This window comes from Schistocerca gregaria, chromosome 5 (genome assembly GCF_023897955.1).
Source record: "Schistocerca gregaria isolate iqSchGreg1 chromosome 5, iqSchGreg1.2, whole genome shotgun sequence".
Taxonomy (NCBI): Eukaryota; Metazoa; Arthropoda; class Insecta; order Orthoptera; family Acrididae; genus Schistocerca; species Schistocerca gregaria.
Window position 1 is genome coordinate 355,250,822 of NC_064924.1, and position 144,179 is coordinate 355,395,000.

Here is a 144,179-nt window from a genome sequence, read left to right on the forward strand (position 1 = left end):
GCAGACCAGCACAAAAGCAGATTCGCCACTAAGACGAGTCTACTGCCACCAAACTAAGGCCTTAATAAGAAATTTCTGGGAATGTACGTATGAAGCAAAGCATTGTGTGAAAGTGGATCATGTACATTGGGAAAAAGGGGAACGGAGAAAACAGAAGATCTTCAGATGTGGTGTTGTACATGAATGCTGAAAATTAAGTGAACTGATAAAATAAGAAATATGGAAGTTTTCCGCAGGACATACGACGAAAGGAATGTATCGAGAGCACTAACTACAAGAAGTAACAACATTATATTGCTTAATATCATAACATGTGCCCTAACTTCCATGGTAACAGTAGCAAAAGCCGCAGAGGGCAAAAATTACAGGGTAAGACAAAGACCGGAATATATACAACAAGTAACTGAGGACGTCAAGTGTAAGTGCCACTTACTAAGTGGTACTCTGAAATGAAGGCGTAAAAGTCGTGGAGAACCGCATCAAATCGTCACGAAGACTGATGACCACACTGAAAGAAAGAATACTACTATTCCGTGATTGAGATACAGATAGGTCGGTAAATGTATCTGTAGTTAACTGTAACTGATTTATAGGAAGTAAAGTTATTAAAATATAAAGCATACCACGTGCGTGAAAGGAGAGGATAAAAGGAAACTTGGGAGGAAGTGACAGTTTCTACAATTTATAATCTTAGATATTGGAAAAACTGTGAGAAAGATGTAATAAACAAATCACCGTCCTGTATACAGTGAATATGAATGGCACTTGTGGTAACAGTACAGTTGTATTGTGGCGCCTGTGCATATTTAATTGAGAAAGGCCCGCATTTCTGACACACCTTGCCGCCGGTGCAGCATCGCGCTGCATTGCCAACGCGCTAGTAACTGCCGCAGCTGCCGCCAGGTAGCAGCGCCTCTCACAGCGCGCCTGGTGTGAGGCAGTAGGGCTGTTCTTCGAAAACATTAGGTTTTTTCATGTCTGCGGCAGTACTTGTGATGTAGCTCGTAAATCGTTGACCTGCATGTACAAGAGTATTTCTGCTCTGTGTGCGTTACTCACGGATACAATTAGTCTGAAACTGCAGCATGTAAATACAAATGCATGGAAAATTTACCAATGTTTAAGCGTTACGGTCACGAATAATATCATTACCAGTCTTAAATTCGGTACAGCTTAAAATCAGGGTGCAAATTGCTCAAGGAACTGCAACCCATTTTCATTTCTTGTCAGTGTAAGTCTTAAACTTCCAGGAAGTTTAATACAATTCACAATCCGCTGCAAATTGAAAGATTGATTTAGCGAAAAATAAGAAGTGTTCAAATAGCTCTGAGCACTGTGGGACTTAAAATCTGAGGTCATCAGTAGCCTAGAACTACTTAAAACTAACTAACCTGAGGACATCACACACATTCATGCCCGAGGCAGGATTCGAACCTGCGACCGTAGCGGTCACGCGGTTCCAGAGTGAAGCGCCAGAACACCTCGGCCACCAGCGGCCGGCAATGTGTTCGAATGGTAAATAAAAGCTACCATTTCCGTTGTCAGTTCTGAACACACACAGAGACGGAAAACAGTCTAGAATTACTGTAGTGAATGTGCAGTTATCACTGGAAAAGTTTTCTGTTCAATAACTAAGTCATTTGCGATAGCAAAATTCATGATCTCGATGAGAGAATGTGATACCCTATTATTGTTTTCATAGCTCCACTTCTGAATAAAAACTGAGAAATGTAACGGTGGAAATATCGGGCGGTGTCAGTGTGAACATAAAAGTATGTGATAGTACTCTACAGATCCAACGGAGGAGATACGCTGTGAATTCGGGTGTAAGGGCTTCTTCAGTTTTGTGTCCACAATAAAACGTGCTGACACTGCGTAAAACAAAATCAAAATGCTATGAGGCACGTAAATTATAACATTTATAAACACGAATATCAGCAGTCGTCATTGTGAAACGTGTCACAGAACATGGGTAAAGTTACTTTCATGCTGTTAGTATTTTCAACTGAATCTCTAACCCGAACCGGGCGAAATCCATACGGAATCAGAACCGTAATAGAGGACTGTTCACTTCTGTATTACCGAACCTGAACGTAGTCACAGATGCGTAGGAGATAAAAGAGTGTTCCTAGTTTGTAAGTTAACGTTTTCCTGAAGCAAAACACCTATCAAAAACCAATCGAATGAGTGAGTACAGCATTTCCTATTCGAAGAAGTGGAATGAAGATTGCGTGTTATCTCGATGAACTAATCTTTTAGTTTCAGCCGAGAACGGATGGGAAGCAATGCTAACACAGTTCCAACACGTTTAGTTTTACATTTTTGAGCAGATACGTGATCAGAGAAGAGACCATTAGAATCAGCCATTACGTTCCAGAGTACACACAACAATGAATACATGACAATCGACGGAGAATACGAGAAAAAACGGGTCACTGTAGACAAAAGGCACGAAATTAGGAGAATTCGTCACAGCGGCAGGGAAATATCCACGGCGCAAATTCAGAGCCTGCAAGATATCTGGCACTTATTCTGTAATCGTCTATGCTCTTTGAGCTACAGATTTCTTACTTGACTGACTGAAGATGGGACTCCAGACTTCTGGTGGCTACGAGACAGATTATGGACTTGACTGAATGATCAAAAATGTGCAAATGTGTGTGAAATCTTATGGAATCTAACTGATAAGGTCAGCAGTTCCTAAGCTGACACACCAATTTACCTATATTATCCTAAGGAATATCACACAACAGTGCCCGAGGGAGGACTCGAACCTCCGCCGGGACCAGCCCCATAGTCCATGACTGCAGCGCCTTAGACTGAATGTTCGAAACACTGTAGCAGCTACTGGGCAAAGACACATATGAGGCACGGATGCTACAGTGGTGTCCAAGACTTAAAGACGAAAGTAAATTTCGCATCATATGTCATTGCCTAATAAGATAGCTTGATGAAACTAGGGCCATACACAGAAACAACTGCACGGTATAGTGCAGAAGGTAACAGAAGAAAGTGCACAATAAGACGAACGGAAATTCTTATTCAAGCACAGTACTTAAGCTAAAATCTTCACGATTTATGATGGTCCCCTGGAGAAAGGAGGGACGTGGTTCATAATATGTGTGATCGCCACGGACTGCAATGCATACTTTGCAACGTGCTCCCATGCTGGGCACGAGATTAGTAAGGCGTTCGTGTGATAAGGCGTTTCATTCGTCCACTGGCACGTTGAAAAGGGCTTGATGGTCGTTGGTGCATCTGGATGTGCTGCAATATGCCTCCCGAACGCAACCCACATATGCTCGATGGTACTTAAATAGTAGGCACATGCAGGCCAGTACATTCGCCGATTTTTGCTGTAGTTCGAAAAGCTGCTCCACCTGCGCTGTTTGATGCGGTAGCCAATTGTCATCCTTAGGAAATCATTACACAACGAGACCCCGAAATGACGAACGTTGACGGGTGAGTATCGTGTCCAAGGGAAAAAAATGGAAATTTGAGGTAAGTTCCTATGGGAACGAACTGCTGAGGTCATTGGTCCCTAGGCTTATGCACTACTTCATCCAACTTAAACTAATTTACGCTATGGACAACACACACGCCCATGACCGAGGGAGGACTCGAACTCCGACGTGGTCAGCGACGCGAACCATGGCAAGCGGGTGGCGTGAGCAAAGGATCTGGATGTCAATACGCCCACGAAATCTCATACTTACCCACACAATAACACCTGGACTACTGAAACTCTCATGTTCGATAATGTTCCTGGGTGCATTACGTGGTCCTACCTCTCGCCATATTATGCTACGTTCAGAATCACCACTTTCCCCCTAATGTGCTCTCATCCGCGAAGAGAACGGGATTCCACTTCTCGGTGGTGCAGTTCCTAAGCTCTTAGCACCATTACAAACTGTGTTGCCGATATCTGGATGTCAGGGGAACACAACTTACTGGTCTTCGGGCAAAGACACCACCCCCACGCAGTGGCCGCCTCACTGTGGTGATTATGGTAGCGTGTCTTGTAGTTCCGTAAAATGTAGTTGTAATTGCACCCGCTATTTGCCTGAGTCGTCCTTGCCTGTTGCACAAGGGAGCAATTATCTGCTGTTGCAGTTGACCGTGGTCGATCACCACCTCTCCTTCGGGCAGCAATGCCTGTGGTAAAGAACGCTCCCCCATGCATGTGAAACAATTCTGTGAGGGATACCAAACTCGCGGGCAACACTCGTCACATTCTTCCTCCATCCAGTTTCCTGTGTGAAGTCCCTTGTGACGCTTGCTTGTATAAAGTCATCCAGATATGGTTTTCGGGCCATGTTGTAGTGAAGAATACCACCACAGTGTGCCGTAACTTTTCGTGATCGACGCACAGTGTCTTTTCCCGGTCTTTCAAGTCCGTTATAGTCACGCTGACCTCACGTCATGTTCGTCCAGCTTTCTGTGGATGACAAGGAGACCTCCAGAAAAACTATCCCGCACTTTTACTGATGTGCACCGAATAGTTAATATCTTATATTACTTTGTCTAGCCTGTCCTTAAGTTTAGCAGAGCAATGTATAAAGCATTTCAGAGTGGGTTTAAAAGGGCTCACTATTTACCACTCAGGATTAACTGTGTAAATGGAGTTGACTAAGAATAAAGGACACATTATAACCAATGGTTCTTTCCTTCTATAACTTCTCATCTTAGTCTTTTGGAAACTGACATTTTACGTGGACTTGCTAAAACAAATGCCTCCGAATTTTTAATGTGAAAACTCTTAATGATTTTTTAAACAAAAAAATATCTATTAACATTCTACATCTTTCTTCTTCATGTCAATTAACTTATTTCTCAATGCAGTTACCCTGGCAACGAATATATTTCTCTCATCGAAAGATCAGTTTGTTGATACCGTCACTGTTGGATGATTGACACTGTTTATGGAGCCACTACACTACCTCTGTCTGCACCGCTTCATCAATATCAAAGTGAAGTCCTCGAAGACGTCCTTTAAGTTTTCGAAACACTCCCTGAGGCTAGCATAACCATTTCCTTCATTACGAGGACGAACAACCGAACGTCGCACATAGCTGATGTCGATTCAGTCATCACCGCACAGAGCTTTCTTTCTTCTGTGCACAACAAATGGAGGCATGTTTTCTGCAGTTAGAAATTCGATTATAGGAACCTGTTTCCCACGCCCTGATGTAGTTACTGTAGACACCGCCAAGTTACACGTTACGATTTAGAGCCCTCTACGGGCAGAGGGTTGTAGCTTGCGTCAAGGAATCGTGAAAGTCGACCGAGTAATATGCACGACATGTAACACTTCAACTGATATTGAGACTAGAATAGAAAATTCAGCACGCCCTCGTAATTTTGTATTTATTGGAGTGAAGATTAGTATCATAAAATCACCTTTCACGGTAGTGTAGATTTTGTTTTCAAGGAAATGACTTACGTGTCTGTTTCTCGTGGGGTACTGGTTTGGAGTGAGGAGTGATAATATGAAAGCAAAGTGATCATATTCTCATGCCTTCATTTATGTTATCTTTTTAGGAAACGAATTCATAAGAAAGGTAATAACAATGAAATTTCAGATGATGCTCAAACAGTTTACGGGAATAGAAACGGGTGACGTCATCGACAACAGCCGATGTTTCGACAGGTGTGCACCTCGTCATTTCAAGATACGAGTGTAATTAGAGAACCCTGAGCAAGGAACTTCACAACCTCGGTATGAGGGCGTATGCAAAAAGTCAACAAGACTTGCTTTAAACAACATGCGCCATAAAACAAGCAAAGATTATTGACCTTTGAAATTATTGATAGTGAATATTGATAACCGACAGATCAGCCAGCAGCATTAACTCTGTTCCTCTGTTGTCCGACCAACGAGACAGTAGGACTGCAAGCAGAAAGTAAGCAAAAACCTCCGTCTCTATTCACAAAGCCACTTGTAATTTAACCTCAGCTGCTTCCTTAATAATACCATCCCAGCAGCAGGAAGTGCAGGCCTCAAAATCCGTGTTGGATGACAGATGCAGAGGAAATGTTCTGGATTAGCGCATCTGCTCAATACTCCGGTCTTCCATGGTCCTGATCGTTTGACTAATGTATGTCGTGGCACTACTGGAAGGGGTATAGCAGTACCCGCCTTATGCGAATTAGTATCATCCTTTACAAACCCTAAAAGGGCTCTAATCTTAGATGGTGATAGAAAAACATATCTCAGATCGTTTCCGTAGTAAATAGCCAACCATCGTGAAAATGCTACCTGCTTAAGACAAGAACGCTGTAGACATTTAGTGCTGCCTCGATATTATCATCACTCACACGGTTCACGGTCGGTCGATAGTGCAACTCGCGTCCGATCTGACTCATAGTTATAACCATTGTGACGAAAGGTGACTTCGAGGTGAGCTAACTCAGATGACAAACTTACAGGGTCTGAGATGACTTGGGCCCTATGAACGAATGCACGAAATACCCCCTCACGTTGGGCGGACGGTGACAACCATCAGCCATAAAATACAAATCAGTGGGGGCTGGATTCCAGTAAACGTTATGTCACAATGTTCCATGACCAACAAATCAAGGAATGACGGCAGCAACCTTTTTCCGCTTCCATCGTGAAGTGAATATCTAGGTGAACTGAATTCAGATGTTCCAAAAAGCTGTTTAAGTTCTCACTTACGTGAGGTCAAACAACAAAAGAAACAACAACGTATCTGAAAAAACACGTAGGCTACAATACCTTTTTGTAATTTTTACCTTCACAGCATATACATTAAGGAGCCCTGTGCAGTGCTTCTTATATGTGAACGATTCTGCAGTTTTCTGTTCCTTCTCGAACACTGCAACAGCAACTTGTCACTTATAACGAACAGTGACGGAGGGGTGCGTTTTATATTTTGTAGGATTGAGTATATGTGTGTTAATTTTAATCGTTCTCGTCGTATTTGTCTGACTTGTATATGGCAGACGCTGTTTTACATTTCAGAGACTTGGTGTTGTTCCTTTTTTGATTCCGAACTGCCGTAGCTACTAGACCTAAAGGGCCTAAAGGAAAGACCCCAAAAAACACTGAATATCATTGAGTGCCTTAGCCATAGGTTTTGGAGAGTTGATAGAGCGCGTCTGCTCCAGTATTTCAGGGCCTCCCTGCAACGTCGGTTATATTATGGGTGCACAGTGTACAGACCATCGAGTTCTCATCTGAAGATTATTGACGCCATCCATCGTGAGCGGATCAGGCTGATCACGGGTGCTTACATAACCAGCAGCCTACCCAGGATCTGAGCTGAGGCTGGGGAAACCCCACTCACTATCTGGCGGAAATATTCCATGGTGCTTAAAGCGTGTAAGATTCTTACTGCTCCTAGTTCAACTTTTTCTCGTCCTGCTACGGAAAACCTTTTCTCCAGTCGCCCATGAGCAACAAGACCGTTTGGGACCTGCATTGCTGGAGTGACTTGGTGTACGACAAGTGTACACCTAAAATACGGGTTTTAACCGTCTGCCATCCCGTTTACTGCAGAGGCCTAGAATAACTTCAGATTAAGTTTTTAATATCAAAATATACGACATTTCAAATGAGCACAACAACAATATAGCCGTAGCCACAGTTGAGCCTAAACTGGGAGACTTCTTTGATTGCTCTGTTGTTTTCACTGATCGTGTACTCAAGATCAGATTGCCTCAAAAATTCGCAGCGTCTGATGCAGGATTGTACGTGACCTGGAGGACACTGAAGCAGATGAGATTTATTGTGCCTGTTATGACATTCCACCTCTGTTTTGGCTACATGAGTAACCCTTACTTCTCTACATCACTTGTACCCAGCAGATGAAGTAGTCGAAAATATACACGACGCTCTTTCCAGCCCAATTACGTTGGGGGAAAAGTGTCTTTCTGCTAGGTACTACAGCACATGCGTATTAAGGGAAACTAAATGGCAGGTGTAGCAGCGAAGAAGACGTGTAGCGATAATTCCCCTACATACTGTATCCTAACTGTTGTGGTGCAAAATCGAGCGTAGATGGCAGGAAGAGTGGCTGGAAGGAACAGACAATAAGCTACGACTCGCCAACAACTTGGTCATAGCGTACCTCCTTCCAGCCACACTGATGTTCTTCTCTCGCATCTTCGCATAGAACACAATCCTAAGACAGACAGCTTCTTTCTCTGGCGAGAAAACCCACCAACAGGTGTGCCAATTTTTTTTATTGTTTACCCACTTTAATAATATTTCTTCTTACTAATTTTCGTAAGGGCGCTGATACCATCGCCGCTGAGCATCCATAAACAGCAAGCACACATGGTTAATACTTGGTTGTTATAATTGAAGTGCACCTATCCAGAGGTCAAGTACCGGCTGTATTTGTCGTATGGCTGCGAAACTTCGTACATATTGTAACTGATTTACGCTGGAGAAACTAGTTTCACTTTTAGCCACCAGGTGCAAATTTGGCACTGTGAATGCAAGAAGTATAGAAATGTTTCTGTATGTAATGGGTTATGAACAATACGTTAGCATCAAAGGTCAAACAAGTGTGAAAGGCGTACTGTTTATGTTTTTATTAGCCACAGCTTACACAATTTGTTGAATATCATCACCAGAGACGTCGACAAAACGTATATTGGACCAGATTTGCGCCTGATGGCCATAATTAGAAAAAAAAAAATGGCTCTGAGCACTATGGGACATAACATCTATGGTCATTAGTACCCTAGAACTTAGAAGTACTTAAACCTAAAAAACATAAGGACAGCACACAACACCCAATCATCACGAGGCAGAGAAAATCCCTGACCCCGCCGGGAATCGAACCCATGAACCCGGGCGCGGGAAGCGAGAACGCTACCGCAAGACCACGAGCTGCGGATCCGTAATTTGAACTCATTTTTTCCACCGTAAGGTCCCCCATTAACTCGTTAGAGTATCTACCACGTTTCGTTGCCATACGATAATTACAGCACACACGCGACCTCTGTGAGTAGGTGCAGTTTAATTATAACCACCCGGTGTAGATTCTGGCAGTTGTACGTGCTATACCTCAACCCATAACGAGAGTTTTGTGCTGAATACGAATTTTGTTATTAAATGTGAAGTAGTTTTTGTTTAGTGCTAGTTCAAACAGGTCCTTGAATTCAACAACTGAAAACAATGATACCTTTTTATTTTTTATGAGATCGGACTTGATGATTTTGAGTGATTCTAGGACGGGTACGTTTGTGATATTAACTGGCCTGTTTGGGGAAAAATGATGTTACGTTCTCTTGTATGAGCTGCTAATTCAACCTGATAACATGGATAAATTTAGGCGTGCCATACCAAGTGAGGCATGGAGACGAATGTATAGTTCAAGCATATGAAAATGAACTGAAGGTACCCTACAAATGAAACACCCCTAAATACATCAAAATCAGAATCATCATCTCCACATCAGACCATATAATTAAAAAGAAAGCCTAGAAGTATCAGTTGGAGTCTGAAATCCAAAATCTTCACAAAAGGAAAGCCTTGATTAACTGGAAACCTATGAAAATATTCTTAGAATGAATTCATTACTTTAACATCTACATTTTTCTGGTAATTTGAAATTAACTAATTATAGCTGTAGTTAATGTATTAATACGCAAATCACTCATAATTACTGTCATAAAATAAAAGATAAATAAACTGCTCTGCAGCCAGAAGTATCTAATAATACCATACATAGGCACAAATTTTACATCAGAATTTTCACTCAGACTGACATCATATTCACAGACAGCGGAAAAACTGCCAATGAAGGGGCTGAATACAATGTGCCGACTGAGCTGCCTCAAATTGTGCATAAAATAGTATGTTGCAATCAAGTTATGTGACAATGGCAAAGTTCACCAGTAACAAAAAAATGTTACAGATAAGAAGTCTGTGAAAGCAATCACCACAGAATGAAGCAAACAAGTAGATTGTAATTCCCACCTAGATGACAGAAAACCACTGAGAGGAATGAACAAATAGATAAGTGGCAATGAAGCCATAATTAACAGGGTATGCAAAAAGGATTTTTTTTAATCCTCTGCCTCCTGACTGGGTTGATGCGGCCCGGCATAAATTTCTACCATGTGCCAATCCCTTCATCTCAGAGTAGCACTTGCAACCTACGTCATCGATTATTTGCTGGATATATTCCAGTATCTGTTTTCCTCTACAGTTTTTATACTCTACAGCCCCTCTAGCACCATGGGAGTTATTTTGTGACGTCTTAGTAGATGTCCTACCATCCAGTCCCTTTTTCTTGTCAATGTGTCATATAATCTTTTCCTCATCGATTCTTCGAAGAATCTCCTCATTTCTTACGTTATCAGACCACCAAATTTTTAGCATTCTGCTATTGCACCGATTCACAAACGCTTCGATTCTCTTCCGTTCCGGTTTTGTCACAGTCCTTGTTCCACAACCATGCAATGCTGTGCTCCAAACGTACAATCTCAGACATTTCTTCCTCAAATTAAGAGCCATGTTTGATACTAGTGGACGTCTCTTATTGTCACTCCGTTCGTCATGGGCTATTTTTTCTGCCGAGATAGCAGAATCCCTGAATGTCATTTACTTCGTGATCACCATTCCTGATGTTACGTTTCTCTTTGCTCTCATTTCTGATGCTTCTCATTATTTTCGTTTTCCTTCGATTTACTCTCAATCCACGTTCTGTACTCATTAGACTGCTCCTTCCATTCAATAAAGCCCCTAATTCTGCTTCACTTTCAGTGAGGATAGCAATGTTATCTGCGAATCTTATCGTTGATATTATTTCACCTGGAATTTTAATCCCACTCTTGACCCTTTCTTTTATTTCCGTATAGACTGAACAGCAGGGGTGAAAGGCTACATACTGTACCTGTCTTACATCTTTTCAATCAGTACACTTCGCTCTTTGACTTCCAACCTTATTGTTCCCTCATGGTCCTTTTACGTACCGTATATTACTCGTCTTTCCCTATGGCTGGCCCCTATTTTTCTCAGACTATCGAGTATCTTGCATCATTTGGCACTGTCTAACGCTTTTTCCAGGTCAACAAATCCTGCCTCCCAGATGCCTTTTCCTTTCGTAAAGCCAAACTAATCGTCGTCTAATATCCTCATACCTCATTACCATTCTTGTGATATTACCCTTCTTAACTACTTGGATGCACGAGCCGTTAAGTAGATCATGCGATAATTCTCGCACTGTCAAGTTTTATTATCTTCGGAATTGTGTGGATGATGTTTTACCCGAAGTTTGGTGGTACGTCGCCAGATCATATGCACTATGTGTTCAAAAGTATTCTTACACCCCCAAAAACTGACGTTTTTCATATTAGGTGCTTTGTGCTACCATCTACTGCTAGGTACTCCATATCAGCGACTTCAGTATTCATTAGGCATCGTGAGAAAGCAGAATGGGACACCCTGCCGTATTTACGGACTTCGAACGTGGTCAGGAGATTGGGTGTCACTTGTGTCATACGTCTGTACGCGAGATTTTCTCGCTCGTAAATATCCCTAGGTCCACTGTTTCCGATGTGGTAGTGAAGTGGAAACTGAAGGGACACGCACAACACAAAAGACTGCGGGCCGACCTCGTCTGTTACTGACAGCTACCGCCGACAGCTGAAGACGGTTGCAATGTGTAATAGGCAGACATATATTCAGACCATCACAGAGGAATTCCAAACTTCATCAGGACTCACTGTAAGTACTATGACGGTTAGGCGGGAGGTGAGAAAACTGGAATTTCCTGGCCGAGCGGCTGCGCTTAAGCCACACATAACGCCGGTAAATGCCAAACGACGCCTCGTTTGGTGTAAGGAGCGTAAACATTGGATGATTGAACAGCGGAAAAATGTTGTGTGGAGTGACAAATCACAGTACACGATGTGGTGATCCGACGGCAGGTTGTGGGTATGGCGAATGTCCGGTGCACATCATCTGCCTGCTTGTGTAGTGCCAACAGTAAAATTCGGAGGCGGTGGTGTTATGGCGGGGTCGTGTTTTTCATGGAGGAGATTGCACCCCCTTGTTGTTTTGCGTGGCACTATCACAGCACAGGCCTACATTAATGTTTTAAATACCTTCTTGCTTCCCACTGTTGAAGAGCAATTCGGGGAGGACGATGGCGTCTTTCAACACGATCGAGCACCTGCTCATAATGCACGGCCTGTGGCGGAGTGGTTACACGGAAGCAACATCCGTGTAACGGACTGGCCCGCACAAAGTCCTGACCTGAATTTTACCGAACATCTTTGGCATGTTTTGGAACGCCGAGTTGGTGCCACGCCTCACCGACCGACATCGATAACTCTCCTCAGCGCAGCACTCCGTGAAGAATGGATTGCGATTCCCCACGAAACCTTCCAGCACCTGATTCACCGCACACCTGCGGGAGTGGTAGATGTCATCAAGGCTGAGTGTGGGCCAACACCGCATCGAATTCCAGTATTACCGATGGAGGGCGCCACCAACTTGTAAGTTCAGCTAGGTGACCGAACACTTTTGATCACATAGTGGATTCTACACTTGCCGTTTTGTTGCCGCCAGCATCAATCATTTCAGAACTTCTCATGAAATGATATCTGGCCCTACTACTTTATTCGATCTTTTGCCTTCCAAAGGACTTCTACATTCTGATTATATCACTGGATTCCCTTACTCTTCTATATTGACTCACATTTCTTCTTCTATCACGACATTAGACAAGTCTTCACCCTCATAGAGGCCTTCAATGTACTCTTTCCACCTATCCGCTCTCTCCTCTGCATTTAACAGTGGGATTTTCATACTCTTAATGTTATCCCCCTTTCCTTTGATTTCACCGAAGTTGCTTTGATTTTTCTATGTACTGAGACAGTCCTTCCAACAAACTTATGTCTTTCGACTTCTTCATATTTTTTACGCTGCCATTTCGCCTTAGCTTCTCTGCACTTCCTATTTATTTCATATGTAAGTGACTTGTATTTCTGCATTCCTGAATTTCCCTCAACAATTTTGTACCTTCTTCTTTCTCTAACAACTGCAGTATTTCTTCTGTTATCCGTGGTTTCTTCCCAGTTACCTTCTTTGTAGTTAGGTTTTTCTTTACAAATGTAATTGCCCTTTTTAAGGACGTCTATTTCTTTTCAGTCGTACTCCTACTCAGCTGTTTCTTACCGCAAAATCTATAACCACAGAGAACTTCAAACGTATTTCTTCATGACTTATTACTGTAGTATAAAGTGATCTGAGTTTATATCTGTTCCAGGACACGCCGTATAACACAGTATCTGGTTTGGGACTCTCTGCCTGACCATGATGTAATGTAACTGAAATATTCTCGTATCTTCCGGCCTTTTCCAAGTACACCTCCTCCTTTTGTGACTCTAGAACAGAGTATTCGCTATTACTACCTGAAATTTATTACAGAACTCAGGCCGACCGCGGTGGTCTAGCGGTTCAGGCGCTCAGTCCGGACCCGCGCGACTGCTACGGTCGCAGGTTCGAATCCTGCCTCGGGCATGGATGTGTGTGATGTCCTTAGGTTAGTTAGGTTTAAAGAGTTCTAAGTTCTAGGGGATTGAGGACGACAGATGTTAAGTCCCATAGTGCTCAGAGCCATTTGAACCATTTTTGAACAGAACTCAGTCTTTCTCCTCTCTCATTCCTAGTGCCAAGCCCACATTCTCCCGTAACTCTATCTGCTACTTCTTCGCTTACAGCCGCATTCCAATCCGCCAAGACTATTAGATTTTCATCTCCTTTTGTGTAATGAATTGCCCGTAAAATCTCCTCATATTCTTTCTCAATCTCTTCATCTTCCGCTTACGACGTCGGCACGTGTATCTGCACTATCGTTGTCGGTGTTGGTTTGCGGTCGATTCTGACGAGAACAACCATGTCACGGAACTGTTCACAATAACTCACTCTCTGCCCGACGTTCCTACTCGCGTTATATCATTTTCTGCTGTTGTTGATATTATCCTAAATTCATCTGACCAGAAACCCTTGTCTTCCTTCCATTTCACTTCACTGACCCCACTATATCTAAACTGAGCCTTAGTATTTTCTAGTTTCCCTACCATGTTCAAACCGCTGATATTCCACAATCCTACTCATTGAATGTTATCCTTTCAGTTGTTATTCAATTTTTTTCTCATGGTCGCCTCCCCTTTAGCAGTCCCGTCCCAGAGAGCGGAATGGGGGTCTATACCGGAATCTTTTCTCATAGGAGAAATCATCATGACACTTTTGAATTACAGGCCACATGTCTTGTGGATACACGTTATGTACCTGCAATTCAATGGTCTCTATTTCCTTTTGCATCCTCATGCCGTTGACCATTGCTGATTCTTCCGCATTTAGGGACAGTTCCCCAAACCAAAAATAAGAGTGCCTCCGTCCTCTGACAAGACTGCTCGCAGAATGAGGGTGGTTTCTGATTCCAGAGGTGTTCAGCCACCATTGATGAATTTTTAATTTAAAATTTAAGCGTTGCCAGGCTTACAACCTGGGACTAAACACGTTTTGATCACTAATGAAAGGCGCTACCCCTAGACCATGGGAACTACTTGTGTATACTGAAAAATATGGAGTACAGAAGAAAAATATAATACTTTCTCACTGAAAATTACATTACTGAAATATGAAAAGACCCCACAAAACCATTTAAACAGAGCTCAAATCACTGATAAGTACAATAAATTTCGTGTTAACTGACTGTAAATAGGAATATACCACCATCGTTAAGCCTCAGGCTGCAAAGTTAAGATACCTGTCAAGCATACACAAAGCAGACTGCCCTGTTAGAGCCACTGCCAGTTCAAGAATAAACAAGTTACAGTCTTACAAGTATACTTCACCAGGTACAAGCCAAGGCATACGTACACACTGAAAAATTCTCGTAAGGAACAGTCAGCAGATGACAGAAAAAACTGAAAACATCAGCATCCCCTATTCTGCATATTTAGTATCATCAGAACATTCCAAACCTGTATACAAACATACCAATTGAAGAATCCATCAGACATTAGGTCAAACCGCATTCAAAATAATCTGCTATACTTACTTGAAACCGTTCGATTCATGGACCTATATTCAAGCAACACAGAGGTCTCACAATGGTTAAAGTATAGCAGGTAAAATTGATTATATGTAACAACCATCTGAACCAAAAACACTTGCATTAAAATCATCCTACGTGGATAAAATTATTTATTATAGATATTATATTCATGATAAAATGCTTTTGGTAGGTATTGACTCAAATGATATTAGCGACATGCTCCATACATTCCATAACTGGGACAAAAATATAAAATTTAATGTTGAGAATGAAAACATGGTAGCAACAACTACCAGGATCTGAGCGTCAGTAAAGAAAACAATGGTCACATTTTTAAAGTCCACAGGAAAAAACAACAGACACCAACATACTGGGTTCATCATGCAGTCCTAAAAACATGCTGCATAAAAGGTATTAGATTACGGAAGTAATAAGTAATTACCGATGGATAATTATGCAAAGTATGATGAACTTAACACTATCAAATAAACAGCTGCACAAAACGTCTATGATGACACAGTTATTGAAAACGTCGTTTAGAAAAGTAAAATCAGTTATGAAACCACTGCTACACAGAAATTAAAAAAGAAACCCACTGTATGCAGACTAATGATAATTAAAGTCTCTTACAGAAGAGTGAATATTTTCATTCTGCAGAACTTTAACATCACTTTCACAACACGTAACAAACTGCAACTCATAGTGAAACAACATACAGACACAGGCAGGTAAACGTACACAGACATATATTTACGTAGTAGTGTGTAGTACAGAATATCTTTCCATGTGGGCCAAAGTGGGAGACTGTTCCTAAAACGAAACAGTGAACTTGTAAATGCCTACCACACAAACAACTGTTCTAGATCACCACAGCCAGTCATAAAATGATTCAAATGGTTCTGAGCACTATGCGACTTAACTTCTGAGGTCATCAGTGACCTAGAACTTAGAACTAATTAAACCTAACTAACATTAGGACATCACACACATCCATGCCCGAGGCAGAATTCGAATCTGCGAGCATAGCGGTCCCTCGGTTCCAGACTATAGCGCCTAGAACCGCTCGGCCACCAGGGCCGGCTAGCCAGTCATCCCAAGACATCACAAATTATCTTGATATATTACATAAACTGGACAACAGATACCAAACGGCCTTCTATTTTCTTTCATGGCCCAACCCCTGGTAACAGACTGCTACATGATATGCTAGAAAGTAACGATATAATTTTTGTAATAAAATTTCTGCTGTGTGTAATCATTGTTTTGTTAGTATAAAGAGTTAACTGAAAAAAAAAATACACTACTGGTCATTAAAATTGCTACACCAAGAAGAAATGCAGATGATAAACGGGTATTAATTGAACAAATATACTAGAACTGACGAAACAGTGAACTTGTAAATGCCTACCACACAAACAACTGTTCTAGATCACCACAGCCAGTCATCAAATGATTCAAATGGTTCTGAGCACTATGCGACTTAACTTCTGAGGTCATCAGTGACCTAGAACTTAGAACTAATTAAACCTAACTAACATTAGGACATCACACACATCCATGCCCGAGGCAGAATTCGAATCTGCGAGCATAGCGGTCCCTCGGTTCCAGACTATAGCGCCTAGAACCGCTCGGCCACCAGGGCCGGCTAGCCAGTCATCCCAAGACATCACAAATTATCTTGATATATTACATAAACTGGACAACAGATACCAAACGGCCTTCTATTTTCTTTCATGGCCCAACCCCTGGTAACAGACTGCTACATGATATGCTAGAAAGTAACGATATAATTTTTGTAATAAAATTTCTGCTGTGTGTAATCATTGTTTTGTTAGTATAAAGAGTTAACTGAAAAAAAAAATACACTACTGGTCATTAAAATTGCTACACCAAGAAGAAATGCAGATGATAAACGGGTATTAATTGAACAAATATACTAGAACTGACGAAACAGTGAACTTGTAAATGCCTACCACACAAACAACTGTTCTAGATCACCACAGCCAGTCATCAAATGATTCAAATGGTTCTGAGCACTATGCGACTTAACTTCTGAGGTCATCAGTGACCTAGAACTTAGAACTAATTAAACCTAACTAACATTAGGACATCACACACATCCATGCCCGAGGCAGAATTCGAATCTGCGAGCATAGCGGTCCCTCGGTTCCAGACTATAGCGCCTAGAACCGCTCGGCCACCAGGGCCGGCTAGCCAGTCATCCCAAGACATCACAAATTATCTTGATATATTACATAAACTGGACAACAGATACCAAACGGCCTTCTATTTTCTTTCATGGCCCAACCCCTGGTAACAGACTGCTACATGATATGCTAGAAAGTAACGATATAATTTTTGTAATAAAATTTCTGCTGTGTGTAATCATTGTTTTGTTAGTATAAAGAGTTAACTGAAAAAAAATACACTACTGGTCATTAAAATTGCTACACCAAGAAGAAATGCAGATGATAAACGGGTATTAATTGAACAAATATACTAGAACTGACATGTGATTACATTTTCATGCAATTTGGGTACATAGATCCTGAGAAATCAGTACCCAGAACAACCACCGCTGGCCGTAATAACAGCCTTGATGGGCCTGGTCATTGAGTCAAACAGAGCTCGAGTGGCGTGTACGGGTACAGCTGCCCATGCAGCTTCAACACGATACCACAGTTCATCAAGAGTAGTGACTGGCGTATTGTGACGAGCCAGTTGCTCGGCCACCATTGACCAGACCTTTTCAATCAGTGAGAGATCTAGAGAATGTGCTGGCCATGCAGCAGTCGAACATTTTCTCTATCCAGAAAGGCCCGCACAGGACTTGCAACATGCGGTCGTGCATTATCCTGTAGGGTTTCGCAGGGATCGTATGAATGGTAGAGCCACGGGTCGTAACACATCTGAAATGTAACGTTGACTGTTCAAAGTGCCGTCAGTGCGAACAAGGGGTGACCGAGACGTGTAGCCAATGGTACCCCATACTATCACGCTGGGTGATACGCCAGTATGGCGGTGACGAATACAAGCTTCCAATGTGCGTTCACCGCGATGTCGCCAAACACGGATGAGACCATCATGATGCTGTAAACAGAGCCAGACGTTCTGGCATTCGTGCATTCAGGTTCGTCGTTGAGTAAACCATCGTTGGCGTTCCTGCCTGTGATGCAGCGTCAAGGGTAACCGCAGCCATGGTCTCCCAGCTGATAGCCCATGCTGCTGCAAACGTCGTCGAACTGTTCGTGCAAATGGTTGTCTTGCAAACGTCCCCATCTGTTGATTCAGGGATCGAGACGTGGCTGCACGATCCGTTACAGCCATTCGGATAAGATGACTGTCATCCCGACTGCTAGTGATAAGAGGCCGTTGGGATCCAGCACGGCGTTCCGTATTACCCTACTGAACCCACAGATTCCATATTCTGCTGACAGTCATTGGATCTCGCCCAACGCGAGCAGCAATGTTGCGATACGATAAGCTGCAATAGCGATAGGCTACAATCCGACCTTTATGAAAGTCGGAAACGTGATGGTACGCATTTTCCTCCTTACACGAGGCATCACAACAACATTTCACCAGGCAACGCCAGTCAACCGCTGTTTGTGTATGAGAAATCGGTTGGAAACTTTCCTCATGTCAGTACGTTGTAGGCCACCGGCAACCGGCGCCACCCTTGTGTGAATGCTCTGAAAAGCTAATCATTTGCATATCACAGCATCTTCTTCCTGTCGGTTAAATTTCACGTCTGTAGCACGTCATCTTCGTGGTGTAGCAACTTTAATGGCCAGTAGTGTAATTTCTTAACATTACTAAATAATCAAGCAATACGAAGTAATTACACTTTTAATTTGCTCCAAGACATAAATATGCTTACATAAAAAGATTTTATTTTCATTTTGTGTACTATCTTAGCAGCTGAAATCAGCAGTTAATAATCGTTGGAATTCTAACATATGAATGTGAAAGTCATATATGATGATTATGATGCGTTTATTCCTGTGCTCTGATTGACTGAAAAACTTCCAGCAAATATGTAAGGAAAAAAATTAATGAAATGGTTTAAACATAACGCTCACATGTAAATGGAAGACTTTCTGCAAAGATTAACTTTTGGTACATAAGCACTCAGGCACACCCAACAATCAGTCCTCATCCACTTTTCGTTAATGTAAGTGTAACTGTAATGCACCTGGTGATGGCAACACGCTCCTGAAACGTGTCGGGCTAATAATTATCAGCAAAAAGTGACTGAAGTAGTAAAATCTATTTGACACATTTGACATAGTCACTGACCTCAACCAGTTGTATATAACATGGTTAAGTTTAAAAGAATCCAGAACCTTTTATGTACGATGCGGACATGCAGGCCTTTAGCGCAACCTGTCTTTTGCAGAGCTTTTCTACGTTGAAGTACATTATTTGTCACTTCGGTGCATTCTATGGTTCTAATGAAACAGACGAACCATCTCCACCTCTTCACAAAACTAGCTTCGACATAATTTAAGTATCCGATTGCAACACCAATATTAAGAATATTGTCAAGAGTTGCCCAAAAATTAGGTATATTTTATGGACAGTGATCTTATAAAGAGTTTTGAATAAGACTACGAAAAAACAGTTTTTAACAATTCCAATGTGAATCCCTATAAACTATCACAGCTACTTCATCTATATCTAGATACGTATTCTGCAAGCCACTTTATGGTGTAATGCAATGTGGAGGGTACCATGTACTACTGCTCGTTATTTTCTTTCCTATTCCATTCGCAAATCGACCTAGAGAAAAACGGCTGCCTATATGCCACCGTGCGAGTCCTAATTTCTCTTCTTTTATCTTCGCGGCTTAAAGGCGAAATGTACGTTGACGTCAGTATGTACAATCAACTGCTGTCAGTTCCAAATGCCTACTGTTTCTGAAACATGGGGCTTAGGGAGGGCAGGAAAAAGTGTGGACGGGGCCTAATCAGTTACCATTTGTTGCACAGTAAACACGTACATTTCATTTAGGGCAATAATTTTTTAAAAACAATCATTTTTAAAAAATTGACTAACACAAGCTACCCTGATGACTGAAGGCCATATTACAAAAGAATTCAAAATTATTTGTGGCTACAAAGAATACTCAAGAAAATTAGTGGCAGGAGGCCTGAATTACAAGTGAGGATGACAACTATACGTTGAAAATACCAAAACAATTTTTAAAACAATCATTAAAAATTTGACTGTAACACATGTTACACTGATAACTGAAGGCCTTATTAAGAAATAATCCAAATTATTGGTCGGCTGTAGGCCACAAGTAATAGTTATAATTTAAACAACATATTATTTTTAAACAATTGGCACAACCAGAACAAATAAAAAGAAGAAAAGAGATCCACAGACAGTGCTTCAAGGATCGACCTGAGAAAAGTCCCTACAGCTGCGTAAGCGGTGAGACAGACAGCCAAGAGCTATGCTCACCTAATAGGATGGCAACTCAAACTAGCGACAATTTAAACACCGATGAATCCTCTTATCAAATCCACCTAACGTGTGATAACTAGTACAACGATGGAATAATTAAAGCGAGGGCGAAGTGACAGGCAGCACTGCGTCTTCAGAATCTGGTGTTTAAAACATCGAAATACAGAAGGAACCACTACAACTAACGTAGACAAAAGAATCCACAACCCACACCGCAATGAAGAGGCTGTCGGACTACATGTCATGCCGGACAGCATAGGCAAGACGAGTAAAAGTACACTGTCGCAAAAGATACGCTAACCTCCAGGGCAGGAAACTGGGGCGTTAGCGGCAACTATGCAGTAAAATACCGCTGGTTGCACTTCACCAAACAATAACACTAAATCCAAAAACTAATAACAGGCATTAAAAGACGACCAATAGACTCAACTCGTTCCACTTGCTCCTGTTCGTCTCACGGCGACCCTCGACAGCAATGCACGAACAAATGGCGTGATTACAAAATAGTGGAGGTTTCACTACTGGATTAATGTTCACTCTACTCAACGTGCTGGGTCTGGTGGACAATGAGGCTGTGGCCCTCGCAACTACAGCCCCTGAATCCGGCAATGGCTGCGTGCCGCCAGCAGTCCAGGCGTGTCCTCGCTCCGCCGGACCCATCCGAACTACCGACACACTCCAGCTGGAAACCACTTCACGCCCTTCCAAAGGTAGTACGAGTACTAGATATAGAGAAACGCTGTTGCTGCCCCTCACGGACAGACAACGCTAGCAAACGTAGTGGCACCAGTAAATAGAAAAAGAAAACGAGACACCACTATCCCTATTACAGAATGCCAACCTACCGACGGTACCAACGCGAGCCGCGTACGGCTCAGTTTCAATTTCGTCAGTAGTGTTCCAAAGAAAGAAAGTCGTCTTCCCACCAGGAATTTCCATCCGAGTTCGGAAAGCTTCTCTGTAACACTCACATGATCGAATATACCGATGAGCAGCACACAATGAATCACCGGGCGAGACGGCGTATGGTTAGTGATTGAAACCGCGTCCGGCCATGCTGATTTAAATTTCACGTTATTTCCCTACACCGTTTCAGGAAAATGACGGGATGGTTGCTTGAAAGGGCACGGATGACTTCCTTCCCTAATCCGATGGGACCAATGACCTCGCTGTTTGCTCCTCTCCCTTAGATCAACCAATACTTTCAATTGCCTCGACATCTTCCTTTAATCCAACCTGGTGAAGCTCCCAAACACTGGACCACTTCAAGAATGGACTGAGTTAATGTACCAAAAGCGGTCCTCTCTGTAGATAAGCTACACCTTCCTAAAACTCACCGAATAAAACGAAGTCGACCATAGGCCTTTCCAGCTACTGCACAAACCAGCTCTTTCTTTTCATATCGCTTTGCAACATTAGTTAGATATATTCAATCGACGTGACTTTGTCAATCAGCACATCAATAATACTGAATTTGAACATTACAGGATTGGTTTTCCTCCTCATCCACATTAACTCAACATTTTTATGTTTTTACAGCCAGCTGTCAATAGTCACTCGAAAACGATACTTGTCTGTGTCGCCAGCAAACAGCCTTGGACTGCTGCGCAGCCTGTCTACCAGATCAAGTTATGTGTATAGGAAAGAAAAGCTTGTTTCTGCATCTGACATTCGGGTTACAACATTAACTGTAATTAAATTACCTGGGCATAGATTATGGTTCTAATGCTTCTGAGCACAATGGGACTTAACTTCTGAGGTCATCAGTCCCCTAGAACTTAGAACTACTTAAAGCTAACTAACTTAAGGAAATCACACCCATCCATGCACGAGGCAGGACTGGGCTTAGATAAGTACAGCTTTAGATTCTACAAAAAGACGCAAGTGTTTTCGTTTAAGAGAGAAAAGGTTTCCCGATTTGAAAATCCGAAAACTATTCATGAAATGTTGAATACAGACTGTTGTTCAGAAATGTGCGGAATAACTTCCATAAAATTTTTAATAAATTTCGAAAAGATAACCACTATTAATTCAAAGGCCGGAGGGCTCGTAAACGTTGTGCGATGTATTTCATCGTCCACAAGTTTCTTCACTCATCTGACTTGTGTTCAGAAAGCAATTTCGAGTAAGCACTAAGGTTGAATTTGGGGAGAGGGGAACAGAAGTACAAGAGCGTACTGAAAAGTAGTGCTTTAGATTTTTACGAGTAAACTCTTAAGGTTTATTAAAGAAATCAAAAGTCATTAACATTCTACATATTTACGCTTCATGTCTACTTGCAGGCCTCTGCCGCTAGAGCACTCAGGATTGTAGCGTGTAACATGACGGTGTGTAATATAATTACGGCGGTGCTTTAGAAGCAGCATGGTGTTATTGAGTTTCGAATTCAAAGAGTTCTTCGGCAGACCACACACGGCCGCTGCGATATCTGCAGCACTCCGACTGTCATCGATAATCCTCCCCATTTGGCCCTATCCGATTTTAATCTGTTTCCAACCACCACTTACCAGCCAGCACGATTGACGGCCTCTAGAAGAGAGTTGAAGTAGTACACAATAATAACTGTACTTGTTATCCATCTCAGATACTCTGTGATCAATCGGATTAGAACCATTGTTGCAACCACAGGTGGCTGTGTGTACTAAATTCCGTATCTTGTATACCTCCAAATCAACCCACAGCTATAGGCGTCAGCTATGGTGGGGTGACGTCAGTGATTTCCGGGGGGGCGGGGGTAGCGGGTGAGCCGCGGGGGGGGGGGGGGGGGGGGGGCGGGAGGGACGGTTGCAAGCTGTAGATGTGTGCATCTCTAATTAATCTTGGGAGCTACGTACATCAGTCGAGAAAATGTACTATTGTTTTCAACGATAGAAGAGAGCAAAAAATTGTCTGAAATTTCGAGGTCGAAAATATGTCCTTTTCAGGAATTGAGAGAGAAAAGGACAAATTTTCGACCTCGGAATTCCAGACATTTTTCCTTTCCAGGAATTGAGAGTCCGCAGCTCGTGGTCTTGCGGTTGCGTTCTCGCTTCCCGCCAACGGGGTGCTGGTTTCGATTCCCGGCGGGTCAGGGATTTTCCCTACCTCGAGATGACTGGATGTTGTTGTGTTGTCTTCATCATTCATCCCCATTACCGTCGAAGGAAGACAATGGCAAACCAATTCCACTACGACTTTGCCTAGTCGGTGGTGCTGGTCTCCCGCATCGTTCCATACGCTCCACGAAGTAAAGGACCTCAACATCAGGAACTGAGATACTCTCAAACTCAATGGGTTCCCAGAATGAGATTTTCACTCTGCAGCGGAGTGTGCGCTGATATGAAACTTCCTGGCAGATTAAAACTGTGTGCCCGACCGAGACTCGAACTCGGGACCTTTGCCTTTCGCGGGCAAGTGCTCTACCAACTGAGCTACCGAAGCACGACTCACGTCCGGTACTCACAGCTTTACTTCTGCCAGTATCAGTCTCCTACCTTCCAAACTTTACAGAAGCTCTTCTGCGAAACTTGCAGAACTAGCACTCCTGAAAGAAAGGATACTGCGGAGACATGGCTTAGCCACAGCCTGGGGGATGTTTCCAGAATGAGATTTTCACTCTGCAGCGGAGTGTGCGCTGATATGAAACTTCCTGGCAGATTAAAACTGTGTGCCCGACCGCTGATATGAAACTTCCTGGCAGATTAAAACTGTGTGCCCGACCGAGACTCGAACTCGGGACCTTTGCCTTTCGCGGGCTAGTGCTCTACCAACTGAGCTACCGAAGCACGACCCATGTCCGGTACTCACAGCTTTACTTCTGCCAGTATCCGTCTCCTACCTTCCAAACTTTACAGAAGCTCTTCTGCGAAACTTGCAGAACTAGCACTCCTGAAAGAAAGGATACTGCGGAGACATGGCTTAGCCACAGCCGGGGGGATGTTTCCAGAATGAGATATCAGCGCACACTCCGCTGCAGAGTGAAAATCTCATTCTGGAAACATCCCCCAGGCTGTGGCTAAGCCATGTCTCCGCAGTATCCTTTCTTTCAGGAGTGCTAGTTCTGCAAGTTTCGCAGAAGAGCTTCTGTAAAGTTTGGAAGGTAGGAGACGGATACTGGCAGAAGTAAAGCTGTGAGTACCGGACGTGAGTCGTGCTTCGGTAGCTCAGTTGGTAGAGCACTTGCCCGCGAAAGGCAAAGGTCCCGAGTTCGAGTCTCAGTCGGGCACACAGTTTTAATCTGCCAGGAAGTTTCATATCAGCGCACACTCCGCTGCAGAGTGAAAATCTCATTCTGGAAACATCCCCCAGGCTGTGGCTAAGCCATGTCTCCGCAGTATCCTTTCTTTCAGGAGTGCTAGTTCTGCAAGTTTCGCAGAAGAGCTTCTGTAAAGTTTGGAAGGTAGGAGACGGATACTGGCAGAAGTAAAGCTGTGAGTACCGGACGTGAGTCGTGCTTCGGTAGCTCAGTTGGTAGAGCACTTGCCCGTGAAAGGCAAAGGTCCCGAGTTCGAGTCTCAGTCGGGCACACAGTTTTAATCTGCCAGGAAGTTTCATATCAGCGCACACTCCGCTGCAGAGTGAAAATCTCATTCTGGAAACATCCCCCAGGCTGTGGCTAAGCCATGTCTCCGCAGTATCCTTTCTTTCAGGAGTGCTAGTTCTGCAAGTTTCGCAGAAGAGCTTCTGTAAAGTTTGGAAGGTAGGAGACGGATACTGGCAGAAGTAAAGCTGTGAGTACCGGACGTGAGTCGTGCTTCGGTAGCTCAGTTGGTAGAGCACTTGCCCGCGAAAGGCAAAGGTCCCGAGTTCGAGTCTCGGTCGGGCACACAGTTTTAATCTGCCAGGAAGTTTCATATCAGCGCACACTCCGCTGCAGAGTGAAAATCTCATTCTGGAAACATCCCCCAGGCTGTGGCTAAGCCATGTCTCCGCAGTATCCTTTCTTTCAGGAGTGCTAGTTCTGCAAGTTTCGCAGAAGAGCTTCTGTAAAGTTTGGAAGGTAGGAGACGGATACTGGCAGAAGTAAAGCTGTGAGTACCGGACGTGAGTCGTGCTTCGGTAGCTCAGTTGGTAGAGCACTTGCCCGCGAAAGGCAAAGGTCCCGAGTTCGAGTCTCGGTCGGGCACACACTTTTAATCTGCCAGGAAGTTTCGTATCAGCGCACACTCCGCTGCAGAGTGAAAATCTCATTCTGGAAACATCCCCCAGGCTGTGGCTAAGCCATGTCTCCGCAGTATCCTTTCTTTCAGGAGTGCTAGTTCTGCAAGTTTCGCAGAAGAGCTTCTGTAAAGTTTGGAAGGTAGGAGACGGATACTGGCAGAAGTAAAGCTGTGAGTACCGGACGTGAGTCGTGCTTCGGTAGCTCAGTTGGTAGAGCACTTGCCCGCGAAAGGCAAAGGTCCCGAGTTCGAGTCTCGGTCGGGCACACAGTTTTAATCTGCCAGGAAGTTTCATATCAGCGCACACTCCGCTGCAGAGTGAAAATCTCATTCTGGAAACATCCCCCAGGCTGTGGCTAAGCCATGTCTCCGCAGTATCCTTTCTTTCAGGAGTGCTAGTTCTGCAAGTTTTGCAGAAGAGCTTCTGTAAAGTTTGGAAGGTAGGAGACGGATACTGGCAGAAGTAAAGCTGTGAGTACCGGACGTGAGTCGTGCTTCGGTAGCTCAGTTGGTAGAGCACTTGCCCGCGAAAGGCAAAGGTCCCGAGTTCGAGTCTCGGTCGGGCACACAGTTTTAATCTGCCAGGAAGTTTCATATCAGCGCACACTCCGCTGCAGAGTGAAAATCTCATTCTGGAAACATCCCCCAGGCTGTGGCTAAGCCATGTCTCCGCAGTATCCTTTCTTTCAGGAGTGCTAGTTCTGCAAGTTTCGCAGAAGAGCTTCTGTAAAGTTTGGAAGGTAGGTGTCGGATACTGGCAGAAGTAAAGCTGTGAGTACCGGACGTGAGTCGTGCTTCGGTAGCTCAGATGGTAGAGCACTTGCCCGCGAAAGGCAAAGGTCCCGAGTTCGAGTCTCGGTCGGGCACACAGTTTTAATCTGCCAGGAAGTTTCATATCAGCGCACACTCCGCTGCAGAGTGAAAATCTCATTCTGGAAACATCCCCCAGGCTGTGGCTAAGCCATGTCTCCGCAGTATCCTTTCTTTCAGGAGTGCTAGTTCTGCAAGTTTCGCAGAAGAGCTTCTGTAAAGTTTGGAAGGTAGGAGACGGATACTGGCAGTAGTAAAGCTGTGAGTACCGGACATGAGTCGTGCTTCGGTAGCTCTGTTGGTAGAGCACTTGCCCGCGAAAGGCAAAGGTCCCGAGTTCGAGTCTCGGTCGGGCACACAGTTTTAATCTGCCAGGAAGTTTCATATCAGCGCACACTCCGCTGCAGAGTGAAAATCTCATTCTGGAAACATCCCCCAGGCTGTGGCTAAGCCATGTCTCCGCAGTATCCTTTCTTTCAGGAGTGCTAGTTCTGCAAGTTTCGCAGAAGAGCTTCTGTAAAGTTTGGAAGGTAGGAGACGGATACTGGCAGAAGTAAAGCTGTGAGTACCGGACGTGAGTCGTGCTTCGGTAGCTCAGTTGGTAGAGCACTTGCCCGCGAAAGGCAAAGGTCCCGAGTTCGAGTCTCGGTCGGGCACACAGTTTTAATCTGCCAGGAAGTTTCATATCAGCGCACACTCCGCTGCAGAGTGAAAATCTCATTCTGGAAACATCCCCCAGGCTGTGGCTAAGCCATGTCTCCGCAGTATCCTTTCTTTCAGGAGTGCTAGTTCTGCAAGTTTCGCAGAAGAGCTTCTGTAAAGTTTGGAAGGTAGGAGACGGATACTGGCAGAAGTAAAGCTGTGAGTACCGGACGTGAGTCGTGCTTCGGTAGCTCAGTTGGTAGAGCACTTGCCCGCGAAAGGCAAAGGTCCCGAGTTCGAGTCTCGGTCGGGCACACAGTTTTAATCTGCCAGGAAGTTTCATATCAGCGCACACTCCGCTGCAGAGTGAAAATCTCATTCTGGAAACATCCCCCAGGCTGTGGCTAAGCCATGTCTCCGCAGTATCCTTTCTTTCAGGAGTGCTAGTTCTGCAAGTTTCGCAGAAGAGCTTCTGTAAAGTTTGGAAGGTAGGAGACGGATACTGGCAGAAGTAAAGCTGTGAGTACCGGACGTGAGTCGTGCTTCGGTAGCTCAGTTGGTAGAGCACTTGCCCGCGAAAGGCAAAGGTCCCGAGTTCGAGTCTCGGTCGGGCACACAGTTTTAATCTGCCAGGAAGTTTCATATCAGCGCACACTCCGCTGCAGAGTGAAAATCTCATTCTGGAAACATCCCCCAGGCTGTGGCTAAGCCATGTCTCCGCAGTATCCTTTCTTTCAGGAGTGCTAGTTCTGCAAGTTTTGCAGAAGAGCTTCTGTAAAGTTTGGAAGGTAGGAGACGGATACTGGCACAAGTAAAGCTGTGAGTACCGGACGTGAGTCGTGCTTCGGTAGCTCAGTTGGTAGAGCACTTGCCCGCGAAAGGCAAAGGTCCCGAGTTCGAGTCTCGGTCGGGCACACAGTTTTAATCTGCCAGGAAGTTTCATATCAGCGCACACTCCGCTGCAGAGTGAAAATCTCATTCTGGAAACATCCCCCAGGCTGTGGCTAAGCCATGTCTCCGCAGTATCCTTTCTTTCAGGAGTGCTAGTTCTGCAAGTTTCGCAGAAGAGCTTCTGTAAAGTTTGGAAGGTAGGAGACGGATACTGGCAGAAGTAAAGCTGTGAGTACCGGACGTGAGTCGTGCTTCGGTAGCTCAGTTGGTAGAGCACTTGCCCGCGAAAGGCAAAGGTCCCGAGTTCGAGTCTCGGTCGGGCAACAGTTTTAATCTGCCAGGAAGTTTCATATCAGCGCACACTCCGCTGCAGAGTGAAAATCTCATTCTGGAAACATCCCCCAGGCTGTGGCTAAGCCATGTCTCCGCAGTATCCTTTCTTTCAGGAGTGCTAGTTCTGCAAGTTTCGCAGAAGAGCTTCTGTAAAGTTTGGAAGGTAGGAGACGGATACTGGCAGAAGTAAAGCTGTGAGTACCGGACGTGAGTCGTGCTTCGGTAGCTCAGTTGGTAGAGCACTTGCCCGCGAATGGCAAAGGTCCCGAGTTCGAGTCTCGGTCGGGCACACAGTTTTAATCTGCCAGGAAGTTTCATATCAGCGCACACTCCGCTGCAGAGTGAAAATCTCATTCTGGAAACATCCCCCAGGCTGTGGCTAAGCCATGTCTCCGCGGTATCCTTTCTTTCAGGAGTGCTAGTTCTGCAAGTTTCGCAGAAGAGCTTCTGTAAAGTTTGGAAGGTAGGAGACGGATACTGGCAGAAGTAAAGCTGTGAGTACCAGACGTGAGTCGTGCTTCGGTAGCTCAGTTGGTAGAGCACTTGCCCGCGAAAGGCAAAGGTCCCGAGTTCGAGGTTCGGTCGGACACACAGTTTTAATCTGCCAGGAAGTTTCATATCAGCGCACACTCCGCTGCAGAGTGAAAATCTCATTCTGGAAACATCCCCCAGGCTGTGGCTAAGCCATGTCTCCGCAGTATCCTTTCTTTCAGGAGTGCTAGTTCTGCAAGTTTCGCAGAAGAGCTTCTGTAAAGTTTGGAAGGTAGGAGACGGATACTGGCAGAAGTAAAGCTGTGAGTACCGGACGTGAGTCGTGCTTCGGTAGCTCAGTTGGTAGAGCACTTGCCCGCGAAAGGCAAAGGTCCCAAGTTCGAGTCTCGGTCGGGCACACAGTTTTAATCTGCCAGGAAGTTTCATATCAGCGCACACTCCGCTGCAGAGTGAAAATCTCATTCTGGAAACATCCCCCAGGCTGTGGCTAAGCCATGTCTCCGCAGTATCCTTTCTTTCAGGAGTGCTAGTTCTGCAAGTTTCGCAGAAGAGCTTCTGTAAAGTTTGGAAGGTAGGAGACGGATACTGGCAGAAGTAAAGCTGTGAGTACCGGAGATGAGTCGTGCTTCGGTAGCTCTGTTGGTAGAGCACTTGCCCGCGAAAGGCAAAGGTCCCGAGTTCGAGTCTCGGTCGGGCACACAGTTTTAATCTGCCAGGAAGTTTCATATCAGCGCACACTCCGCTGCAGAGTGAAAATCTCATTCTGGAAACATCCCCCAGGCTGTGGCTAAGCCATGTCTCCGCAGTATCCTTTCTTTCAGGAGTGCTAGTTCTGCAAGTTTCGCAGAAGAGCTTCTGTAAAGTTTGGAAGGTAGGAGACGGATACTGGCAGAAGTAAAGCTGTGAGTACCGGACGTGAGTCGTGCTTCGGTAGCTCAGTTGGTAGAGCACTTGCCCGCGAAAGGCAAAGGTCCCGAGTTCGAGTCTCGGTCGGGCACACAGTTTTAATCTGCCAGGAAGTTTCATATCAGCGCACACTCCGCTGCAGAGTGAAAATCTCATTCTGGAAACATCCCCCAGGCTGTGGCTAAGCCATGTCTCCGCAGTATCCTTTCTTTCAGGAGTGCTAGTTCTGCAAGTTTCGCAGAAGAGCTTCTGTAAAGTTTGGAAGGTAGGAGACGGATACTGGCAGAAGTAAAGCTGTGAGTACCGGACGTGAGTCGTGCTTCGGTAGCTCAGTTGGTAGAGCACTTGCCCGCGAAAGGCAAAGGTCCCGAGTTCGAGTCTCGGTCGGGCACACAGTTTTAATCTGCCAGGAAGTTTCATATCAGCGCACACTCCGCTGCAGAGTGAAAATCTCATTCTGGAAACATCCCCCAGGCTGTGGCTAAGCCATGTCTCCGCAGTATCCTTTCTTTCAGGAGTGCTAGTTCTGCAAGTTTCGCAGAAGAGCTTCTGTAAAGTTTGGAAGGTAGGAGACGGATACTGGCAGAAGTAAAGCTGTGAGTACCGGACGTGAGTCGTGCTTCGGTAGCTCAGTTGGTAGAGCACTTGCCCGCGAAAGGCAAAGGTCCCGAGTTCGAGTCTCGGTCGGGCACACAGTTTTAATCTGCCAGGAAGTTTCATATCAGCGCACACTCCGCTGCAGAGTGAAAATCTCATTCTGGAAACATCCCCCAGGCTGTGGCTAAGCCATGTCTCCGCAGTATCCTTTCTTTCAGGAGTGCTAGTTCTGCAAGTTTCGCAGAAGAGCTTCTGTAAAGTTTGGAAGGTAGGAGACGGATACTGGCAGAAGTAAAGCTGTGAGTACCGGACGTGAGTCGTGCTTCGGTAGCTCAGTTGGTAGAGCACTTGCCCGCGAAAGGCAAAGGTCCCGAGTTCGAGTCTCGGTCGGGCAACAGTTTTAATCTGCCAGGAAGTTTCATATCAGCGCACACTCCGCTGCAGAGTGAAAATCTCATTCTGGAAACATCCCCCAGGCTGTGGCTAAGCCATGTCTCCGCAGTATCCTTTCTTTCAGGAGTGCTAGTTCTGCAAGCTTCGCAGAAGAGCTTCTGTAAAGTTTGGAAGGTAGGAGACGGATACTGGCAGAAGTAAAGCTGTGAGTACCGTTCGTGAGGCGTGCTTTGGTAGCTCAGTTGGTAGAGCACTTGCCCGCGAATGGCAAAGGTCCCGAGTTCGAGTCTCGGTCGGGCACACAGTTTTAATCTGCCAGGAAGTTTCATATCAGCGCACACTCCGCTGCAGAGTGAAAATCTCATTCTGGAAACATCCCCCAGGCTGTGGCTAAGCCATGTCTCCGCAGTATCCTTTCTTTCAGGAGTGCTAGTTCTGCAAGTTTCGCAGAAGAGCTTCTGTAAAGTTTGGAAGGTAGGAGACGGATACTGGCAGAAGTAAAGCTGTGAGTACCGGACATGAGTCGTGCTTCGGTAGCTCTGTTGGTAGAGCACTTGCCCGCGAAAGGCAAACGTCCCGAGTTCGAGTCTCGGTCGGGCACACAGTTTTAATCTGTCAGGAAGTTTCATATCAGCGCACACTCCGCTGCAGAGTGAAAATCTCATTCTGGAAACATCCCCCAGGCTGTGGCTAAGCCATGTCTCCGCAGTATCCTTTCTTTCAGGAGTGCTAGTTCTGCAAGTTTCGCAGAAGAGCTTCTGTAAAGTTTGGAAGGTAGGAGACGGATACTGGCAGAAGTAAAGCTGTGAGTACCGGACGTGAGTCGTGCTTCGGTAGCTCAGTTGGTAGAGCACTTGCCCGCGAAAGGCAAAGGTCCCGAGTTCGAGTCTCGGTCGGGCACACAGTTTTAATCTGCCAGGAAGTTTCATATCAGCGCACACTCCGCTGCAGAGTGAAAATCTCATTCTGGAAACATCCCCCAGGCTGTGGCTAAGCCATGTCTCCGCAGTATCCTTTCTTTCAGGAGTGCTAGTTCTGCAAGTTTCGCAGAAGAGCTTCTGTAAAGTTTGGAAGGTAGGAGACGGATACTGGCAGAAGTAAAGCTGTGAGTACCGGACGTGAGTCGTGCTTCGGTAGCTCAGTTGGTAGAGCACTTGCCCGCGAAAGGCAAAGGTCCCGAGTTCGAGTCTCGGTCGGGCAACAGTTTTAATCTGCCAGGAAGTTTCATATCAGCGCACACTCCGCTGCAGAGTGAAAATCTCATTCTGGAAACATCCCCCAGGCTGTGGCTAAGCCATGTCTCCGCAGTATCCTTTCTTTCAGGAGTGCTAGTTCTGCAAGTTTCGCAGAAGAGCTTCTGTAAAGTTTGGAAGGTAGGAGACGGATACTGGCAGAAGTAAAGCTGTGAGTACCGGACGTGAGTCGTGCTTCGGTAGCTCAGTTGGTAGAGCACTTGCCCGCGAAAGGCAAAGGTCCCGAGTTCGAGTCTCGGTCGGGCACACAGTTTTAATCTGCCAGGAAGTTTCATATCAGCGCACACTCCGCTGCAGAGTGAAAATCTCATTCTGGAAACATCCCCCAGGCTGTGGCTAAGCCATGTCTCCGCAGTATCCTTTCTTTCAGGAGTGCTAGTTCTGCAAGTTTCGCAGAAGAGCTTCTGTAAAGTTTGGAAGGTAGGAGACGGATACTGGCACAAGTAAAGCTGTGAGTACCGGACGTGAGTCGTGCTTCGGTAGCTCAGTTGGTAGAGCACTTGCCCGCGAAAGGCAAAGGTCCCGAGTTCGAGTCTCGGTCGGGCACACAGTTTTAATCTGCCAGGAAGTTTCATATCAGCGCACACTCCGCTGCAGAGTGAAAATCTCATTCTGGAAACATCCCCCAGGCTGTGGCTAAGCCATGTCTCCGCAGTATCCTTTCTTTCAGGAGTGCTAGTTCTGCAAGTTTCGCAGAAGAGCTTCTGTAAAGTTTGGAAGGTAGGAGACGGATACTGGCAGAAGTAAAGCTGTGAGTACCGGACGTGAGTCGTGCTTCGGTAGCTCAGTTGGTAGAGCACTTGCCCGCGAAAGGCAAAGGTCCCGAGTTCGAGTCTCGGTCGGGCAACAGTTTTAATCTGCCAGGAAGTTTCATATCAGCGCACACTCCGCTGCAGAGTGAAAATCTCATTCTGGAAACATCCCCCAGGCTGTGGCTAAGCCATGTCTCCGCAGTATCCTTTCTTTCAGGAGTGCTAGTTCTGCAAGTTTCGCAGAAGAGCTTCTGTAAAGTTTGGAAGGTAGGAGACGGATACTGGCAGAAGTAAAGCTGTGAGTACCGGACATGAGTCGTGCTTCGGTAGCTCTGTTGGTAGAGCACTTGCCCGCGAAAGGCAAAGGTCCCGAGTTCGAGTCTCGGTCGGGCACACAGTTTTAATCTGCCAGGAAGTTTCATATCAGCGCACACTCCGCTGCAGAGTGAAAATCTCATTCTGGAAACATCCCCCAGGCTGTGGCTAAGCCATGTCTCCGCAGTATCCTTTCTTTCAGGAGTGCTAGTTCTGCAAGTTTCGCAGAAAAGCTTCTGTAAAGTTTGGAAGGTAGGAGACGGATACTGGCAGAAGTAAAGCTGTGAGTACCGGACGTGAGTCGTGCTTCGGTAGCTCAGTTGGTAGAGCACTTGCCCGCGAAAGGCAAAGGTCCCGAGTTCGAGTCTCGGTCGGGCACACAGTTTTAATCTGCCAGGAAGTTTCATATCAGCGCACACTCCGCTGCAGAGTGAAAATCTCATTCTGGAAACATCCCCCAGGCTGTGGCTAAGCCATGTCTCCGCAGTATCCTTTCTTTCAGGAGTGCTAGTTCTGCAAGTTTCGCAGAAGAGCTTCTGTAAAGTTTGGAAGGTAGGAGACGGATACTGGCAGAAGTAAAGCTGTGAGTACCGGACGTGAGTCGTGCTTCGGTAGCTCAGTTGGTAGAGCACTTGCCCGCGAAAGGCAAAGGTCCCGAGTTCGAGTCTCGGTCGGGCAACAGTTTTAATCTGCCAGGAAGTTTCATATCAGCGCACACTCCGCTGCAGAGTGAAAATCTCATTCTGGAAACATCCCCCAGGCTGTGGCTAAGCCATGTCTCCGCAGTATCCTTTCTTTCAGGAGTGCTAGTTCTGCAAGTTTCGCAGAAGAGCTTCTGTAAAGTTTGGAAGGTAGGAGACGGATACTGGCACAAGTAAAGCTGTGAGTACCGGACGTGAGTCGTGCTTCGGTAGCTCTGTTGGTAGAGCACTTGCCCGCGAAAGGCAAAGGTCCCGAGTTCGAGTCTCGGTCGGGCACACAGTTTTAATCTGCCAGGAAGTTTCATATCAGCGCACACTCCGCTGCAGAGTGAAAATCTCATTCTGGAAACATCCCCCAGGCTGTGGCTAAGCCATGTCTCCGCAGTATCCTTTCTTTCAGGAGTGCTAGTTCTGCAAGTTTCGCAGAAGAGCTTCTGTAAAGTTTGGAAGGTAGGAGACGGATACTGGCAGAAGTAAAGCTGTGAGTACCGGACATGAGTCGTGCTTCGGTAGCTCTGTTGGTAGAGCACTTGCCCGCGAAAGGCAAAGGTCCCGAGTTCGAGTCTCGGTCGGGCACACAGTTTTAATCTGCCAGGAAGTTTCATATCAGCGCACACTCCGCTGCAGAGTGAAAATCTCATTCTGGAAACATCCCCCAGGCTGTGGCTAAGCCATGTCTCCGCAGTATCCTTTCTTTCAGGAGTGCTAGTTCTGCAAGTTTCGCAGAAGAGCTTCTGTAAAGTTTGGAAGGTAGGAGACGGATACTGGCAGAAGTAAAGCTGTGAGTACCGGACGTGAGTCGTGCTTCGGTAGCTCAGTTGGTAGAGCACTTGCCTGCGAAAGGCAAAGGTCCCGAGTTCGAGTCTCGGTCGGGCACACAGTTTTAATCTGCCAGGAAGTTTCATATCAGCGCACACTCCGCTGCAGAGTGAAAATCTCATTCTGGAAACATCCCCCAGGCTGTGGCTAAGCCATGTCTCCGCAGTATCCTTTCTTTCAGGAGTGCTAGTTCTGCAAGTTTCGCAGAAGAGCTTCTGTAAAGTTTGGAAGGTAGGAGACGGATACTGGCAGAAGTAAAGCTGTGAGTACCGGACATGAGTCGTGCTTCGGTAGCTCTGTTGGTAGAGCACTTGCCCGCGAAAGGCAAACGTCCCGAGTTCGAGTCTCGGTCGGGCACACAGTTTTAATCTGTCAGGAAGTTTCATATCAGCGCACACTCCGCTGCAGAGTGAAAATCTCATTCTGGAAACATCCCCCAGGCTGTGGCTAAGCCATGTCTCCGCAGTATCCTTTCTTTCAGGAGTGCTAGTTCTGCAAGTTTCGCAGAAGAGCTTCTGTAAAGTTTGGAAGGTAGGAGACGGATACTGGCAGAAGTAAAGCTGTGAGTACCGGACGTGAGTCGTGCTTCGGTAGCTCAGTTGGTAGAGCACTTGCCCGCGAAAGGCAAAGGTCCCGAGTTCGAGTCTCGGTCGGGCACACAGTTTTAATCTGCCAGGAAGTTTCATATCAGCGCACACTCCGCTGCAGAGTGAAAATCTCATTCTGGAAACATCCCCCAGGCTGTGGCTAAGCCATGTCTCCGCAGTATCCTTTCTTTCAGGAGTGCTAGTTCTGCAAGTTTCGCAGAAGAGCTTCTGTAAAGTTTGGAAGGTAGGAGACGGATACTGGCAGAAGTAAAGCTGTGAGTACCGGACGTGAGTCGTGCTTCGGTAGCTCAGTTGGTAGAGCACTTGCCCGCGAAAGGCAAAGGTCCCGAGTTCGAGTCTCGAACGGGCAACAGTTTTAATCTGCCAGGAAGTTTCATATCAGCGCACACTCCGCTGCAGAGTGAAAATCTCATTCTGGAAACATCCCCCAGGCTGTGGCTAAGCCATGTCTCCGCAGTATCCTTTCTTTCAGGAGTGCTAGTTCTGCAAGTTTCGCAGAAGAGCTTCTGTAAAGTTTGGAAGGTAGGAGACGGATACTGGCAGAAGTAAAGCTGTGAGTACCGGACGTGAGTCGTGCTTCGGTAGCTCAGTTGGTAGAGCACTTGCCCGCGAAAGGCAAAGGTCCCGAGTTCGAGTCTCGGTCGGGCACACAGTTTTAATCTGCCAGGAAGTTTCATATCAGCGCACACTCCGCTGCAGAGTGAAAATCTCATTCTGGAAACATCCCCCAGGCTGTGGCTAAGCCATGTCTCCGCAGTATCCTTTCTTTCAGGAGTGCTAGTTCTGCAAGTTTCGCAGAAGAGCTTCTGTAAAGTTTGGAAGGTAGGAGACGGATACTGGCACAAGTAAAGCTGTGAGTACCGGACGTGAGTCGTGCTTCGGTAGCTCAGTTGGTAGAGCACTTGCCCGCGAAAGGCAAAGGTCCCGAGTTCGAGTCTCGGTCGGGCACACAGTTTTAATCTGCCAGGAAGTTTCATATCAGCGCACACTCCGCTGCAGAGTGAAAATCTCATTCTGGAAACATCCCCCAGGCTGTGGCTAAGCCATGTCTCCGCAGTATCCTTTCTTTCAGGAGTGCTAGTTCTGCAAGTTTCGCAGAAGAGCTTCTGTAAAGTTTGGAAGGTAGGAGACGGATACTGGCAGAAGTAAAGCTGTGAGTACCGGACGTGAGTCGTGCTTCGGTAGCTCAGTTGGTAGAGCACTTGCCCGCGAAAGGCAAAGGTCCCGAGTTCGAGTCTCGGTCGGGCAACAGTTTTAATCTGCCAGGAAGTTTCATATCAGCGCACACTCCGCTGCAGAGTGAAAATCTCATTCTGGAAACATCCCCCAGGCTGTGGCTAAGCCATGTCTCCGCAGTATCCTTTCTTTCAGGAGTGCTAGTTCTGCAAGTTTCGCAGAAGAGCTTCTGTAAAGTTTGGAAGGTAGGAGACGGATACTGGCAGAAGTAAAGCTGTGAGTACCGGACATGAGTCGTGCTTCGGTAGCTCTGTTGGTAGAGCACTTGCCCGCGAAAGGCAAAGGTCCCGAGTTCGAGTCTCGGTCGGGCACACAGTTTTAATCTGCCAGGAAGTTTCATATCAGCGCACACTCCGCTGCAGAGTGAAAATCTCATTCTGGAAACATCCCCCAGGCTGTGGCTAAGCCATGTCTCCGCAGTATCCTTTCTTTCAGGAGTGCTAGTTCTGCAAGTTTCGCAGAAAAGCTTCTGTAAAGTTTGGAAGGTAGGAGACGGATACTGGCAGAAGTAAAGCTGTGAGTACCGGACGTGAGTCGTGCTTCGGTAGCTCAGTTGGTAGAGCACTTGCCCGCGAAAGGCAAAGGTCCCGAGTTCGAGTCTCGGTCGGGCACACAGTTTTAATCTGCCAGGAAGTTTCATATCAGCGCACACTCCGCTGCAGAGTGAAAATCTCATTCTGGAAACATCCCCCAGGCTGTGGCTAAGCCATGTCTCCGCAGTATCCTTTCTTTCAGGAGTGCTAGTTCTGCAAGTTTCGCAGAAGAGCTTCTGTAAAGTTTGGAAGGTAGGAGACGGATACTGGCAGAAGTAAAGCTGTGAGTACCGGACGTGAGTCGTGCTTCGGTAGCTCAGTTGGTAGAGCACTTGCCCGCGAAAGGCAAAGGTCCCGAGTTCGAGTCTCGGTCGGGCAACAGTTTTAATCTGCCAGGAAGTTTCATATCAGCGCACACTCCGCTGCAGAGTGAAAATCTCATTCTGGAAACATCCCCCAGGCTGTGGCTAAGCCATGTCTCCGCAGTATCCTTTCTTTCAGGAGTGCTAGTTCTGCAAGTTTCGCAGAAGAGCTTCTGTAAAGTTTGGAAGGTAGGAGACGGATACTGGCACAAGTAAAGCTGTGAGTACCGGACGTGAGTCGTGCTTCGGTAGCTCTGTTGGTAGAGCACTTGCCCGCGAAAGGCAAAGGTCCCGAGTTCGAGTCTCGGTCGGGCACACAGTTTTAATCTGCCAGGAAGTTTCATATCAGCGCACACTCCGCTGCAGAGTGAAAATCTCATTCTGGAAACATCCCCCAGGCTGTGGCTAAGCCATGTCTCCGCAGTATCCTTTCTTTCAGGAGTGCTAGTTCTGCAAGTTTCGCAGAAGAGCTTCTGTAAAGTTTGGAAGGTAGGAGACGGATACTGGCAGAAGTAAAGCTGTGAGTACCGGACATGAGTCGTGCTTCGGTAGCTCTGTTGGTAGAGCACTTGCCCGCGAAAGGCAAAGGTCCCGAGTTCGAGTCTCGGTCGGGCACACAGTTTTAATCTGCCAGGAAGTTTCATATCAGCGCACACTCCGCTGCAGAGTGAAAATCTCATTCTGGAAACATCCCCCAGGCTGTGGCTAAGCCATGTCTCCGCAGTATCCTTTCTTTCAGGAGTGCTAGTTCTGCAAGTTTCGCAGAAGAGCTTCTGTAAAGTTTGGAAGGTAGGAGACGGATACTGGCAGAAGTAAAGCTGTGAGTACCGGACGTGAGTCGTGCTTCGGTAGCTCAGTTGGTAGAGCACTTGCCTGCGAAAGGCAAAGGTCCCGAGTTCGAGTCTCGGTCGGGCACACAGTTTTAATCTGCCAGTAAGTTTCATATCAGCGCACACTCCGCTGCAGAGTGAAAATCTCATTCTGGAAACATCCCCCAGGCTGTGGCTAAGCCATGTCTCCGCAGTATCCTTTCTTTCAGGAGTGCTAGTTCTGCAAGTTTCGCAGAAGAGCTTCTGTAAAGTTTGGAAGGTAGGAGACGGATACTGGCAGAAGTAAAGCTGTGAGTACCGGACGTGAGTCGTGCTTCGGTAGCTCAGTTGGTAGAGCACTTGCCCGCGAAAGGCAAAGGTCCCGAGTTGGAGTCTCGGTCGGGCAACAGTTTTAATCTGCCAGGAAGTTTCATATCAGCGCACACTCCGCTGCAGAGTGAAAATCTCATTCTGGAAACATCCCCCAGGCTGTGGCTAAGCCATGTCTCCGCAGTATCCTTTCTTTCAGGAGTGCTAGTTCTGCAAGTTTCGCAGAAGAGCTTCTGTAAAGTTTGAAAGGTAGGAGACGGATACTGGCAGAAGTAAAGCTGTGAGTACCGGACGTGAGTCGTGCTTCGGTAGCTCTGTTGGTAGAGCACTTGCCCGCGAATGGCAAAGGTCCCGAGTTCGAGTCTCGGTCGGGCACACAGTTTTAATCTGCCAGGAAGTTTCATATCAGCGCACACTCCGCTGCAGAGTGAAAATCTCATTCTGGAAACATCCCCCAGGCTGTGGCTAAGCCATGTCTCCGCGGTATCCTTTCTTTCAGGAGTGCTAGTTCTGCAAGTTTCGCAGAAGAGCTTCTGTAAAGTTTGGAAGGTAGGAGACGGATACTGGCAGAAGTAAAGCTGTGAGTACCAGACGTGAGTCGTGCTTCGGTAGCTCAGTTGGTAGAGCACTTGCCCGCGAAAGGCAAAGGTCCCGAGTTCGAGTCTCGGTCGGACACACAGTTTTAATCTGCCAGGAAGTTTCATATCAGCGCACACTCCGCTGCAGAGTGAAAATCTCATTCTGGAAACATCCCCCAGGCTGTGGCTAAGCCATGTCTCCGCAGTATCCTTTCTTTCAGGAGTGCTAGTTCTGCAAGTTTCGCAGAAGAGCTTCTGTAAAGTTTGGAAGGTAGGAGACGGATACTGGCAGAAGTAAAGCTGTGAGTACCGGACGTGAGTCGTGCTTCGGTAGCTCAGTTGGTAGAGCACTTGCCCGCGAAAGGCAAAGGTCCCAAGTTCGAGTCTCGGTCGGGCACACAGTTTTAATCTGCCAGGAAGTTTCATATCAGCGCACACTCCGCTGCAGAGTGAAAATCTCATTCTGGAAACATCCCCCAGGCTGTGGCTAAGCCATGTCTCCGCAGTATCCTTTCTTTCAGGAGTGCTAGTTCTGCAAGTTTCGCAGAAGAGCTTCTGTAAAGTTTGGAAGGTAGGAGACGGATACTGGCAGAAGTAAAGCTGTGAGTACCGGACGTGAGTCGTGCTTCGGTAGCTCAGTTGGTAGAGCACTTGCCCGCGAAAGGCAAAGGTCCCGAGTTGGAGTCTCGGTCGGGCAACAGTTTTAATCTGCCAGGAAGTTTCATATCAGCGCACACTCCGCTGCAGAGTGAAAATCTCATTCTGGAAACATCCCCCAGGCTGTGGCTAAGCCATGTCTCCGCAGTATCCTTTCTTTCAGGAGTGCTAGTTCTGCAAGTTTCGCAGAAGAGCTTCTGTAAAGTTTGAAAGGTAGGAGACGGATACTGGCAGAAGTAAAGCTGTGAGTACCGGACGTGAGTCGTGCTTCGGTAGCTCAGTTGGTAGAGCACTTGCCCGCGAAAGGCAAAGGTCCCGAGTTGGAGTCTCGGTCGGGCAACAGTTTTAATCTGCCAGGAAGTTTCATATCAGCGCACACTCCGCTGCAGAGTGAAAATCTCATTCTGGAAACATCCCCCAGGCTGTGGCTAAGCCATGTCTCCGCAGTATCCTTTCTTTCAGGAGTGCTAGTTCTGCAAGTTTCGCAGAAGAGCTTCTGTAAAGTTTGAAAGGTAGGAGACGGATACTGGCAGAAGTAAAGCTGTGAGTACCGGACGTGAGTCGTGCTTCGGTAGCTCAGTTGGTAGAGCACTTGCCCGCGAATGGCAAAGGTCCCGAGTTCGAGTCTCGGTCGGGCACACAGTTTTAATCTGCCAGGAAGTTTCATATCAGCGCACACTCCGCTGCAGAGTGAAAATCTCATTCTGGAAACATCCCCCAGGCTGTGGCTAAGCCATGTCTCCGCGGTATCCTTTCTTTCAGGAGTGCTAGTTCTGCAAGTTTCGCAGAAGAGCTTCTGTAAAGTTTGGAAGGTAGGAGACGGATACTGGCAGAAGTAAAGCTGTGAGTACCAGACGTGAGTCGTGCTTCGGTAGCTCAGTTGGTAGAGCACTTGCCCGCGAAAGGCAAAGGTCCCGAGTTCGAGTCTCGGTCGGACACACAGTTTTAATCTGCCAGGAAGTTTCATATCAGCGCACACTCCGCTGCAGAGTGAAAATCTCATTCTGGAAACATCCCCCAGGCTGTGGCTAAGCCATGTCTCCGCAGTATCCTTTCTTTCAGGAGTGCTAGTTCTGCAAGTTTCGCAGAAGAGCTTCTGTAAAGTTTGGAAGGTAGGAGACGGATACTGGCAGAAGTAAAGCTGTGAGTACCGGACGTGAGTCGTGCTTCGGTAGCTCAGTTGGTAGAGCACTTGCCCGCGAAAGGCAAAGGTCCCAAGTTCGAGTCTCGGTCGGGCACACAGTTTTAATCTGCCAGGAAGTTTCATATCAGCGCACACTCCGCTGCAGAGTGAAAATCTCATTCTGGAAACATCCCCCAGGCTGTGGCTAAGCCATGTCTCCGCAGTATCCTTTCTTTCAGGAGTGCTAGTTCTGCAAGTTTCGCAGAAGAGCTTCTGTAAAGTTTGGAAGGTAGGAGACGGATACTGGCAGAAGTAAAGCTGTGAGTACCGGACGTGAGTCGTGCTTCGGTAGCTCAGTTGGTAGAGCACTTGCCCGCGAAAGGCAAAGGTCCCAAGTTCGAGTCTCGGTCGGGCACACAGTTTTAATCTGCCAGGAAGTTTCATATCAGCGCACACTCCGCTGCAGAGTGAAAATCTCATTCTGGAAACATCCCCCAGGCTGTGGCTAAGCCATGTCTCCGCAGTATCCTTTCTTTCAGGAGTGCTAGTTCTGCAAGTTTCGCAGAAGAGCTTCTGTAAAGTTTGGAAGGTAGGAGACGGATACTGGCAGAAGTAAAGCTGTGAGTACCGGGCGTGAGTCGTGCTTCGGTAGCTCAGTTGGTAGAGCACTTGCCCGCGAAAGGCAAAGGTCCCGAGTTCGAGTCTCGGTCGGGCACACAGTTTTAATCTGCCAGGAAGTTTCATATCAGCGCACACTCCGCTGCAGAGTGAAAATCTCATTCTGGAAACATCCCCCAGGCTGTGGCTAAGCCATGTCTCCGCAGTATCCTTTCTTTCAGGAGTGCTAGTTCTGCAAGTTTCGCAGAAGAGCTTCTGTAAAGTTTGGAACGTAGGTGTCGGATACTGGCAGAAGTAAAGCTGTGAGTACCGGACGTGAGTCGTGCTTCGGTAGCTCAGTTGGTAGAGCACTTGCCCGCGAAAGGCAAAGGTCTCGAGTTTCGAGTCTCGGTCAGGCACACAGTTTTAATCTGCCAGGAAGTTTCATATCAGCGCACACTCCGCTGCAGAGTGAAAATCTCATTCTGGAAACATCCCCCAGGCTGTGGCTAAGCCATGTCTCCGCAGTATCCTTTCTTTCAGGAGTGCTAGTTCTGCAAGTTTCGCAGAAGAGCTTCTGTAAAGTTTGGAAGGTAGGAGACGGATACTGGCAGAAGTAAAGCTGTGAGTACCGGACGTGAGTCGTGCTTCGGTAGCTCTGTTGGTAGAGCACTTGCCCGCGAAAGGCAAAGGTCCCGAGTTCGAGTCTCGGTCGGGCACACAGTTTTAATCTGCCAGGAAGTTTCATATCAGCGCACACTCCGCTGCAGAGTGAAAATCTCATTCTGGAAACATCCCCCAGGCTGTGGCTAAGCCATGTCTCCGCAGTATCCTTTCTTTCAGGAGTGCTAGTTCTGCAAGTTTCGCAGAAGAGCTTCTGTAAAGTTTGGAAGGTAGGAGACGGATACTGGCAGAAGTAAAGCTGTGAGTACCGGACGTGAGTCGTGCTTCGGTAGCTCAGTTGGTAGAGCACTTGCCCGCGAAAGGCAAAGGTCCCGAGTTCGAGTCTCGGTCGGGCACACAGTTTTAATCTGCCAGGAAGTTTCATATCAGCGCACACTCCGCTGCAGAGTGAAAATCTCATTCTGGAAACATCCCCCAGGCTGTGGCTAAGCCATGTCTCCGCAGTATCCTTTCTTTCAGGAGTGCTAGTTCTGCAAGTTTCGCAGAAGAGCTTCTGTAAAGTTTGGAAGGTAGGAGACGGATACTGGCAGAAGTAAAGCTGTGAGTACCGGACGTGAGTCGTGCTTCGGTAGCTCAGTTGGTAGAGCACTTGCCCGCGAAAGGCAAAGGTCCCGAGTTCGAGTCTCGGTCGGGCACACAGTTTTAATCTGCCAGGAAGTTTCATATCAGCGCACACTCCGCTGCAGAGTGAAAATCTCATTCTGGAAACATCCCCCAGGCTGTGGCTAAGCCATGTCTCCGCAGTATCCTTTCTTTCAGGAGTGCTAGTTCTGCAAGTTTCGCAGAAGAGCTTCTGTAAAGTTTGGAAGGTAGGAGACGGATACTGGCAGAAGTAAAGCTGTGAGTACCGGACGTGAGTCGTGCTTCGGTAGCTCAGTTGGTAGAGCACTTGCCCGCGAAAGGCAAAGGTCCCGAGTTCGAGTCTCGGTCGGGCAACAGTTTTAATCTGCCAGGAAGTTTCATATCAGCGCACACTCCGCTGCAGAGTGAAAATCTCATTCTGGAAACATCCCCCAGGCTGTGGCTAAGCCACGTCTCCGCAGTATCCTTTCTTTCAGGAGTGCTAGTTCTGCAAGTTTCGCAGAAGAGCTTCTGTAAAGTTTGGAAGGTAGGAGACGGATACTGGCAGAAGTAAAGCTGTGAGTACCGGACGTGAGTCGTGCTTCGGTAGCTCAGTTTGCCGGCCGCGGTGGTCTCGCGGTTCTAGGAGCGCAGTCCGGAACCGCGTGACTGCTACGGTCGCAGGTTCGAATCCCGCCTCGGGCATGGATGTGTGTGATGTCCTTAGGTTAGTTAGGTTTAAGTAGTTCTGAGTTCTAGGGGACTGATGACCACAGCTGCTAAGTCTCATAGTGCTCAGAACCATTTGAACGATTTTTTTATGGGACGTTATAGCCATTGCAGATGCGTGTAAGATACGGTGTGCGCTAGTTTCCCTTGACTTTTCAAAGGCATTCGACAGAGTAAACCATCAGTTTCTCATCCGGACGATGCATGCCATGGGATTTCCACTACGTTTTATCAATCTTATACATGAGCTCCTTCGTAAAGGAGTAACTCGACTCATGGTGAATGGCCAGCTGAGCGCATCAATTAATATTACTAATTCAGTGCGACAGGGATGCCCTATGTCGATGGCCTTGTTTGCCATTGCCATTGAGCCTTTGCTTGTCACCTTGACACAGCGTCTACAAGGATTAACCATCCACGGCATTAAGATTGTTTGTACTGCATATGCGGATGACGTCGGATTTTTGGTCATGGACGAAGGTGAAGTCGAGGAAGCCCTTCAGATCGTCAAAAACTACGAACTTGTTGCGGGTGCGAAGTTGAATGCCAGGAAATCTGGCATTATGAACATAGGACGCGGCATCTCGCTGCACCATCACGGTCAGTTGCAACTAATTTCTAAAATGAAATGCCTTGGTATTGAGTACAGGAGCAACATACAGCACACAATTGCGGTGAACTATAGGAATCTCCTGGCAAGTATGCGTGCTTGCATGCAGACCCACTACCTAAGAAGCCTTGATGAACCGCAGAAAGTCACCTTCGCTAATGTCTACCTCACCTCAAAGATTAACTACGTTGCACAAGTACTGCCCATGCCACAGGAGACAGCGAAGCGTATGATGTCCGCTCTAGGACATTTTGTCACACGTGGACACATTTTTAAAGTCAAGTACGATACGCTCACTCTCTCCACGACCGATGGAGGCTTAAATTTAACAGATGTTCGTTCCAAGTCACGAGCTTTGTACGTATGCACCACCTACAAACGGTGGAGGTCGTTACCGAACAGTCTAACGGCTCACTTGTTAACCGAAATAGCGCCGGCCTGCCTGCAGCCTCCTGTCTCTGTTCAACATATTCCGCCTGCGCTGACTCACTTTAAGAGCTTTTTCATTGAGTTCAGTTACGTACGGTCAACTCTCCCAGAAAATGAGCTTTCCGTGGTGAAGTTAGTTTATAATAAACTACTGGCAACCAAGAACAGGAACAACATCGAACACAAATACCCCAATCATCGCTGGCCAGTGATATGGAAAAACATACATAGCCGTGATTTACCAACGTCAGTGAAAGCCTCTTGGTACAGGGTCGTGAACCGTAAAATAAGTACCAATTCACGACTTCATGCTCTACATTTGGCTAACTCACCTTTGTGCCTAACGTGCAACTTGCCTGATACTGATGAACATCGTTTTCTGTGCACCACTGTCCAAGCAGTTTGGCCATGCATTCGCCGAAAACTGGCTACGATTATGAGGACTTCCCAGCATTGTATTAAACCTGAAGATTTCCTGTATCCGGATTCAGTGCCGTACCCGAACACCAAACGGAACTCTGTCAATTGGTTGAAGGGTCATTATGTTCATTATTTACAGACGCAAGAACCCAAGAGTGAGGCGGCGTTCTGTCTTTACCTGGCATTACAGTTTCACATACTTTCACAGACGAGACATTACAGGAAACGATATGCGAATTTTTTAGAAGTCGTTCTTCGATGAAAGAAGTATTTTTTTCTTTCCTTCATTCTACATTGCTTTGTTTTTTCTCTTTTCTTCTTCAAATGTCACAGTGACGTATACTGAACAGTGTTACGACAAGGACTATTTTATTTTCTTCTGTTTTTCTAGCGGACCAGAGTTCCTTTTTCATTTTCTATTAAAAAAAAAAAATATTCTACTTTGTCACCATTGCGGGACTATGCAATAGGTTTAGAAGTATCTTTGGTTTGGAAATCGGAATAGTTCAGAAGAATAAGTAATTCAGAAATCATGGCAGATGAAGCCGACGCCGACGAAGGCGATTTATGGCGAGCGCAAGGCGGGGCTGAAGGGGAGGAAGGAGGCCCTACAAAAAAAAAAAAAAAAAAAAAAAAGTTGGTAGAGCACTTGCCCGCGAATGGCAAAGGTCCCGAGTTCGAGTCTCGGTCGGGCACACAGTTTTAATCTGCCAGGAAGTTTCATATCAGCGCACACTCCGCTGCAGAGTGAAAATCTCATTCTGGAAACATCCCCCAGGCTGTGGCTAAGCCATGTCTCCGCAGTATCCTTTCTTTCAGGAGTGCTAGTTCTGCAAGTTTCGCAGAAGAGCTTCTGTAAAGTTTGGAAGGTAGGAGACGGATACTGGCAGAAGTAAAGCTGTGAGTACCGGACGTGAGTCGTGCTTCGGTAGCTCAGTTGGTAGAGCACTTGCCCGCGAAAGGCAAAGGTCCCGAGTTCGAGTCTCGGTCGGGCAACAGTTTTAATCTGCCAGGAAGTTTCATATCAGCGCACACTCCGCTGCAGAGTGAAAATCTCATTCTGGAAACATCCCCCAGGCTGTGGCTAAGCCATGTCTCCGCAGTATCCTTTCTTTCAGGAGTGCTAGTTCTGCAAGTTTCGCAGAAGAGCTTCTGTAAAGTTTGGAAGGTAGGAGACGGATACTGGCAGAAGTAAAGCTGTGAGTACCGGACGTGAGTCGTGCTTCGGTAGCTCAGTTGGTAGAGCACTTGCCCGCGAATGGCAAAGGTCCCGAGTTCGAGTCTCGGTCGGGCACACAGTTTTAATCTGCCAGGAAGTTTCATATCAGCGCACACTCCGCTGCAGAGTGAAAATCTCATTCTGGAAACATCCCCCAGGCTGTGGCTAAGCCATGTCTCCGCGGTATCCTTTCTTTCAGGAGTGCTAGTTCTGCAAGTTTCGCAGAAGAGCTTCTGTAAAGTTTGGAAGGTAGGAGACGGATACTGGCAGAAGTAAAGCTGTGAGTACCGGACGTGAGTCGTGCTTCGGTAGCTCAGTTGGTAGAGCACTTGCCCGCGAAAGGCAAAGGTCCCGAGTTCGAGTCTCGGTCGGGCACACAGTTTTAATCTGCCAGGAAGTTTCATATCAGCGCACACTCCGCTGCAGAGTGAAAATCTCATTCTGGAAACATCCCCCAGGCTGTGGCTAAGCCATGTCTCCGCAGTATCCTTTCTTTCAGGAGTGCTAGTTCTGCAAGTTTCGCAGAAGAGCTTCTGTAAAGTTTGGAAGGTAGGAGACGGATACTGGCAGAAGTAAAGCTGTGAGTACCGGACGTGAGTCGTGCTTCGGTAGCTCAGTTGGTAGAGCACTTGCCCGCGAAAGGCAAAGGTCCCGAGTTCGAGTCTCGGTCGGGCAACAGTTTTAATCTGCCAGGAAGTTTCATATCAGCGCACACTCCGCTGCAGAGTGAAAATCTCATTCTGGAAACATCCCCCAGGCTGTGGCTAAGCCATGTCTCCGCAGTATCCTTTCTTTCAGGAGTGCTAGTTCTGCAAGTTTCGCAGAAGAGCTTCTGTAAAGTTTGGAAGGTAGGAGACGGATACTGGCAGAAGTAAAGCTGTGAGTACCGGACGTGAGTCGTGCTTCGGTAGCTCAGTTGGTAGAGCACTTGCCCGCGAATGGCAAAGGTCCCGAGTTCGAGTCTCGGTCGGGCACACAGTTTTAATCTGCCAGGAAGTTTCATATCAGCGCACACTCCGCTGCAGAGTGAAAATCTCATTCTGGAAACATCTCCCAGGCTGTGGCTAAGCCATGTCTACGCGGTATCCTTTCTTTCAGGAGTGCTAGTTCTGCAAGTTTCGCAGAAGAGCTTCTGTAAAGTTTGGAAGGTAGGAGACGGATACTGGCAGAAGTAAAGCTGTGAGTACCAGACGTGAGTCGTGCTTCGGTAGCTCAGTTGGTAGAGCACTTGCCCGCGAAAGGCAAAGGTCCCGAGTTCGAGTCTCGGTCGGGCACACACTTTTAATCTGCCAGGAAGTTTCATATCAGCGCACACTCCGCTGCAGAGTGAAAATCTCATTCTGGAAACATCCCCCAGGCTGTGGCTAAGCCATGTCTCCGCAGTATCCTTTCTTTCAGGAGTGCTAGTTCTGCAAGTTTCGCAGAAGAGCTTCTGTAAAGTTTGGAAGGTAGGAGACGGATACTGGCACAAGTAAAGCTGTGAGTACCGGACGTGAGTCGTGCTTCGGTAGCTCAGTTGGTAGAGCACTTGCCCGCGAAAGGCAAAGGTCCCAAGTTCGAGTCTCGGTCGGGCACACAGTTTTAATCTGCCAGGAAGTTTCATATCAGCGCACACTCCGCTGCAGAGTGAAAATCTCATTTTGGAAACATCCCCCAGGCTGTGGCTAAGCCATGTCTCCGCAGTATCCTTTCTTTCAGGAGTGCTAGTTCTGCAAGTTTCGCAGAAGAGCTTCTGTAAAGTTTGGAAGGTAGGAGACGGATACTGGCAGAAGTAAAGCTGTGAGTACCGGACGTGAGTCGTGCTTCGGTAGCTCAGTTGGTAGAGCACTTGCCCGCGAAAGGCAAAGGTCCCGAGTTCGAGTCTCGGTCGGGCACACAGTTTTAATCTGCCAGGAAGTTTCATATCAGCGCACACTCCGCTGCAGAGTGAAAATCTCATTCTGGAAACATCCCCCAGGCTGTGGCTAAGCCATGTCTCCGCAGTATCCTTTCTTTCAGGAGTGCTAGTTCTGCAAGTTTCGCAGAAGAGCTTCTGTAAAGTTTGGAAGGTAGGAGACGGATACTGGCAGAAGTAAAGCTGTGAGTACCGGACGTGAGTCGTGCTTCGGTAGCTCAGTTGGTAGAGCACTTGCCCGCGAAAGGCAAAGGTCCCGAGTTCGAGTCTCGGTCGGGCAACAGTTTTAATCTGCCAGGAAGTTTCATATCAGCGCACACTCCGCTGCAGAGTGAAAATCTCATTCTGGAAACATCCCCCAGGCTGTGGCTAAGCCATGTCTCCGCAGTATCCTTTCTTTCAGGAGTGCTAGTTCTGCAAGTTTCGCAGAAGAGCTTCTGTAAAGTTTGGAAGGTAGGAGACGGATACTGGCAGAAGTAAAGCTGTGAGTACCGGACGTGAGTCGTGCTTCGGTAGCTCAGTTGGTAGAGCACTTGCCCGCGAATGGCAAAGGTCCCGAGTTCGAGTCTCGGTCGGGCACACAGTTTTAATCTGCCAGGAAGTTTCATATCAGCGCACACTCCGCTGCAGAGTGAAAATCTCATTCTGGAAACATCCCCCAGGCTGTGGCTAAGCCATGTCTCCGCGGTATCCTTTCTTTCAGGAGTGCTAGTTCTGCAAGTTTCGCAGAAGAGCTTCTGTAAAGTTTGGAAGGTAGGAGACGGATACTGGCAGAAGTAAAGCTGTGAGTACCAGACGTGAGTCGTGCTTCGGTAGCTCAGTTGGTAGAGCACTTGCCCGCGAAAGGCAAAGGTCCCGAGTTCGAGTCTCGGTCGGGCACACAGTTTTAATCTGCCAGGAAGTTTCATATCAGCGCACACTCCGCTGCAGAGTGAAAATCTCATTCTGGAAACATCCCCCAGGCTGTGGCTAAGCCATGTCTCCGCAGTATCCTTTCTTTCAGGAGTGCTAGTTCTGCAAGTTTCGCAGAAGAGCTTCTGTAAAGTTTGGAAGGTAGGAGACGGATACTGGCAGAAGTAAAGCTGTGAGTACCGGACGTGAGTCGTGCTTCGGTAGCTCAGTTGGTAGAGCACTTGCCCGCGAAAGGCAAAGGTCCCGAGTTCGAGTCTCGGTCGGGCAACAGTTTTAATCTGCCAGGAAGTTTCATATCAGCGCACACTCCGCTGCAGAGTGAAAATCTCATTCTGGAAACATCCCCCAGGCTGTGGCTAAGCCATGTCTCCGCAGTATCCTTTCTTTTAGGAGTGCTAGTTCTGCAAGTTTCGCAGAAGAGCTTCTGTAAAGTTTGGAAGGTAGGAGACGGGTACTGGCAGAAGTAAAGCTGTGAGTACCGGACGTGAGTCGTGCTTCGGTAGCTCAGTTGGTAGAGCACTTGCCCGCGAAAGGCAAAGGTCCCGAGTTCGAGTCTCGGTCGGGCACACAGTTTTAATCTGCCAGGAAGTTTCATATCAGCGCACACTCCGCTGCAGAGTGAAAATCTCATTCTGGAAACATCCCCCAGGCTGTGGCTAAGCCATGTCTCCGCGGTATCCTTTCTTTCAGGAGTGCAAGTTCTGCAAGTTTCGCAGAAGAGCTTCTGTAAAGTTTGGAAGGTAGGAGACGGATACTGGCAGAAGTAAAGCTGTGAGTACCAGACGTGAGTCGTGCTTCGGTAGCTCAGTTGGTAGAGCACTTGCCCGCGAAAGGCAAAGGTCCCGAGTTCGAGTCTCGGTCGGGCACACACTTTTAATCTGCCAGGAAGTTTCATATCAGCGCACACTCCGCTGCAGAGTGAAAATCTCATTCTGGAAACATCCCCCAGGCTGTGGCTAAGCCATGTCTCCGCAGTATCCTTTCTTTCAGGAGTGCTAGTTCTGCAAGTTTCGCAGAAGAGCTTCTGTAAAGTTTGGAAGGTAGGAGACGGATACTGGCAGAAGTAAAGCTGTGAGTACCGGACGTGAGTCGTGCTTCGGTAGCTCAGTTGGTAGAGCACTTGCCCGCGAAAGGCAAAGGTCCCAAGTTCGAGTCTCGGTCGGGCACACAGTTTTAATCTGCCAGGAAGTTTCATATCAGCGCACACTCCGCTGCAGAGTGAAAATCTCATTTTGGAAACATCCCCCAGGCTGTGGCTAAGCCATGTCTCCGCAGTATCCTTTCTTTCAGGAGTGCTAGTTCTGCAAGTTTCGCAGAAGAGCTTCTGTAAAGTTTGGAAGGTAGGAGACGGATACTGGCAGAAGTAAAGCTGTGAGTACCGGACGTGAGTCGTGCTTCGGTAGCTCAGTTGGTAGAGCACTTGCCCGCGAAAGGCAAAGGTCCCGAGTTCGAGTCTCGGTCGGGCACACAGTTTTAATCTGCCAGGAAGTTTCATATCAGCGCACACTCCGCTGCAGAGTGAAAATCTCATTCTGGAAACATCCCCCAGGCTGTGGCTAAGCCATGTCTCCGCAGTATCCTTTCTTTCAGGAGTGCTAGTTCTGCAAGTTTCGCAGAAGAGCTTCTGTAAAGTTTGGAAGGTAGGAGACGGATACTGGCAGAAGTAAAGCTGTGAGTACCGGACATGAGTCGTGCTTCGGTAGCTCTGTTGGTAGAGCACTTGCCCGCGAAAGGCAAAGGTCCCGAGTTCGAGTCTCGGTCGGGCACACAGTTTTAATCTGCCAGGAAGTTTCATATCAGCGCACACTCCGCTGCAGAGTGAAAATCTCATTCTGGAAACATCCCCCAGGCTGTGGCTAAGCCATGTCTCCGCAGTATCCTTTCTTTCAGGAGTGCTAGTTCTGCAAGTTTCGCAGAAGAGCTTCTGTAAAGTTTGGAAGGTAGGAGACGGATACTGGCAGAAGTAAAGCTGTGAGTACCGGACGTGAGTCGTGCTTCGGTAGCTCAGTTGGTAGAGCACTTGCCCGCGAAAGGCAAAGGTCCCGAGTTCGAGTCTCGGTCGGGCACACAGTTTTAATCTGCCAGGAAGTTTCATATCAGCGCACACTCCGCTGCAGAGTGAAAATCTCATTCTGGAAACATCCCCCAGGCTGTGGCTAAGCCATGTCTCCGCAGTATCCTTTCTTTCAGGAGTGCTAGTTCTGCAAGTTTCGCAGAAGAGCTTCTGTAAAGTTTGGAAGGTAGGAGACGGATACTGGCAGAAGTAAAGCTGTGAGTACCGGACGTGAGTCGTGCTTCGGTAGCTCTGTTGGTAGAGCACTTGCCCGCGAAAGGCAAAGGTCCCGAGTTCGAGTCTCGGTCGGGCACACAGTTTTAATCTGCCAGGAAGTTTCATATCAGCGCACACTCCGCTGCAGAGTGAAAATCTCATTCTGGAAACATCCCCCCGGCTGTGGCTAAGCCATGTCTCCGCAGTATCCTTTCTTTCAGGAGTGCTAGTTCTGCAAGTTTCGCAGAAGAGCTTCTGTAAAGTTTGGAAGGTAGGAGACGGATACTGGCAGAAGTAAAGCTGTGAGTACCGGACGTGAGTCGTGCTTCGGTAGCTCAGTTGGTAGAGCACTTGCCCGCGAAAGGCAAAGGTCCCGAGTTCGAGTCTCGGTCGGGCAACAGTTTTAATCTGCCAGGAAGTTTCATATCAGCGCACACTCCGCTGCAGAGTGAAAATCTCATTCTGGAAACATCCCCCAGGCTGTGGCTAAGCCATGTCTCCGCAGTATCCTTTCTTTCAGGAGTGCTAGTTCTGCAAGTTTCGCAGAAGAGCTTCTGTAAAGTTTGGAAGGTAGGAGACGGATACTGGCAGAAGTAAAGCTGTGAGTACCGGACGTGAGTCGTGCTTCGGTAGCTCAGTTGGTAGAGCACTTGCCCGCGAATGGCAAAGGTCCCGAGTTCGAGTCTCGGTCGGGCACACAGTTTTAATCTGCCAGGAAGTTTCATATCAGCGCACACTCCGCTGCAGAGTGAAAATCTCATTCTGGAAACATCCCCCAGGCTGTGGCTAAGCCATGTCTCCGCAGTATCCTTTCTTTCAGGAGTGCTAGTTCTGCAAGTTTCGCAGAAGAGCTTCTGTAAAGTTTGGAAGGTAGGAGACGGATACTGGCAGAAGTAAAGCTGTGAGTACCGGACGTGAGTCGTGCTTCGGTAGCTCAGTTGGTAGAGCACTTGCCCGCGAAAGGCAAAGGTCCCGAGTTCGAGTCTCGGTCGGGCAACAGTTTTAATCTGCCAGGAAGTTTCATATCAGCGCACACTCCGCTGCAGAGTGAAAATCTCATTCTGGAAACATCCCCCAGGCTGTGGCTAAGCCATGTCTCCGCAGTATCCTTTCTTTCAGGAGTGCTAGTTCTGCAAGTTTCGCAGAAGAGCTTCTGTAAAGTTTGGAAGGTAGGAGACGGATACTGGCAGAAGTAAAGCTGTGAGTACCGGACGTGAGTCGTGCTTCGGTAGCTCAGTTGGTAGAGCACTTGCCCGCGAATGGCAAAGGTCCCGAGTTCGAGTCTCGGTCGGGCACACAGTTTTAATCTGCCAGGAAGTTTCATATCAGCGCACACTCCGCTGCAGAGTGAAAATCTCATTCTGGAAACATCCCCCAGGCTGTGGCTAAGCCATGTCTCCGCGGTATCCTTTCTTTCAGGAGTGCTAGTTCTGCAAGTTTCGCAGAAGAGCTTCTGTAAAGTTTGGAAGGTAGGAGACGGATACTGGCAGAAGTAAAGCTGTGAGTACCAGACGTGAGTCGTGCTTCAGTAGCTCAGTTGGTAGAGCACTTGCCCGCGAAAGGCAAAGGTCCCGAGTTCGAGTCTCGGTCGGGCACACAGTTTTAATCTGCCAGGAAGTTTCATATCAGCGCACACTCCGCTGCAGAGTGAAAATCTCATTCTGGAAACATCCCCCAGGCTGTGGCTAAGCCATGTCTCCGCAGTATCCTTTCTTTCAGGAGTGCTAGTTCTGCAAGTTTCGCAGAAGAGCTTCTGTAAAGTTTGGAAGGTAGGAGACGGATACTGGCAGAAGTAAAGCTGTGAGTACCGGACGTGAGTCGTGCTTCGGTAGCTCAGTTGGTAGAGCACTTGCCCGCGAAAGGCAAAGGTCCCAAGTTCGAGTCTCGGTCGGGCACACAGTTTTAATCTGCCAGGAAGTTTCATATCAGCGCACACTCCGCTGCAGAGTGAAAATCTCATTCTGGAAACATCCCCCAGGCTGTGGCTAAGCCATGTCTCCGCAGTATCCTTTCTTTCAGGAGTGCTAGTTCTGCAAGTTTCGCAGAAGAGCTTCTGTAAAGTTTGGAAGGTAGGAGACGGATACTGGCAGAAGTAAAGCTGTGAGTACCGGACGTGAGTCGTGCTTCGGTAGCTCAGTTGGTAGAGCACTTGCCCGCGAAAGGCAAAGGTCCCGAGTTCGAGTCTCGGTCGGGCACACAGTTTTAATCTGCCAGGAAGTTTCATATCAGCGCACACTCCGCTGCAGAGTGAAAATCTCATTCTGGAAACATCCCCCAGGCTGTGGCTAAGCCATGTCTCCGCAGTATCCTTTCTTTCAGGAGTGCTAGTTCTGCAAGTTTCGCAGAAGAGCTTCTGTAAAGTTTGGAACGTAGGTGTCGGATACTGGCAGAAGTAAAGCTGTGAGTACCGGACGTGAGTCGTGCTTCGGTAGCTCAGTTGGTAGAGCACTTGCCCGCGAAAGGCAAAGGTCCCGAGTTCGAGTCTCGGTCGGGCACACAGTTTTAATCTGCCAGGAAGTTTCATATCAGCGCACACTCCGCTGCAGAGTGAAAATCTCATTCTGGAAACATCCCCCAGGCTGTGGCTAAGCCATGTCTCCGCAGTATCCTTTCTTTCAGGAGTGCTAGTTCTGCAAGTTTCGCAGAAGAGCTTCTGTAAAGTTTCGAAGGTAGGAGACGGATACTGGCAGAAGTAAAGCTGTGAGTACCGGACGTGAGTCGTGCTTCGGTAGCTCTGTTGGTAGAGCACTTGCCCGCGAAAGGCAAAGGTCCCGAGTTCGAGTCTCGGTCGGGCACACAGTTTTAATCTGCCAGGATGTTTCATATCAGCGCACACTCCGCTGCAGAGTGAAAATCTCATTCTGGAAACATCCCCCAGGCTGTGGCTAAGCCATGTCTCCGCAGTATCCTTTCTTTCAGGAGTGCTAGTTCTGCAAGTTTCGCAGAAGAGCTTCTGTAAAGTTTGGAAGGTAGGAGACGGATACTGGCAGAAGTAAAGCTGTGAGTACCGGACGTGAGTCGTGCTTCGGTAGCTCAGTTGGTAGAGCACTTGCCCGCGAAAGGCAAAGGTCCCGAGTTCGAGTCTCGGTCGGGCACACAGTTTTAATCTGCCAGGAAGTTTCATATCAGCGCACACTCCGCTGCAGAGTGAAAATCTCATTCTGGAAACATCCCCCAGGCTGTGGCTAAGCCATGTCTCCGCAGTATCCTTTCTTTCAGGAGTGCTAGTTCTGCAAGTTTCGCAGAAGAGCTTCTGTAAAGTTTGGAAGGTAGGAGACGGATACTGGCAGAAGTAAAGCTGTGAGTACCGGACGTGAGTCGTGCTTCGGTAGCTCAGTTGGTAGAGCACTTGCCCGCGAAAGGCAAATGTCCCGAGTTCGAGTCTCGGTCGGGCACACAGTTTTAATCTGCCAGGAAGTTTCATATCAGCGCACACTCCGCTGCAGAGTGAAAATCTCATTCTGGAAACATCCCCCAGGCTGTGGCTAAGCCATGTCTCCGCAGTATCCTTTCTTTCAGGAGTGCTAGTTCTGCAAGTTTCGCAGAAGAGCTTCTGTAAAGTTTGGAAGGTAGGAGACGGATACTGGCAGAAGTAAAGCTGTGAGTACCGGACGTGAGTCGTGCTTCGGTAGCTCAGTTGGTAGAGCACTTGCCCGCGAAAGGCAAAGGTCCCGAGTTCGAGTCTCGGTCGGGCACACAGTTTTAATCTGCCAGGAAGTTTCATATCAGCGCACACTCCGCTGCAGAGTGAAAATCTCATTCTGGAAACATCCCCCAGGCTGTGGCTAAGCCATGTCTCCGCAGTATCCTTTCTTTCAGGAGTGCTAGTTCTGCAAGTTTCGCAGAAGAGCTTCTGTAAAGTTTGGAAGGTAGGAGACGGATACTGGCACAAGTAAAGCTGTGAGTACCGGACGTGAGTCGTGCTTCGGTAGCTCAGTTGGTAGAGCACTTGCCCGCGAAAGGCAAAGGTCCCGAGTTCGAGTCTCGGTCGGGCACACAGTTTTAATCTGCCAGGAAGTTTCATATCAGCGCACACTCCGCTGCAGAGTGAAAATCTCATTCTGGAAACATCCCCCAGGCTGTGGCTAAGCCATGTCTCCGCAGTATCCTTTCTTTCAGGAGTGCTAGTTCTGCAAGTTTCGCAGAAGAGCTTCTGTAAAGTTTGGAAGGTAGGAGACGGATACTGGCAGAAGTAAAGCTGTGAGTACCGGACGTGAGTCGTGCTTCGGTAGCTCAGTTGGTAGAGCACTTGCCCGCGAAAGGCAAAGGTCCCGAGTTCGAGTCTCGGTCGGGCACACAGTTTTAATCTGCCAGGAAGTTTCATATCAGCGCACACTCCGCTGCAGAGTGAAAATCTCATTCTGGAAACATCCCCCAGGCTGTGGCTAAGCCATGTCTCCGCAGTATCCTTTCTTTCAGGAGTGCTAGTTCTGCAAGTTTCGCAGAAGAGCTTCTGTAAAGTTTGGAAGGTAGGAGACGGATACTGGCAGAAGTAAAGCTGTGAGTACCGGACGTGAGTCGTGCTTCGGTAGCTCAGTTGGTAGAGCACTTGCCCGCGAAAGGCAAAGGTCCCGAGTTCGAGTCTCGGTCGGGCACACAGTTTTAATCTGCCAGGAAGTTTCATATCAGCGCACACTCCGCTGCAGAGTGAAAATCTCATTCTGGAAACATCCTCCAGGCTGTGGCTAAGCCATGTCTCCGCAGTATCCTTTCTTTCAGGAGTGCTAGTTCTGCAAGTTTCGCAGAAGAGCTTCTGTAAAGTTTGGAAGGTAGGAGACGGATACTGGCAGAAGTAAAGCTGTGAGTACCGGACGTGAGTCGTGCTTCGGTAGCTCAGTTGGTAGAGCACTTGCCCGCGAAAGGCAAAGGTCCCGAGTTCGAGTCTCGGTCGGGCACACAGTTTTAATCTGCCAGGAAGTTTCATATCAGCGCACACTCCGCTGCAGAGTGAAAATCTCATTCTGGAAACATCCCCCAGGCTGTGGCTAAGCCATGTCTCCGCAGTATCCTTTCTTTCAGGAGTGCTAGTTCTGCAAGTTTCGCAGAAGAGCTTCTGTAAAGTTTGGAAGGTAGGAGACGGATACTGGCAGAAGTAAAGCTGTGAGTACCGGACGTGAGTCGTGCTTCGGTAGCTCAGTTGGTAGAGCACTTGCCCGCGAAAGGCAAAGGTCCCGAGTTCGAGTCTCGGTCGGGCACACAGTTTTAATCTGCCAGGAAGTTTCATATCAGCGCACACTCCGCTGCAGAGTGAAAATCTCATTCTGGAAACATCCCCCAGGCTGTGGCTAAGCCATGTCTCCGCAGTATCCTTTCTTTCAGGAGTGCTAGTTCTGCAAGTTTCGCAGAAGAGCTTCTGTAAAGTTTGGAAGGTAGGAGTCGGATACTGGCAGAAGTAAAGCTGTGAGTACCGGACGTGAGTCGTGCTTCGGTAGCTCAGTTGGTAGAGCACTTGCCCGCGAATGGCAAAGGTCCCGAGTTCGAGTCTCGGTCCGGCACACAGTTTTAATCTGCCAGGAAGTTTCAAATCAGCGCACACTCCGCTGCAGAGTGAAAATCTCATTCTGGAAACATCCCCCAGGCTGTGGCTAAGCCATGTCTCCGCAGTATCCTTTCTTTCAGGAGTGCTAGTTCTGCAAGTTTCGCAGAAGAGCTTCTGTAAAGTTTGGAAGGTAGGAGATGGATACTGGCAGAAGTAAAGCTGTGAGTACCGGACGTGAGTCGTGCTTCGGTAGCTCAGTTGGTAGAGCACTTGCCCGCGAAAGGCAAAGGTCCCGAGTTCGAGTCTCGGTCGGGCACACAGTTTTAATCTGCCAGGAAGTTTCATATCAGCGCACACTCCGCTGCAGAGTGAAAATCTCATTCTGGAAACATCCCCCAGGCTGTGGCTAAGCCATGTCTCCGCAGTATCCTTTCTTTCAGGAGTGCTAGTTCTGCAAGTTTCGCAGAAGAGCTTCTGTAAAGTTTCGAAGGTAGGAGACGGATACTGGCAGAAGTAAAGCTGTGAGTACCGGACGTGAGTCGTGCTTCGGTAGCTCAGTTGGTAGAGCACTTGCCCGCGAAAGGCAAAGGTCCCGAGTTCGAGTCTCGGTCGGGCACACAGTTTTAATCTGCCAGGATGTTTCATATCAGCGCACACTCCGCTGCAGAGTGAAAATCTCATTCTGGAAACATCCCCCAGGCTGTGGCTAAGCCATGTCTCCGCAGTATCCTTTCTTTCAGGAGTGCTAGTTCTGCAAGTTTCGCAGAAGAGCTTCTGTAAAGTTTGGAAGGTAGGAGACGGATACTGGCAGAAGTAAAGCTGTGAGTACCGGACGTGAGTCGTGCTTCGGTAGCTCAGTTGGTAGAGCACTTGCCCGCGAAAGGCAAAGGTCCCGAGTTCGAGTCTCGGTCGGGCACACAGTTTTAATCTGCCAGGAAGTTTCATATCAGCGCACACTCCGCTGCAGAGTGAAAATCTCATTCTGGAAACATCCCCCAGGCTGTGGCTAAGCCATGTCTCCGCAGTATCCTTTCTTTCAGGAGTGCTAGTTCTGCAAGTTTCGCAGAAGAGCTTCTGTAAAGTTTGGAAGGTAGGAGTCGGATACTGGCAGAAGTAAAGCTGTGAGTACCGGACGTGAGTCGTGCTTCGGTAGCTCAGTTGGTAGAGCACTTGCCCGCGAAAGGCAAAGGTCCCGAGTTCGAGTCTCGGTCAGGCACACAGTTTTAATCTGCCAGGAAGTTTCATATCAGCGCACACTCCGCTGCAGAGTGAAAATCTCATTCTGGAAACATCCCCCAGGCTGTGGCTAAGCCATGTCTCCGCAGTATCCTTTCTTTCAGGAGTGCTAGTTCTGCAAGTTTCGCAGAAGAGCTTCTGTAAAGTTTGGAAGGTAGGAGACGGATACTGGCAGAAGTAAAGCTGTGAGTACCGGACGTGAGTCGTGCTTCGGTAGCTCAGTTGGTAGAGCACTTGCCCGCGAAAGGCAAAGGTCCCGAGTTCGAGTCTCGGTCGGGCACACAGTTTTAATCTGCCAGGAAGTTTCATATCAGCGCACACTCCGCTGCAGAGTGAAAATCTCATTCTGGAAACATCCCCCAGGCTGTGGCTAAGCCATGTCTCCGCAGTATCCTTTCTTTCAGGAGTGCTAGTTCTGCAAGTTTCGCAGAAGAGCTTCTGTAAAGTTTGGAAGGTAGGAGACGGATACTGGCAGAAGTAAAGCTGTGAGTACCGGACGTGAGTCGTGCTTCGGTAGCTCAGTTGGTAGAGCACTTGCCCGCGAAAGGCAAAGGTCCCGAGTTCGAGTCTCGGTCGGGCACACAGTTTTAATCTGCGAGGAAGTTTCATATCAGCGCACACTCCGCTGCAGAGTGAAAATCTCATTCTGGAAACATCCCCCAGGCTGTGGCTAAGCCATGTCTCCGCAGTATCCTTTCTTTCAGGAGTGCTAGTTCTGCAAGTTTCGCAGAAGAGCTTCTGTAAAGTTTCGAAGGTAGGAGACGGATACTGGCAGAAGTAAAGCTGTGAGTACCGGACGTGAGTCGTGCTTCGGTAGCTCAGTTGGTAGAGCACTTGCCCGCGAAAGGCAAAGGTCCCGAGTTCGAGTCTCGGTCGGGCACACATTTTTAATCTGCCAGGAAGTTTCATATCAGCGCACACTCCGCTGCAGAGTGAAAATCTCATTCTGGAAACATCCCCCAGGCTGTGGCTAAGCCATGTCTCCGCAGTATCCTTTCTTTCAGGAGTGCTAGTTCTGCAAGTTTCGCAGAAGAGCTTCTGTAAAGTTTGGAAGGTAGGAGACGGATACTGGCAGAAGTAAAGCTGTGAGTACCGGACGTGAGTCGTGCTTCGGTAGCTCAGTTGGTAGAGCACTTGCCCGCGAAAGGCAAAGGTCCCGAGTTCGAGTCTCGGTCGGGCACACAGTTTTAATCTGCCAGGAAGTTTCATATCAGCGCACACTCCGCTGCAGAGTGAAAATCTCATTCTGGAAACATCCCCCAGGCTGTGGCTAAGCCATGTCTCCGCAGTATCCTTTCTTTCAGGAGTGCTAGTTCTGCAAGTTTCGCAGAAGAGCTTCTGTAAAGTTTGGAAGGTAGGAGACGGATACTGGCAGAAGTAAAGCTGTGAGTACCGGACGTGAGTCGTGCTTCGGTAGCTCAGTTGGTAGAGCACTTGCCCGCGAAAGGCAAAGGTCCCAAGTTCGAGTCTCGGTCGGGCACACAGTTTTAATCTGCCAGGAAGTTTCATATCAGCGCACACTCCGCTGCAGAGTGAAAATCTCATTCTGGAAACATCCCCCAGGCTGTGGCTAAGCCATGTCTCCGCAGTATCCTTTCTTTCAGGAGTGCTAGTTCTGCAAGTTTCGCAGAAGAGCTTCTGTAAAGTTTGGAAGGTAGGAGACGGATACTGGCAGAAGTAAAGCTGTGAGTACCGGACGTGAGTCGTGCTTCGGTAGCTCAGTTGGTAGAGCACTTGCCCGCGAAAGGCAAAGGTCCCGAGTTCGAGTCTCGGTCGGGCACACAGTTTTAATCTGCCAGGAAGTTTCAATGGGTTCCAACACAGCCCCGAATACAGTCATAGAGCTACGAAATGTGGAGCCTAGTTGGCGTGACTGCTCAAAAATGTGGCAAACTCAAGAGACGAGAACCACCTTGTTTCAGTCCTAGGCTTTTAAAACTCTGCTCAAACGGCCGATTAGAGGGTTGTTTTGGAAGATTTTCCACATTCGTCCAGTCGATTCTGGCCCTAAGTATTTCCGAACAACCCAAAACCTTTCCACTTTCAAAATATGTTTTTACATGAAATGTTTTCGATTGCGAATATGAACAACCATCAGAATGACGACAGTTAAAACGTGTGCAAGACCGGGACTCCATTCCGGATTCTCCGCTTTCCGCAAGAGGTGGCCTTAACCGCTTTGGCTACCCGTGCACAACTGACAGTCAGATCCAAACTTCCACATGTCATCGTTCCTGCGTTACAGCTTGTCTACACACATTTTGTAATTCCCTTACGGAGGAAGACATTTCAATTGAATGTCACTACGTGATATCGGCGGAATGCATGAATTGCGTTTTTCTTCAGACACAGCACTGCGCAGGCTTCGCAATATCCAAAACACATCTTATTCAGCTTTATTTATGTCAGCCCACGTTAAAAATGAAAATGATGGAAGTAATGTTGTACATTCATTAATGCGGTTAGATGTGCCGTTTCGTAACCAAAATAATGTGATATAATGCCACCAAAGTTGAATAAAAGGTTCGCTACTTCGTGGAACATTGAAGTGGCATTAATTTTTAGTTCATCGCAGTATTACTGGAATATAAAGTCATTGAAAATATTATCATGTATTAAATTATATAACTCGTTACTTATGCTGATCATTTACACTCTTGGATAAAATTGGTAGCTCCATTTTCATATTAATAATATCAAAAGATTTATATTGAAATATTTGTGTCGTTTAGTTACCAGATTAATCTATCTGAAATGTACTAAGTGGATAATTAGAAGTCACACGAGATAAAATTAGCTTCGCTTACTTCCTATTAAAACTACTATTTGGGGTACGATGCGTTCTCAGTCTCACTGAATTAGCTGTATCGAAAACGGCAGTACTAGAATTTTGCATCTTCTTGGAGAAAATGTCTACTGACACACGTGCCTGCAACCATGACCATACATTCTTTCTACTATACTATGGTAGCACAGTAAGTTAAATTCCATTATTTGATACCGTTCTTGCTATTGTTGTGTTAATAGTAAGCCATGTTTGATTATTGGTGTGTTAGCGAAGAAAGACTTCACAGTAATGAGCTCTGAGAGCTGTCAAAATTAAGCACGTTGCCCCTCGCATTCGCATTCTGAATGGGAGAGGTAACGGCTCACTGGCGAAGCACGCGGCTAAAAGCAGGGGAGTGAATTGGCCGTGTGGGCCTCTGTTTGGATAGCGGTAATGCCTTCATTGTGTAGCGGTCGTAATGGCGGCTTACGCATTTAGTAAACATTCCGCACCCGCACACAGAATAGCCGTACATGCGAGCTGCGAAACAGAATAGGAGAAGTAAAAAGAGAGCCGAACGGACTGCTGAGTTGCACGTGGACGGTCAGTTGTGTTACTGGGATGAATCGGCGCTGCTGATTGTACTGTCAACACAATGCCAACCACTCAGTTGGCGACGACAGCTTCAGTCATCACAAACAGCTATTCGGACGCTTTTTTTTTTTGGGGGGGGGGGGGAGGGATTGGGAGCATTGCCCCGGTGTCCCTTCTCACTTTTCTGTACTCTCGAGCAGAGAACTCTTGGTTCATTTACCGACGCTCCACAGTATCATCGATACCCTCATGGTTTATACGGGAAAGGTACGACCCATACTTATAATACAGCGTAATATTTCAGGATCCATCCACAAAAGAAACTTTTTTTTTGTACTAGCACTTCTCATCAAACATCACTGAGCATTTTTGCGCACAGATTAATGTGATTGTTTAAGTTACCTAAGCATGGTTTATATTTGATCTCCTCCGGAAGTTTCTCTCGGGATAATGCTGCACATACAACACACACAAACAGTATTCAAGAAAATTTAATATAATTGTACTTAAAATTGGTTACTTCGGAGGTCCTTTCAGAGTTCTTATGTAGGCACACTGTTAATATGTCATACACACAATTCCGAAGACTGTAAGACCTGACAAGAGCGAGAATTATCTAACAATCAGTTTAACAGCTTACGCATTCAAGTTTCTGACAAGAACAATAACAGAAAAAATGGGAAAGAAAATTGAAGATGTGCTAGATGACGATCAGTTTGCTTTAGAACAGTTTACTGCACCACAGAGGCAATACTGAGCATGCGGTTGTAATGGAAGCAAGACACGTTTATAGGACTGGTCGACCTGGAAGAAGCGTTCGACAATGTAAAATCGTGCAAGATGTTCGAAATTCAGAGAGAAATAGAAATAAGCTATAGGGATAGACGGGTAATATACGAGCCAAGAGGGAATAATAAGAGTTCCTGACCAAGAATGAAATGCTCGGATTGAAAATGGTGTAAGACAGGGACGTAGTCTTTCATGCCTACTGTTCAATCTTTAGTCCGAAGAAGCAACAATGGTAATAAACGAACGCTTCAGGAGTGGAATCAAAGTTCAAGGTGAAAGGATATTAATGATACGATTCGCTGACGACATTGCTATACTGAGTGAAAGTGAAGAAGAATTACATGATGTGCTGAATGGAGTGAACAGTCTAATGAGCATAGAATATGGATTGCGAGTAAATTAAATGGTTCAAATGGCTCTGAGCACTATGGGACTTAACGTCTGAGGTCATCAGTCCCCTAGAACTTAGAACTACTTAAACCTAACTAACCTAAGGACATCACACACATCCATGCCCGAGGCAGGATTCGAACCTGCGACCGTAGCGGTCGCGCAGTTCCAGACTGTAGCGCCTAGAACCGCTCGGCCACTGCGAGTAAATCGAAGAAAGATGAGAGTAATGAGAAGTATCAGTAATGAGAACATCGAGAAATTTGACATCAGGATTGATGATCACGAAGGAAATGAAGTTAAGTAATTGTGCAACTTAGGCAGCAAAATAACTAACGACGGGCGGAGCATGGACATCAAAAGCAGACAAACACTGGCAAAAAGTGCATTCCAGGTCCAGAGGAGTCTACTAGTATCAAACATAAGCCTTAATTTGAGGAAGAAATTTTTGAGAATGTATTTGGTTTATAGCATTTTATGGTGGTGAAACATGGACTGTGAGACAACGGAGAAAGAAGAGAATCGCCTTCGAGATGTTGTACCACAGGTGAATGTTGAAAAATATCTGGGCTGGTGAGGTAAGGAACGAGGAGGTTCTGCGCAGATAGGAGAGGAAAGCGATATGGGGAAAACGCTGAAAAGGAGGAGGGACAGGATGATAGGGCATCTGTTAAGACATCAGGAATTATTTCCAGATGGACCTGTAAAGGGCAAAAACTGTAGAGGAAGACAGAGGTTGGAAAACATATAGCAAATAACTGAGGACGTAGGTTGCAAGTGCAACTCTGGGATGACGAGGTTGGTACAGGAGAGGAACTTGTTGCGGGCCACATCAAACCAGTCGAGAGGCTGATGACCCCCCCCCCCCCCATCCAAAACAGAAAATCGAACCTACCAGAATGAGACGAGTGGTTGAGCGTTTTATGTACGAAAAAAATCAAAGTTATAGCTATTGGAACCTTACTTTCAACACTTCAAACATACTGTGATTCTCAGCATTTTCAGCGTTCGTTTCATGCTTCTAAACTGGATAAAGACAGATACAGATACAATTATAGGTGAAACCCTACTGCTAAACCACTTACAGTGATCCAATAGGTCTCATCTTGTTGCTACTGTATCATAAGGTACTTTCTTTGTTTTTAGAAATTATCGAATCTTTAACGCTTCAGTGGCCACCTTCCAGTTTAGGTATTAGTTGTCTGCGGGGGGAACCACAACTGTGATTGTGGATGACTACGGGGCGACATTTTAAGAGGAAAGAGGGAGTGGTTCCCTACTTCCACTTAAATGTCACTCTGTACTCATCTTAAGGTCACAATCTCGCCTTGAAACATAATTCTAGAGACCTTATCGCTTCATCTGCTCATCCTAAAAGGAACTAATCTTGGCCAGTTAGATTAAGACCAAATCCCTCCAACTTCCAAGAGTTGTTCAGCATTCGGAATTTCCGCATGAAACTTGTGATTTGAGTTTTCTTGGTCCGACCTGTTGAACCACAGGGTCAGTCGAATACTTAGATTTATGCATGCCGATGTAATACTGTTTAAACGAGGGGGACACTGAAAATTTGGAGAAATCAAACACGGATTAGTTTTTTTAAAAATTGAATTTTTTTACTGCGCTAAAAATGTTCGAATTTGATATTGAGAGCCAACCACTGAGGCCGAGCGGTTCTAGGTGCTTCAGTCTAGAACCGCGAGACCGCTACCGTCGCAGGTTCGAATCCTGCCTCGGGCATGGACGTGTGTGATGTCCTTAGGTTAGTTAGGTATAAGCAGTTCTAAGTTCTAGGGGGCTGATGACCTCAGAAGTTAGGTCCCATAGTGCTCGAAGCTATTTGAACCATTTTTTTAAATATTGAGAAAACAGATTTGTAATAAGTTCCACTTATTCCTCATATTCTTGGAAATGAAATAAAATCACCAGGCGCCAGGTCATGACCGTATGGCGGAGGGCGCACGATGCTGACACTTAGGGTATACAGACACATAGTTGTTGGTTTTGCTGTAGGCGATGATGCGTCGTCGTGATGGAAAATTTTTTCTTCACTAATTTTGTAAAAAATTAGCGGTAAACAGGGACTTTGTAACCAATCGTCAGTTACGGGTTCTCTATCTTCTTATTCTAGAATAAACAATATGGCTCGTTTTAGAAAAATAAACTATCAGCTCTTTTACCAGCACTGCAAATTCATAGGACTTTTGTAGATTTAGTTTATGTTAGAAAGACCCATTGAATTGGTTGACTGTTCCTTTCAGGCTCACTGCAATGAACCCAAGATTCACCGCCGGTAATTATATTCCAAATCAAATTTGACGTGCCACTTAGCATTTTTCCAGAATTTCCTGCACCAGACAATGCGTTCTCAGGTAATAGATACGCAAATTGTTAATATGATATTATATCGACTGTGTAGTGTATTGTAGACAGATGAAAATTGAATATGATATTATATGGTCTGTGTGGTTTACTATAGACAGATGAAAATTTGTGGCAGACCGGGAATCGAACAATGACTTTCCACTTAATGCGATCGTCGCCTAAACCACTTCGGCTGTCAGTGCAAGCCTCCCAAATACACTCCTGGAAATGGAAAAAAGAACACATTGACACCGGTGTGTCAGACCCACCATACTTGCTCCGGACATTGCGAGAGGGCTGTACAAGCAGTGATCACACGCACGGCACAGCGGACACACTAGGAACCGCGGTGTTGGCCGTCGAATGGCGCTAGCTGCGCAGCATTTGTGCACCGCCGCCGTCAGTGTCAGCCAGATTGCCGTGGCATACGGAGCTCCATCGCAGTCTTTAACACTGGTAGCATGCCGCGACAGCGTGGACGTGAACCGTATGTGCAGTTGACGGACTTTGAGCGAGGGCGTATAGTGGGCATGCGGGAGGCCGGGTGGACGTACCGCCGAATTGCTCAACACGTGGGGCGTGAGGTCTCCACAGTACATCGATGTTGTCGCCAGTGGTCGGCGGAAGGTGCACGTGCCCGTCGACCTGGGACCGGACCGCAGCGACGCACGGATGCACGCCAAGACCGTAGGATCCTACGCAGTGCTGTAGGGGACCGCACCGCCACTTCCCAGCAAACTAGGGACACTGTTGCTCCTGGGGTATCGGCGAGGTCCATCCGCAACCGTCTCCATGAAGCTGGGCTACGGTCCCGCACACCGTTAGGCCGTCTTCCGCTCATGCCCCAACATCGTGCAGCCCGCCTCCAGTTGTGTCGCGACAGGCGTGAATGGAGGGACGAATGGAGACGTGTCGTCTTCAGCGATGAGAGTCGCTTCTGCCTAGGTGCCAATGATGGTCGTATGCCGTGCAGGTGAGCGCCACAATTAGGACTGCATACGACCGAGGCACACAGGGCCAACACCCGGCATCATGGTGTGGGGAGCGATCTCCTACACTGGCCGTACACCTCTGGTGATCGTCGAGGGGACACTGAATAGTGCACGGTACATCCAAACCGTCATCGAACCCATCGTTCTACCATTCCTAGACCGGCAAGGGAACTTGCTGTTCCAACAGGACAATGCACATTCGCATGTATCCCGTGCCACCCAACGTGCTCTAGAAGGTGTAAGTCAACTACCCTGGCCAGCAAGATCTCCGGATCTGTCCCCCATTGAGCATGTTTGGGACTGGATGAAGCGTCGTCTCACGCGGTCTGCACATCCAGCACGAACGCTGGTCCAACTGAGGCGCCAGGTGGAAATGGCATGGCAAGCCGTTCCACAGGACTACATCCAGCATCTCTACGATCGTCTCCATGGGAGAATAGCAGCCTGCATTGCTGCGAAAGGTGGATATACTCTGTAGTAGTGCCGACATTGTGCATGCTCTGTTGCCTGTGTCTATGTGCCTGTGGTTCTGTCAGTGTGATCATGTGATGTATCTGACCCCAGGAATGTGTCAATAAAGTTTCCGCTTCGTGGGACAATGAATTCACGGTGTTCTTATTTCAGTTTCCAGGAGTGTAGATCCAAACTTGCATATTACATCATATGTCTAAATCCCATAATGCTCGTACACCGTTCGTGTTCTCCTCAGTTTTCCTCGCTTCTGCATATATAAAGTTAGTGCAGTGCCTCTAATTCAAATTTGCATCCAACTATACATATACTGCACTAACTGTACCCAGCTCGTTGTTGTTTTTGATCTGTAGTTAGTTTATGTGAAATCTATAAACTACAATGTTTTTTCATGTCTATCTGTAAATGTAAAATTTTCAATATTTACTCATACCAATGCCTAATCCCTCCCGAATGAAATCGTAAGATGTCCGTAGATTTTCTTCAAGCACTGCTCGAAAAGCGGCCATACTTTTGTCAGTAACAGCAGTTCTTGAGGGTTCTTCAAGAAATTTTGACTGAAAAAATAAACCATCAGTTCTGAATTCCTTGTGCCAATGATAAATTGTTACTTTATCTGGGACTTCTTCACCAAATGCACTTCTAATGCGATCTTCACATTGTTGAGGAATTAATGACACCTTAATATCGAAAGGCATCATAGTATGGAAACGTTTTCCGGTCAAATTCAGTGTTTATATAATGAAACTTAACAAACGATTATAGCAAATCAAACAAACTACATGGTAATCAACGTGGAAAACATTAGAAAATAGGCGTCAAATATAAAGAAAATATTTTTAGAGCCATGGAATTGTAAAATTTGCACAGTTCCTCTCGTAAGTTTTGATACCAAGATTAGAAAACCAAGTGAATTCAGGCAGTAGTTAATGTTTTGAACTCTTGGTTTTGGGAGGGACGCGTTTCAAGTCCGAGACCACCCTTCTACTTTTAAGTTTTTCTGAATCAATAAGGAAGAATCCCGGAAGTTTCCTTCTAGTTGAGAGTGGTCGGTTTTTCTCCACTTTGTTGCCCAATCCGAGAATGTGTTCCATTTCTAAGAGTGTCGTCATCGATAGTGTGTCACATCTATTTACTTCCCTCTCTTCGCCCCCCCCCCCTCAGTTCTAAAATTGTTAATGATATATACAGTGACTCGATTGATGATGTGCGTAACTGTTTACATACCAAGACTTCTGTAACAGACCTGAAGCCATCCTCGCTCGTTCCAAGAGTTAGAAACAACGACAGCGCCGTCTTCATTGCCTCTGTGACCACGTGAACACCACACAGCCATCGGTGATTAAGTAGGACCGTCTTTTGGTTGTTACTATAGGAGCAGTTCACCTAGTTTATGAAACACAAGACTGAGGGGTAGGGTTATGAAATGGTGGTATGTTCTGTACGACTAGTAAGATACTTGACACTTTCACAAGCGTATTAAGAATAGGTTTCATATAGAATCTTTATACTAGCGGTTAAAACCAATGAGCAAAAGTTTCATTTCTGGAACCTCCGAATTTCCAGGTAGACGGCGAGTTTTAACACCTTGTTTTTTTCCGCCAATCAGTCTCTGTTTTGTAATTATTATTTCTTAATTACGGTTGTGACAGCTGTAAGTTAGTTTATGCAGTGTTGACCCTTGACACTTTCACAAGCGTATTAAGAATAGGTTTCATATAGAATCTTTATACTAGCGGTTAAAACCAATGAGCAAAAGTTTCATTTCTGGAACCTCCGAATTTCCAGGTAGACGGCGAGTTTTAACACCTTGTATTTTTCCTCCAATCAGTCTCTGTTTTGTAATTATTATTTCTTAATTATGGCTGTGACAGCTGTAAGTTAGTTTATGCAGTCTTATAGTGTTCGCTGTTTTCGTACATTGGGAACTTTGTTGATGTGTAACTTTAGGACCGAGTGCCCTTCCTTCCGCTGGTTATCCCAGGTGAGGAATGTAGTGTCACCATATCTCATATCGCGCCAGTAATGTGCAATGATTGGAACAGAAAGGTCATAGTGGAGGAAGGTAGTATCAGGAGTTCCTCAAGGATCAGTATTGAGCCCACTGCTATTCTCATTATGTGTTAATGGTAACTGTTCTCCCACATATGTATCACATATACACTGATAATCTCCAGTTATATCTAAGTGCAAAGCCAACTAATTTGTGCACAGCCATCCAGCATGTAAATGCTGATTTACATGCCTTGCCAGACTGGGGGCAGAAATTATGTTTGAAACATAATACATCTAAAATACAAGCAGCCTTAGTCACTCATAAAAGACTCATTACCCCTCAATACACAGAAGTTCTTCCACCATTAATCCTAAACGGCACTGAAATTACATTTTCTTCTTTGATCACTTGCCCATGCATACAATATGCCTTACAGACAACGAAGTAAAATTTAAAAACAAGAGAAAAAGTTTTTACTTGACAACTCCTTCTATTCCGTACAAGAATTTCTGTTATTTCAGTGTGTAAAAGGTGGAGGGTGGGAGTAACTAGCTCACATCGGTATATATTTATTTTTAAGCTTATGAATGTTCAGCATGTGGTCATACTAAAAATTAATTTACGATGAAAATGTCAGATGATTCGTTACACACCATTACGAATTATCATGGACAATGAGCTATAGGACATGAAATTAACCAACCAGCTGAACGAAACACATAAACCAGCAGCTTTTATACTTTGTTATTGATCCCAAACCGCGTAACAGACTTTTCCATTTTCAAATGGCTTAATGTATATTTAAATCTTCATTAGCACATTATTAACACATTTTCATCAATGCTCTACAAACCAATGTCAATTACGTGGGATAGTTAATTTCTCATTTTACCAGTTACCTTGTTAATCCCATTTGGCGTAAATTCTGCACGCTTCAATCCCCTATGGAGTGCGGGAAGAATGACTATTTAAATGTCCTTGTGCGTTCTTTAATTATTCTAATTTTGTGCCCACGTTCTGCACGGAACGATACGTAGCGTATATTTCACGTCCTTTTTAATTATATGTCAGCCAGTTTCTGCAGAAATCCCTGTGCCTCCCTCCCACGGCCATAAAAAAAAAACAACCTTTGATGATCCTTGCTTCCCTTCTCTCTATACGTTCGGTATCCTTGTTAATCCCATTTGGCATAAATTCTGCACGCTTCCGTGGTATTCGTGTTTCCCGAGTACTCAACCAATAAACAGAAAGGCTGAGCCTATGTGATCAGTCCATTTCATATCCCTAAAAAATGTTACATGCAGCTGTTGTATGAGTTGACAGATTCTAAGACTCGTTGATACCGTAGTCATAGGATACTATACCCTTTCGCGTTTATCGGCGCACAGTTTGACATTTTTGAACATCTATAGCAAGTTCTTAATATCTGCGCCACTGAAATTTCTTCAATATCTGACTGAATATTTCTGCCTCTTATTTTCAGACATTTCTTCATTATAAATAACTGAATCATCTGCAAAAAGTCTGAGACTACTATCAATATTGTCGGGATCGTCGTTAATAGAAAATACGAACAGCAGAAGTCCCTGCACACTTCCTTGGAGTAGTCCTGAGATTTCTTCTACTTTTGTCGATGACACTCCATGCCAGAAAACGTTCTGCGTCCTCCCTACAAACAGTCTTGAACGACTGCAATTTATTTAGCTCCTGTTCTTTGCTCCATATATATTTACGATTTACTAATCTTTGTATGCTCTTACTTTCTATTCTGCTTGGTGTCAGTCCTATTATTCACATTTAAAAGCATGGTACAAACACTTTACTCTTTCTTTCATAATGAAAAAAAAGGAGCGCTGATTTCTTCAAGTTTCCGACTAAATATGTTTGCTTAGATCGGAAATGAAGTATAAAGTCAAAGCTCTTGAATGTACGCTTGAGGTGAGTTAGGTGTATACAATAATTATTGTAATCTTTGAATTTTAATTTAAGCTTCTGGATGACTAAAACTTTTAATTTTCTTAGCCTGTAGCATATCGAGCCAGTGTAGGTTTTCTTTTCGTCCTGCTTTAAATGTATCTAGCAAGTTACACGCGTGGTTATATACCAATTTTAGTTAATTAAACTATATTGAATGTTACAGTTGTAATAAGGCATGTTACATAGAAAAGAAGTACCAGTACTTCTTTCACGGACAGTTAATAAATGCAGATATTACCCTGACATAGTGCCTCGCAGTAGCTGAAGCGAGAGTTCAAGTGACATACAAAAGCACACAATCTACAAATACTTCATCTCCTCAATGAAAGCGAAAGGCTGAATGCACTCCATAAAACCGCAGTTAGTTCTCAGAAATGTTCACCCTCAAGTGAAATTTTAAATCACGAACTAGAGACACTCAGCAAAATATTTTCAAGTAGCTTTCATAATTTAGTTATACAACCCACACACCAAGAACAGTTTTGAAAAAGAAACCTAATACCAATAATGAATAAATGGCCATACATTCAGTTAACCACTCATTAGTGCACTTGCTAAAAAATTTTGTTAACTGCTAAAGTCATTTTTAAAAATATCTGCAAAATACTGTAGGCTGGTGGGATGTAATTTACAACGTAAGCAAACTTGTTACCGTGCAACATGGTGAATACTGGGCTGCTCTACATTAAACAAAGTTAATCTGTCTGTCTCATGCTTTAAAATTTTTTAATGTGGGAAACAGTACCTTCAACAAGCAGCATTCAAAATACAGGATATGCATTAATAAGATGTAATGAAGATTTAAATATATTTTAACCCATTTTAGGGGCGAAAGCCAAAAACGTATACTGGGATAGGAAAGTACACAAAAGCTGTGATATTTGGATGTTTGAACGAGACTGACATTTGACAGCATTGAGGATCATATGTTTACACGTCTTTCTTGGCTCTTAATTGATATTTGATAATCTAATTCCTTGTTGCACTAGATTAACCCTGAATTGCAAAGGGTCATTGCTACAGGAAGTCTGACAGTGTATTCACATTATTAAATAAACCCGATGATTGCAGGGAGCTTGTTCTCGTCGTGGTTCAAGAAAGAACAGTGTCTTCATTCATATTCACAGATAATCTTTGATAAACAACGACATCAGATTGATAACAAACGTTAGGTTTCCTAGAATTTAATTATTACAGAACAACTACCGTGAAACTTACGCATTTTAAGCTAAGTATGAGAAGCTAAAAAGTGAAGACGAAATTTGATTTAGTCTCTTGGCAGTATCATTTCCACCTGTTTACAAATTTGTTTGAGGGTATTATGCAGAAATTATACATTACGTGGACGTATGCTTACAGGTACAGCAGTATTACAAGAACGTTCTTAGTTCATTGCTAGCAAGAGAACTGTATTAATTTCGTGGGGGATGATCCACAGCCTTCAGTTAATAAAGATCTCAGTTACAGCTGCCAAATATAATCTTTTTATTGACTGAAAAACTGCAGTTTTCAGTCATGATTATCCGCAGCCATAAGTCTCAAACAAAAGTATTTGTTGGGCATTTTCTAAGTCACAAGTGAATAATCACCAAATCCGACAAAAACCATTTCATTAACAGGGGAATTATATTTTTTACGTTATTATTGTCCCTCTTGACAGTCGCGTGGCTAATGTGACCTGTCCAGCTTGACAATTAGATAAAAATTGTCATATTCGAAATCGCAGTCGCTAAAAATAACTGTTTTAATATTTGACATTTTTAATTGGAATAATACTGTTAATGACTAGTATTATTAGATATCTCTGTAAAAACGTAGCACTAACATAAAGACTAACAGAGAGTTGCGAAAGTAATCATATTCGCAGAATTAATATGTTTGCTCCACTTTGTGCCAGAGCACATCTCGTAGTCTCCATGAGAAGAAGAAGAAGAAGGAAGAAAGGGAGAAAGCTTAGGGTTCAACGTTCCAGCGACATTCAGGTCGTTAGAGAAGGGGCATGTGGTAGGACTGTTGTAGGGATGGGGAAGGAAATCTTGCGTACCCTGTCAAAGAAATCAGCCCAATATTTTCCTGCAGCGATTTATAGAAACCACGCGGATCTGAATCATCGTCCTCCTGAATGCGAGTCCATTGTGCTAACCACTGCAACACCTCGCTTTGTCTCTCTCTGTGACTCCCCCCAACTTAAGCAAGTATTGTAGCATTTATACCTTCCCTGCTGCTTTTTATTCGATCAAACAACGTAAGCTCCAGAAAATAGACTTTGAGGATTTCCGAGTATCTTCAATTCCTTAAAGTTAGTATGTTAGTATATGTTCTGGGTCACCTGCTACGTGGGTGGTTCAGGTTCGATATTCGACTGTTGCATATTTTTGAACAGAAGTGGATTTTCTATCACCATTTTCATGAGGCGTAAAATGCAAATATGAAAGAAAAATTAATTTTTAATGTTATTTTAGTCAAACCATATTCATTAACATTTTTTATGAAAGACTGATAATTAATATCTTACATCCACACAAACAAAAATCAGTTGCCGCATGTATGAAAAACGGCTCAACCGATTTGATTGATTTTTTTCTTTGTTGGTTTCGTTACTGTCACTGAAAGGTTTATATGAAAGAAGACTTTTTGAAAAAAATGGCTCTGAGCACTATGGGACTTAACATCTGAGGTCATCAGTCCCCTAGAGCTTGCAACTACTGAAACCTAACTATCCTAAGGACATCACACACGTCCATGGCCGAGGCAGGATTCGAACCTGCGACCGCAGCAGTCGCGTATTTCCGGACTGAAGCTCCTAGAACCGCTCTGCCACCGCACAGGCTTTTGGAAAATCCAACTGAATATTTGGAAATTAACATGAACTGCTTCATGTATGAAATATCAACAATAACGAACGATTCGTGAGATTTAGTTTATATTTGTCTATGTTTTATTGTTAATTGTTAAGAAAAGGTCTGTATGAAGGAAAATGTTTGGAAAATTCACAAAAATAGTCAGAAGTTAAAATCATATGTGAAAAGATTACCACTTGACAACGGCTCAATCGTTTTGGTTGATTTTTATAAATTGTTTTCATAACTGTGGACGGTAATGGTCTTATTGGTACGGAAAAGAATATATATATATATATATATATATATATATATATATATATATATATATATAGGGTGGTCATAAAATGTCTGAAACGCTTGTCGTGATGTTGTAGGGCGCCGTTTCGGAGATATTTAGCATTGAGGTTAGCCAATAAGGTCGTTGCGCTCGCGAATTCAAGTTTCTGCTAACCAAACAAAGCACCCGTTGGGTAACACCGCCCTTGACAGGCCAATTGAATGTGAGCGCGCTACGCCCCGATTGGTCAACTTCAATGGTAAATAACCCGGAGACGGCGCAACGTATCGCATTTTTTCCTTAACATTTATGTCTCCGTACAATCTGCCCTACAACATCACGACAAGCGTTTCAGACATTTTATGACCACGTATATATATATAGGGTGGTCCATTGAGGGTGACTGTGCCAAATATCTCACGAAATGAGCGTCAAACGAAAAAACTACAAAGAACGAAACTTGTCTAGCTTGAAGGGGGAAACCAGATGACGCTATGGTTGGTCCGCTAGATGGCGCTGCCATAGGTGAAACGGTTATCAACTGCGTTTTATTTTAAATAGGAAACCCCATTTTTATTACATATTCGTGTAGTACGTAAAGAAATAGCAATGTTTTAGTTGAACCACTTTCTTTGCTTTGTGACAGATGGCGCTGTAATAGTCACAAACATATGGCTCACAATATTAGACGAACAGTTGGTAAAAGGTAAGTTTTTTAAATTAAAATACAGAACATAGGTACGTTTGAAAATTTTATTTCGGTTGTCCCAATGTGATACATGTACGTTTCTGAACTTATCATTTCTGAGAACGCATGCTGTTACAGCGTGATTACCTGTAAACACCACATTAATGCAATAAATGCTCAAAATGATGTCCGTCTACCTCAATGCATTTGGAAATACATGTATCGACATTCCTCTCAACAGCGAGTAGTTCGCCTTCCCTAATGTTCGCAAATGCATTGACATTGCGCTGACGCATGTTGGATCACGATAGTTAATATCTTTTAACTTTCCCCACAGAAAGAAATTCGGGGACGTTAGATCCGGTGAACGTGCGGGCCATGGTGCTTCGATGACCAATCCACCTGTCATTAAATATGGTATTCAATAGCGTTTCAACCGCACGCGACCTATGTGCCCGACATCCATCACGTTGGAAATACATCGCCATTCTTTCGTGCAGTGAAACATCTTTTAGTAACAACGGTGGAACATTACGTAGGAAATCAGCATACATTGCACCTTTTAGACTGCTATCGATAAACTAGGGGCCAATTATCATTCCTCCCATAATGCCGTACCATACATTAACCCGCCAAGGTCACTGATGTTCCACTTGCCGCAGACATCGTGGATTTTCCGCTGCCCAATGGTGCATATTATGCCCGTTTACGTTACCGCTGTTGGTGAATGACGCCTCGTCGCTAAATAGAACGCTTGCAAAAAAAAATCTGTCATCGTCCCGTAATTTCTCTTGTGCTCAGTGTCAGAATTGCACACGACGTTCAAAGTCGTCGTCACGCAAATCCTGGTGCATAGAAATATGGTACTGGTGCAATCGGCATTGATGTAGAGTTCTCAACACCGACGTTTTTGGGATTCCCGATTCTCGCGCAGTTTGTCTGCTATCGATGTGCGGATTAGCCTCAACAGCAGCTAAAACACCTACTTGGGCATGTGGCTGAACACTTCCTGTTTCCTTAAATAACGTAACTATCCGGTGAACGGTCAGGACACTTGGATAATGTCGTTCAGGATACCGAGCAGCATACATAGCACACCCCCGTTGGACATTTTGATCACAATAGCCACACATCAACACGATATCGACCTTTTCCGCAATTGGTACATGGTCCATTTTAACAAGGGTCATGTATCACGAAGCAAATCCCGTTCGCACTGGCGGAATGTTACGTGATACCACGTACTTATACGTTTGTGACTATTAGAGCGCCATCTATCACAAAGCGAAAAGAGTGGTCCATCTAAAACATTCATATTTCCTTACATACTACACGAATATGTAATAAAAATGGCAGTTCCTATTTAAAAAAACTCAGTTGATATTCGTTTGACCTATGGCAGCGCCATCTAGCGGTTTCCCCCATCAAGCTAGACAAGTTTCGTTCTTTGTAGTCTTTTTCGTTTGATGCTTATTTCGTGAGATATTTGGCCCAGTCACTATCAATAGACCACCCTGTATATATATTCAAAATTATATATATTCTAAATTGTAGCTGAATACAAAGTAGAAAACAAAACACAGACTATCATTGAGCAAAACGTGACCAACACGATCTCCAAGGTAAAGTTCTGTGGGAAACTATCAGAGCGCTTGGAAGTTCGCACAGGTGTCAGACAAGGCGATAGCCTTTCACCTCTCCTTTTCAATCTAGTATTAGCTAAAGTAATAAAAGAATGGGAATATCACAACAGGTGCAACCTTAGGAATCCTACAGATTAAATGATTGGTTTTTGCAGACGATTTGGCGATTGTCACGAAAGGTATAATCGAAACAAAAAAAGCTATTGAAATACTACACGAAATCGCTTCCAAAACTGGACTACACATCTCTTACGAAAACAGACTGTTTATGAGCACAAAGAAACTCTCATCTGTGAACACGAAGTACCGCACGATTTACAAAACGGCAAACTTCAGATACCTCGGTGGAACACTAGAAATGAGCGGACATAAGAGAGACTCGTACGAAGAAAGAAAACTAAACTGGACAGTGCATACAAAGTAGTATGGATTCATTACAACAAGAAGCCTGTCTCACAAAAAGCCAAACTACGCCACTACGACATGTTGGTGCTCCCAGAAGCACTGTATGAAGCAGAGACCACACTACTCCTAGGGCATACACGTATCAGACTACTAGAAAAAGTAGAACGGAAAATACTTAGGAAAATATTTGGCACAACTAACAACAATAGAATATGGATCACGAAACCTACAGAGGAACTATACAAACATACGAAGACAATCACAGAAAAGATTAGAAAACGAAGACTACAATTTTATGGACACCTATGCAGAATGCCATCACACAGACTGACCAAACAGATCTTTGACTGCGTAACCACAAGAAACAACAAATAAGTGGCAGAGGTAAGAAACAACCTGAACCAACTGAACATCACATCCGACACAATAAATGACAAAACAAAATTCAGAAACATTATTAAGAAAAGTAAACTACATGAGATACACTGTGACAAACGAACAGGCGTAAAATGGACCGAAGAACGCAAACAAGATCACAGCCGGAAGATGAAAGAAATGTGGGTAGCCAAAAAGGCAACCAAGATGAAGCCGAAGACATGAAGCCAACAAGAAGCATGGATAGAGGACTGGAAACAGAAACACAGCAAGCGAATGAGGGAAGTTTGGGCAGCAAGGAAGGCATCAAAAGAAATTGGCCATGTAGTTTAGTCTAACTGCGTTCTTTCAAGGCAAAACACCAATAATAATAATATTGTTATATATGTACTAATGTAACATATAATGCGGAAATGTAAACGAAAATCGCGAAATTTTCTTTCTTTGATTTAGTTCAAATGCACAATGCTGAAAATAAAATTTTTGATCATTTACCCAGGAATACAGAATGTCTGGCAGACAACCAGATTCAGACATATGACAATCCCCAGGTTCCTACACTCAGCAAAAAATGTTTTGAAACATCCCCGTTCCCAGAACTCCTGAAGACAGACGTTGACTGTTCAGAGATGTCACTAAACCCGCCCAAAGATGCAAACAAATATGCATGAGCAGCACCTATTAGACAGATGGGGTCCGACAGCCGATTAGTTTCAGTCACTGCACCAGGAAGGAGGTACACGGCTCGTGTTGTCTCTAGTTCAACCATGCCTAGACGCCAATACTTCCGGTTCGATCATGTCCGCATTGTTACTTTGTGCCAGGAAAGGATCTTAACAAGGAAAGTGTCCAAGCGTCTCGGAGTGAACCAAAACGATGTTGTTCAGGCATGGAGAAGATACAGAGGAACTGTCGATGGCATACCTCGATCAGGCCGCCCAAGGGCTACTACAGCAGTGGATAACCACTAGCTACGGATTATGGCTCGGAGGAACCCTGGGGTAACGCCACCGTCATGAATAATGCTTTTCGTGCAGCCACAGGACGTCGTGTTACGACTCAAACTGTGCGCAACAGGCTACATGATGCGCAACTTCACTCCCGACGTTCATTGCGAGGACATCCTTGCAACCACGACAATATGCAGCGCGGTACAGATAGGCCCAACAACATCCGAATGGACAGCTCAGAATTGGCATCACTTCTCTTAACCGATGAGTGTTGCATATGCCTTCAACCAGACAATCGTCGGAGACGTGTTTGGAGGCAACCCGGTCAGGCTGAATGCCTTGGACACACTATCCAGTAACTGTAGCAAGGTGCAGGGTCCCTGATGTTTTGGGGTGGCATTATGTGGGACGACGTACCCCGCTGGTGGCCATGGAAGACGCCGTAATGATTGTACGATACGTGATTGCCTTCCTCCGACCGATAGTGCAATCATATCGGCAGGGCATTCGACTTCACGGCCCCATCGTGCACATCTTGTGAATGGCTTCCTTCAGGATAACGACATCGCTCGAGTAAAGTGGCCAGCATGTTCTCAAAAGATGAACGCTTTAGGACGTGCCTGGGATAGATTGAAAAGTCTGTTTATGGACGACGTGACCCACCAAGCACTCTGAGGCATCTACGTCGAATCGCCATTGAGGAGTGGAACAATCAGGACCAACAGTGCCTTGATGAACTTGTGGATAGTATGCCACGGCGATTACATCATCAATGCAAGAGGATGTGCTACTGGGTATTAGATGCACCGGTGTGTACAGCAATCTGGACCACCACCTCTGAAGTTCTCGCGGTATGGTTGGTATAACATGCAATGATCAATAAAAGGAGAGAAAATGATGTTTATGTTGATCTCTGTTCCAATTTTCTGTACAGGTTCCGGAATTGTTGCAACCGAGGTGATGCAAAAGTTTTTTTTGACGTGTTTATATGCCAAACAAAATGATACGTAAGTAACAATACAGGCTTAAACTGTCACGACTCTCTTAACAGATGCAAATGTTAACAACAACGTAACGAAATGAAATGATAGTATGGCATTGTTGGCTGGGAGGCCTCATTCGGGGGAGCTCGGCTGCCGTATTGTCAGTCCTTTTTAGGTGACGTCACATCGGCGACTTGCGAGTGAACGATGATGAAAACGATGATGAAGGACACATGAGACTCAGTCCCCTGCCGGGAATCGAACCCGGGCCCCCTGCGAGATAAAGCTGCCACTATGCTGCGGAGGCGGACAACGTAATAAAATCATCCCATGTAGGCTTTCACGGCCGGCGTCTTCATCAGTAAACACTTCCGGGCTAAATTGCCGTGGTCGATCTGTAGAACTTCTTCTCCCTGACGTTTTGTTCTCAACTACGGAGAACATCTTCCGAGGTGAGTGGACGAAACGTCATGGAGAAGAAGTTCTACAGATCGACCACGGCAATTTAGCCCGGAAGTGTTTACTGATAAACGTAATAAAAGTCACGTACTCACATTAAATCATTTACAGCATCATGTTATGTGAAATATGAAATCAATATCGTCAGGTGACAAGACTATGAATTATACCTGAAAATAAAAGTATAACATAGCTTAGTTATGTGACACATTACTTAAACCACATATGATACAAAACGTAAATCGTTCACATTTGTACAGAGTTACCTGCTTTCATATCGCAACATAAATTACATCGTCAAGCAACACTGAAGCTCCAAAGAAATTGGTATAGGCATGCGTGCTCAAATACAGAGATATGTAAACAGGCAGAATACGATGCGGCAGTAAGAACCGCTTACTTAAGACAACAAACGTCTGGCGCAATTGTTAGATCAGTTACTGCTGCTACAATAGAACCTTATCAAGATTTATGTGAGTTTAAACGTGGTGTCGGCGCAAGAGCGATGGGACTAAGTATCTCCAAGGTAGCGATGAAGTGAGAATTTTCCCATACGACCATTTCACGAGTGTACCGTGAATATCAGGAATCTGGTAATACATCAAATCTCCGATATAGCTGCGCCCGGAAACGGATAATGCAAGAATGGGACCAACGGTGACTGAAGAGAGTGATTTAGCGTGACAGAAGTGCCACCTTCCGCAAACTGCTGCAGATCTCAATTCTGGGCCATCAACGAGTGTCAGCTTGCGAACCATTCAACAAACATAATCAATATGGCCTTTCGGAGCCGAAGGCCCACTCGTATCCGCTTGATGATCGCATAACACAAAGCTTTACGCTTCGCCTGGACCTGTCAACATTGATACTGGAATGTTGATGACTGGAAACATGTTGTCTATTATGACGAATATCGTTTCAAATAGTATCGAGCGGATGAACGTCTACGGATATGGAGACAACCTCATGAATCCGTGTCAGCAGGAGACTGTTCAGGCTGGTGGACGCTCTGTAACGGTGTGGGGCGTGTGATGTTGGAGTGATATGGAGACACCTGGAGTGTAGTTGGAGTGATATGGGACCCCTGATACATCGAGATACGACTCTGACAGGTAACACGTACGTAAGCATCCTGTCTTATCACCTGCATCCATTCATGCCCATTGTGCATTCCGACGGACTTGGGCAATTCCTGTAGGATAATGCGACACGCCACACGCCCAGAATTGCTACAGAGTGGCTCCAAAAATGGTTCAAATGGCTCTGAGCACTATGGGACTTAACTTCTAAGGTCATCAGTCCCCTAGAACTTAGAACTACGTACACCTAACTAACCTAAGGACATCACACGTATCCATGCCGGAGGCAGGATTCGAACCTGCGACCGTAGCGGCCGCGCGGGTCCAGACTGTAGTGCCTAGAACCGCTCGGCCACCCCTGCCGGCGGAATGGCTCCAGGAACACACTTCCGAGTTTAAGCACTTCCGCTCGCCACTGAACTCCCCAGACACGAACATTAGTATATCTGGGATGCCTTGCAACGTGCTGTTCAGAAGAGATCTCCACTGACTTTTACTCTCAGATTTATGGACAGCCTTGCAGGATTCATGGTGTCAGTTCCCTCCAGCACTTCTTCAGATATTAGTCGCGTCCGTGCCACGTCGTGTTTTGGCACTTCTGCATGTTGCGGGGGCTCCACAATGTGTTAGGCTGGTGTACCAGTTTCTTTGGCTCTTTAGTGTATATAAACACTTCTAGGTAATGTACACTTCGATATTGTAACCGTAATAGGCGTTCACACCGTGAACAGATTGGTACCACATAGAACCGGCTTCACTGCTGATCACTGTCTACTGGTACAGCCAGTGATTGTCTTATGGGTCTACACATACCGATAGTGGCTAGTATCTTACAATCACTAAGTCGTACATCGCCTATTATGATAAATGCACGTGACAATCATAACGATTGTTCTGTATGTTGCATATAACAGCAACTTACACGTGTTAGAATCACACTTGAGGTGAAAGAAAAGAAAATGCGTGGAAATAACGTCTGACATGTACTCATAGCCACTAGCGTGAAACGATTTTAAGTCACATTCATATGTACACTGTTTCCGTTTTACCTTTATAAGACAGTTCTCATAGATAAAAAAATAAAATCTTTGCCTTGACGAAATCTCTATACGCACACCATCCAGACACATTTATCTGACCGCCTGTCAAAAGACTGAATGACAACCGTTTGGAGCGCATATTGCAGCGAAATTTGAAGGTAGCGACAGCGAGGTGAAGCCATGCCGACTCGTTTGCCGTGTCTAGCTGCGCTAGGTTTCTCGGCTGATGATCGGTGTTACGAACAGCCCGATCGTGCTAGGCTCGCAATTTATCGATTGGCTTTAAGACTGGTGGTTGCCTGCCATGAGAGTCCGGTAGACTCATCCTGGTGCTCTTCAAGCCAACCACATACACTGCGAGCTGTATGACACGTTGCACTGCTCCTCTGGTAGATGCCGTCGTCCCAGGAAAAAACACACTGCACGTACGGGTGGACATGTCCCCCAAGGATGGATGTATACTGGTGCTGGTCCATTGTGCCTTCCAGGATGACGAGATCAGAGAAAGCCCTCCGGCCTGAACCCTTCCGACAATTGTTGCAGGGAGTCTGCTTTCAGACGTTTCACGCCTTATAGCCAACAGTCATCTGTCCGATGGAGTATAAAACGCGATTCATCTGAAGAGGCTACCTGTCGTTATACAATGGACTTCCAGTGGTGGTATTAGCGTGAAATTTCAGTCTTAGTCGCCGATGAACTGCAGTCAGCATCGGTGCATAAACCAGGGGCCTGGTGCGGAGGCCCATAAAGTTCGCTGAACGATCACTGAGAAGGTACTCTGTGTGGGCAGTTGCTCGACAATCGCATGTCTATTCGCCCGTTCACTACTCCGCACATGTCGTTCACCCCTGTCATCTATGGCCCGTGTTGCGTCTCAGTTGGCTTGGCGCCGGTTTTGGATAGCACCATTTTGCCTCCAGGGTATACTCTGATCACGTCATCACGCGAAGAGTCAATAAACGTAGCAGTTTAGGATACGCTTCCATCTCTAGTCGGAAAACCAATGGTCATACCCATTTAAAAAAAAAACTGGCTCTGACCACTATGTGACTTTACATCGATGGTCACCAGTCCCCTAGAACTACTTGAACCTAACTAACCTAATGACATCACACAACACCCAGTCATCACGAGGCAGAGAAAATCCCTGACCGCGCCGGGAATCGAACCCGGGAACCCAGGCGCGGGAAGCGAGAACGCTACCGCACGACCACGAGCTGCGGACATCTGTGTAACAGATGTAAAACACTGAGTTCAATAGACGGATGGTTGTTTTAACATTTTACATGACATACTAACGCTTCAGTTACGTGTAATGCGTGACTAGTTTAGGATTTTTCACAGATACAGAAGTTGTAGGTTTACTATTCGTTCGTGTTTTGAGCTACAAGAGCTTAACGTAGACGGACTTGTGTACAAAACGACCATGTTAACAGAAGACACAAGCATCAATTTGTTTCCTTATGAATTTATTTATGTTAAAATTTGAATAACTAGGAAATCTGCATTAGTTGAACGCTTCGTACAACATGATTTTAAGCGAACATACATCTTTGTGGCTCCGAAAATTCCTTAATTTTCCATGCATTACACTCAATTGCTGCTTTGGTGTGCTACGTGAAATGTTAATGTAACTATTTGTCTATGAAACTGAGCGTATCACATCTATTCTACTGTTATGTGTTCAGAAACACGCCTGGGCATGTATTTTACGTATCTGTCTGGCTTTCCTTATGGAAGTTACTGTACCCAGGAAGCAGTGCACATGTGAATGTGACTTAAACTCATTTCACACTACTACATGTATGACGATGATGTTCGGTTAGTGGTCCTCTCAGCGACGCAATTATCAGGGCCCGTGTACATTCCCAATCTTTTCACTGTCCAGTCTCGCCATTTTTCGGTATGATCATGAAATGATGAGGACAACATAAACATCCAGTCCCCTGTCGGAGAAGATTACCGATCCACCCGGAAATCAAATACGGGACATCGTGGTGAAGAGGAAGCAACGCTAACCACGAACAGCAGACCTAGTACGTGTAAGCCATTACTTCTATGACTTTAGTTTCCTGTCTCCGCAACTGTGATTGTAACACGTGTAGGTTGGTACTGTATTCAAAATATAGAACATCTGTTATTACTGACGAATGTACTTGTCATAGCAGGCGTAGCACAGCTTAGTGACCATTAGTTGCTAGTCGCTAGAATAAATTACTTTTATTTCCGTCAGTGATCACAAAACGTTTGGTCATTAAACCTTCGGTCACGAATGACCATCTTCAGACTGTTTTTTTTGTCACATGTTCTAATATATTGAGGCCAAACTGTCTTTATTATATTACGAAATGTTATAAAACAGATTTGAAGATGCTAATGACTGGACATAACCAGTGGTGTAAGGGCCAAATGTTTGGTGATAATTGACAGAAATAAAATAAATGTTTTCTACACGTCGAAGTTTGTGGAATTTGTCACCATCGATGTTTGTAGACCCCTAAGACAATCTTTGGCTCTACCAGTAGACAGTGATCAGCTGAGCAGTCGGCTCTATGTCGTGTGAATCTGTTCACAGTGTCAACGCCAGTTATGGTTACAATATGGAAGTCTACATTGCCTAAAACAGTTTATGTAGCTTGACGACGTAATTTATATTACGGTATGATAGCAGGTAACTCTGTACAACAGTGAACCATTTACGTTTCTATCATACGTGGTTATCGTACTGTGTCAGATCACTATGTTATGGTATACTTTTATTTTCAGCATATAAATCATGGTTTTATCACCTCACGATCAAGATTTTACATTTTGCCTAACATGATACTATAAACACTTTCATGTAAGTTCATGACATTTTTTAAGTGTGTTCACATTTACATTATTTGACAGACTCGTAACAGTTTATTCCTGTAATATTATTTATGTATTACTTCACTTGGTACATAGGAACTTGATGATGGTCAGACGTCTGAAACTCGTTGTGTAAATAAAGAATGTCACCAACGTTAATATGACGTTTTTCAAGCACATAAAAGCTACTGAACACTACCTCCAGAAAATATATTACCAAATATGGTTTCGTGAGAACTGCATCGTCTTCCAAGAAATTCGTTAAAACTTCTTGAACAATTAGAATAGGACCTTCTGCAGTCTTGTATGCTATTTGTTTTACAGATCTATTGCATTTTCCGTGGCTAATTCTCGCATTTGCTTCCCTACCAAGCGGTGTGGCGCAGTGGTTGGCAAAGTGGACTAGGATTCGAAGAGTAACGATTCATACCAGCGTCCTGAAATCCTGATTTAAGTTTTCCGTGAATTCCCTAAATCGCTTCCAGCACCCAAATCAGATAACCAACCATCCGTTTCCCTTTCTAACGATTTTGCGTGATCGTTTCTTTTCATATCGTTCTTTAGTGTTACCCTGAATGCTTATACGATTTAACGGACTGAAGATGTTTACCATTAATCCGTTAGGCAGATAAAGTCGGATTCTTTCTCTTTTTCACGGACTTTATCTTACAATTATCATCATTAAAAAAGAGCAGTAATTGATTACACTAAAATGAAACTACTCAATACAATCCCTTTACGACCGCCAAACGTCGATAATTTCCTCCTCACGAGAAAGTCATTAGCTAACAGGCCTATAGTATTACTGATCCAATCTGATAAATCCTTTATGTGTATTGACGAAATGAGGTCGGACTACGCTTTCCTGGAGCGTACCTTTGTTACTCTCTTAGTAACATTTGTCGTCCAGTATAGCGTACTGTGTTCTATTAATAAAATATTCCTCGAGTCAGTCAAATAAATGCGAGGATACTCGGTTTTATCATACCTTGGTAAATAGTCCACGATGGGGTTCATAACTGAGCCCCTTTCAGACATTTGGGAATAGAGAACCTGCATGTTCATCCGCTTTTATTATATGCAAGATATCGTGTATCAACACACCGAGTAGTGTTTCACACTTGAATTCGTGTTAAATGTCTGAGAGAAGCTTGTTTTCCTAAAAGATTATCACGGTATCTGAGCATAGAGTATACATTAAGATCCTGTAACAGACGGGTGTCAGCGGTATTTGTCGGTAATCACGTAATTTGTCCCGGCCATCATAGTCAACCTCGCAATGTTACGTAGAGTAGTTGCTTTCAGAATCAATTTAAAAAAAAAGAAAAATAAAAGAAACGAAGTAGGTATGACAGACTTACGTGTCTGTTTGGATTGTAATTTGTTGAAAAGTGCAGTGAAAGTGTATGTGTGGTAGAATACTGATTTAATGTTCCTGTCTTTTGTATGTCATGAAAACGTTTTCATCTGTTGCCAAGTGTTTTTCTTCGCATCCTCTGGTTGTGTACTTTTCTCGTTCGCTGTTTATGCAGAATCCCCTTTTCCCTGCAATAGGAAACAGCGGGTTCGGCTTCCAGCACCTGCGCCTGTTTACGGCGGAACTGCTCGGTGATTGAGACATGTTTACAGTAGACGTTTAAAGCTGCTTTCAAACATTCCGGGAGTTAGACAAACACCGCCTTACGCACCTTGTCTGAACGCAAACATGTTTTAGGTGCCAGGCTGCTATACTTAGACACAGAGCCTTCCTGTTTCCCCTGCACTTGAACCTTACGGCAACGAATTACGACAAGCAATAGCTACGATGGCTGAGGTCTTCAGTCCCTGCTGGTTAACGGGGTGATATCTGTGGGTGTTCAGATAAGCTATTCATGTCTCCTCTTCTAAAACGGTAAGAATGAAAGATAGAGGTAATAAGAGTAAACTAGTAATAAATCACATAAGAATCTCGTGCTAACCAGGATATTAAGGAACACTTCCATGAAATCATAAAACAAAGCCAGATAATTTGACTACGATATAATACTGCCTGTGTGTCGAGAAGTACTATGCAATGTTCCTTCTACTTCTCAACAACACAGGCACTGTTATGTCGATGTCAAATTGTCTAGCTTTATTTCATGGTTACTTGGGAGAGTTTCTTAATAATCTGTTAAACGAATATATCCAATCTTAACTTAACACACACACCTAAAGCTCTTGTGCAGTAAGAATTAGAGGTTTACAGTATGTACTAATGTGTTAGTAAATCAAATCATAGACTAAAAAGATAATATCCATGTTTGAAGTAATTGTGTTGGTGCGACTACGATTGATAAAGGAGCGGGATATCAGGCAGGAATTCGATTATTTTAGCCTCAGGTTTGTAGAAGTGTTGGCTGGAGGCGGATGGCCAACAATCGAACGCCACGAGACAACTTCTAAGAGGAAAAAAAAGTTCTTAAGTGGTTGTCCGAGAGCATGGATCTACACGAATGTCTATCTCCCGAAGAACTTTACAGGCAACAATATTTTTAAATCATTTATATGGCCGTCCAATGGCCAAGGTATCGAATACTTGACAAGCCTAGCGTGAAGAAACAGATTTCAGATCTGCAATTTCGGTTACAAGTTGCTGAGTGGGGACGGGTTACTCCTGTAACCGAAATTGCAGATCTGAAGATTGTTCTAGTAGAACCGAAACCAGTCATGTGAAAAAACATTTTGCAATCAAGACGGATTATACATAACATTGCATATATAGTGATTGCGGTATCCCCGCTGACATTGTCTGTTTTCGCAAAAGAAACAGATTTACTTGGAGAAAAATACCCACCTGGAAATTGAAATAAGAACACCGTGAATTCATTGTCCCAGGAAGGGGAAACTTTATTGACACATTCCTGGGGTCAGATACATCACATGATCACACAGACAGAACCACAGGCACATAGACACAGGCAACAGAGCATGCACAATGTCGGCACTAGTACAGTGTATATCCACCTTTCGCAGCAATGCAGGCTGCTATTCTCCCATGGAGACGATAGTAGAGATGATGGATGTAGTCCTGTGGAACGGCTTGCCATGCCATTTCCACCTGGCGCCTCAGTTGGACCAGCGTTCATGCTGGACGTGCAGACCGCGTGATACGACGCTTCATCCAGTCCCAAACATGATCAATGGGGGACAGATCTGGAGATCTTGCTGGACAGGGTAGTTGACTTACACCTTCTAGAGCACGTTGGGTGGCACGGGATACATGCGGACGTGCATTGTCCTGTTGGAACAGCAAGTTCCCTTGCCAGTCTAGGAATGGTAGAACGATGGGTTCGATGACGGTTTGGATGTACCGTGCACTATTCAGTGTCCCCTCGACGATCACCAGAGGTGTACGGCCAGTGTAGGAGATCGCTCCCCACACCATGATGCCGGGTGTTGGCCCTGTGTGCCTCGGTCGTATGCAGTCCTGATTGTGGCGCTCACCTGCACGGCGCCAAACACGCATACGACCATCATTGGCACCAAGGCAGAAGCGACTCTCATCGCTGAAGACGACACGTCTCCATTCGTCCCTCCATTCACGCCTGTCGCGACACCACTGGAGGCGGGCTGCACGAAGTTGGGGCGTGAGCGGAAGACGGCCTAACGGTGTGCGGGACCGTAGCCCAGCTTCATGGAGACGGTTGCGAATGGTCCTCGCCGATACCCCAGGAGCAACAGTGTCCCTAATTTGCTGGGAAGTGACGGTGCGGTCCCCTACGGCTCTGCGTAGGATCCTACGGTCTTGGCGTGCATCCGTGCGTCGCTGCGGTCCGGTCCCAGGTCGACGGGCACGTGCACTGGCGACAACATCGATGTACTGTGGAGACCTCACCCCCCACGTGTTGAGCTATTCGGCGGTACGTCCACCCGGCCTCCCGCATTCCCACTATACGCCCTCGCTCAAAGTCCGTCAACTGCACATACGGTTCACGTCCACGCTGTCGCGGCATGCTACCAGTGTTAAAGACTGCGATGGAGCTCCGTATGCCACGGCAAACTGGCTGACACTGACGGCGGCGGTGCACAAATGCTGCGCAGCTAGCGCCATTCGACGGCCAACACCGCGGTTCCTGGTGTTTCCGCTGTGCCGTGCGTGTGATCATTGCTTGTACAGCCCTCTCGCAGTGTCCGGAGCAAGTATGGTGGGTCTGACACACCGGTGTCAATGTGTTCATTTTTCCATTTCCAGGAGTGTAGATACGATGTGATAGCTCTATAACCGGAAATAGATATTCAGTTTTTGAAAACAGAACTTTAAGCCCTTCATCTATGATACTATAAAAATGCATGAAAGACACTAAAGATGTTTTGGTTTCTAAGAATAAAGAAGTTCAAGAGTTATTCGCTAATGTTGAAGCTTCGTTTGGACTTGGGCTTGCGTGCCCAGCTTCAAGCTGCCAAGCAGAACGCAATTTTACTGCTCTACGACAAGGGAAGAACTACCTGCGCTCAACAGTGACGCAGCAGAGGCTCAACCACGTAGCATATCGCCATATCGCCGACCGGATTAGCTGCGTGGTCTTGGGCGTAATGCCACGATTCGCGTCCTCCCTCGTTCGAGTCCTCCCTCGGGCATGGGTGTGTGTGTTGTCCCTAGCGTAAGTTAGTTTACGTACTGTGTAAGCCTAGGGACCGATGACCTCAGTAGTTTCGTCCCATAGGAATTAAACACAAATTTCCAAATTACGTAGCAGATCGTAGTGTGCACAAATTGCTGTTGGATCAAGTAGACTTAAGAAATTTTGCTAGATTATTTATTTCCGATTTTGACAACAGGAGAAATGTATTAGCATCACCACAGGATGAACATTGTAAGGTTATTTTCGCTTAGGTCTTAACTTCGTATTTAATTATTGTTTCTGACTTTCTACCTTTGTTCCTACTTTTCACAGTTTTCCATTTGCGTTTCTAAAAGCACTTTAGTTTTTGAAAAAGTGACTAAGTAAAATCTTATAAACAATTCTTCATTTATTTGTATCTCCAATAAAAATAAAGCAAAATTTAGTTTGATAAAGTGTTCAATTTGAAATAGTTTCCATGCTTCTTTAGGACATTATAATCAAACACACACTGTCAATAAATTTAAATGTTTACGTTAAATTTCTTTTTATATTCGGTAGTCGCAAAATACGTTTTAATTCAGGTGTAAAATGACACGCTTTAGGAATTTTAAATGCCACTGAAATAAACGGTCCCAACTGTTCGACAACGTCTGTGGCGGCAAGTACCGTAGCGGCAAGTAAGTATACAGCGAAGCACAGCGATACGAAATGTAAAATAGACGCAACTGAAAGGCAAAGACGCTGTGGTGACGGTGACCTGATTCCTTCAGGTCCTAGTAGTGGCTTTGTGGTGGCTTACGTGATAGCAACCAGTGGTTTAGCAAAAAAGGAACTAGCCAAGTTTTTATCAATATTCCTGGTTTGTAGACAGAGTATTCTGCCAGCCACGAGCTTCGAGCGGCGACCTACGACGGTCTACAAGTCTACGACCCTACATGGTTCAACAACTCACCGCCTCCGGATTCTGCCGTTGATAGCAGCGGCACTGTCATTGCCGCTTAGTCAAATGCTGACGACGTAGTGTCCTCCAACTGTTGCGACACCTGCAGACCTACCTCAGCCGCTGCCGACTTCCCATTCTGGTGGTCTGCAGTACGACCCCTGAGAAGTGCAACTGCTCAGACGCCATCATTCGTGTAGACGAACTCGTTGTTGACCGTCCCTGCAAGTGCGGGCAGAAACTGTTGCTGGTGTGTGTCGTCTCATCCACTCTGGAGCACGGTGTGGTTCTGCACGCCTCGGTGCGGCAGCGGTTTCTAGGCTGCACAGCTCTCAGCGACCTTTGCGACCTTCCCGCGTCGCTCTAACCGGTCGCGCGACGCTTCGAACTGCCGGCCCGTCTGCTGACGGTCGCAGTCCTGGGGCGTTGGATTCTCTATCGTCACGGCTGTTGTAGTTTTCTGAGCAGTAAAATAATTTTTAACAATGATGTTTTCGTGACGATAATGGTTACCAGGCATGTACCAACACGTATCCCACCCAGTATGATGAATTACTCTCCTTATGACTTTTCCCAGCATGGTTCCATCACCTAGCATAGACAACTGCCACACTGTTCTCTGTACTGCTATGTATTTCCTCAATCGTGTAAGGGTACTGGGACATCTCGGACCCTTATAGAACTAAAAAGAAGGAAATGGACACCTGTGTCTTTGGAAATCTGTCGTAACAGGTAATGCAGTATAAACATGTGATTGTAATAAATACGAAGATAGCTGAGACGTTGGTCTTAGAACTCAGATGTGAATTCCTTTAAAGAATGACAACATCAAGAAAATGTAGAAGATCAGTATACAAATCGATGTCACATTGCGGAAACGGCTCATTGCTCCACATAGAAGCGAATCAGCACGTTTAAACGATATTACGTGAAAATATCTCGAGAGACACTCTCAGATTTTCTATACATGCAATGTAATCGCAGCTCCTAACAACCGCTAGCTGTATACTTCGTCGTTCTTGGACCACCATCTACCCTCATGGATACTATAGAGTGGGAAGACATTTTAATCGGAAAATCACTGACAAAAAAAAAAGTCACTTGACGTCCACCCAGACCAAACGACGAGAATAATAACGGCCAAAAGGAAGGAAAGGCGACCGCTCGCCTAAAGCGTGATATCCGTGTTCGAGTCCCGGTTCGGCATAAATTTTAACTAACGTCATTTCGTTATACAGTTGACTGTTCTTCGTCGTCGCAATTACGAATACAGTACATTTCACTTCAGCTGTCACCGTAGAGCCTGTTCCTTCGGACATGCTTGCATTTTTTGTCAACTGAGACTTAAAAAATTCAAACTGCTTTTGAAAAAATATTTCTCGAGGAGGGAAGGCGGATCGGACATCCTTCCCCTTCCCCTCCCCCCCCCCTTTGGTTGTGACGCACATGCTTGACATATCAGCAGTAGTCCCTGATGTATCTTAACTTGGCCAGCCCAATCAGACCTGCTCCTTGCATTAGCCTTTTATAGTGTCTCAGTTTTACCCAGCCGTGGCAGGTAAATTGGCAGGAACGCAACAGTAGTTACATCGATAAGACTTCGTTGACTATGACGGAAAGCACTGTTGCCAATATTCTATTCTTTTGCTACACTATTGCTAAACTTCAGTTGTGAAACCATGGTAACACAGGGGTCCTGGATCTCGTAAAGGAACCTAGCTTGAATGGGCGAAACGTGTTTCCGTTTCAGGCAGCGTGAAGTGGACGTAAGGAAACGCAAGAGCAAGCCTTAGCGTTGTAACACATGGTTTTAAAATTTGTACTCTTACACAATAGTTGATGCAGGTCTACAGCGGAGTTCAAAAGTGAAGAAACTACTAGAAATCTTATTGTACTTGGAGATTTCGGCACCGACGAAAGGCGAAAATGTGGAAGTCACATGATGTAAAATTTGGATTCCTTTTTCAAGTGTTGTAATGAATGCTTTGTCCTCTCCATATGTACCAGATGTTGCAAATAATTGTAATACGTCTATACTGTGTAGAGATACTGCAATCTGATGCTGTTTAATAAACATTCACTTCAAAATAATCTTGTTAACCATCTGTATTGTAAGCGGCACTGTAATGAAATACACTTAACGTTTTGGTTCATGTCAGAGGAAACTTGATACCACATATTTCTTTCGCGGTCACCATAGTAATAATTTCCATCACTACCCGTGGCTCTACCCTCCATTCGATCCCTGCGAAACCTTACATTTCAGCAGGATAATGCAGAAGCGCATGTTGAATGTTCTGTACGGGCCTTTCTGGATAGAGGAAACGTTCGACTGCTGCCCTGGCCAACACATTCTCCACATCTATTACCAACTGAAAACGTCTGATCAATGGTGGCCGAGCAACTGGCTCGTTACAATACGCCGGTCACTACTCTTGATGAACTGTGGTATCGTGCTGAGGCTGCATGAGCAGCTGTACCTGTACACGCCATCCAAGCTCTGTTTGACTCAATGCCCAGGCGTATCAATGCCGTTATTACGGCCAGAGGTGGTTGTTCTGGGTACTGATTTCTCAGGGTCTATGCATCCAAACTGCGTGAAAATGTAATCACATGCCAGATCTAGTATAATGTATCGGTCGAATGACTACCCGTTTATCATCTGTATTTCTTCTTGGTGTAGCAATTTTAACGGCGAGCATTGTAACAACAATATGACTACAAAGTATTCTGCCTTGTATAAGCGGCAAATAAGAAGTTTCTGTGTAAACTTATAATCTTTGTGGTACCCATTGCACACAAGAGGAAGGTCGTACGACTCTGCTTCTATTCTAGAATCTCAGCACGATTGTATCTGGTAGTCAGTCACATGTATACGCATGTAGTCGTGCGATTTCAGTGTGAGGGCTTGCATTGTTACAGTCGTATTGGGACTGATGACGCGATGTCGTTCGACGTCGGGTAACTGAGAGTCGTACTATTGCGCCTCCAGCGTGCGCGCGTTGGAAGACTCCAAACTTCTACGACAGCTGCGATGGCCCGCGCCCAATTGCAAAGCATTTCTGGGTCCAGGGATGCTTATAACTGCCCGTCGTCACACCTGGCAGATATTTTATTCGGTCTCGTATCGATCTAAATGCAACGGTGACTTCACCACGTGCACCGCGATGAACAGTGTATTCTGAAAGTTATTGCTGAATCTGGAGAATCTCCTTAAAAAGGCCCCTTCTCTGTGTCATTTAGAACGTTGTCGTTTGCTATTATTTACAGTACAGCATTCACACCTACTATAAACACTATAAACATACGACTAGTTTCAAAGAGATTGTGAAAGTTTTATATTTTCGTCCCTCTCAGGTATTTACAATATTTTTACATTTTTATTAAGATTATTATTACATATTGCCACGTATTTGCTTGCCATATATCGGTATTAAGCAGCAACAATGTGTCCTGCAGTAAAAAGTAAACTTTGTCTGCCTCCATAAAACAGAAAAAGTAACTCGGTATACGCTTATAATGGGTGTTCATGTTCGCACTACATGCTCGCTGCGCGTATCAAGCCTATTTAAATGAGGTACAATTAGCCAGCAGTATGCATGAAGTGTATAATCGATGATGTGTATGTCATGGCACATTATTAAAGTCATGAATGTTTCTGGTAGGATACTGCACACCAAAATATTCACTCGTGCTTGGTGTCTCATTAATATAAGATTTCTACATGAAATAAATTGATAAAAGTCATGATATACCGACATTTTTCGAATAATACACTCCTGGAAATTGAAATAAGAACACCGTGAATTCATTGTCCCAGGAAGGGGAAACTTTATTGACACATTCCTGGGGTCAGATACATCACATGATCACACTGACAGAACCACAGGCACATAGACACAGGCAACATAGCATGCACAATGTCGGCACTAGTACAGTGCATATCCACCTTTCGCAGCAATGCAGGCTGCTATTCTCCCATGGAGACGATCGTAGAGATGCTGGATGTAGTCCTGTGGAACGGCTTGCCATGCCATTTCCACCTGGCGCCTCAGTTGGACCAGCGTTCGTGCTGGACGTGCACACCGCGTGAGACGACGCTTCATCCAGTCCCAAACATGCTCAATGGGGGACAGATCCGGAGATCTTGCCGGCCAGGGTAGTTGACTTACACCTTCTAGAGCACGTTGGGTGGCACGGGATACGTGCGGACGTGCATTGTCCTGTTGGAACAGCAAGTTCCCTTGCCAGTCTAGGAATGGTAGAACGATGGGTTCGATGACGGTTTGGATGTACTGTGCACTATTCAGTGTCCCCTCGACGATCACCAGAGGTGTACGGCCAGTGTAGGAGATCGCTCCCCACACCATGAGGCCGGGTGTTGGCCCTGTGTGCCTCGGTCGTATGCAGTCCTGATTGTGGCGCTCACCTGCACGGCGCCAAACACGCATACGACCATCATTGGCACCAAGGCAGAAGCGACTCTCATCGCTGAAGACGACACGTCTCCATTTGTCCCTCAATTCACGCCTGTCGCGACACCACTGGAGGCGGGCTGCACGATGTTGGGGCGTGAGCGGAAGACGGCCTAACGGTGTGCGGGACCGTAGCCCAGCTTCATGGAGACGGTTGCGAATGGTCCTCGCCGATACCCCAGGAGCAACAGTGTCCCTAATTTGCTGGGAAGTGGCGGTGCGGTCCCCTACGGCACTGCGTAGGATCCTACGGTCTTGGCGTGCATCCGCGCGTCGCTGCGGTCCGGTCCCAGGTCGACGGGCACGTGCACCTTCCGCCGACCACTGGCGACAACATCGATGTACTGTGGAGACCTCACGCCCCACGTGTTGAGCAATTCGGCGGTACGTCCACCCGGCCTCCCGCATGCCCACTATACGCCCTCGCTCAAAGTCCGTCAACTGCACATACGGTTCACGTCCACGCTGTTGCGGCATGCTACCAGTGTTAAAGACTGCGATGGAGTATGCCACGGCAAACTGGCTGACACTGACGGCGGCGGTGCACAAATGCTGCGCAGCTAGCGCCATTCGACGGCCAACACCGCGTTTCCTGGTGTGTACGCTGTGCCGTGCGTGTGATCATTGCTTGTACAGCCCTCTCGCAGTGTTCGGAGCAAGTATGGTGGGTCTGACACACCGGTGTCAATGTGTTCTTTTTTCCATTTCCAGGAGTGTATATTAGTACATTTTTAATTGGTGGTGTTAGTGTACAAAAGACGTAATAAATTGTAAATTTGTTGTCCGCGGTTAAATGTTCTAGCCTGCAGCCTTTGCTGTTACACATAGGTATCCGATCCTGAATGAATTCTCAAAATATCTTTAAAAAGTTTTGATGTAAAAAGTTACGCAGTGAATAACGACTGGAGATAAGTAGTTTAGGAAAAAGATAGGCTTTGATTGGAGCTACAGATGACAATGGGAGTAATGTGGCATTCCCAGTTCAGGTTGGCCATCTTTAGTGGCCATCAAATTCTGAACATTCTGACAGAACCTCACTTGTTAAAGTGTGCGATTCCCTACAGTTCGTAGGAGGTAGCCGCCACAGAAACTTATATAACTCTTCGGCATGTTAATTACTTCTCAGACGCCTTTTTTAGGTTTCCAAGAGTGCATGGCGTCAACGGGGTCTTACACTATCGTGCTGAACAGCAATCACTTAACCAAGAAGAAATCTGACGGCAGTAAAGAGCGCTGGACAGTTGGCTAGCTTCCAGCCGGCGAACATGGTTCGCCTGTCACGTTCGCACCCACTGCTGGTCCGCCTTTCTGCAGGGTTCGCCATTGAGACAAGAGCGGATTAAAGAATTTTACGGACGCGGCAGCGTAACTGTTACCCTTCCCACCCCTGTCAGTCCTACTGTACAAACTAAAGGATTAGAGATCTCCACCTAGTAGGCGGGTGGCATGGGTATCAATGTATATTTCCGTTGTGTTCCTGCTTATTGCATAGGGATGTAAATCAGTTATGATATTGATTATGAAATATTTATGTTTACAGAGATTTTTACAATAGTTCCTTTTGTTTCGTTCAAATCTGTAAACCTTAAATACTGTGACACCATAAAAATTATTCGTTTAGCATGTTTGCTCGTCAGTGGAATGTCATTTTAAAGTGGACAAACCAAATCGGTAAACAATTTTAGCAAGTGTTGTAGTGAGAAAGCCATAACGTTTTCGCCCTAGAACTGATGGTCATTACTGATATTGGTCCCTACTTATTTGAATCCGTCCCTCTATCCTTTTCACAATCAATAGTTACCTGCGTCCTTTTCCAGTGTCGCTGAACCAATGGCTGCGCGAAAGATTCTAGATAAATATGGACAAGATAAAGGGAATGAGATAGGCTTAAAATTCGTAGAATGAGCCTTTCAGATAAAGGTGGCCCTCAGCCGACATTTATTAAGTTACTTGGTACACATTTTTAGACGGCATTGTTTCAGGCGTTTGAGGTGCAGCAACAATTACTCTTTGGTCTGAAATAAGGACTTGCAGTTAGTCATTTAAGTAGGATATTAAATATCGTCTATTAGTTCCGCTAAACATAAATGCTGCCCTAGCTTTCATGACGAATATCTCGCTTTTGTTACTATCATCACTTTGATAGTATGCTCGTTAATTAGGTCCTTATGATCATACTCTTGAAACGATCGGATCTGTTGGTAGCCATTGTCGGAAGAATTATCTGACAATACATTTATTGTTTCTCCGTGAGGATATTTTTTCCTACCACCGAAAGTGTAAGAGTAGCTTTCTCAGTCGGCATTACGCAAATTAATATTGTACTTTTGTACTAACGTAGGACCAAGGTGTTGTTGTTCCGTCGTCTCGACAACAGCGCACGTCTCCATCATGAGGCTACTTCCTATAATGGAATAGTCAATAATCGTCAGATCATCAATGGTATCACTGCAGAACAAATCCTACCGCCGCTCTGTGTTACTAGTCCCTTTCTACCCATTTACCTCTTCTTTGCACCGAAAAGCCAGACTAGCACATTTCTTTTAACTAAATTATTTTCGGATATCTCAGAAATTTCCCATCCCCTGTTCATGTCTGCTAAATTTTATATTTCATCAACTTAGAAACTGATGCACAGACACGTTGTACTCACTTCCACGACCCAAACAAATTCATCAAGCCTCTCAGCAATTACATGTTCTGACATCTGTCGCCAATATCACATACTAGTAACATGGGTACTTAACTGCTTCCAATTTTCAGTCATGTGACTCCCACACTTCCACGTCTGGTTCGTTACCTCTGCATCGGACTCTTCCGAATCCGCATATATCCGTGCTGAATTCGAGTCTCGGCCCGGCACACAGTTTTAATCTGCCAGGAAGTTTCATGACAGTGTACACTCTGCTGCAGAGTGAATATCTCATTCTGGAATCCTACTGTTGTTCGAGTTCTTGATCTTATCTTTCGAAAGACATAGGGAAAATTGCGTTCAACAATGTAGGAGTATTTATTAAGTGAACTACTGGCATTATTCTGTATTCACTTCTCATCTCAATTTAATGTCTAATTGCAATCCCAAGACTTTTAAACTGTGAAAATATTCTATACACTTGTCATATTTTAGACATACGCTTCTACATGTGATAGTTTACATTCCTTTTGCTGTCAGGAACAAACCCCTGAAGTTTGTACCAGCGCTTAACATAAGAGGTCAGTTTCATCGACACATTAACGTGGCACTAAACCTTGATAGGCAAAGAGGCACGAACCTATGTACTCTCGTATCATGCTGCACTGTCTTGCATAGCTCTTTGGACTCACAGTTCGCTGCAGAGACACATTGGTTGCGACAGCCAATCAGATGCTTGCCGCAAAAAAATCGTTTTTCCCGCACTTGAACTGTAGCATGGTGTAATTCTTTTGCTCCGTTTTCTGTCTTGAATCTCGTGGACCACACAGTATTCGGTTGCTGTGTTCAGGTTGCTGCAAGTCTATCGGTGAGATGACTACATGATTTTGGCTTAAGCCATGCATCACAATTGTAATCGGTTACCTTCTTGTAATACGATTTTTATGATGTCGCTATTATATTCAGTAAATCTTTCATTTACTTTTCTTTGGAATTCCGACTGATAAGTGAACATAGTTCATCGTCAAAGCGCTTGGATCAATGTGTCCATGTGCCTACGGGATACCAATGCATTCACTTGGGATCCATGATTAAAATAGACCAGTGTACCCTCCTCCCCCCACCACCAATGATTCTCTAAGGAATCAAGCTCCTTGTGTAAAACAGCTTAAAACTATTGATCACTTTACAAATAAGGTTATGTGTTACGCTGCCTCATGATATTAATACACAGTTTCTGTTGTGTACAGCTTCATACACAACGATACGGGGAGGTGAGCTTCAGAATGATGCGGCAACTGTTGTCGTAGGATAGCTAGACAGGAGCAGAAATGATCGGCGAACAAGTTAATACAGTCATCAGAAGATTTACTTAAATTTTATATCTCCGAGTGTACAAAAACACATTGAATATAACGCAGCAAGAAATAAAGTCCAGCTCTCATTGTCCACAAGGGAGAAAGTCACTGAACTAAAGCACGAACAATGGAGTCGAAGCCGCCGCTAGGGAGCGTCTGCCTAGCATCACGTAGCGAAGAAATTACAAGTGGAAGTGGGCAGTCTGGCTGTACTGTATTGCAGCCGGTGGAGATGTGGCTCAGTGGGCATGCTTCACTGGGTCCAGATCCTACAGGACCGCTACTGGTGTCTGACGGAAATTTGCAGCTCCATTGCCAACTTAAAGAGGCTGGTGATACCTCAGTCTCAGACTTTAATAATTCTTTGATAAATGTTTTGTTTAACCTTCGGTACAACAGTCTACTTTTTGAGTTGAATTTGACAGAATTTAATTTTTTTTAATAATTTCGTCATTAATTATATAAAGTACTGAAAATCATATTCTTATTGCCTCTGGAAGGTGTTAAATAGGCAACTTGCAATTGAGATTGGGTGACTGTTTCAGGAATTTAGTAATATATAATGTGGACACTAAACCCCCTGCCTCCATTCACTAACAAATCTGTCTAAGAATTTGACACCATTAGTTTAGGTATTCTGGAAATCAATCCATTTTCAGTACCTAATTTGAATTTCGAGTTTGATTAATGTACACCAGTTTCCTCTGTAAAAGTAATGGCCTTCTAATAGAGTACACTGTTAAGAAAATGGAATGGCCAATATTTAGGGATATGACACGAACAATGAGTCGAAGCAAAAAGAAGTCTAGTAAACAGGGGCTTTAAAATACATACTTTTAGAGCTATTAGCATTTCTTCACTTTTGATAACATGAAAAATGTTTTCTACTGCAAGCTTTTTACTTTCCACATCTTTGGAAGAGGTGGTATAGAGCAAAATAGAAACAAAATTTATGATAACGATAGAAGATGATTAAATGAATTAAAATCTGAGCCACCACCATGACGTGAACCAAGTCTCCTTCTTACGAAGCAGATGTGTTGGCCATTACACAACCGCAGCGTTATAGCTAACACAGCTACATGGACTGAGCTAGTCCAATGCCCTCCCAAACTTCAGTTCACGCACGCCTCCAGCCCATTTTCCCCTTCCTAAGTCGTCAGTATTGGCGAGGCTCTCTGGTACTGGAACAGCATCGCACCTTCTTACATAACAGGGTAATACTGCCTGTACATCAGGTGTAGGTCATCTATTAATCTAATGGAATTAAATTTTCCTGGATCACCTACGCTTGAGGCACGGGCGTGATTTCCCCACTACTTAGAAAGCAGGGGTGCTATTCCACTACCGGAGTGCTTCGACAATATCGACCATTTAAGAAGGGGATAATGGAGCGAAAACGTGAACTGAAGTTCGTGTTGGCGAGGGCACTGGATGAGGACAGTCTGTGCAGCTATGATAGCTGTACTGCTATGGTGACGTAATGTCTAGCACATCTGACTTAGTAAGTTGGAGATCCAGGTGTAATCCTGGCCAGGGCACAAATTTCATTTGATTTCTTCAGCTTTTATCATTATCGAAGATAAAGCTCAGACTCAAATGTCTCACGGAAAATTTAATCCATCAGTTAGAAAAAAATTGTCAAGTATAGATGGGCACTAAAATGTACACACTAAGCTTTAAGGCCTTAAGAGAGACGGAAGATGAAGTGCTAACAGTTCTTAAGGTGTGCATTTTATTAGAGTTCATGTTTACTTCAATCTTTGCTTCGAATGATCCTTCTTGTCATATCTCTTAACATTGGCCACTTCTCCTAGAACATCATAAATATTAGGAAACATGGAGCAGTTCCACGTAAGTAATCGCACAGGCGACTGATGGTAAATTCAGCAGTTCAGGCAGCACTCGCTACATATCAGCTTTCATCAAATACTAATACATATAAAAGTTCCCAGCATGAAGTTTTCACTCTGCACCGGAGTGTGCGCTGATATGAAGCTTCCTAGAAGATTGAAACTATGTGCCGCACTGAGACTGGAATTCGGGACCTTTGTCATTAGCGGACTAGTGCTCTATCGACTGAGCTATCCAAGCACAGCTATCCATCACAGCTTTATTTCCGCCGGTACCTCGTCTTCTACCTTCCAAACTTGACAGAAGCTCTCCTGGAATGCTAGTCTTGCAAGTTTTGCAGGAGAGCTTCTGTCAAGTTTGGAAGGTAGAAGACGAGGTACTTGAAACATGGGACTTAATGAAGGCAGGATTTAAATGTGGACGGGACCTTACTCAGTTACCGTTGGTTTCTCAGTTTTTTTACTTACACTTTATTTGAAACTAATTGCAAATAAGGTTAACAGTAAGGAACAATCAAGGTTTCATTATTAAGAGACAATACATAATTAAAAATTCTATAGACAAATTGCATTCTCGGCAGAAAGCCTTGCTGAGAATAAATTCAAAGTATTTGCCGGCTAAAGGACCCAGCAGTAAAGATTCAGAAAAAACAATTTAATAATGGCTGAAGGCTTGGATAACGGATTTTTAAGAACAGTTAACTTCTCCAAAAGAGACTAAAATATTTTTTAAAGGAAAAAACAACCATGAAAGTTTCACTATTAAGAGACAATATCTAATTAAAATTTCTTTAGACGAATTGCATTTTCGGCTGAAGGGCTTATTGACAAGAAATTCAAATTATTTGCCAGCTGAAGGCTCCAATAGTAATAATTCAGGAAAACACAATTTAACGGCTGAAGGGCTGGATAACAGATTTTTAAGAACAATTCACTTCTCCAAGAGATACTACAATACTTTTTTAAAAAGAAAATGACAATCATCACAATCTGATGTAACCGAGAGAGAACTGAGCCTCAGACAGTGCTCAAAAGATCAGCCTGGGAATAGTCGAGTTTCGTAACCGACGAGACAGACAGCCAAGAGTTGTATTCACTTAACTGGATGGCAACGCAAACTATTGACAGTTTAAACACAGACCAACACTCTTACAAAACCTACCTAACGTCTGATAACCAACACAATTAAGGAATAACCCAGGCTAGGCGGAACTGGCGGACAGCCTGCCTCTTCAGAATCCGGTGTTTGGAACATCCAGAAGCAGAAGGAACCACTACAACTTAGGTAGTCCAAAAGACAAGCTATCCGAACCACAATCAAGGAGGCTGTCGAACTACACGCCTTACCGGACAGCAGCGGCAAGGTGAGGAAAAGTACTCAGACGTGAAAAATACGCTATCGTCTAGGATAGGTAACTGGGGCGTTAGCGGCCACTAGGCAGAAAAATACCGCTAGTTGAACTTTATGACAAAACACAAGGAATTCAAAGATTAATAATAAGAAGTGGGGGATGGCTAATTAATTTCGCCAACTCCAAGCGCTCCACTCGTTGCTCTTTGTCACAGCGACCCTGCGGGAAGCAACGCACGAACAAATGGCTCGATCTCAAAATAGTGGAGGTTTCACTACTGAGTTAAGGTTCACTCAACTCAACGACCTGGGCCCGGTGTACAACGAGGTTGTGGCCTTCGCAACTACAGCCCCTCGATCTGACAATGCCAGCATGCCGCCAGCTGTCCCGACATGTTCTGCACTGCCAGACTCTCTGTTGCTTCGACTCTACCGAACTGCCGACACACCCGACCCGGAAAACACTCGACGTCCTTCCAAAGGTACTTCCATGGTACTAGATGTCGATTAACGCTGCTGCTGCCACTGACGGACAGACAATGCTAGCAAACCTAATGGCGCCAGTAAGTACTAGAAGAAAACGAGACGCCGCAATCGCTATTACTCAATGCCAACTCACCAACACGAGCACAGATGGCGGAAATACAGCGCTGAGGACGGGTCATAAGTCGTGCTTGCATAGCTCAGTCGGTAGAGGACGTACCCCCGAAAGAAAAAGGTCCCAACTTAGAGTCTCGGTCCGGCACATAGTTTCAATCTGCCAGGAGGTTTATTAAAAAAGTTCGTAATATGCGCACAAAAAGAGTAGAGGGATTAGATTTTTTACTTCCCGTAGACACCGTCGTCATTGGAGATGAGCAGAAGGTCAGATTACGTAAGGACGAAGAAGCAAATCGGCCGTGCCATTTAAGAGAAAGGATCCCGGAATTTTCACGGGGAGACTCAGGGAACTCGTCGTCCTTTGGAATATAAGTCCACTGCGCTAACCACTGCTCTTTCTCGCTCGGTTTCTTGTGTGTAGGGATTACTGCTTGCGTGCCTAAGAAATGTTAAATGTTGTTGCAGGTTTTACAAATTGCTCAAACATGAGCATGTGTCCGACTATTTCCTGTAAGCAGGACTGCACCACACTAAGAATTCGTAATCTGTGCTCTCTCTAGCGCATTTACTTCATTTACAGAAACAGACAATTGAAGTAATTTTTATATCGTTGAGTTGTTTCTATCTGATAGTCAAAGATTCTGTTTTCCGATGAACATGCGAAGGTTGTTATCACCGCATAAACATTATTCAGATGTGTACGTACATGCGCTTGCGGGGATAAGGGCTGTAAACAACTTGCAAATTGTTCCAATTATGGTTTAACGTTTACTTTAATTAGAAGATGTAAGCAGTTGGCTCTCAGTATTCACCCAGTAAAATATTAAGGTCAGCATTTGTTTTTATTATGAGTCCACATACGTGCTGCCGGTTTGCTGAGATGCCAGGAGCGGCAACGAGCGGCGCTTTGGCTGTTGACGTCAGCGTCAGCAGGAGGCAGCAGTAAAGGGCCCGCCGCCGCCGTCCGAAGTGCCTCCAGTGGGGCAGTATTCGGCACACAGAGTGCGGCGCGGCGCCCATACGGATATCTGGGCGGCGCTCCGAAAGGTGACGACGCCGACGCCTTCGGCGACGCCAGCCGTCGTTAGCGTCTCGTAAAGCGGCGCCGGTTTATGGACTCTTACGTCCGGGTCGCTGGGCGGCTGCCGGCTCTAACTGAATACTTATTGGGACAGCGCTAGCGGCGCTCCGCCGCTCGCGTCGTAAACATGGCCGACCCACCGGCGCAGCCGCGCTGAAAAATACTGCCTCGGTTATGGGGGAGGCAGGTCGCCGTCGCCGCTTCCATCGCGAATCAGCAAAACGATGATCTCTCACTTCCCCTGGTACGTTGTCCTGCGGTACGCTGAATAAGTAGTTAAAGTAACATCTGGCTTGTATTAGGTGATATGAAGAGTCAAAATAGTTGTTGTTGTTGTTTTTTGGGGAAGGAGACCAGATAGCAAGGTCATCGGTCTCATCGGATTAGAGCACGATGGGGAAGGAAGTCGGCCGTGTCCTTTCAGAGGAATCATCCCGGCATTTGCCTGGAGTGATTGAGGGAAATCACGGAAAACCTAAATCAGGAGGGCCGGACGCGGGTTTGAACCATCGTCCTCCCGAATGCGAGTCCAGTGTCTAACCACTGCGCCACCTCACTCGGTTCAAAATAGTTATCACATGACTTACACTTTTGAGACAGAGAAAGTGCCACTACACAGAGTGATTGAAAGTCATGGGAAGACAAATTGACACGAGTATTCTGAAGTCTACATGGTACATCTGTTTCTTATTGGGCCGGCCGCTGTGGTTCAAATGGCAGTGAGCACTATGGGACCGTAGCGGTCACGCGGTTCCAGACTGAAGCGCCTAGAACCGCAAGGCCACAGCGGCCGGCGGACGCTGTGGTTGAGCGGTTCTAGGCGCTTCAGTCCGGAACCGCGCTGCTGCCGCAAGTCGTTAGTATTTATTTTCCTCTGAGCAGTAGGTGAGATGTTGAAGCGTGGACACGTGGACACAACATGGTTAATATACACTGAGAGGTGTAGTTCACATAGTGGTGCAGTTACTAACATACGGGAAACATCAGGTAGTAAATTACACGATGTGTTTGTGGGAGGACTGTTCATTGCAGACAAAAGACAAGAAAACACTGTTTTTGCAACATATTAAGTTACAATTTACAGAAATATCTGCACCGGTTTCACCCTGTACAAAGCAAGGATCGTGTTAGCTTGTAGGTTTCTAATCTGTGGGCAGTTAACGATAGTTAGGCTACCATACTAGCTATTCTGGGTGTGGTTTTTAGGCGTTTTCCTCACTTTCTTAGGGAAATGCTGGGCTGGCCCGCAATCTTCATCTCTGAATATACGATATGATAGCAGTCAACATGCAATGACACAGAACACAGTTTACACGATTCTCAGACACATCGTGCACATGACTTCTCTCCCTAAAGTTACTTGAAGACGTTGGCGATAGGAACGTCATCGGGCCACAAAGCTAAAATAAAACAATTTGACGGATCATGAAAAGCAGCGGACGCCATAAGACTGAATAAACACCATGAAAGACAGAACTGTGCTAATAGCGTTGTGTTTTCAGAAGTTGCAACTCATTTCTGAGGTCCACAGAAGGCATGTATTTTCCTCTTTTACGGCAAGCATCGAAGCTGACGAGCTGTTACGGAGGTAGTCTGAAAAGTCACCAAGCTTTGTGCCATTTTGGAAGCGCAGTTGTTATTTGACAGTCATTTTAGGGAGTGTATAGGAATGTACGAGGGTTATTAGGAAAGCAAGGAACGATAGGTCATGAAATGGAAACCACAGTGAAAATCCGATGAAGTTTTGCACAGGTGTGTTGGGCAGTGTCTATAGTATGCCCGTCAATCACTTTACGTCATTCGTTTTAGTTCTGAGCACACAGGAAGCACATAAAGATACATAGAACAATAGTGTCTCCCGCCAATTAAGAGGGCCTGTTGAGAAATTTCGCCTGAAGCTATGCAGCCAACATTACATAACTGTCGTGCGGTTTCTTCTTCAAGACAATTCTTAGCCGCATTCTGCAGCGACAATGACGTTGCTCCTGCATTGTTTTCAATAGCGAATGTTTGATTACCCACAATACATCCCCTAATTATTTCCCTCTGAGTTTCTTCTCTGCTCACATGAACCGCTGGCTATGAAGACAACATTTTGGCACAGACAACGAGCTGTAGGCCAGCGTAGAGAATCGGCTGAATACACTGGCGGCTGTCTTCCATAACGAGGGTATTGGAAAATTGGTACAAAGCTATGAGAAACGTCTAACTCGGATCGGTGATTATAGAGATAAGTATTTGGATGTTGTAGCTGACTACTGCCAAGAAAACAGTTTTCATTTGCACTGTGGTTTTCATATCGAGACCTATCGTTCCTTACTTTCCGAACAGTCCTCGTATTTGCATAAATAGACTAAATCGATTATCGAGCTGTCATTAGATTTGTGTTTTTAAAATAAAGTACGCTTACATAAATTAAACCATCATGTACAATCGTGGAATTTTCGGAAGTTCAACACTGACAACGGCCAGAAATTGCGACCACTGACGATAATATTGCTGAAATTTAACAATTGCTGCTAAAAAAAAAAAAAAAAAAAAAAAAAAAAAACAGGAAAAACTACTCAGAATCATACAACACGACATTACTTGATAGGCTGAAAGCAGAAATTAAGCAAAAACTGGCACATTTGTAGAAGAAAAAAGTTTTGTTTCACCAAGACGAGGCGCCGCCTCGCAGCTCAGCGGTTGCCATGCCGAAAATCCACAGACTGCGGTTCAGCTCCTTGACCACGGTCCTTCCTTACCAGATCTAGCCCCAAACAGAACTTTTCGTCGAATAAGGAGGCCATTACTTTCAGAAACAACTATTTTGCAGAGAAAAAAATAAACTACGCTGCCGGAAAAAAATTTGGAAACCCTTTTAGAAGTTTCAAATTGACTCTGGGTTTATTGTTGCGACAGTGGAGTACCTAAAATTAATAAATTTGAAAAAAAGATTCTGAGGTACCAGGTACTGATCCACGCTAAAACCACTTATACCAGCGTATTTGAAAAGTAAGGACCAATTAAGAGCGAAACAGAAACTACTGTGAAAATCCGAGGGAACTTTGCCTGTCTATCGCTTCACATCGTACTTCTCAGTTCATTGCCCAAAGTTATCACGTAGAAATTCCTAAAACAACAAAATACAGCTGTGTGGATGTGGTGAGAGATTTCGCCTGAAGGTATGCAGCCCGCCTAACGTAAATGTCATGCGTTTCTTTCTTCAACTTTCAGTCGCATTCTGCACGGGCAATGAAGACGCTCCTGCAGTGTTTTCTATGGGAAGTGTTTGATCACCCACAACACAGCCTTTAACTGTCGCCCTCTCCTCACATGAACTTTTGACTACGAAGACAACATCTTGGCTGTTTTTTTTTTTTTGTCATCAATCTACTGACTGGTTTGATGCGACCCGCGACGAATTCCTTTCCTGCGCTAACCTCTTCATCTCAGAGTAGCACTTGCAACCTACGTCCTCAATTATTTGCTTGACGCATTACAATCTCTGTCTTCCTCTACAGTTTTTGCCCTATACAGCTCCCTCTAGTACCATACAGTTTTTGCCCTCTACAGCTCCCTCTAGTACCATGGAAGTCATTCCCTCATGCCTTAGCAGATGTCCCATCATCCTGTCCCTTCTCCTTATCAGTGTTTTCTACATATTCCTTTCCTCTCCGATTCTGCGTAGAACCTCCTCATTCCTTACCTTACCAGTCCACCAAATTTTCAACATTCGTCTATAGCACCACATCTCAAATGCTTCGATTCTCTTCTGTTCCGGTTTTCCCATAGTCCATATTTCACTCCAGACGTACATCCTCAGAAATTTCTTCCTTAATTTAAGGCCGGTATTTGATATTAGTAGACTACTCTTGACCAGAAATGCCTTTTTGCCATAGCGAGGCTGCTTTTGATGTCCTCCTTGCTCCGTCCGTCATTGGTTATTTTACTGCCTAGGTAGCAGAATTCCTTAACTTCATTGACTTCGTGAACAACAATCCTGATGTTAAGTTTCTCGCTGTTCTCATTTCTACTACTTCTCATTACCTTCGTCTTTCTCCGATTTAGTCTCAAACCATACTGTGTACTCATTAGACTGTTCATTCCATTCAGCAGATCATTTAATTCTTCTTCACTTTCACTCAGGATAGCAATGTCATCAGCGAATCGTATCATTAATATCCTTTCAACTTGTTTTTTAATTCCACTCCTGAACCTTTCTTTGTTTTTCATCATTGCTTCCTCGATGTACATATTGAAGAGTAGGGGCGAAAGGCTACAGCCTTGTCTTACACCCTTCTTAATACGAGCACTTCGTTCTTGATCGTCCACTCTTATTGTTCCCTCTTGGTTGTTGTACATATTGTATATGACCCGTCTCTCCCTATAGATTACCCCTACTTTTTTCAGTATCTCGAACAGCTTGCGCCATTTTATATTGTCGAACGCTTTTTCCAGGTCGACAAATCCTATGAACGTGTCTTGATTTTTCTTTAGCCTTGCTTCCATTATTAGCCCTAACGTCAGAATTGCCTCTCTCGTCCCTTTACTTTTCGTAAAGCCAAACTGATCGTCACCTACCGCATTCTCAATTTTCTTTTCCATTCCTCTGTATATTATTCTTGTAAGCAGCTTCGATGCATGAGCTGTTAAGCTGATTGTGCGATAATTCTCGCACGTGTCAGATCTTGCCGTCCTGGAATTGTGTGGATGATGCTTTTCCGAAAGTCAGATGGTATGTCGCCAGACTCATATATTCTACACACCAACGTGAATAGTCGTTGTTTTGTTGCCACTTCCCCTAATGATTTTAGAAATTCCGATGGAATGTTATCTATTCCTTCTGCCTTATTTGACCGTAAGTCCTCCAAAGCTCTTTTGAATTCTGATTCTAATACTGGATCCCCTATATCTTCTAAATCGATTCCTGTTTCTTCTTCTATCACATCAGACAAATCTTCACCCTCATAGAGACTTTCAATGTATTCTTTCCACCTATGTGCTCTCTCCTCTGCATTTAACAGTGGAATTCCCATTGCACTCCTAATGTTACCACCGTTGCTTTTAATGTCACCAAAGGTTATTTTGACTTTCCTGTATGCTGAGTCTGTCCTTCCGACAATCAAATCTTTTTCGATGTCTTCACATTTTTCCTGCAGCCATTTCGTCTTAGCTTCCCTGCACTTCCTATTTATTTCATTCCTCAGCGACTTGTATTTCTGTATTCCTGATTTTCTCTGAACATGTTTGTACTTTCTCCTTTCATCAATCAACTGAAGTATTTCTTCTGTTACCCATGGTTTCTTTGCAGCTACCTTATTTGTACCTATGTTTTCCTTCCCAACTTCTGTGATGGCCCTTTTTAGAGACGTGCATTCCTCTTCAACAGTGCTGCTTACTGCGCTATTCCTTATTGCTGTATCTATAGCGTTAGAGAACTTCAAACGTATCTCGTCATTCCTTAGAACTTCCGTATCCCACTTCTTTGCGTATTGATTCTTCCTGACTAATGTCTTGAACTTCAGCCTACTCTTCATCACTACTATATTGTGATCTGAGTCTATATCTGCTCCTGGGTACGCCTTGCAATCCAGTATCTGATTTCGGAATCTCTGTCTGACCATGATGTAATCTAATTGAAATCTTCCCGTATCTCCCGGCGTTTTCCAAGTATACCTCCTCCTCTTGTGATTCTTGAACAGGGTATTCGCTATTACTTGTTACAGAACTCAATTAGTCTTTCTCCTCTTTCATTCCTTGTCCCAAGCCCATATTCTCCTGTAACCGTTTCTTCTACTCCTTCCCCTACAACTGCATTCCAGTCGCCCATGACTATTAGATTTTCGTCCCCCTTCGCATGCTGCATTACCCTTTCAATATCCTCACACACTCTCTCTATCTGTTCATCTTCAGCTTGCGACGTCGGCATGTATACCTGAACTATCGTTGTCGGTGTTGGTCTGCTGTCGATTCTGACAACCCGGTCACTGAACTGTTCACAGTAACACACCCTCTGCCCTGCCTTTCTATTCATAACGAATCCTACACCTGTTATACCATTTTCTGCTGCTGTTGATATTACCCGATACTCATCTGACCAGAAATCCTTGTCTTCCTTCCACTTCGCTTCACTGACCTCTACTATATCTAGCTTGAGTTTGGTACAAACTTCGAAAGGCAGACGAGCGTAGAGAATTGGCGGAAAGCATATGCGGCTGCCTTCTGTGAAGAGGGCACTGCGATGTTTGCACAACGCCACGTCAGATATCTTAGTCGGAGTAGCAACTATTGAGAGAGGTAGCTGGAAGTTGTGGCTAAGTTAAGTGTTGTGAGTACAAATTGTTGATTCTCACTGTGGTTTTCATTTCGTGACCGATCGGACCTTACTTTCTGAACAGCCCTCATATTAGTACGTGGTGTAGCCTCCACATGTTACTCTGACATCACCTATTGCTCAGAGGAAAACAAATACTAATGACTTGCGGTTGGCATATGTACCTGGAGCTAGTACTCAACCTAAGAACATACGGCCTGCAATAGCTATAATTATTAGTCTGCAAATGATGTAAATACTGATGTAATGTTGTTCAGCACACCGTCCTTAGTCACCAACAGAAATGTCTGCTCTTGAGCCCGCTACAGCCTGTATTATTTGCTAATTTGACAATATTAGTAAGTTATGTCTGTGATCAGATCATCATGTATAAAGAAGGTGACATCGTTATTTCAATCGCAGTAATATTTTCTGCCATAGTAATATTCTACCTTAAACAACGTTGAAGTAATTCTCTCCTTACAACGGGAAACCGTAGGTCTGACAGTTGTCCTTACGCTGCATAACACTTGTTTCTGGTGGAATTCTCTTTCTTGTTTTGCATTAGCTTTGTCGACGAAAGTGAGCGTAGCATTTGCGGGATTTCTATAAATATGTCTCGTCCTTGTCTCAAGATAATGATTATTTCCTTGCAGTAAATGATTCAGTTTTTTGTTTGAACTTACACACAACAACAGTCCATTTTACTCCGCTGCGTAGTAAACAGTTGTGCGCAGAGGCGATAAACATACAGTTGCTACATAAAACAGGGCGCCATTGTAAACCTTATGCCGTTCCAATGTGGGTCGCTAGAAGCCGTTTGGAAGATTCGACGCTCTCGCTAGCAGTCGACAATCGTTTCTGAGTGACAGCTTCCACGTCTAACTCGAAGACGTTCAGAAGATTCATCACGAAATACCAAAGTCAAAGCCGTAGGTAACACCTGGTCTATAATTCCTGGATGCAGCAATAAATTCTCACTTATTCGAAAGCTACTGCTTTGTTAAATGTTAGCTCTTTACTTACAAGATAGATAGTTAGGTTACAATGTATTTACTTTATAAATCAACACATGAGTGTCATATTTCCTTACACACGAACATGGATAACATGTTTCCAATTCATAATTCCGAAGAACATCAAGGTTCTAGAAGACAGTTGCAGCAAGCATATCTGAAGGAACATAGCATCACCCTTTACTGATAACACAGGCTCTGCTATTTTTTATTTACTTACCTATACCAGGGCGTCGACTCTCAATAGATATGTCCTTCCCAGAGAGAAATATACGTAACGTATGAGTGTAGGTTGTGTCACATGGACGGCGACAAATATAAGTTTGCCTTTGACAGTGGGTCGTGCACGGATAACGAAAGTACTGATTGCATAAAGCGGGAATTCCCGGTTTGAGTCCCGGCCCGGCAAAAAGTCGTCATTCTGTTATACAGCTGATGCTTGTCCATATTCGAAACAGCGAATACATTTCGTGTATTTCATGATGGCAGTAGTCGCCGTAGTGTCTGTTCCTTCGGTCACGCATGCATGTCTATAGGAACATTGTATCGTACTTATTGACAGTGCAGGCACTGCTACATCGTATTTATCGGCCAATACCAAACAGCGACTTTCAGTTAAAATGCCACCCTCCCACTCCTGCATCGGAATATACGTCGTGGAAGTACAAGTGCAGATTGTATACACATAGCTGACGACTTGGATGTTTGGGTCTGGGCGTGAGACGTTCTCTAGCAGCTTAGACTACTCGCCGGTACGAGAGCTCTGCGTGTTCGGTCAGAGGGTTAACTGCTCTCTGTAATGAAAAAGAAAAAACTGAGTGAATAGGTTATGTACGAACTTGAACGGGTGTCATTGGACGTTCACCCCGAACAAATGCAACGAACAATAACTAACAAAATGAAATAAAAAAGAACTACTCGGATGGCCTAATTGTAAGGCGACCACTTGCGATAAGCGGTAAATCTGGGTTCGAGTACCGGTCCGGCACAAATTTTCACTTATTCCATTATACAGCTGACGTATGTCCATGTCCAACTGCGAATACATTTCATGTATGGAAATTTGGGTCTGATCGTGACTCGTACACGGATAGTCAAAGCGGTTAACGTGACCGCTCGCGTAAACCTTCACAAGGGTTCGAGTCCCGATCAGGCACAAATGCAGTCTTTCCATTATACAGCTGATAGTTGTCCGTATTCGTAACTTCAAACATGTATCACGTATATCCAGAGACAAATGTTCAGGAAATTGTTAATGTTTAGGAAGATGGACCTATTAATTAGTTCAATACGAACTGAAGCATAATCTGTACCTTGATTACCTGCAGCGAGGTAGTTTGAGAGACTATGTAGTCTGCAATACCAAATCTCTCACCAAATTACTTGTGTATCATCTACGCCAGTCACAGCATAACATGACACAGGGTTTATTTTATTGAAAAAAACAGCTACAAAGAATATTACGTCACTATGAACTATATGTAATCCTGTTTTTCTGTAAATGTCTATGTAATTTGGGCCAACGGCCTTGCCGCAGTGATAACACCGGTTCCCGTCAGATCACCGAAGGTAAGGGCTGACGGGCTGGACTAGCACTTGGATGGGTGACCGTTCGGTCTGCCGAGCGCTGTTGGCAAGCGGGGTGCACTCAGCCCCTGCGAGGAGCTACTTAATCGAGAAGTAGCGGCTCCGCTCTCGGAAACTGACATACGGCCGTGAGAGTGCTGTGCTGACATGTCCCTCCAAATCCGCATCCAGTGTCGCCTGTGGGCTGAGGATGACACGGCGGCCCGTCGGTACGGATCGGCCTTCATGGCCTGTTCGAGGAGTTTAGTTTTTTTAGTTTCCTATATAATTTGCAGTGTACACTAAAAAAAGAGCAGCACTTTCATATTATATTTACTCACACATATTTTTGCGAGTAATTGAGGGAGTCATGAGAAAATGGATGCAAGTGACATTTGCCACAAGAATAAGCATTGTAAGGCATGCTAAATTGGTGTGGCAAAGGCGTACAAGTGAAATCTCACTCTCTGCTGATGCATGGTGAAAGGAGTAAAAAGTAGTTACAAGATGTCACGAAACTCTTACTTCCATGTCGGGTTATGCATATGTTTCATTTTCTGTGTTACCTAAATAACCTTTTTATGTTGCGTGAGAGGAGGGACGTGACCCAGGTGGTGCAAAATATTGTCAGTAATGGGATAACACACTAAATAATACTCCTCCTTACTTTGTGTCGCATAGGAAGCCACAAAGGCATGGAGTTCTTGTAGCTTCATATGGAAGTTTTATTGTAGCTCTAAATACCAATTTTATACTAAGTGAGTTGGTAACAACCAAGAATAAAGATTTATGGAGAAAACTTGAATCACAATCTCCCTTAATTCTCAATATTTTGGGAGCAAATAGATACAAGTGTATATAGACTTTCACGAACTGTGATATGAAACTGATCATTTATGTTAACTTGTTATTCCACTATACAAACAGAAAATGCCACAAAGTATTTTTATGTCTAACATACACAAGAAATTAAAATACCATTTTGTAATCTCTTAAGAAGTCTGAAACCTTCAGTATTCTGAAAACTGAGTGAAGTGTACTTGAATTTCTTTCTTCTGCCTCCGGTTTGGTGAGCCTGATATCAAAGAAAGTATTAAAAACTATAAAAAAACTTAAGTTTTTGTTTTCATTACGTAGTGCCGGAAAATGAAATTTAACTGAATTAATAGGAAAATTTAGGTTACGAAATACGAATAGCGAAGTGTACGTCGTACACCCAACAGATCTCTCAGATACTAGCAGAAGAAAAATAAGTACACCTGGAAAGACAATGCCTATTTTGATCCGACGACGACTTATACCGTCTGGAGAATAGTAGGTGTAATGATAACGTTCTCAGCACCGTCAACCAAAATATGGCGTCGTGGAACAGCAACCAGACTGCCAACTGTGTCTATCCTTCAGTACGGAATGGTCACAGCCAGAAGGGTTAGTCAGGTGCAAATGTGTGAAGCAAGCAGGCAACGATGCTACAGAGATACACTCGTGGTTCCTACAGCGGACAGAGCGAGTCCGAAAGGGGTCGAATTATGGTTGGAGTGTGGCAGGCTGGTGCTTTCTGAGAGTCGCCACACAAGTTGGACGTGCTGCTTCAGTTGTGCAGCGATGCTGCTATCAGTGGTCACACGAACACGCTCACACCCGTAGACGAGGTTTTGGACGTCCAAGAAGCGCTGACGCCAGCCAGGATCCTTGTATTCTATGGACAGCGGTGGCAGATCGTACAGCTACCACAGCACAGGTAAGAGGGCTTGTGACGCGTCAACACGAACTACTGCGAACCGGTCTTCAGTAATGGGACTCTGGGCACGCGAATCTCTAGCCTGTCTTCTGCTCACGCCACAGTATCGACGTGGTGCCGTCAGAGCATCACTTGGTAGATGCAATGGCGCGCCGCGGTCTTTAGCGATGGAAGCGGACTCTGCCTGCATGCAAGTGATGGTCGTTTGCGGGTACGACGTAGACCTGGTGAGCGCTGCCTCGAGAGTGCATTCATCCAAGACACATACGCTCCAATACAGGATATATGGTCTGGCGAGCGACATGCTGCAATTCTCGTTCACCTCTAGTGTTTCTGTAGGGAAAGCTTACCAGCGCTCGGTATATGCAGAATGTTGTTGGACCCGTTCCTTACTTGCCCTTGCTACAGGAAGGTGATGTGTTGTTCCAACAAGATAATGCTTGCCCATAAACTACCCATGAATCTCAAGGTGCTCTACAAGAAGCGCAGCAACTTCCTCGACCAGCACAACGATCTTCGTACTTGTCTCCAATAGAGCACAAGTTGGACGTTATGGGAGAAGTGACTCATGCAACCAGTCAACCAACGACTCATATAGAACTACATGAACAAGGTATCATAATGTATCCCAGGACAGCATTCGCCATATGTACAATCGACTAGATGCCAGGGTCAGCGCCTGCTTTCTCCACCTGTGTCTGCGTTTCAACAAGGGTCGATTCCTAGTAACTCAGAATTGCTTGTACTATTGATCTGTAAATGTAATCATTTGATGTCAGTACTCCGTATGCATTGTTGCAACAATAAAACTTGAGTAAATTGGAAACCTGTGAAAGGGTGTACTGTAGCTTGTGGTATTGTGCCGATAACTGAAATTATATCACCTGTTCGGGTACGCAAATTGACTATTCACATAGAGCATACGTGTTATCAAAGTAACGAGAAAGTTTGTGTTATGGAAAGTCAGACGGGTGGCACAGAAACAGCATCAGATACCGACCTTTTTCCGCAAAACACAATATGACGCTAACGGAATTCGTGATTTGGATGAAAGTAGCGACGATGAAATGCTTCATTGACCGAAGACGACAAAATGAGCTGAATGAGTGCCTCACTATCATTATAACGCAATATCAGCTTCACATTGGAATGAGTAGTGTCCTCCTGCATCTACATATGCATCTACATCTACATACATATTCCGCAAGCCACTACACGGAGTGTAAGTTATATCACTACTAGCCATTTCCCTTCCAATTCCACTCGTAGATGGTGACAACGTAAGATTATTTGGAATTTTTATTCCTTCTGGTATGAAACACATAGTTGGCTCTTTGAACCTTGCTGCTGCAGTCTCATTGCGTTCTGTAGCCCTTATTGTCGGCTGATAATGTATTGCATTCAACTATAGTTTCAGTACTTTAAATGATCAAATGGAACATAAGCGCAGTTATTTCTCAGGAATAATACATTCTTGCAGGATACAATACCCTCCGACATATAATTGTTATTATAAACTGATAAACTGACATAAGATCGAAGTTTAGCATATAATCTGGTCTTCCCTGCTGCAGAAAACTTGATCTCTAAATTCCGAGAGCCCTCGTTCTAGCGAAAGGTAAGAGCCACATTATCTCCTCTCACTTATATTTCCCGTAAAGTCACGAGTAGGAGCCGCGCGGAGTGGCTGCAAGGTTAGAGGCGCCATGTCACGGACTGCGCGGCTCCTCCCGCCGGTGGTTCGAGTCCTCCCTCGGCCATGGCTGTATGTGTTATTCTTAGTATAAGTTAGTTCAAATAGTGTGTAAGTGTAGGGACCTATGACCTCAGCAGTTTGGTCTCTAAGAAAATTCACACACATTTTCACGAATAGGAATACATTAAATTGATAAAAACGTTAAAATAAAAGGCGTCATCACCAGTGTTATGGATGAATACCATCCGTTAATTGAACATGAATGATGGATATAGTATCTGGAAGACAACATGCGATGACCTAAACAGCTGGTATATGGATGTAAATGCCTATAAATGTAGTACGATATACGTGCACTCGATTACGGTGCAAAGCCGAGATCCACCGCCTTACCACAACTACCTATTCGCGACCATGTCTAGCGGGTAGAGCTCTAGATTCCGGCCATGCAGGTACGAGATTCAATCCCGCACAGAGCGGGAATTTTTCTCCGTTCCAGGCTCTCCATTTTGGTCTAGCGGGTAGACACCAGATGCCGGCGCTGTAGAGATCAAGTTAAATGCGACACAGGGAGGGAATTTTCCGCCGTTCCAGACCGTCCACGGCGGCCACACCTCCATTTTGGTGTAGCTGGTAGAACAATAGATACCAGCCCTGTAGGAACAGCTTTCAATCCCGCACAAGGCGGGGAATTTTTTCCATTTCAGGCCCTCGAAAGCGGGGCACCTCTATTTTTGTGTAGCACTAGATTCCGGCCCTGTAGATACCGGGATATATCCGGCACAGGGCGGTGTTTTTTTCCCGTACCAGGACATGCAGGGTTGCCCCACCTCCTTTCAGTTTGCTGTCAAATGGGTATGGGAATCCTTACTGCGGGCAAAAGCGGTCGAGGGATGCGACCACCACCGTCCCGCCTAGTCCCGCTGCAAAGAAACTGCACTCTACCTGCAGTTAGGCAATATCTCGGTCAAAGGCAGGTGCCGTAGACTTTTATATTCATACTTCATAGAAACATTTCAGATATTTTTATACACGAAGAATAACATTTCACACTAAATTACTATTACCTATGGTACGACGTTTAGCCGGCCGCAGTGGTCTCGCGGTTCTAGGCGCGCAGTCCGGAACCGTGCGGCTGCTACGGTCGCAGGTTCGAATCCTGCCTCGGGCATGAATGTGTGTGATGTCCTTAGGTTAGTTAGGTTTAAGTAGTTCTCAGTTCTAGGGGACTGATGACCACAGCAGTTGAGTCCCATAGTGCTCAGAGCTATTTGAACCATTTGGTTTAGCAGTCAGGTGTGGGCAACGAGGCTATTTGGGAGCCGTGCAGAAAGGACTGTCTTTTAGAAATGAGAATGTTTCATTTCAAAGTTTACGCCAATATTGGAGCAGATTTTTATCTTGGACTCTTCAGAGGCCCAGAGTGTTTAATATTTCATTGATTCTAAGAAAGAACGCGCTAAAGTCACTACAGTTTGTAGCTTTCAACTATTTGTTTGGTAACCCTTTGTATGTCCATCGCGATTTAATAAGGTATAAACTGTTCGAAGCTAGGGTATGCTCTTGCCTCTTCAGTGGTTATCCTGACCATGACTTCATTCACCTTTCCGTGTTTTGGTGTTAAGTTCCTAGGGGACTAAATTGCTGAGGTCATCGGTCCCTAGGTTTACACATTACTTAATGTAACTTAAACTAACTTACGCTAAGGACAACACACACACACAAACAATGCCCGAGAGAAGACTCGAACCTCCGACGGGGGTTAGCCACGTGAACGTGGCAAGGCGCCTCAGACCGCACGGCTACCCCTCGTGGCACAACTTTCCAATGAATATACTCTATTTAGTGCAAACATATAAGCTATCCGGAAGGCAATAGGTGAGATAAAGCTTCATTGAAGCAAATGGTTTTTCATCTCGGGCCACACATGGTCAAATACCTGTCGTCATAGGTAGGAAAAGTAGGTCTTTTTTAGGATAAATCCAGACAACAGGTTCCTCTGTCTAAAGAGTATCTCTAGCAGTTCAAAAAATACTGAAACAATCACTCACAAGACAGATTATAACACTTCAAAAATCACACATACCAGATGTCACAAAGAAAAACAAACCATCGGAAAGAGTAACATGGGGCATTTCACAGACTTAACAATCCTCCATCAAAACATGCAATCAATAAAAAATAAAATACAAGCATTAGAAGTTGAGCTCCAATCTTTGAACTGCACAGTAGTTTGTATTACTGAGCACTGGTGTAGAGACACAGAAATCCAACATGTAGTATTATCATTGTATGAAAGGGCAAACTCTTACTGCAGAACTACTTCAAGGGGTGGAGGATCATGCATTTATATCAGAAAAGGAACACAGTTCAAATCTAGACATGACCTCAGTACAGTAAGTGAAGACAAACACATTGAAATATCAGCTATTGAATTATCAGGGCTCGATTTCACCAAGAAATTAATCATTTTGTGTGTGTATAGATCTCCCAGTGGTAGTGTGGACACTTTTTTCAATAAATTAACAGAAGTTCTAGATAAAGTCTCAAGTACAAAGGTCAACATAATTCTGTGTGGGGACATAAACATCAACACTAATATCATAAATGAATCCAGCAGCACCTTCATAAATATCCTTCAAAGTTTTGGCATGTCCCTATTGGTCAATAGTGCAAAAAGGGTTACTACAATGACTGCATCAGTAATTGACCATGTGGCCACAAATATAGACAGGGAAAAATGTGATGTAGCTGTAAAAGATCTCGGACTATCAGACCATCTCTGTCAAATAACAACAGTAAAATCAGGCATCGAATCATTCCCTAAACTACAAGCCTATGAACGACATCTATCAGAAATCAAAATAAAAGATTTTTCAAAAGAACTAGAAAAACAAAGCTGGGATGAAGTGTATAAGGAAACCAATGTGAATATGAAATTCACCAAATTCTCCACATTGTTTAAATTGAACTTTGAAACAGCATTTCCAAAAGTATGCATGACTGTATCAACATCTCACAAAAACAGATGGATAACAGCAGGTATTAAGAAGTCCTCCCAAACACTTAAACACCTCAGTTCCATGAAAAAGATTCACAATGATCCAGAATTCTTAAATTTCTATCATAGATACAAAAAGATTTATAGGAAGGTGCTGATTGCTGCAAAAAAGTCATTTAATGACAAAATAATATATAATGCAGAGAATAAAAGCAAAGCAGTCTGGGATGTTATAAAAAAGGAAACGGGGAGAGGCAAACAAACGCAGAATAACATACTGCTAAGGGAGGGGGATAAGGTAATAAATGATCCACAACACTTAGCAAACTATGTAAACGAGCATTTTTCAAGTATTGCAGAGAAGTTACAGCAAAAATTCCCCAAAACAAATATAACACCTGCAAAAATTGTTGCACTAGATTCAATGATGTTACTTCCAACCACAGAGAATGAAGTCAATAAAACTGTTCGAAAGCTAAAAAATAAAAAGTCAGAAGGCTTAGATGATGTACCAATGTGTGTACTGAAACAATGCATAGGGATTATACAAGGCCCATTAACAAATATAATAAATGAATCCTTCACATCAGGGACATTTCCAGAGCAGCTAAAACAGGCAAGAGTTGTATCTTTGCTTAAGAAAGGTAATGCAGAAGACATAGAAAATTACCGGCCCGTTTCCCTGCTGTCAGCATTCTCAAAAATAATAGAAGCAATTATGAAAGACAGATTAATGAATTATCTGAATAAATACAATCTTTTAAGCAAATCACAGTTTGGTTTTCGAAGTGGCAAAAATACGGAGTCAGCCATAGTAGAATTCACAAAAGTTGTACTTAATGCTCTTGATAAAGATGAGTGTGTCACAGGCATATTTTTGGATCTTTCTAAGGCTTTTGACACAGTCGACCACAAGATTCTATTAAATAAATTAGAAGCATTAGGAATAAGAGGGGTAGCTAATGACTGGTTTCGATCATACCTACCATATAGGGTACAAAGAGTAGAGATAACACATACTTCAAATAGATCTAAACATTTAGTAAAATACTTATCAGAACCAAAACATATTAATATAGGGGTTCCACAAGGTAGCATATTAGGACCAATACTATTCCTGATATACATCAATGACTTTCCCAGTAGTGTTACTCATGGTGAGAAAATTCTCTTCGCTGATGACAGCAATATTATAGTCACTGAGAGAACAAGAGAACTCCTTACCGAGAAAGCAAATGAAACTCTCAAGGAAGTTTACGATTGGTCAATAAGCAACAAATTGACATTAAACATAAAGAAAACTAATGCCATGAACTTCAGTTTGAAGAGGAAAAATGACAATGTTAAATTAAATGTAGATGGCACCTCTATAGACTGTGTAACAAATGCAAAATTTCTAGGAATGAATATTGACTCTCAGCTGAAGTGGTGCGAACAGACAAAGGTACTTGCAAACAGAATGTCATCAGCATGTTATGCCCTTAGAATTCTATCATCTGTGTGTAACATGCAGTGTCTTTTAGTTACATATTATTCATATGTACACTCAATTCTTAGCTGTGGCATTCTTTTTTGGGGAACAAATCCACAAAATATGAACACAATTTTCAAACTCCAGAAAAGAGCCATAAGAATAATAACCAGAAATAGTAGTCGAGCTCATTGTAAAGATCTGTTCAAAACACTGGGAATTTTAACTGCTCCATGTGAACACATTTACCAGTCAGTTGTACACATCAAAAGTAACATTGGCAATTACTGCACAAACAGCTCTGTCCATGACCATGCAACAAGAGATAGACTCAACTTACATTTACCAAGAAAAAATAAACATAAAACTCAAAACAGCATTTTCTACCAAGGAATAAAACTGTACAATAAATTACCAAAAGAGATTAAAGAAATTTCAAAAGTACACTTATTTAAGAAGGCATCTAAAAAGTACCTGTTATGCAATACATTTTATACATTGAAGGATTACTTAGATAAAGCAGAGTAGGGGTTTGATAAAAAAATGTTATACAAACAAATAATAATAATAATGATTATTATAAAACATCCAATATTCCACATAACACCTTCACTTTATTATTTTTCTTCTTTTTTCCTTTCTAGAGACACTCTCCACTCAAGCTATGCATAGCACAATACTAACACCTCTTCCTCTTTCTGAGCTCAACATCTCACTCATTATGAAGGGATGCTGACTCAGTTTTTCAGGATAGCAAATGGGAACTTGCAGTACAGAAAATGGCCCAAGGATCACCTGTGTGTGTGTGTGTGTGTGTGTGTGTGTGTGTGTGTATGTAGTGAGTGAAGTGTTATGAAACAATGTGTGTATAGTGTGTGCAGTGACTGATAGTGAAATATGAGTGAATAGTGTGGCATTACATTATTTAATGAGTTATTTGTAAATAAATTATTGTATACCAGGAGTAAAATCTAATGATTGTCTCTAACTAGAAGTCTGTAAATATATGTGTATACGAATTAGCTTATTGTAAATTGATCTAAGCTTGTAAATACTTTGACATGTCCTATATCCTTGTAAAAAGAGATCTACGGATGAATAAAACTACTACTACTACTACTACATCTGCTTAGATCTATTTTCTGGTTTGCGAGCACTGTAACAAACGTACTCTTCAGAAAAAATTATCCAAACAATTCAGGACACACTCCTCTCCCTTCAACAGCGTGGATACTATCTCGTGGTTATCAGGGATCGTGGGAATCTGGAGAAAGAGGCCGAATATATCTTTTTATGCAAAATGTGTTAGAAACAATCCAAATGTATAATCACGCAGCCCATGGCTTTCGGGACATTATGGTATTAAATTTCATTATATTTAAATTTTCTGTTGTGTTACCACGTTCAACTACACACATCTGATCAAAGTGTTTAGAACAGACTCTGAAGACTTCTTTGTCAGGAACCAAGTCAGCTCATCGTCGTCATATTCGTCATTACCTTTTGGATGCAATGACATCAACAAAATATTTAGGATTACGCGAAAGTAGCCACATAAGACTAATGCCATGTAGACAGATTCCAGAGAGAGTCATTGGATGGAACTTCAGAAAATATATACCACCAAATTGTTCGACGAATAATTTAATACTGCATAATACCATACGTCAATGTGAGGTCTTTACCACATACTATTGATAGAAGAAATAAAAAATTTCCAAACAAGAGCAGAATATTCGTTATGGGTTCATGTACTAAGCGCAAAAGCGTCACGGATACGCTAAACCAATTCCAGTCGTTGACGGTTCAAAAGAGGCGTTCTGCTTTACTGTTTCAGATATTGTCCTAAGAGCGTACGTTCCTAGAAGAGTCAGCAAGTATCCTGCTTACTACCGCACCTCGCAAGAAGACCATGAAAATAAAATTAGAGACATTCGAGGTCACTCCAACGTTCGTTCTTCCCAAAAACCATTCGCAATTGGAGCAGGAAAAGAGAGAAGTGACAGTAGTACACAATGTACCCTCCACCACACACTAGAAAATGGATTACTGAGTGTAAGAGTAGATGTAAGGTAACACCGTATGCCATATTTCAGCAGGAAATATATGTCGAAAAATGCGCAAGAGTGCTTCGAAAAGCGACAGTTAATACTTCATCCCTAGCCTGCGGAATCACCTCTGCTGTAGCCGACTGAACTTGCTGGAATATCGTTAGTTGTCGACATTGTCGTTAAAGGTTTTCTGCAACAAATGCTAATCGTATGAGTGTTTAACGAAGTCATATATGGTTATGTCAATATATTTAGATGATTTATTTGTAGCTTATGCGGCTTCACAGCATAATGAAATTTGTAGGTGAACGTTGACGTAAAATTAAGTGTTTCTAGGAATTTGTAGATCATTATTTACTTAATCTTTGACTTAAGGTTGATTGAGCAGAATCATTCTTGGCTTTGCTGCGTTCACCAAGGATAGTACGCAACTTAATTCTACAGCAAATATTCGGACTATCACGAGATTTCACCACAATAGTGGAGATCAGTATAAAGACATGGAAATTTGCAGGGAAATAAACATTGTCGGTTGGAATAGTTGTGCACGATATATCTGCATTAGTATAAAATTCAGGTCATCGACAAATGCAGTAAAATGTTGTCGCATCTGGTGTCAGTATTACATTATATGACAAGCCATCAACGATTCGAACGGTAGAGGGTATAAACGCACCCATCGGCTCTGTGCGGGGCTAGTGTGTGCGTACGAACTTTCATCGCAGTAGAAAACAGACAGAATTAATGACGGTGCGTGTTGTGTACATAAATCATGATTGTGAATATTCCATGCAGAAACCAGTTATCGCTTGAAGAAAAAGCAAAAATTGCTACGTTTGAGGAAATGGACCATTAATTGCCTAATTCCCGAGGGGTGAACTATTCATGTACAATAGCTAATAATTTCGTTAGATAGGTCTCACTACATGCGCAGAAGAGAAAATATAGACAAAGTAGAAAATAATTTGAGGCATAGAAAGGGGTTCTTTTGCGCAAAGCACGGGCCACAAACAGTTATTCTTGTGAGCTTGTTGCCAATTTATAGTTATTAGTTACTGCTAGGCGTCTACAAAAAATTTTACTACATAAAAAATATCTTGTATTCAAGAAACAACTGCAGAAACCCGCTCTAACACCTAAACATAAACGGGCTACATTCGCGTTCGCTGAAAAACATTTGTCATGGACTTCAAAATAGAGTAAAGCGTTATTTAGTGATGAGAAGGATGGATTTCAATATTATTGGCATGATAAGAGAACAGAGCAGCTGTTAGGAAGAGAAATTTTGATGATGGAAGTGTTATGACTCAGGCACTGAGATGCTAGGGACAGAATGGACTATAATGTATGAGGACCCCGAGGTCGACAGTCTAATGTTTCAAAATAATGCATCTGTGGGAATCAGAAAGTGGGTTGAAGATAAAGATACAGATGTCTTGCCCTAGCCCGCATGTAGCCTGGATCTGATACCAGTTGGAAACCATTGAGAAATACAGGCAAGGAGTGTGTATCGCAATGGAAGGCAATTTGGTGCCGTATGTGAGCTGAAAAGAGCGACACGAGAAGAGTGGGCGACAGTTTCACTGTAAGAAATACTAACGCTAAAAAAGTGAATCCGGAAGAGAAGTTTTGAGGTAACTAGGAAGAACTGAAGTTGGTCTAAGTACTAACAATGCAGTAACACAACAGGACAGTGACTGCCTATAGACCAATTTCCGCCCAAGAAAGCTAAACGCATGTTGTTACTCGTGTTATGAAAGAAACTACGTAGTTGCTTCATTATTGTTTATGTCTTATATGTATCTATTGAAACATCCCCTGAGAAAAATAATACATGACTGTGCTTAAAGTGACACACAATATTTTTAGCGCAACGCAATCTGGCTTTCAATAATCCCTACAAAAGAATGGCATTGACTAGCATTAACCTATACCTTTCACAAATCACTTACCTCACAAAAATCTTCGTTATTCGAAGTACTGCAACACAGCGAGCGCCACTACTGCCAGCTAAATAAAAGATTCAAACTACTGAAGGGACTAACTACTGATAGGCATAGATAGCAAATGAAAGATTTTGATAAAGAACAAACAATGTATTTACCTCGATAGTGGTCAAAAGTCATAATATACAGGGTGTTATAAAAAGGTACGGCCAAACTTTCAGGAAACATTCCTCACACACAAATAAAGAAAAGATGTTGTGTGCACATGTGACCGGAAACGCTTCATTTCCATGTCAGAGCTCATTTTAGTTTCGTCCACCTACGGTCAATGGTGCACGTTATCATGATTTTATACGCGATACTCTATCTGTACTGCTAGAACATGAGCCTTTACAAGTGCGACACAACATGTGCTTCATGCGCGATGGAGCTCCTGCACATTTCAGTCGAAATGTTCGGACGCTTCTCGACAACAGATTCGGTGACCGATGGATTGGTAGAGGCGGACCAATTCCATGGCCTCCACGCTCTCCTGACCTCAACCGTCTTGACTTTCATTTATGGGGGCATTTGAAAGATCTTGTCTCGGCAACCCCGGTACCAAATGTAGAGACTCTTCGTGATCGTATTGCGGACGGCTGTGCTACAGTACGTCATTCTCCAGGGCTGCATCAGCGTATCAGGGATTCCATGCGACGGAGGGTGGATGCATGTATCCTTGCTAACGGAGGACATTTTGAACACTTCCTGTAACAATGTGTTTGAAGCCACACTGGTACGTTCTGTTGCTGTGTTTCCATTCGATGATTAATGTGATTTGAAGAGAAGTAATAAAATGAGCTCTAACATGGAAAGTAAGCGTTCCCGGACCCATGTCCTCATAACATATTTTCTTTCTTTGTGTGTGAGGAATGTTTCGTGAAAATTTGGCCGTACCTTTTTGTAACACCCTGTATATAGCAGTTCATGACATCCACTCTTACAAATTTACTGACTCTGATGGACACACGTCCAGATCATCCGCTCTCTAAATTCCGCCATCTCTCTCCCCACATCCACCACTGCTGGCGGCTCACCTCCAACTGCGCAACGCTACGCGCTGTTAACAGCCAACTGCCCAACACTACAATAGCAAACAACAATGCAAATCAGCCACAGACTTCACACAACACAGTCAGTGATTTTCATATAGAGCGCTAGGTGGTGTTACCAACATAAAAACCTAAACAGCCTACTTACACCATTACTTTCATAATAAATTCGATAGACTATGCCACAGACCTTGTACTATTACTTTGCAGGATCCCTGCCTTTATAATGATTTACACTACGTGTGTGACACGTATTTTCTATGATTGCAGGCAGCTGTATTCGCAAGAATAGTGCACGTGAAATATTCCGAATGCCAACTTAGTGAAATAATTGGAAGAATGCTGAACGAATGAGATGGCAATATTGACGAGTGAGAAAAAAACAATACTGGAGCAGCGCAGTTTGGTGCCGATGCGTTTGGCGTGTGGTGGAAGTAATAATGGGTGCACTAATGATCCGTAGCTGACTCATCACCAGCGCAGCGCCAGCGGCGGGAGGAGCGACACTGCCCACACCGGCGGCTAATGAGAGGGGCGTGGAGGGGGCTCGTCGCGTGCGGCACGGCGAGGCTGGGCCGGGGTGGGACCAACAGCTGCCGTCCGCCGTTTGCTGTCTGCTGCTGCCGTCCCAGAGCACGCTGTCTGCTGCAGTGTGGTGCTGAACAGCAGGTGCTGCCGCGGACGCTCGCGCTTTCCATTTTCAAGGACGAACTACGTATCACCTCGCCAAGTCAAAACATCGACCTCGACGTTGGATGCCATCTGGTGGCGTTGAGGGCACGTGACGCTGTAACGAAAGTATGTAAGCGCAGCAGACATCGACGGGGGAATCACTTTAGCGAACATATGGGCTACAAATGAGGAAATCCATTGAGATAAGCAACTGGACAAAGGGCAGGTTTGAATAAACATTTTTGGAACAGTGATCAAAAAACTTTTTAAAAATTTTTCTTTTTAAAATCAGTCCTGATCGCACCACGTATGATACAAGAACATAGATTATGTGAACCTGTTGTACACTGATTGGTTGACGGGAGCTGGGGGAGAAGAGTTAGACGGAGCATCTTCGTATTTCAGCATATGCCCGTCACTTGCTGGCACCAGTTGACATCACAGCAGCTGAGAAGAGTGTTCCACCTACCATCTTCGAAGGAAGCCATGGGTATAAAAAGTCTTATTGTATTTTATTCTTATAAGCATTTTGTTATACTTTAGTGTCAATCTAGTAAGGTTTCTATTACTTTCTAAATTAAATTACAGGTCTGATGATGGTCATGTGATATGACCGAAACCGATCAGCTATGTTCTGGTAGCATACTTGGTGCGATCAAGACTGAATTTTAAAAACAAAAAAATTTAAAGGGCAGATTATTATTACGCAGAGCCTGTGAACGACTATCCCAAAAACGGCGACTTCCGTCGAATTTTCACGTGCTGCTGTCGTGGTCAGCTACGGAAAGAGGTAGAAGGACAGTGAAGCTACCACTGGGCGCTAAATAGGTAGATGCCCACAACTCTCCACACAACATTGGGTTCAGAGGGTAGTCTGCTCTGGTCTATGGTGTCTCTACGGATAGAGCACAATGCTGCTGCAGCCACGTTTCGGAACACGCCGTTCAACGTACATTGTTGAAGATCTAGCTCCTTCACACGTTGGCCCAACGACATCGTCAATTACGATTGCAGCGGGCGTGGGGCCATCGGCATTCGACCGTTGACCAATCGAACGTGTCTGCTCTTCTGGTGGATCACATGTTTGCTAAACTAGGTCAATGGTCGTCTCCACAAACACCGTCATCTAGTTGAACGGCGACTCTTAACGTGCAGGGCGCCACGGACACGGGCTGGTGGGAGCAGTATTATGCTATGAGAGACATTCTCCAGCCATCCTCCTTGCATGGGACCTGTGGTAGTAACTGAAGGCACGCTGACAGTTGCGAACAGCCTGCATTCCTTCACGCTTGATGTCTTCCCCGACAGTGATGCCATCTTTCAACAGTATAATTGCCCGTGTCTCAAAACCAGTACCATGATGCAGTGGTTTGAGGAGCATTATAGTGAACTCACATTGATATCTTGGTGACCAAATACGCCTGATGTAAATCCTATGGAACCCAAGTGGTTCGCTGTCGCGCACTATCATCGCGTACGCAAATCAGTGGCCCTTTATTTATGAGACTTACATGACCTGCGTGTAGACCTAATGCCACATACCGATACAAAACTACCAAAAAACTTTTGCTGACGCCCTCCCCCCTCCTCCACGTAACACCAATCCACATCTATGCACGTCCAAGCACATTCAGATACAGATATTCGTGTATCGATGGCGTCAACTTCACGGCTGATGTTGCCTTTCAGTTCCTGTATTGTGTGTGGATTTGTTTCACAAACTTTGCTCTTCAAGTGTTCCCACAGGGAAAGAAATCAATGTTGTTAGATGCGGTTAATGTGATGGCCATAAATGTTTGCTGTCAGCTGGCTGCTGAGTGAAGACAACATGGACTCGGTCCAGGGATATCTTAGACGTGTGGTATGTTGTCCCGTCATGGTGGAACATGTATTATTTTTCTTTGAGATTCAGTGAGTTGAGCACAAAATTGATCAAAAATTTTTGTATATGAAAACCGCGCTAAGGGTGGTGTCAAACAGCAAACGGCGATTTTTTCATCATGGAGTGGTTGCTGACACACAATGGTAGGGTTCTCCGTTGCCCACTACCTCGTGTTCTGTGAATTCACATGAGCGGAATTTTGAAACGATACTTCTCAACTAACGTTGAAATGGAAAGGGTATAACAAACCGGAGTGGATGCTTTTCAAAAGCCACATGAAGTACCCCATACGTTTCTGACTGTCATCCCCGAGTAACTGCCGCACAGCCGTCATAAGATATGGCTTCAAATTAATACTTCCGCTGGGAACACATCCTACGTACTGGCGCCTATTGAGCCAATTTACGTGTAGACTTCTGTGGGCTCTGAATAACTCTTCTGCGAATGTCTACAATAACTTCTGTTGAATGAATTGAAGGAATTCTTTGTCGTTTTACGTTTCTCACACATCCGTTGGTGTGCCAATTTGCTCTCTTTGTTGGTAGTCCTCCATCCGATGCTAGAACATGAGAATTTCGTGAATTTTCTTAATCGAATTTGTTCTCACATATGATTCCACCATTTCAATTCTTTCTTCTATCGAGAAAGTCATTTTGCAGACCGCACAGACAAACGTCTAATTTCACTGATGAAATAATGTGAAATGCTGACAAGAATGCTAAAAATCGATTATTGCATTCGCGTTCAAAAAGGAGGAGAGCTACTTTTAACTGCGTCAACCTCTACATATAACTTATGCTCCCCGTAAAGTAAAGTTTTCAGGTTCGAATCCCATCTCAGAGGGGAATTTGTGTAATCTAGAAATGCAGGGTACAGAGACATGTGTAATGCTTTTTAAATAAAATCGAGAGGCCTATAGTGCAACACTCTCTTAAATGACAGTACACCTAAGACAAAAACACTGAATAAGTAGTTTTCAGTCATTATGAAACACTAAAGACTATGAAGACTACATTTCGTCCGTCTCTGCAGGAATTCAATTCAGGGAGAAGCTAGAGTGAACAATTGTAGTGCGCTGTTTAAGTATTTAGAGTCCTTATGAAGCAGGCACGACGACAGAGACGGAATGAATTGAGAAGCGCGCAGCGATGATAGCGCTTCTACGATCGTTAACAAGTCGGTAGAGCCCACATGAAAGTGCAACAAAAATATTAGGGGAAACTTAAAATGGAATCTATTGACAGAAGATGACGTAGAATTCACGAGAACCTATTGGGCAGATGTAGAGAATCTGTATTCTACGAGCACCGTCGTATACCTCGCTTAGGATCCATCAGAGTAAGATAAGAAATTACGTGACGTAGAGAGGCATAGACTGTTATTTTTTCCTCACATAGTAAAGTAATGCAACATGAAAGAACATCGATATTACTGGCTACTGCACTCTATCCAGTGTACTGTGCAGTCACTTCAATAAACATGTAGATGTAGTCAGTACCATTGAGCCTTATTACCGCTACACATAATGATTTACACTTGCTAATTTCTGTGTTAAAGGACAGTTAACTCTTATTGGTATCACTCCAGACGCTAATACTTCTGGACGTTGTTTCTTTTTTTTCTATGTTTTACCTGTGAATTACCACAAGAGTGTACTTTTATTGAGATTAATAAACTGTCACATTTATGCTAAAATTTATTTAGAATTTGGATATTCATATGGTATGAGACAACAATCTGAAGACTACTTTTCTCAGTTTCATTCCAGTTTTATGTTTATTACATACTGTGTATTACTTAATTTGTTGTTTTGCAAAATTATCTCATTTATACGTTTCTTTGAAGTACTTAGTTTTATTTATTTTCAGTCATAAACGTTTATCTATTATTACCAGTCACTCCATGTAAGAGATCTTAGCGATTCTTAACACACTATAGTGCGCACGGGAGGTCGTCCGCTTACCTGCGTTATCTATTCTCCAAGCATTTACTTCCTGTTGTCAACCCATCGCGCCTCTCTTTAGATTTTTGGCACTCACGCTAAATATTAATATCGATAAACTGTACCACTGCGTTACACCCCTCCAAACACGAAGATATGATGGAGTCTGATATTTTAACTTTTATTCGAATGGTTCAATGTAGATTCATTGTCTGCCACCGTTCCTCAGTTTCTGCTTTTCTTCTCTTTACACACAATACTAGCACCATCGTTTTAGTTGAACCGTTCAGTATTCTCGCACACTTTAATATATTTTGACACTGTAGTTTACCACAGTTCCACTGCTCATTTATAAGGGACGACTTCATTGAAGACGATGGAGTTTTTATTGCTGTTAAGGCAGTGAAATTGAAATATATAGTTCCTGTCAATTGGTGTGGGAAGAGACGTAAATTTACAAATGGAATAAATTAAAAATAGTTCCTTTTACTGACCCACCGAATGAGATGATGCAGTTGCTGAAGAGTTCAAAGAAAGCTTGAGTGTTATTTCAAATGCGTAGCTCACTCATACAATTACTGTTGATGGTGACTTCAGTCTACCATCGATATGTTGGGGAAAATAAATGTTAAAAGCCGGCTCTGGCCATAAAATATCATCCGAAATCGTACTGGATACTATCTCTGGAAATTATTTTGAATAATTATTTCACGAGACCAGTCGAAGTGTAAAAGGTTACTATAACATGCTTGACCTCTTAGAAAAAAAAGTCCTGAGCCAATAGGGAGCATCATGATGGACATAGATATCAGTGATGACTAGATCGTTGTAGCCAAACCCACGAAAACGAAAAGCAAAATTTATCCAATTAAAAAAGGAGTTAAAGACTCACTTTAAACCTTCTTAAGAGACAGTCTCCACTTCTTCCAAAGTTATTATGTAAGATGTGACTTAAATTCAAAGAGTAATATTAGCGACGGCAATTATAAGGTACACGTAATACGTCGGAACACTGTTACGGATGCAACAGGAAAAGCATGTCGCATTTAAAAGAACAATAAAGTTCCAACTTTAGCCATGTTTTACTGAAGCTTGAAATTTAGCCCGGACTTCAATGCGAGATGCTTTTAATAGTTTCCACAATGAAACTCTGTCTCGAAATACGGCAGAAAATCCTGGCCGTATGTAAACCACACCTGCGGCAAGACACACCTTCACTGCACGATAGCAATAGTAATGTTACCGACGATAATGCCAAAAACACACAGTTAGTAAACATGTTTTCCGATATTCTTTCATCAAAGAAGACGAATAATTGTTCCACAATTCGAAACAAGCACAGCTGGAAACGCGAGTAACTTAAAAGTAGTTATCCTCAGCATACAAATCAGCTTAAGTCACCTAATAAAGACAAGTCTACGGGTCCTGATAGTATACCAATAAGGCTCGTTTCAGAATATGCTCATATTTTAGCAGTGATATCCTACCACTCGCTGGATGGAAGATCCTTACCTAAAGACTGAAAGTGGTCAGATCACACCAACACACAAGAAAGGAAATAGGAGTAGTCCGCTGAATTACGGACCTGTATCAGTAAGGACGTGTACTGTGTTCGAACATTGTAAATTACCATAAGGAAAACATTTACTGACAAACAGTTACCTAGTATTCAAAAATATCGTTGATGTGAAATAGAAGTAGCTCTTTATTCACTCGAAGCAACGAGTGCTAACGACAGCAACTAAAATACGAGGGTCGTTCAATAAGTAATGCTCCACATTTTAAAAAAATGCATTAATGTACATAGACAAACGTCCGTGTTGGTGCTTCGCAATTGATGTTAGTTCGGTGCGCCGGTGAAGTTTCGAACCGTTCTGGCACATGGCAGAGCCGTAGTAGAGGGTCAAAATGGCGTCTGTTATTGAATTCTTCCGTGCAGAGAAAAATACCATAGTTAATATCCATAAACGTTTGAGTGCAGTGGATGGCGATGCTACAGTTGGTAGGAGTATAGCTGGGCGATGGGTAAAGAAAATTAGAGTCCCAGAAAGTGAAGAAGCAGAGCTTCATAATACGTCACGCTCGCGACATCCTGTCACAGCCATTGCTCCAGATATGCTGAATTGTGCGGAAGCCTTTATTCGTGACAACTGGAACATACTCACAACTCGAAAATTGGCTATCCAGTTGTCGGTCAGCGTGGAAAGTGCGTCTGCAATGATCGAGAGTCTCAGATATTCAAAGAGGTGCTCACTATGGGCCCACGATTGCTCACAACGGACCACAAGATTCAGAGAAAGGCCATTTCATCTGAATTTTTGGAGCGTTTTGAGACCGGCGGAGTGGCCTTTGTCACGTATCACCGAGCGAGGTGGCGCAGTGGTTAGCACACTGGACTCGTATTCGGGAGGATGGCGTTTCTATCCCGTCTCCGGCCATCCTGATTTAGGTTTTCCGTGATTTCCCTAAATCGTTTCAGGCACGTCAGTACCAAAAGGATTCAGCTTTATTTATTAGAAGACAAATCACACAAATCGAAAAGCTGTGAATTATAAAAAGTACTCACTGATTAGAATTAAGAATAACTTGAATTAGAACGTAATATTGTGGGGAAAGCTAACCAACGACTCCGATTTGTTGGTAGAATTAGAACGATAAATTAGGCAATGGGGATAGATAAACAAAGACTTCGACTTACTGGCAGAATTAGGAGATGTAATAGTTCTACTAAAGAGACTGCTTACGCTACGTCTGTTGTATTCTCGAGTGTTGCTGCCGCACCAGATAGCGAAAAAGTCCAAAGAAGGGCAACTCGTTTTGTATTATTGCGAAAAATGAGAAAGTGTTTCACAGATGTGATAAGATAGTTGGGGTTGCAATCATTAATATAAAGGCATTTTCCTTTGCAGCGCGATCTTCTTACGAAATTTCAATCGCCACCTTTATTCTCTGAAAGTGAAAATATTTTGTGGTCGTGACGTTACAGAGGGAGAACTGAGCATCATAATAAAAAAGACAAATCAGAGATCGCACGGAAAGATTTAAGAGTTCGTTTCCTCCGCGCACTGACAAATTACAGTGACCATTATTAATTTACCGGCCATCTACTGTCTAAACAGAGCATTTCGTGATGTTTAGGGAGGAGACAGCAGATCCGGAGAACGCGGCATCAACCGCCAGCTATTGCTGCGACGACGTAGGCGCAGCCCAGTTGCACACACCTCTGATCACAGAAACATGAACAGTAGAAGCGAACAAAAGTGAACGCATATGGCTTGAGAATATAACAAGCAGTAGCATTTGGAAACAGTACAGACCATACTTCCTCTCACTTTCAAGAAAACAATTTTAGATGCTCTCTCGCTGACGAAATGGTGTGACCAGTTGTTAAATAAACTGATTGACAGCGAAAGGACGCTTTTTACAATATTGAGGAGGAAGTATTGACTCCATTAACGGATAGAGCAATGGGAGAGTCATTGCTTGTATGCCTCGGTGCGAGCGTATTTGACAGAAATTTATAGTGTTTATCCTCTCCCCATGAACCATGGACCCTGCCGTTGGTGGGGAGGCTTGCGTGCCTCAGCGATACAGATAGCCGTACCATAGGTGCAACCACAACGGAGGAGTAACTGTTGAGAGGCCAGACAAACGTGTGGTTCCTGAACAGGGGCAGCAGCCTTTTCAGTAGTTGCAGGGGCAACAGTCTGGGTGATTGACTGATATGGCGTTGTATCAATAACCAAAACGGCCTTGCTGTGCTGGTACTGCGAACGGCTGAAAGCAAGGGGAAACTACGGCCGTAATTTTTCCCGAGGGGATGCAACTTTACTGTATGATTAAATGATGATGGCGTCCTCTTGGGTAAAATATTCCAGAGGTAAAATAGTCCGCCATTCGGATCTCCGGGCGGGGCCTACTCAAGAGGATGTCGTTATCAGGAGAAAGAAAACTGGCGTTCTACGAATCGGAGCGTGGAATGTCAGATCCCTTAATCGGGCAGGTAGGTTAGAAAATTTAAAAAAGGAAATGGATAGGTTAAAGTTACATACAGTGGGAATTAGTGAACTTCGGTGGCAGGAGGAACAAGACTTTTGCTCAGGTGACTACAGGGTTATAAATACAAAATCAAATAGGGGTAATGCAGCAGTGGGTTTAATAATAAATAGGAAAATAGGAATGCGGGTAAGCTACTACAAACAGCATAGTGAACGCATTATTGTGGCCAAGATAGATACGAAACTCACACCTACTACAGTAGTACAAGTTTATATGCCAACTAGCTCTGCACATGACGAAGAAATTGAAGAAACGATGATCAAATGAAAGAAATTATTCAGATAGTGAAGGGTGACGAAAATTTAATAGTCATGGGTGACTGGAATTCGGTAGTAGGAAAAGGGAGAGAAGGAAACGTAGTAGGTGAATATGGACTGGGGCAAAGAAATGAAAGAGGAAGCCGCCTGGTAGAATTTTGCACAGAGCACAACTTAATCATAGCTAACACTTGGTTCAAGAATCATAAAAGAAGGCTGTATACATGGAAGAAGCCTGGAGATACTGACAGCACTGGAAGATGTGAGTCGAAACAAGGCTCTGGTAGTAGACAACATTCCATTAGAGCTACTGACGGCCTTGGGAGAGCCAGTCCTGACAAAAATCTACCATCTGTTGAGCAAGTCGTATGAGACAGGCGAAATACCCTCAGACTTCAAGAAGAATATAATAGTTGCAATCCCAAAGAAAGCAGGTGTTGACAGATGTGAAAATTACAGAACTATCAGTTTAACAAGTCAGAGCTGCAAAATACTAACGCGAATTCTTTACATACGAATGGAGATACTGATAGAAGCCGACCTCGGGGAAGATCAGTTCGGATTCCTTAGATATATTGGAACACGTGAGGCAATACTGAGCCTACGACGTATCTTAAAAGAAAGATTAAGGAATGGCAAACCTACGTTTCTAGCATTTGTAGACTTAGAGAAAGCTTTTGACAAATTTGACAGGAATAATCTCTTTCAAATTTTCTAGGTGGCAGGGGTGAAATACAGGGAGCGCAAGGCTATTTACAATTTGTGCAGAAACCAGATGGCAGTTATAAGAGTCGACGGGCATGAAAAGGAAGAAGTAGTTGGGAAAGGAGTGTTATTCAATCTGTATATAGAGCAAGCAGTAAAGGAAACAAAAAAATTCGGAGTAGGTATTAAAATCCGTGAAGAAGAGATAAAAACTTCGAGGTTCGCTGATGACATTGTAATTCTGTCAGAGACGGCAAAGAAGTTGGAAGAGCAGTTGAACGGAATGGACAGTGTCTTGAAAGGAGGATATAAGATGAACCTCAACAAAAGCCAAACGAGGATAATGGAATGTAGTCGAATTAAGTCGGGTGACACTGAGGGAATTTGATTAGGAAATGAGACACTTAAAGTAGTAAAGAAGGTTTGCTACTTTGGGAGCAAAATAACTTATGATGGTCGAAGTAGAGAGGACATAAAATGCAGATTGGCAATGGTAAGGAAAGCGTTTCTGAAGAAGAGAAATTTGTTAACATGTGGTGCTACAGAAGAATGCTGAAGATTAGATGGGTAGATCACATAACTAATGAGGAGGTATTGAGTAGAATAAGGGAGAAGAGGAGTTTGTGGCACAACTTGACAAGAAGAAGGGACCGGTTGGTAGGACATGTTCTGAGGCATCAAGTGATCACAAATTTGGCATTGGAGGGCAGCGTGGAGGGTAAAAATTGTAGAGGGAGACCAAGAGATGAATACAGTAAGCAGATTCAGAAGGATGTAGGTTGCAGTAAGTTCTGGGAGATGAAAAAGCTTGCACAGGATAGAGTAGCATTGAGAGCTGCATCAAACCAGACTCAGGACTGAAGGAAACAACAACGACAACAACAACATGGACACATAAAAATTATTCACGTTCCTCCACTCTCCACACTGCTAAAGGTATCTGGACAAAATGATTCCCAGGAACATTCAGTCGTTTCTTGAGAAATTATAAATACACTCCTGGAAATGGAAAAAAGAACACATTGACACCGGTGTGTCAGACCCACCATACTTGCTCCGGACACTGCGAGAGGGCTGTACAAGCAATGATCACACCACGGCACAGCGGACACACCAGGAACCGCTGTGTTGGCCGTCGTATGGCGCTAGCTGCGCAGCATTTGTGCACCGCCGCCGTCAGTGTCAGCCAGTTTGCCGTGGCATACGGAGCTCCATCGCAGTCTTTAACACTGGTAGCATGCCGCGACAGCGTGGACGTGAACCGTATGTGCAGTTGACGGACTTTGAGCGAGGGCGTATAGTGGGCATGCGGGAGGCCGGGTGGACGTTCCGCCGAATTGCTCAACACGTGGGGCGTGAGGTCTCCACAGTACATCGATGTTGTTGCCAGTGGTCGGCGGAAGGTGCACGTGCCCGTCGACCTGGGACCGGACTGCAGCGACGCACGGATGCACGCCAAGACCGTAGGATCCTACGCAGTGCCGTAGGGGACCGCACCGCCACTTCCCAGCAAATTAGGGACACTGTTGCTCCTGGGGTATCGGCGAGGACCATTCGCAACCGTCTCCATGAAGCTGGGCTACGGTCCCGCACACCGTTAGGCCGTCTTCCGCTCACGCCCCAACATCGTGCAGCCCGCCTCCAGTGGTGTCGCGACAGGCGTGAATGGAGGGACGAATGGAGACGTGTCGTCTTCAGCGATGAGAGTCGCTTCTGCCTTGGTGCCTATGATGGTCGTATGCGTGTTTGGCGCCGTGCAGGTGAGCGCCACAATCAGGACTGCATACGACCGAGGCACGCAGGGCCAACACCCGGCCTCATGGTGTGGGGAGCGATCTCCTACACTGGCCGTACACCTCCGGTGATCGTCGAGGGGACACTGGATAGTGCACGGTACATCCAAACCGTCATCGAACCCATCGTCCTACCATTCCTAGACCGGCAAGGGAACTTGCTGTTCCAACAGGACAATGCACGTTCGCATGTATCCCGTGCCACCCAACGTGCTCTAGAAGGTGTAAGTCAACTAGCCTGGCCAGCAAGATCTCCGGATCTGTCCCCCATTGAGCATGTTTGGGACTGGATGAAGCGTCGTCTCACGCGGTGTGCACGTCCAGCACGAACGCTGGTCCAACTGAGGCGCCAGGTGGAAATGGCATGGCAAGCCGTTACATAGGACTACATCCAGCATCTCTACGATCGTCTCCATGGGAGAATAGCAGCCTGCATTGCTGCGAAAGGTGGATATGCACTGTACTAGTGCCGACATTGTGCATGCTATGTTGCCTGTGTCTATGTGCCTGTGGTTCTGTCAGTGTGATCATGTGATGTATCTGACCCCAGGAATGTGTCAATAAAGTTTCCCCTTCCTGGGAGAATGAATTGACGGTGTTCTTATTTCAATTTCCAGCAGTGTATATTCACATACTTAAGGTGTTAATAAATGTAGTTACGTGAAACACCCAAGAGAACTAGCTTTTTCTTTGGGTATTGCTTCAATATGACGTTACTGAGTCTTATCAGGCTGAAAAGCGCTGCACGCTTCAATGAAAACTGGCACGGGCGAGAAGTGTGCAACTCTTTAATTTTGTGTATTTTACTACGTGATTTTGTTTTTAAACCCATTTGTAGAGCAAAACAGAGTAGAGCACTCATATAATTCCGGCCAGACGATTATGAAAGGCACAACATACAAATTGTAGTTCTTCACGATTTCAGGAATCTGTGCATTTAAATTAACCATCATTCACTAGTACTATTTTGCCAATTAAATCAAGAAAAGAAAGTAAAACTTAATTTTCGTCTTCACGCTTACAGTAAGTCCTTAGATGTTAACGCGAGTACGAAGTTTAGTATAACATAATTTCTAACAGTGCAGAAGAATTTAGCTACGCAAGACGTATTCTGTAATTTTATTGATACGTATTGATAAAAATGACTAAATTATATATGGAAATTTCGCATACTTTGCGATTCATAACGTAATATTGCCATCCATCCTAATTCATAACAGACTCATGCTTTTTTTATCTGTGAAGGTACTTCAGAGGTGATCGAAAAAATTATCTGTCAGCAACCGGAAATATCAGAGGGAAATAACCCATTAACTGGTTTTGGAACGATCGGTTATTGGAAAATGTTGATATTGTGATGAACTAAGACGAAAACATAGACTTCCCACAAACGTTTCTAAATTTCCTCAGATATTCCCTGGATGCCCTCTCGAGAAAGCTTTCATACATCATAAAAGCAGAAATATTACTGGGAAAAGAAAAAGGCAAGTCAGTGGCTGTACCACGAATGCACTCAGTTAAACTAACTTACCGGAAACTCGAAACTTTTAAAAATGTATGGTAAGATTACACTGTGATCAACAAGGCACAACGGAAAACACAGCAAAGTTACCGAGTCACTTTAAAAGAAGCCTGTTTCTTACTTGGACAACTATACGTTGCACATGAGACCACCACAGAACTTAATCGTCTTTGTACGTTAAGGCACAACAACAAATGTAGCTTACAACATCATACACTCCTGGAAATGGAAAAAAGAACACATTGACACCGGTGTGTCAGACCCACCATACTTGCTCCGGACACTGCGAGAGGGCTGTACAAGCAATGATCACACGCACGGCACAGCGGACACACCAGGAACCGCGGTGTTGGCCGTCGAATGGCGCTAGCTGCGCAGCATTTGTGCACCGCCGCCGTCAGTGTCAGCCAGTTTGCCGTGGCATACGGAGCTCCATCGCAGTCTTTAACACTGGTAGCATGCCGCGACAGCGAGGACGTGAACCGTATGTGCAGTTGACGGACTTTGAGCGAGGGCGTATAGTGGGCATGCGGGAGGCCGGGTGGACGCACCGCCGAATTGCTCAACACGTGGGGCGTGAGATCTCTACAGTACATCGATGTTGTCGCCAGTGGTCGGCGGAAGGTGCACGTGCCCGTCGACCTGGGACCGGACTGCAGCGACGCACGGATGCACGCCAAGATCGTAGATCGTAGGACCCTACGCAGTGCCGTAGGGGACCGCAACGCCACTTCCCAGCAAATTAGGGACACTGTTGCTCCTGGGGTATCGGCGAGGACCATTCGCAACCGTCTCCATGAAGCTGGGCTACGGTCCCGCACACCGTTAGGCCGTCTTCCGCTCACGCCCCAACATCGTGCAGCCCGCTTCCAGTGGTGTCGCGACAGGCGTGAATGGAGGGACGAATGGAGACGTGTCGTCTTCAGCGATGAGAGTCGCTTCTGCCTTGGTGCCAATGATGGTCGTATGCGTGTTTGGCGCCGTGCAGGTGAGCGCCACAATCAGGACTGCATACGACCGAGGCACACAGGGCCAACACCCGGCATCATGGTGTGGGGAGCGATCTCCTACACTGGCCGTACACCTCTGGTGATCGTCGAGGGGACACTGAATAGTGCACGGTACATCCAAACCGTCATCGAACCCATCGTTCTACCATTCCTAGACTGGCAAGGGAACTTGCTGTTCCAACAGGACAATGCACGTCCGCATGTATCCCGTGCCACCCAACGTGCTCTAGAAGGTGTAAGTCAACTACCCTGGCCAGCAAGATCTCCGGATGTGTCCCCCACTGAGCAAGTTTGGGACTGGATGAAGCGTCGTCTCACGCGGCCTGCACGTCCAGCACGAACGCTGGTCCAACTGAGGCGCCAGGTGGAAATGGCATGGCAAGCCGTTCCACAAGACTACATCCAGCATCTCTACGATCGTCTCCATGGGAGAATAGCAGCCTGCATTGCTGCGAAAGGTGGATATACACTGTACTAGTGCCGACATTGTGCATGTCCTGTTGCCTGTGTCTATGTGCCTGTGGTTCTGTCAGTGTGATCATGTGATGTATCTGACCCCAGGAATGTGTCAATAAAGTTTCCCCTTCCTGGGACAATGAATTCACGGTGTTCTTATTTCAATTTCCAGGAGTGTATATTGATAAGTTACATTTTGTACAAGTGAGATGATTAACTGCACATTTCCTTTAAAATATTCAGGAATCAATTGGAGAAAAAACACGAATCAAAGCTGTTACTTTCCAGCTATAAATGTTACAACCAGGGTCATAAGAGTATTTTTGAAATTCTGTTATAGCTTCGTATGCCAGTCTTGCCATTATTACAGTCTTACTAGTCATTTCTCTTATTCTTTTCGTTCTGAATTCGTTTTATTATTTCTGTTTCTTCGTTATCGCTGTTTCAAGATAGAGAATTAAGGGCATGACTCCTCATTGTTTTCGTCATATTTCTTCCTACCTCTATTCCCTGACAAAACCAAAAAATGGTGATGTTCACTACCACGGTGACCGAATGTAGAATCCGCTAGAACACGTAAAATTCTGATATCTCCGGAATTATGTTGCTTCTCAGAAATATGTGTTAGTGTTCTACTCAGCAGATAGGACAGAAAATGTTTGTTCTGAAATACCTGTCGGAGAAGTTAGCCGTGTATTGTAAACTTCTTGTCCACAAACTATGAAGAAATGAGCCTCCTTTTCTATACAGTAAACTTACTTGCGTTTTTCCAGTCTAAAGTATTCTCATAGATAAACATTTTAAAAATATGTTATTATTTTGGGATATGCGTTTCTTAGAACTGTCAGTCAACACAACCGTATTGGAGATGTCGCCGTGTACAAACCATCTGACCTTAAACTCTATGTCTTAAGCGTAATGAACACTAATTAAGAATGACACAGGGAATTCGTGTTCATCGACGTAAGTCTAGAGAGTCAGAAGAGCTTAATTCACGTAGCCTCTAAATCTCTAAAAATGTGCAAACTGCCAGGTTCCAGTCCGACTCACATTTACCCAACTCTGAATACGGTAATATGGAAGACATGAACACAAATTCTAAGAAACACTCCTTCTACAATAAACATTCACCAAGCACTTCAAAGATATTATCAGCTCTGTGTTGAGCTTTGTACGACCTAAATCATTCATGCATAACCAAGCCAGCATTCCAGCATAATCATAAAGTAGTAAGCTATTGTAATATTAACACTACAGTTCATTCAGAATTTTTCACTTGTTTGTGAATGTCGAACTCGATTTTTTATGTACTTTCTTGATATTGACATTAATTTTGTACTGAATATGGGTATTTTCTATACGTAACTGTAAAACACTATATATTTTTCTGGCCCATACATGGTTTCGACAGACTAGTAAAGATATAACAGAAACAGTTGGAGGGATGGTCGAATGTCTCAGGGAGGAAAAAGTCCACCAGAGGAAACGTTGGAGAGTGCAGAGAACGTGCACCGAGTAAGAGAAGGCATCAGGTCTTATACATCATGAGCTGATGACGAAATTGAGCCTCTGATATAACTCTGCGTTTAAAGACGTGTTATACTAATGTTATGCTCCTTGGAAATCGGTAGTTGGAATGAGATCAACGTGCGAACTGTGTGAGTAATGAGGCACGCTATGTCTTCATAATACTCATTGACGCCGACGAAGCACTTCAGATAATCGCCACCAGGCAAAGTACTGTTTTCATTAGAAATATTAAAACGCATGGAACCGTATTTATAGCGTTTTCTTGTGAATGTTTGGCAGAAATTAACTAACGTGAGTATCAAGCCTGTTACCGATCCCTGTCACGTTACCTGCCTGTAAGGGATCGTAGTTGGAATCTTAAAACTAAATTTTACTTTTATAACGATAATGAAAAACAGCGAAGTTTATTCTAACAGAGACTGTTAGGGGTTAGTAAAGTCAGTCGAGTTGTGTGAGAAATATGTTACAGTTTTGGCCAAGTAAAAAAGAGAGAGAGAGAGAGAGAGAGAAGAGAGAAAGAATTCAAATGGGGTGTTGCATAATGAAGTAGACCCTACAATATAAATTTCATTAAAAACTGTCATTAATTTGAAAACAACTGGACTCTGATAATACCGTTCAACAAATATAAGGTAAATGTTTACATTCTGTTGAAGATTCTATTGCTTTATCTGTCACAAGATTAATAGAGAACTTGTACAGGTGTCCTAGAAATGTTGCGACAGACTTCGAGGGGTTATAGAGAGTGTCTTCAGGAACAAATCGTGGATAGCAACTCTGCTGTACGGAAACGTTATCCGTCGACGCTACAGAGAGTCGAAACTATGGGCTCTGTCACTTGCCACTAGGCAACCGTATCGGCACAAACGTAACTTGGTACACTGACGGACCGTAGACGGAACCACTCACAATGTCGTTTGTTGCTGAATGACTGCGACTGTTTGCCACGATATACAATGGAGAAGACGGAGCTGACTGCTGCGTAGATGCTCCCTTTCTTCCATGAATCTGATGCTCTGCTGCCTTATAAGACAACGATTTTGGTCACGGATTTCGATCTAAAGTTTATTTTACTCCTGTGAAACGAAAAATTAAGGAGATTTTAGAGGGGTCCAGGACAAAAATACACTACACTTTTATTCGAAACCGTCAACCAACGAGGCAACAGAGTATTATATTGCGTTCATGGGAGACAAGGCCTTTCCACGCAGCAGCTAGCTACATCTTCTCCACTGACAACTGGGACATTCATTTGCGATCAGTGAATAACACACAGCATTGAGAGACGTTCTGCCTTCGCTCCCTCAGCGTGCTGAGTCACGTTTGCTACTTAGTGGCGGCCCAGTGGCAGGCACTGGCGCCTGTTACTTCGACGCTCTGTAGCGGACACGGGTTCCTGTCCTCGATTTGTTCTTCAGGACGCCCTTTAGAGCCCCTCGAAGTTTATCGCAACACCTCTTGGACATCCTGTACAAAGAGAGTAGTCGTTAGTGCGAGGAAAAGTATTTATAGTTAATTACTATCCCCTAGTAAAAATCAGAGTTGAAACTATAGCGAAAAATTAATTCCATGATATTGTTACTAAAGAAATTTATCCAACGTAATAGAACAATAAGTTTAAAATTGTCTCTTTTACTAAAATATATGTCCGATTTTGACTGGCGACTCAATAACCTTGCAACAAATCGTTAAAATTCCTTTTTGTGACCTAACATTAATATTTCAAAATATGTATGTGTCTGTGTAGAAATTGTGGTGTGTTCAGGCTTTTAGTGTGAGTGTCTAAGTAAATTATTAGTAACACGCTCACACTCAAAAGAGGGGGGAGGGAGAAAGGAGAGATGAGAGGGGACGGAGAGGGGGAGGGGGAAGGGAGAAGAGAGAAAGAGAGAGAGAGAGAGAGAGAGAGAGAGAGAGAGAGAGAAAGAGGAAAAAGAAGCTGGTCTCCCTCTTTCCTAAGGTCCTCCTTCAGCAGTCTTTGGAAATTACTTGCCAAAAGTTTAATATGAATTTCACCAAATTTGTCAGTCATGTTCTTACGTCTACGTATCCTCTTGATGCACGGTACTATTAGTGGACGACGGGTATAGTAATGGGCAGACCAGTCTCACCGGTTGTGGTCACATAGAAGAGATAGGTTGAAATGATTCATAACACATCTCAGCTCCATTCACCCTAATATCAAACTTACGAGGAGGGTCGGACAGTAGATATCTTTTTTGGACCTCTCGGTGAGGAGAAACATCTATAACGATGGGCTACAGCGCTAATATAACCTCTATCTACACTTAAAAAATGGTTCAAATGGCTCTGAGCACTATGGGACTTAACATCTATGGTCATCAGTCCTCTAGAACTTAGAACTACGTAAACATAACTAACCTAAGGACATCACACAACACCCAGCCATCACGAGGCAAAGAAAATCCCTAACGCCGCCTGGAATCGAACCCGGGAACCCGGGCGTAGGAAGTGACAACGCTACCGCACGACCACGAGATGCGGGTTCTATCTACAATCTCTGGTCTGATGGCAACATCTTCCAGCACAAAGAATCAATGTAGGAAGAATCTTAGTGCACAGGACACGTATGGTCTTTTACCCAGAGAATCTCAACTGTGAGGTAGAATATCCGAAAGCGACCTTCAAGAAAAACGGCTACACCTACGGCAGATTCGATCTGCATCCATTGAACTATGATCTGTGACCATCGAATAACAAGAATAGAGCGTTACTACAGCATTTGGGCTACAGGCCTGGGTATTATTGGGGAAAATAGAACTGATTCTCTGTGTTGTGCCGACATATTAAGACACGAGACTTATTGAGGAGTGTGAAGGACGATCAAGTGTTTTTGAAGGCCAGAATGTATCAAATGAACATCCTTCGAAGCAAATCGTAGATTTGACATACTACACGTCATCTCGGAGACAAACTTATTCATTTCAAGTAGGTTAAAAAAACAGCGGTCGAAGGTTTGTCGAAAAAAAAGTTGTGTAATACGTAGTCACACTGGAACTGCTTTATCAATGAATATTTGGATATACAAACGAGGGACCAAGTATCTTCTATTTTACTGGCTGCAGCCACAGCAGAGCTCGATGCTCAATACTTTGTTGAATTAAGACGAAGAACACGACTTCGAGCAAACTCAGGAACCTGAGAATGACTGAGAGGCTGCTGCCACCGAACAGATGAAAATTGTAGGCAGTGAAACAGGAACGAAACGTGAAATGTTCTTGACAACTGAAACACCAGTGCATTTCCTGGAGCCGGCTGCAAATGGGACACCAGGCAATGGGGCGGCAGCTGTTGTTGATATAAGTGATGTATAAGCGGCATCTCACCCTTTGATCAGTCATCTTAAACATATAAGCTCAGTAACTTTTTCGTTACAGCTAGTTTCAGACTTCAGAGATTAAAATATCAAGAAGTTCGCTTATTTTTCTAATTTTTATTCACTAATATCTTGTGCCACCATATTCTGGGGTAACTCCTCGTTACCAAGGAAAAATTTGTCTGTTGCACAAAAGCGAACAATCAGGATATTGTGGCGTCCACTTCAGAGCCTCTTGCAGACAGATCTAGAACTGTTTGGGCATTTTAACAACAGTCACACATTAAATCTATTCCCTTTTGATATTGTTGTCAGCACTCAAACACAGTTTGACAAATGTGACTTTCATAGAGGTAATGCAATAGGAGAAGAAAAAGAATTTGCCGTATCAATCATTCAGCCTCAGTCTGGCACAGAGTTGAGTGAGGTATTCAGCCATAATAATCTTTGAGCACTTACCCAGTGACATAAAGTACTAATAAAATAA

The 144,179-nt window shown here is 44.6% G+C and overlaps 16 non-coding genes and 1 pseudogene across 16 annotated transcripts; all 17 read left to right on the forward strand.

Annotated features, from left to right (window-relative positions):
* The first annotated feature begins 28,252 nt into the window (after positions 1-28,252).
* Trnas-cga (transfer RNA serine (anticodon CGA)) lies at positions 28,253-28,327 on the forward strand. The gene has a single exon. It is a non-coding gene; the product is annotated as a tRNA-Ser (tRNA).
* A 2,324-nt stretch (positions 28,328-30,651) lies between these two features.
* Trnas-cga (transfer RNA serine (anticodon CGA)) lies at positions 30,652-30,726 on the forward strand. Its single transcript has one exon. It is a non-coding gene; the product is annotated as a tRNA-Ser (tRNA).
* A 1,124-nt stretch (positions 30,727-31,850) lies between these two features.
* Positions 31,851-31,925, forward strand: Trnas-cga (transfer RNA serine (anticodon CGA)). The gene has a single exon. It is a non-coding gene; the product is annotated as a tRNA-Ser (tRNA).
* An 824-nt stretch (positions 31,926-32,749) lies between these two features.
* Positions 32,750-32,824, forward strand: Trnas-cga (transfer RNA serine (anticodon CGA)). Its single transcript has one exon. It is a non-coding gene; the product is annotated as a tRNA-Ser (tRNA).
* Positions 32,825-33,648: 824 nt separating this feature from the next.
* On the forward strand, positions 33,649-33,723 carry Trnas-cga (transfer RNA serine (anticodon CGA)). Its single transcript has one exon. It is a non-coding gene; the product is annotated as a tRNA-Ser (tRNA).
* A 2,623-nt stretch (positions 33,724-36,346) lies between these two features.
* Trnas-cga (transfer RNA serine (anticodon CGA)) lies at positions 36,347-36,421 on the forward strand. Its single transcript has one exon. It is a non-coding gene; the product is annotated as a tRNA-Ser (tRNA).
* An 824-nt stretch (positions 36,422-37,245) lies between these two features.
* Positions 37,246-37,320, forward strand: Trnas-cga (transfer RNA serine (anticodon CGA)). The gene has a single exon. It is a non-coding gene; the product is annotated as a tRNA-Ser (tRNA).
* Positions 37,321-39,044: 1,724 nt separating this feature from the next.
* On the forward strand, positions 39,045-39,119 carry Trnas-cga (transfer RNA serine (anticodon CGA)). Its single transcript has one exon. It is a non-coding gene; the product is annotated as a tRNA-Ser (tRNA).
* A 1,423-nt stretch (positions 39,120-40,542) lies between these two features.
* Trnas-cga (transfer RNA serine (anticodon CGA)) lies at positions 40,543-40,617 on the forward strand. Its single transcript has one exon. It is a non-coding gene; the product is annotated as a tRNA-Ser (tRNA).
* A 2,325-nt stretch (positions 40,618-42,942) lies between these two features.
* Positions 42,943-43,017, forward strand: Trnas-cga (transfer RNA serine (anticodon CGA)). Its single transcript has one exon. It is a non-coding gene; the product is annotated as a tRNA-Ser (tRNA).
* Positions 43,018-45,751: 2,734 nt separating this feature from the next.
* Trnas-cga (transfer RNA serine (anticodon CGA)) lies at positions 45,752-45,826 on the forward strand. Its single transcript has one exon. It is a non-coding gene; the product is annotated as a tRNA-Ser (tRNA).
* An 824-nt stretch (positions 45,827-46,650) lies between these two features.
* Positions 46,651-46,725, forward strand: Trnas-cga (transfer RNA serine (anticodon CGA)). The gene has a single exon. It is a non-coding gene; the product is annotated as a tRNA-Ser (tRNA).
* Positions 46,726-48,149: 1,424 nt separating this feature from the next.
* Positions 48,150-48,224, forward strand: Trnas-cga (transfer RNA serine (anticodon CGA)). The gene has a single exon. It is a non-coding gene; the product is annotated as a tRNA-Ser (tRNA).
* Positions 48,225-49,048: 824 nt separating this feature from the next.
* Trnas-cga (transfer RNA serine (anticodon CGA)) lies at positions 49,049-49,123 on the forward strand. The gene has a single exon. It is a non-coding gene; the product is annotated as a tRNA-Ser (tRNA).
* Positions 49,124-51,447: 2,324 nt separating this feature from the next.
* Trnas-cga (transfer RNA serine (anticodon CGA)) lies at positions 51,448-51,522 on the forward strand. Its single transcript has one exon. It is a non-coding gene; the product is annotated as a tRNA-Ser (tRNA).
* A 524-nt stretch (positions 51,523-52,046) lies between these two features.
* On the forward strand, positions 52,047-52,121 carry Trnas-cga (transfer RNA serine (anticodon CGA)). The gene has a single exon. It is a non-coding gene; the product is annotated as a tRNA-Ser (tRNA).
* Positions 52,122-111,482: 59,361 nt separating this feature from the next.
* On the forward strand, positions 111,483-111,600 carry LOC126274578 (5S ribosomal RNA; annotated as a pseudogene).
* Positions 111,601-144,179: the final 32,579 nt, after the last annotated feature.